This window comes from Calypte anna, chromosome 25, assembly GCF_003957555.1.
Source record: "Calypte anna isolate BGI_N300 chromosome 25, bCalAnn1_v1.p, whole genome shotgun sequence".
NCBI lineage: Eukaryota > Metazoa > Chordata > Aves > Apodiformes > Trochilidae > Calypte > Calypte anna.
This window is the reverse complement of record NC_044270.1, coordinates 2,007,834-2,137,551: the sequence shown is the minus strand read 5'-3', so window position 1 is coordinate 2,137,551 and position 129,718 is coordinate 2,007,834. Positions and strand designations below refer to the sequence as shown.

At 53.5% G+C, this 129,718-nt stretch overlaps 16 protein-coding genes and 1 long non-coding RNA gene across 24 annotated transcripts; 5 read left to right on the top strand and 12 right to left on the bottom strand.

The window, feature by feature from the left end:
- Positions 1-5,801: 5,801 nt before the first annotated feature.
- MEX3A (mex-3 RNA binding family member A) lies at positions 5,802-17,902 on the top strand. Its single transcript, XM_030465157.1, has 2 exons — positions 5,802-6,289; positions 16,797-17,902. The coding sequence occupies exons 1-2, from the start codon at positions 5,821-5,823 to the stop codon at positions 17,900-17,902; spliced, it is 1,575 nt and encodes a 524-aa protein (XP_030321017.1). The 5' UTR covers positions 5,802-5,820.
- A 12,250-nt stretch (positions 17,903-30,152) lies between these two features.
- On the bottom strand, positions 30,153-35,534 carry LOC103538303 (ras-related protein Rab-11A). 2 transcript variants are annotated; one of them, XM_008504640.2, is made up of 5 exons: positions 35,456-35,534; positions 32,451-32,646; positions 31,212-31,405; positions 30,937-31,017; positions 30,153-30,340 (listed from the first exon to the last, which is right to left on the bottom strand). In XM_008504640.2, exons 1-5 carry the CDS (start codon positions 35,493-35,495, stop codon positions 30,201-30,203), a joined length of 651 nt encoding a protein of 216 aa, XP_008502862.1. In that variant the 5' UTR covers positions 35,496-35,534; the 3' UTR covers positions 30,153-30,200. The 2 variants fall into 2 exon arrangements, with proteins under 2 accessions (XP_008502862.1, XP_030320886.1); XM_030465026.1 differs by having other exon boundaries at positions 30,192-30,317.
- A 1,366-nt stretch (positions 35,535-36,900) lies between these two features.
- RAB25 (RAB25, member RAS oncogene family) lies at positions 36,901-39,850 on the bottom strand. Its single transcript, XM_030465280.1, has 5 exons — positions 39,682-39,850; positions 38,815-39,010; positions 38,506-38,699; positions 38,321-38,401; positions 36,901-37,586 (listed from the first exon to the last, which is right to left on the bottom strand). Exons 1-5 carry the CDS (start codon positions 39,719-39,721, stop codon positions 37,465-37,467), a joined length of 633 nt encoding a protein of 210 aa, XP_030321140.1. The 5' UTR covers positions 39,722-39,850; the 3' UTR covers positions 36,901-37,464.
- Positions 39,851-40,881: 1,031 nt separating this feature from the next.
- LAMTOR2 (late endosomal/lysosomal adaptor, MAPK and MTOR activator 2) lies at positions 40,882-42,460 on the bottom strand. The gene is made up of 4 exons (XM_030465284.1): positions 42,345-42,460; positions 41,707-41,869; positions 41,511-41,600; positions 40,882-41,077 (listed from the first exon to the last, which is right to left on the bottom strand). Exons 1-4 carry the CDS (start codon positions 42,410-42,412, stop codon positions 41,021-41,023), a joined length of 378 nt encoding a protein of 125 aa, XP_030321144.1. The 5' UTR covers positions 42,413-42,460; the 3' UTR covers positions 40,882-41,020.
- A 770-nt stretch (positions 42,461-43,230) lies between these two features.
- UBQLN4 (ubiquilin 4) lies at positions 43,231-56,146 on the top strand. 2 transcript variants are annotated; one of them, XM_030465278.1, is made up of 11 exons: positions 43,231-43,433; positions 45,582-45,733; positions 47,357-47,574; positions 48,806-49,068; positions 50,195-50,353; positions 51,320-51,545; positions 51,933-52,072; positions 52,431-52,514; positions 53,141-53,256; positions 53,682-53,859; positions 54,891-56,146. In XM_030465278.1, exons 1-11 carry the CDS (start codon positions 43,281-43,283, stop codon positions 55,041-55,043), a joined length of 1,842 nt encoding a protein of 613 aa, XP_030321138.1. In that variant the 5' UTR covers positions 43,231-43,280; the 3' UTR covers positions 55,044-56,146. The 2 variants fall into 2 exon arrangements, with proteins under 2 accessions (XP_030321138.1, XP_030321139.1); XM_030465279.1 differs by lacking the exon at positions 52,431-52,514.
- A 920-nt stretch (positions 56,147-57,066) lies between these two features.
- On the bottom strand, positions 57,067-58,596 carry JTB (jumping translocation breakpoint). The gene is made up of 5 exons (XM_030465283.1): positions 58,432-58,596; positions 58,301-58,341; positions 57,773-57,858; positions 57,431-57,510; positions 57,067-57,330 (listed from the first exon to the last, which is right to left on the bottom strand). Exons 1-5 carry the CDS (start codon positions 58,506-58,508, stop codon positions 57,174-57,176), a joined length of 441 nt encoding a protein of 146 aa, XP_030321143.1. The 5' UTR covers positions 58,509-58,596; the 3' UTR covers positions 57,067-57,173.
- Positions 58,597-59,483: 887 nt separating this feature from the next.
- Positions 59,484-61,333, bottom strand: RAB13 (RAB13, member RAS oncogene family). 2 transcript variants are annotated; one of them, XM_030465281.1, is made up of 8 exons: positions 61,106-61,333; positions 60,777-60,837; positions 60,610-60,670; positions 60,383-60,460; positions 60,202-60,291; positions 60,025-60,090; positions 59,840-59,890; positions 59,484-59,728 (listed from the first exon to the last, which is right to left on the bottom strand). In XM_030465281.1, the coding sequence occupies exons 1-8, from the start codon at positions 61,227-61,229 to the stop codon at positions 59,654-59,656; spliced, it is 606 nt and encodes a 201-aa protein (XP_030321141.1). In that variant the 5' UTR covers positions 61,230-61,333; the 3' UTR covers positions 59,484-59,653. The 2 variants fall into 2 exon arrangements, with proteins under 2 accessions (XP_030321141.1, XP_030321142.1); XM_030465282.1 differs by lacking the exon at positions 60,202-60,291.
- A 98-nt stretch (positions 61,334-61,431) lies between these two features.
- Positions 61,432-62,821, top strand: LOC103538299 (40S ribosomal protein S27). Its single transcript, XM_030465035.1, has 4 exons — positions 61,432-61,567; positions 61,796-61,904; positions 62,001-62,111; positions 62,700-62,821. Exons 1-4 carry the CDS (start codon positions 61,448-61,450, stop codon positions 62,726-62,728), a joined length of 369 nt encoding a protein of 122 aa, XP_030320895.1. The 5' UTR covers positions 61,432-61,447; the 3' UTR covers positions 62,729-62,821.
- A 696-nt stretch (positions 62,822-63,517) lies between these two features.
- ECM1 (extracellular matrix protein 1) lies at positions 63,518-66,509 on the bottom strand. Its single transcript, XM_030465097.1, has 6 exons — positions 66,400-66,509; positions 65,788-66,101; positions 64,869-65,270; positions 64,419-64,639; positions 63,922-64,009; positions 63,518-63,832 (listed from the first exon to the last, which is right to left on the bottom strand). Exons 1-6 carry the CDS (start codon positions 66,458-66,460, stop codon positions 63,641-63,643), a joined length of 1,278 nt encoding a protein of 425 aa, XP_030320957.1. The 5' UTR covers positions 66,461-66,509; the 3' UTR covers positions 63,518-63,640.
- Positions 66,510-68,374: 1,865 nt separating this feature from the next.
- Positions 68,375-74,296, bottom strand: TARS2 (threonyl-tRNA synthetase 2, mitochondrial). The gene is made up of 18 exons (XM_030465265.1): positions 74,240-74,296; positions 73,907-74,109; positions 73,434-73,557; positions 73,215-73,336; positions 73,001-73,118; positions 72,563-72,627; positions 72,377-72,455; positions 72,153-72,299; positions 71,944-72,042; positions 71,310-71,494; positions 70,776-70,938; positions 70,409-70,546; positions 70,212-70,289; positions 70,014-70,114; positions 69,827-69,928; positions 69,395-69,467; positions 68,953-69,067; positions 68,375-68,573 (listed from the first exon to the last, which is right to left on the bottom strand). Exons 1-18 carry the CDS (start codon positions 74,294-74,296, stop codon positions 68,425-68,427), a joined length of 2,118 nt encoding a protein of 705 aa, XP_030321125.1. The 3' UTR covers positions 68,375-68,424.
- A 1,344-nt stretch (positions 74,297-75,640) lies between these two features.
- On the bottom strand, positions 75,641-86,782 carry RPRD2 (regulation of nuclear pre-mRNA domain containing 2). Its single transcript, XM_030465027.1, is given in 11 exon segments — positions 75,641-76,571; positions 76,574-78,468; positions 78,788-78,991; positions 79,174-79,437; positions 79,708-79,993; positions 80,105-80,280; positions 80,580-80,706; positions 81,247-81,299; positions 83,651-83,751; positions 83,914-84,043; positions 86,246-86,782. Coding segments are annotated over 11 exon segments (4,305 nt in total). The 5' UTR covers positions 86,475-86,782; the 3' UTR covers positions 75,641-75,731.
- Positions 86,783-87,943: 1,161 nt separating this feature from the next.
- On the bottom strand, positions 87,944-98,744 carry PRPF3 (pre-mRNA processing factor 3). 3 transcript variants are annotated; one of them, XM_030465148.1, is made up of 16 exons: positions 98,640-98,744; positions 97,239-97,425; positions 96,360-96,490; positions 93,605-93,751; positions 93,178-93,261; positions 92,096-92,316; positions 91,150-91,456; positions 90,451-90,617; positions 90,209-90,291; positions 89,914-90,057; positions 89,687-89,786; positions 89,330-89,443; positions 89,005-89,123; positions 88,544-88,633; positions 88,385-88,446; positions 87,944-88,182 (listed from the first exon to the last, which is right to left on the bottom strand). In XM_030465148.1, the coding sequence occupies exons 2-16, from the start codon at positions 97,381-97,383 to the stop codon at positions 88,036-88,038; spliced, it is 2,061 nt and encodes a 686-aa protein (XP_030321008.1). In that variant the 5' UTR covers positions 97,384-97,425; positions 98,640-98,744; the 3' UTR covers positions 87,944-88,035. The 3 variants fall into 3 exon arrangements, with proteins under 3 accessions (XP_030321008.1, XP_030321009.1, XP_030321010.1); XM_030465149.1 differs by having other exon boundaries at positions 88,550-88,633; XM_030465150.1 differs by lacking the exons at positions 97,239-97,425; positions 98,640-98,744 and adding an exon at positions 94,241-94,330 and having other exon boundaries at positions 87,945-88,182; positions 96,360-96,428.
- Positions 98,745-99,128: 384 nt separating this feature from the next.
- On the bottom strand, positions 99,129-100,728 carry MRPS21 (mitochondrial ribosomal protein S21). Of its 3 annotated transcripts, none has more exons than XM_030465151.1 (3): positions 100,622-100,728; positions 100,413-100,497; positions 99,129-99,324 (listed from the first exon to the last, which is right to left on the bottom strand). In XM_030465151.1, exons 2-3 carry the CDS (start codon positions 100,493-100,495, stop codon positions 99,144-99,146), a joined length of 264 nt encoding a protein of 87 aa, XP_030321011.1. In that variant the 5' UTR covers positions 100,496-100,497; positions 100,622-100,728; the 3' UTR covers positions 99,129-99,143. The 3 variants fall into 3 exon arrangements, with proteins under 3 accessions (XP_030321011.1, XP_030321012.1, XP_030321013.1); XM_030465152.1 differs by having other exon boundaries at positions 100,636-100,726; XM_030465153.1 differs by having other exon boundaries at positions 100,583-100,652.
- A 3,471-nt stretch (positions 100,729-104,199) lies between these two features.
- Positions 104,200-107,338, top strand: CA14 (carbonic anhydrase 14). The gene is made up of 11 exons (XM_030464974.1): positions 104,200-104,263; positions 104,374-104,394; positions 105,125-105,304; positions 105,646-105,794; positions 106,036-106,131; positions 106,231-106,297; positions 106,399-106,556; positions 106,646-106,772; positions 106,880-106,900; positions 107,000-107,084; positions 107,260-107,338. The coding sequence occupies exons 1-11, from the start codon at positions 104,209-104,211 to the stop codon at positions 107,336-107,338; spliced, it is 1,038 nt and encodes a 345-aa protein (XP_030320834.1). The 5' UTR covers positions 104,200-104,208.
- A 478-nt stretch (positions 107,339-107,816) lies between these two features.
- Positions 107,817-110,264, bottom strand: APH1A (aph-1 homolog A, gamma-secretase subunit). Its single transcript, XM_030465096.1, has 7 exons — positions 110,103-110,264; positions 109,399-109,569; positions 109,241-109,314; positions 108,803-108,925; positions 108,561-108,688; positions 108,169-108,292; positions 107,817-107,901 (listed from the first exon to the last, which is right to left on the bottom strand). Exons 1-7 carry the CDS (start codon positions 110,213-110,215, stop codon positions 107,837-107,839), a joined length of 798 nt encoding a protein of 265 aa, XP_030320956.1. The 5' UTR covers positions 110,216-110,264; the 3' UTR covers positions 107,817-107,836.
- Positions 110,265-112,288: 2,024 nt separating this feature from the next.
- LOC115599663 lies at positions 112,289-116,091 on the bottom strand. The gene is made up of 4 exons (XR_003988559.1): positions 115,955-116,091; positions 114,890-115,040; positions 113,161-113,234; positions 112,289-112,511 (listed from the first exon to the last, which is right to left on the bottom strand). It is a non-coding gene; the product is annotated as an uncharacterized LOC115599663 (long non-coding RNA).
- A 2,745-nt stretch (positions 116,092-118,836) lies between these two features.
- On the top strand, positions 118,837-128,895 carry ANP32E (acidic nuclear phosphoprotein 32 family member E). Its single transcript, XM_030465024.1, has 7 exons — positions 118,837-119,148; positions 120,866-121,015; positions 121,469-121,591; positions 122,662-122,827; positions 123,619-123,776; positions 124,692-124,746; positions 125,892-128,895. The coding sequence occupies exons 1-7, from the start codon at positions 118,873-118,875 to the stop codon at positions 125,954-125,956; spliced, it is 993 nt and encodes a 330-aa protein (XP_030320884.1). The 5' UTR covers positions 118,837-118,872; the 3' UTR covers positions 125,957-128,895.
- Positions 128,896-129,718: the final 823 nt, after the last annotated feature.

Below are 129,718 nucleotides of genomic sequence, written 5' to 3'. Positions count from 1 at the left end.
GGTCCAAGATTTCAAACCAAGGTCCAGGATTTCAAACCAAGGTCCAGAATTCCAAACCAAGGTCTAGGATTCCAAACTAAGGTCCAGGATTCCAAACCAGGATTCCAAATCAAGGTCCAGGGTTCAAATCAGGGTCCAAGATTTCAAACCAAGGTCCAGGATTCCAAACCAAGGTCCTGCACTCCCTACCCCTGGGCTGGATCCCATGTGCTGATTGGAATGAGCTTCCCAAGGGATGCAGGGATGGGGTTTGGAGCCCTCCTGGAGGTGCTGTCCCAGCTTCAGTCTCACCCCACAATGAAATAAAACCCAAAAAAATCTTCCCCACCCCCCAAGACTTCCCCCTCTGTGGGATGCTCCCCCGGTATTTTTTTTTTTTTAATTATTATTATTTTTTTTTAACTTCCTTGGATTTCCCAGCATTTGGAAACACCAACTTTCCAACCCTGCCTAACCCTTGGAATGTGGCTGTGCCCAGTTGACACCCCCCAACCCAACACCACCACCTGGGACTGAAAAAAAAAACCAACTTTTTATTCCCAGATTTATTCCAAACCCTCCGGTGTCTGTCCTAGCTCCTCAAGCTCCCTGCCAGCACTCATTTGAACCTGAATTATTCCCAAAATCCAGCAAAATCATTCCCAAAGAGTTGCTGTCACAATCATGGAATCATAGAATGGGCTGGGTTGGAAGGGACCTCAGAGATCATCAGCTCCAACCCTTGATCCACTCCCCCCGTGGTTCCCAGCCCATGGCACTCAGTGCCACATCCAGGCTCTTTGGAAAGATCTCCAGACACAGAGAATCCACTACTTCCCTGGGCAGCCCATTCCAATGCCTGATCACCCTCTCCAGAAAGAAATTCTTTCTCATCTCCAACCTAAACCTCCCCTGGCACAACTTGAGACCCTGCCCTCTTGTCTTGCTGAGAGTTGCCTGGGAAAAGAGCACAACCCCCCCCTGGCTCCAACCTCCTTTCAGGGAGTTGCAGAGAGTGATGAGGTCTCCCCTGAGCCTCCTCTTCTCCAGCCTCAACACCCCCAGCTCCCTCAGCCCTTCCTCACAGCAATTCTGCTGGATCCCTTCACAGCCTCCTTGCTCTTCTCTGGACCTGCTCCAGCACCTCAATCTCCTTCCTGAGCTGAGGGGCCCAGAACTGGACACAGGACTCAAGCTGTGGCCTCACCAGAGCTGAGCACAGGGGCAGAATCCCTTCCCTGGACCTGCTGGCCATGCTGTTCCTGAGCCAGCCCAGGATGCCATTGGCCTTCTTGGCCACCTGGGCACACTGCTGGCTCATGGTCACCTTCCTGGCAATCCAGACTCCCAGGTCCCTTTCTGCCACTCTGTGCCCAGCCTGGAGCTCCCCATGGGGTTGTTGTGGCCAAAGTGCAGGACCCGGCACTTGGAATCTTGAACCTCACCCTGTTGGGATCATCCCAACTCTCCAACCTCTCCAGGTCCCTCTGCAGAGCCCTCCTGCCTTCCAGCTGATCCACACTCCCCCCAGCTTAGTGTCTGCGAATTTGCTGATGATGGACTCAATCCCCTCATCCCCTCATGGGCTGACAGCTTGTTCAGGAGGATGCTGTGGGAGACGGTGTCAAAGGCCTTGCTGAAATCCAGGTAGACCACATCCACAGCCTTCCCCTCATCCACCAGTCGGGTCACCCGATCACAAAAGGAGCTCAGGTTGGTCAGACAGGACCTGCCCTTCCTAACCCCGTGCTGGCTGGGGCTGATCCCTTGCCCATCCTGCAGGTGCTGTGTGATTGCACTGAGGATGAGCTGCTCCATGACCCTGCCAGGCACTGAGGTCAGGCTGACGGGCTAAGGATCAAAGTCTTGCTTGGAGCCCCCCTAAAATATTGGATGAACCAGGGGAAACTTTTTTTTATCAGGGACCCATCAGGATGAGTCAGGGCCTGGTTTGCCAATTCCTGGAGTTTTTCAGCATTCCTGGTTGCCTGAAAATTCCCAGCTCCCTGAGTCATGTGGATAGGCACGAGGAGGAATTTTTGCAGGATTTAAAGTGAGTTTTTGAGCAGGGATGAGAGGTGATGCAACTCCTCTGAAATCTGAAAGCCTCAGGAGAAGGGAAAAAAAAAACAAAAAAAAACCCCAAAAAAAACCCAAAAAACCTCCCCCAACAACCATGCTCCTTCTTTTTGCAGAGTCACATGAACTTTCTGTGTCAGTTTTACAATTTTTGGGGTCAGTTTTACCATGTTTGGGGGGCCTGATTTGTGCTGTTTGGAGCTGCAGTTCCGGTTTGTTTGGGGGTTTTTTATTTTATTTTTTTTCCCCTTTCACTTTTCCCCCCTTTTCACTTTCTTTTCCTGAAAAAAGAAAACAAAAAAAACCACCTCCAGGATGGAACTTTAAAATGGAGGCTGGAAGCAAAACTTTGCCCTTAAACCAAGGGGAAACCTCCGGACCTGGAGTCTCCGTTGGCTTCCCAAAAAAAAATCCGGAAGGGATAAAAACCCCGCTCCACAATTCCCAGGATAAAATCCAACAGTTCCCAAGGGCACCACCACATCCTGGATGCGTCTGGATACAGACCTGGGTGCATCCCACACTCCGGACACGCCTGGAGGTGAAAAACTTCACGGAAAAACACGCGTGGGATTGCCATTTGGATCTTTTCCCTTATTCCCAGGAATATTCTGGCTCGGGGTAACCCCCACGTGGCCCACGGGACCGCGCGTGTCCCCGGGAAAAATCTACTCGAGACCATGCGGGATTCAAGCCGCCCTCCAGCATCTCCCAGGGCGGATTTCACCTCGGAAACGAGGGATAAGAACCCAAAGTGCTTGGGATTTCCCGAAGTCCCATCACCAGGAGAAGGCTACATAAAAAAAAAAAAAACCAACAAAAAAACCACCCCCCAAAAAATCCAATACACGACCCAAAAACCAACAACTCAAAACCAAACCAACAAACAAATAAATAAATAAATAAACAACCCAAAACCAAACCAAATGAACCAAAAAAAACCCCGAAAAAAACAAGAAATTATTTCAGGTGCTGTTTTATCCAAAACTGAGCCACATGAAACGCCGCACATGAGTGAGGTTCGTTCCTCTGGTTTTAGTGTCGGGTTTTTTTTTTAATTTTGGGTTGGTTTTCTTTGTTTTCCCTATTTTGAACCCCCCCACCACATCCCCAAAACCTCCTTTCCAGATCCTTTAACCCAAGGCATCTTCCCCCCCTTTCCCTCCCAGCTCTGTCCCAGCATCTCCCCTGACTTTTTGCTGTGGCTCCGGGAATTCTGCTCCCCAAAAAAACGACCCGAAAACAAAATTCCCGTCCCCAAAAAGTACCTGGATACAGTGGGGAGGGAAAGCTGGAGCAAACCCTTACCTCCTGAGGCAGTGGATGAGCCATTTCCTTGTGTCCCATCTGCTGGGTTCATCTCCAAGATCTTCTGCTCCCCAAGAGAGGGAAAGAAAAAAAAAAAATGCTGCAAAAAAGGAGAGCCTTCCAGAGAGAGGAAAATCGTGATGAAAATACAGCGGGAAGGGGGGGGAAAATAAGAATAAAAGTAAAAATAAAAATTCCTGCCATCAGGGCCACCAACCCCCCCTCTGTCCCCAAGCGGAGCCGCAAACCTCGGCTCTGCCAGAGCCTGGAATCTCCCGGCATTGTCTCTTCCCAGCAATCTCATTTCATGGGAGAGACATCTGGTTTGATTCAAAGGGAAGAAAAGGGGAAAGAGGGGAAAAAGAAAAAGGCAGACTCCACACACACCCCCACCCCCAGCCCAGCCAGGCTGGCGGGGAGCTGGGAAGCTCTTTTCAATGCTTTGCCCTCCTCATTTCAATAAGAAAAGCCAGCCCAGGGCTGGCCCAGGGCTCCCTCCTTCCTCCCCCCTTCCCTCAGCAGCCCCAGTTTGCAGAAGGGGTTTTACTGGGGGCAAGGAGCCAAGGGTTGGGTGGCCGAGCCCCCAGCCCCTGCTCCATCACCCGGGCTCGGGGAGCAAGGGGCTTGGTTCCCCTTCTCCTCCTGGGGCTCCAGGATTTGGGTTTGGCCCTCAAATAGTTGTGATTTTCCTTGGGAAGGCTCTTCCCAGCTCCAGCCTAGGGCTTGGAGAAAGCTGGTCCAGTGGGAAGTGTCCCTGGCTACGCAGGGTTTTGGAATTGGATGGTCTTTAAGGGCTTTTCCAGTACAAACCATTCCAGGATCCCACGAGAAGACCGAAGCCCCCCCTGTTTTTTTGGGGGGCACCCAGCACCTCTTGGAAGGCACAAAGGTGAAGCCACCAAGCTCCTGGGCCGTGGGAAGTGGGCTCATCCCTTTGGGATTTTCTCACCCCTCTCAGCCCCCTTCACCCCATCAAACACCCCACGGACTCCGGTGCCACTTCCACCCCCTCCTTTCCGTGCCCACTTTCTCACACGGGTGATGATCTCACAGTGGATTTCTCCTAACCCAGGGCCTCTCCACAGCAACCCTCATGGGTGGGCAGTGCCAGGTCCCCACGCAGCCCCCCCGTGACGTGCTGTGAACCGGCAGCCCCCCATGCAGCCCCCCACCCAGCCGTGACCCTCCCACGAGGCACAGTCCACACACCCCTCCCCCCCATCTCTCCTCTATCACGAGGGAGGGCTCTTGTGTTCCCACCCGCAGCTCCTCCACTCGTGCCTCCTCCACACCCAGGGAGTGCATGTAGAGGATCCACACAGCCCCCTCCAACCCATGGCACAGCAGGTCCCCCCCCTGTTCCTCCACCCTTGCCACAGTGGGTCCATCTCTACCTCCCACCCATTCCATATGGGTGCCCCCTGTACCCCCCACCCATTCCATATGGGTGCCCCCAGCACCCCCCCCATGCCATAATGGGTCCCCCTGCACCCTCCCACCCATGCCACAGTGAATCCCCTTGAACTCCCCACCCATTTCATATGGGTGCCCCCAGCACCCTCCCACCCACCTCACAGCATGTCCACCTCTACCTCCCCACCCATTCCATATGGGTGTCCCCTGCATCCCCCCATGCCATAATGGGGGTCCCCCTGCACCCTCTCACCCGTGTCACAGTGAGTCCCCTTGGACCCCCCACCCATTCCATATGGGTGCCCCCTGTACCCCCCACCCATTCCATATGGGTTCCCCCTTGGACCCCCCACCCATTCCACATGGGTGCCCCCTGTACCCCCCACCCACCTCACAGCGTATCCACCTCTACCCCCCACCCATACCACATCGGGGTGTCCTCCCCCCCTCCCGTCCATCCCCCCGTTCTTCCGTGCCTCCCCGAGCCCCGCCACCCCTGGGGCCGGTATCGGAGGGGGTGTGCGCGGTGCCCGGGGACTCCAGGGACTACATCCCCCAGCAGGCTGCGGGCCGGGGCAGCCTCCCGCTGCGCCCAGCCGCCTTCAAACAAAAGAGTTTTTTCCCCCCGCGGGGCTCCGCGCCCCGCCGGCCCCTCCGCACACCCCGCCGGCGGCTGCGAGCCGGGGGCGGAGGCGGCGGCGGGGGGACCCCGGCGGGCTGGAAGTGCCTGGGCTCGGGAGCTCGGGTTACAGAGAGAAAGGGGCTTGGCCAGGCGGAGGGGAGGTGGGCGGAGGGTCCTTTTCTCTCTCTGTTTCTCTCCCTCTGCCTTTTTTTTTTTTTTTTTTTTTTTTCCTTCTCCCTCCCGAGCTCTTTGTGTGTCCCCCCTCTTCCCCAACCCCCCCCACCCCACTCCCCTCCTCTCGCTCTCACACCCCCCCACCCCCCCCCCCCTCTCTCTCTCTCTCTCCGCACACCCCCCCCCCAACCCCCCCTCCCCAACCAACCACCACCACCCAACCCCCTCTCAAGTCTTTGTTAGCCATGCCTAGCCTGGTAGTACCAGGGATAATGGAAAGGAACGGGGGTTTCGGCGATTTAGGCTGTTTCGGTGGGAGCGGCAAAGACAGAGCGCTGCTGGAGGATGACCGGGCGCTGCAGCTCGCCTTGGACCAGCTCTGTTTGCTGGGGCTAGGCGAGCCTTCCTCCTCCTCCTCTTCCTCCGCCGTGGTGCTGGTGGAGGACAGCAACAACAACAACAATAACCCGCCGCCGCCGCCGCCGCAGCAGCCCCCGCCGCCGCCACCGCCGCCGCAGCAGCAGCCGCCGCCTCCTCCTCCGCCGCCTCCCCCGGCTCCGAAAGGTTCCTCGGCTCCCAGCGCCGGGGCGGCGGAACCCAAGTTGTGCGCTTTGTATAAAGAGGCCGAGCTGAGGCTCAAGAGCAGCTCCAACACCACCGAGTGCGTCCCGGTGCCCAGCTCCGAGCACGTGGCCGAGATCGTGGGACGGCAAGGTGAGCGGCGGGGATGGGGGGTCCTGGGGTGGCCCCCTCCCCTCCACCCCATCGCCGGTGTATCCCGTGTCGTCCCCCCCACCACCCACCCATCCATCCACCCACCCATCACCACCCTCAGCCCGGCCGGGCCCCCTTCCTCGGGAAACTTCATCATCCTCGGGGCCGGGAGGGTTGGGGACCGCCCCGCCGGGGGGCCCCGCCAACTTCCCCCCGGTTCGCCCCCCGCCGCTCCCTCCCGCCCATTGTTCGGGGACGGGCACGGGCACCCCGGCGAAGCCCCGACGGGGACAAAGCGGAGGGGACAACCCGATTTCCCTCCCCCGGACGGAGCGGGACTCCCGGGGTTGCGGTTGGGTCTCTGCTCCTTTGGCAGGGTTGTTGTTTTTTTTTTTCTGGGGGGGTTGTGTTGGTTTTTTTTTTTATATGTGTGGGGTTTTTTGTTTTTGTTTTTATTTTGCGGAGCGGGGGTGGGGGAAATCTATAGGAATGCCAGCGTGGGTTTGTAGGGCTGTCTGCACCGGAGCTCCGTCGGTTCTGCGAAAGAGCCGTTCCTGGACCGCGCTCCCCGCCCTCTTCCTCAGAGGTGAAAAAAAAATAAAATAAGAAAAAATATACAGAAATAAAAAGAAAATAAGGCGGGGAGAGGAAAGAAAAGAGCAGGGCTGAGGAGAACGGCGGAGTCCGGTTCCCCGCGGGGGAGAAAAAAAAAAAAAAATCCTCTTTGTTGGGTTCGGCGGAGCGAGGGGGTGTGGTTGTGCCGGGGCTCGGCGGGGCCGAGCTGGCGGGCCTAGCAGGGGGCCAAACAACCGATTCATGGAAGTTGAACTCCTTCTGTCACCATGTGACTGTCGGGGACCCCGGAACGGGACACCCGAGCCGTCCCGTCCCGCGTGGGCCCCACGCCCGGCCCCTCCGCTGCCCCGCGCTCCGCCACAGTGATGCTTTTGTTCTCCTTACGGCTCTGTTCGGAGCGAGGTGGAATGGAGGAGGGCTTTAAAAAAAAATAATTATATATATATATATATATATATATATATAAATATATACACCACACCCACTCCGAACTCACCCCTCGCCCACCCCCAGCGCTCCGGGCTGCCGAGCGTGGGGGCTGCGGGGAGGAGGGGGCAGCTTCCCCGAGCCCCCCCCCTGGGCATTGCGGGAAAGGGTTTAAAACCCTGAGGCTGGCGAGAGAAGTTTTGTGTCGCTTAAGGAGGGGAAAAAAAAATAAATAGTGTGGCTAAGCGGGATTTTTTTTTTTTTTTTTTCTTTTTTTTTTTTTTTGAGCAAGTAACTTGACGCTCCAAGTGTGATGGGCAGAGTCTGCGGCTCCAAATCCAGCTGCTTCCTCTTGGCTTGGGAATCGAAATCGGCCGAGCAAAGGGCAGGGGGTTGCGGTTTGACATGGGGGGGAAATTTTGGGGCCAACGCTCCCTGCGGGGAGGCCAAGGTGGGCAAGGAGAAGCCTTGGGGAGGCTACCAATGGTTAATGGCCGTGCTGGAGCGTGGTCTGGGAACAATGGGGCCTCTGGAGGCTCAGCTCACTCCCACCCGTGAAGGTCCCCACGCAGGGATGCAGCGTGAGCAGGAGGATGGCAGGGTGCTGCCTTCCCCCCAAATTCAGGGGGGGCTGCACTGGAGGGGATCCCTCTTCCTCTGGGGGGACCACGCTGGGTTCGTGGCCCCCATGATGGGGAATGAAGGGAGAGGTGAGAAAATTCCCCCCCCCCCCGTGGGTCCTGATCCTCCGTGGGATGTTTTTTACACCACGGGAAGCAAAGTGCAGGCAGGAGCCGTGGGGGCTTTGTGCCAACTCTGTGCTGGCGGGTGTGAGGCCGGGGAGAATCAGGCCCCTTTTGTTTAATAAAGTTAGGAAAGAGAGAGGATTCGGGAAGCAGAATGGACCCCCCAGTCCATTCCAGAATCCTCTCCCTTTCCTAACCCCGGTGTGGAAAAAAAAAACAACCCTAAAAGCTGGTACCCCAAGCTCTTTTCCTCCTGCATCCCACTGCTGCCCCAAACTCCTGAGCAGGGGGTGTGTTGCCATGTGTTGGGTTTGGAGTGATGGAGAGGAATGTGGAGACCTGGATTTTTTCCACCATTTTTTTTCTTTTTTTTTGGTGTTAAAAAACGTGTGGATATATGTGAGGGCCTTTCCCACATCTGGGAAACTGGGAAAATGTCAGTGGGCCAGAGCCTCGGCGAGGTGGGCTCAGCCATCTCTTAATGGGTCAGGTGGTGGAAGATTGTCTCTCTTTATGGAAAGGGGGGGATGGATCCTAGAAACCAGGATTGCCAGGGATTTTTGTTCCAGCAGAGGTTGTGTCTCCCACTGATTATTTTAAAGGGTCTCTAGGGATGTCTCCTGGGGTTTGGTTTTGTCTGGGAGCACAGATCAGGAGGGAGCACCCTGGGGTGCTGAACGCTCTGATTTCATGGTTTGGGGGGGGAATTAAAAAAAAAATGCAATTTGTCACCCCCTTGGTAAAAGTGCTGGTGGGGCTGAGTGTTTTGTGGGGCCTTGTGGATGAGGCGATGGAAAAGAAGGGTTGGGGGGAGAAAAAAACCCCAAAAGTCGGAGTGAAATACAAATTTTCAAGGCTTGAACTGGTAACCAGGTTGAGTTTTTCTGATCTGCCAAACCAGGCTCTTCTTTTGTACCATTTAAAAATAGTGGCTCCCACCTTTGGAAGGGTACCTGAGGGACAGGGATGGATGGAAAAGGGCCTGGAGCTGGACATGGGGACCCTTTTCCCTGCAGCTGGCAGTAGGATTTCCACCTGCTCTCAGTCTTGCCCCCAAGAGCATCAAGGCAGTGGAGGGGAAATAAAGCTCAAGCCCCTTGGATTTTCCTTGGAATGTTTGGAAGTTATTTTCAGAGGGGGTTTGATTGTGCTGGAGGGGGTGGCTCCACTTCCAAGATGCTAAACCTGGGCTTTTCCTTGGGAAGTCTTAAGGTGCCCTGGTGGAACCAATGGGGTGCTGGGAGCCTCCCTGGAATCCCAGCGGAGATTCCCCCGGGATGAGGTGGGGGGGATGCTGGAATGGGGGACTGGGTAAGATTTGGCCAGGTGGGCACCTTGAGCTGTTCCCTTCCACTGTGCTCAGAGAATTATTTGGGTTGGAAAGGCCCTTTGGGATCATCAATTCCAGCCCTGGATCCACTCCCCCCGTGGTTCCCAGCCCAGGGCACTCAGTGCCACATCCAAGCTCATCCTAAAACCCTCCAGGGATGGAGAATCCACCCATTCCAATGCCTGATCCCCCTCTCTGGAAAGAATTCCTAATTCCCAACCTAACCCTTCCCTGGCAGAGCTGAAGCCCATGGCCTCTTGTCTGACTGATAGATCCCAACCCCATCCCGGCTCCAACCTCCTTCCAGGGAATTGGGGAGAGTGCTGAGGTCTCCCACTCTTCCTTCTTCCCTTTGTCACCAATAATTTCCTTTCCCTGGCTGGAAATGGAGCCATGACCTCCATGCAGACCTCCTGGTGCTGGTGGGGTGAGGAGCAGGGATGTCTCCAGGTTCTCATGGTGCCTCCAGATGGGTTTTTACCTTCCCTTGGTCCATGGTTAAGAGTGGGAGCTCCAACTGGGCTGTACTGGGCTGGCTGAACCTCCTGCAGGATGCTCCCTGGTTCTGGAGCTGGTTCTGGAGCTGGATGGTGCAGGAAGGTGCTTGGTGGCTCTTTTATTTTTCAGGCATTTCCCCTGCTCCACTCTTCTCAGGACTTGGGATGTCCTCAGAGCCACCCAGGGGGGGAGGACAAAGCCCTGAAGTCCTTTGTGTCATTTTGGAGGAGGTGGTGGGGCACAAAGGGAAGGATCCGGGAGAAGGTCCTTGGCATCCCAAGGGATTGTGATGGGCAAAACATTGGGAAGTGTGAGGAGTGTCTGAAGGTGTTGTGCTTTGGCTGTTCAGCCTGAATTTAGGGGCAGGAAACCTCAATATCCAGTTTTTTCCCTGGAAGCAAGGCAGAGGGAGATGAAGATTTGTGTCTGACTTTGCTCCCAGTGCTCCCACTGCCAAACTGGGCTGCTGGCACTGGAGCCAGGGAAGAGGACTTTAAAACTGGGAACGTTTCAGGCTGGATCTTGGAGGCAGGAATCCAGGTTTCTTTGTGTCCCTGGTGTCTGGAGGGATGTGGTCAGGTCTGGAGGGATGTCTGGAGGGTCAGGTCAGCATCCTGCTGCCTGGAGCACATCCCTGCAAGCTGCTTGCTCCAAGCAGGTGCCTTCCACCTAGGGGCAGTTTTGCTCTCCTGAGTAGTAGCATTCTTTGTCACCTGGACCCAGAAGCATCTCCCAGCCTGCTCTAGGCAGCCCCTCTTGTCCCCAGGAATGAGATGATGGGAGAGATTCAGAGAAATTCCTCTTTCTTCTCAAGGTGAAGTCGAATCCCGAGAGGCCCCAGCGAACCCCAGGTGATCAGGCTCTTTGTGTAGCTCCAAACGTGCTCTTAAGGCTTTCAAGCATTTAAAAATAGTCCAAGGAAGCCTTTTTTTTTTTTTTTTTTTTTTTTTTTTCTCATTGAGGAAGTCTGAGGATTGCAGCTTCCCCACCCACCATGTGGAGGTGGGTGCAGAGCATCTGAGAGGCAGCCAAAGGGTCAGATCCTGTTGTCTGCTCATTCCCACTCTGCTTTGGTGGGACCTGGAAAACCAAACCTCCTCCCACTGTCCTGGAGACTTGAGATGGGTCCCTAAAGGAGGGGGGAATCCGATTGTTCCCAAGTGTTGATGGAGAATCCATCCGGATTTACACCAGGGGGAAAAAAAAAAAAAAAAGTGCTGAGTGGGGATGGGCTCGTCACGGTTTGGACTGGAGGTGGAAGGAGGGAAAAAAAAAAACAAACCAAAAAAAAGCAGAAAATAACCAACCAAACAAACAAAAAAAAGGTCTGGGAGAAAAGAGGAGAGACAAAGGGAATTTTCTAGGGAGACACAGACGCTCCTGGGATCCATCCATCCGGCCCTCGGATGCCGCGCTGACCAGGCGGGCAGAATGTAGGGCAGTGGGAAAGCCTTGGGTGGGGGCTTTGTCTGGCCCCCCCCTCCTCCTGGTTGCCCCCCGCTGGCTGCAGGATGTGGAGGGGGGGCCCCCAACCCCCAGCATTGGGTGGCTCCTGGTATCCTTGAGCCCCCCGAGTTCCCAACTTTTCCTCCACCGCACGCAACAAGGCAGCGATTGTCTAGGGCATCTGGGTTTGCTGCTTTTTTTTGGGTCGTGTTGGTTTTGCATTTATTTATTTATTATCTATTTAATTCATTCATTATCCCCCCCTCTCCTTTTTTCTTTTTTTTCCTTTTTTTTTTTTTTAATTTAAATCCAACAAACAACTTCCCCTTGCTCCCTGAAAAACGAGCTTAAAATCTCCACACTGAGAAAAAAAAATAATTTTGGTTGCTTATTTCCCTGGTGTGTTGGGTGTGTTTGGGTTTGGGTTTTTTTCTTCCCCCCCTAAGCCCCCCTTCCTTCTTCTTGTAAACACAACTGGCATCCTCAGCACAATAAAACCTCAATGCAAAGGGATTTAGTTGGTTGTTTGTGGTCCTTTTTTGTGGGTTCTGTTTGGGTTTTGGTGTTTTTGGTTTGGTCTTTTTTTTCCTTTTTTTGACACCACTTCCATCAGATTATTCAGTGCAGCTCAATCTTACCCCCCAGATCTTCAGGAGGGTTTAGTTGGGAGGTTCTTTGTGTGCTTGGCTTTTAACGTGGCTTTCAGATTAAATGGGAAAAGGATGCCCCACCTTACCAGAGATATTTGAGGGGTTTTTATTTCATGGGCCTCTTTAATTTTATAACAGAAAAAAAAAAAAAAAAAAGACCAAGCCCTAATTTGCCCTCAGGCTCTCTTACACCACACCAGCAATGTAAAAATGTCCTAAATTGGGTATTTTCAGGTGTAATTTAGACCAGCCCAGTGTAAAAGTGCCATCAGAAAAGGGCTAAAAATCTTTCCTCGTTTTCTGTCTGATGAAAAGAAGAAACTTCAGGGCCTGGAGTAATTTGTGGGATGTGTTTAAAAAAAAAAACCAAAAAACAACAACCCAAAACCCAAAAAAGCCCAAGCAGGTTATGAAAAAACAAATAATAATAAAAATAAAAATAAAATAAAAAAATAAAATTAAAAAAAAAAAAACAAAAAAACAAAAAAAAAACACCCCAGGGCTGCATCTTTTGTACAGCACCTCTGGTGCTTCCAGGTGAAGCCCAAACTGGGGATCTCCCAGTTTGGACCAGTAAGACCCTCTAGGATGTACCAGGCTGTCTACCTGGGCTGGATCTGGCTGATTTTTTTGTGCATCCCTGATCTCCCCACTTTGCCAGTGCCCCAACTTGATTTATTTCTTTGGGTTTAGCCAGAAGGAGCAGCTCTGGGGGTTAAAAAAAACAGGGAAAAAAGGGGTCTGGGTGCTGGAGGCTCAGCAGCCCTCAAGGGTTTGTTCCTGTGCTTTATTTAACATTTTGTAGTTTAGTGGGGTAATTTGCAGACATTCTTTGGAGTCAATTGGCGAGCAATTAGCTGAAGTTAAAAAGAAAAAGGGCTTGGGGAAGGAAATATCCATCCAAACCTCCTTTGGAAAGTTATTTGGGATCTGTGTTATTGGCAAAAAAAAAAACAAAACCCAACCAGAATAATAGGAGCTGGGTAGTGGCAACACAACAAGAAAGGGTTTAATTCTCTTTTTAATATAAAATTCTGAATGGCAGGAGTCTGCCAGGGATCCATGAGCTGATGTCTGCATGCTGCCTGAAAGAGCAGAGCACTAGGACAAAGTTAGAGATTTTTATTATAGTTTCTACAGGTCCTTTTCTCCTCTTAGTTTTCAGTTTTTACCACCCCCTCCTAAGCAATTCTCTGCCCTTTTAATGATCCCCTGAGCAGAGCAGTTGGTTGCACATTGTTTTCAAATTTCTGTTAAGTGGGAAGAAAGCCTTTTATTTAAAAAAAAAAAAAAAAAACCAGGACCAATTTCATCTGAAAAAAAAAATAAGCACATAGGGCCTTGCTGTTCATCCAACCAGGATCTAAAGGGATCTGTCAGGAGCAGAGCAGTGTCAAGGCTCAGCCCCTCTTTAGTTGGGGAAAAAAAGGGCAAAATTGGGGTGGAGATGGGAGCCTAAGTGGGTAAATCAGATGGAAGCCCAGCTTGGTGTTAGGTGGTGGAAAATCCGTGTGGATCCCTTGGGAGTTTTTATCTGGGGTGATGCTGTGGGGGCTGCACCCCTGGGGGGGGGTTGGGCCACTCAACCTTCTGGCTTTGGGTGGAGTTGGGCTCATTTCCTGCCGGGTGATTTTCTCCAGTTTTCAAGCAGAGGATCCCCCATCTGTCTGTGCAAAGCTGGCTTTCCTGTCTGCTCCTCCTCCTCGTCCTCCTCCTCCTCCTCCTCTTTCTCCTTCTTCTCCTCCTCCTTCTCCTCTTCCTCCCCTTCCTCCTTTTCCTCCTCCTTCTCCTCCTTCTCTTCTTCCTCCTCCTCTTCCTTCCTCCTGCTTCTCCTCCTCTTCCTCCTTCTCCTTCTCCTCCTCCTCCTTGTCCTCTTCCTCCTCATCATCGTCTTCCTCCTTCTCCTCCGCCTCCTCCTCCTCCTCCTCCTCCTCCTCCTCCGCCTCCTCCGCCTCCTCCGCCTGCTCCTCCTCCTCCTCCGCCTCTCCCTCCTCCTCCTCCTCCTCCTCCTCCTCCTCCTCCTCCTCCTCCCCCTGCTCCTCACACCACGCGTCCTTTTGTCCCTTTCCAGATCCTCCCTTCCCCCTCTCCCTGGGTTCTCTCCTTGTGCCCTTTCGGGGTCTCTTTCCCTTCCTTCATCCTTCATCCTCCTCCCTTCATCCTCCTCCTCCCGGGAATGCCACCATCCCTGAATCCCCCCTCACCTTTTGACTCCCTCCACGAGGAGTTTTGCCCTCCTTCCTCTGGATTCCTCCCCACTTTTTCCTTCCATCTGTCCCCAGCCTGGAGCCCCCCATCCTTTGTCCCTTTCCTGACCCTCCCTGTCCCTTCCCTGATTGTTCCCTCTCCTGCCAAGCTCCGATCCCTCTCCCCTCCCACTCAAGTCATTATCCCAGGGTTTTAAATCCCACCCAGCCCTGATAAACACCCACCTGAGCCTGGCTCCCCGAGGAATTTCCTGGAATTCCCTTCGGGAGGAAAACTCATTTCCAAGCCCACCAACCAACACTCCCTTTTTATTTTTTTTTAATTTTTTTTTTTTTCCACGCGATGCTCCGGTGACATCCCTGGGGAAATGGTGGCATCTCAGTTAATCTGCCTAAGATGGAATCTCCAGCTTTGGAACGGGCAGCAGAGGAGCAGGGAAATGTCTGCCAGGGATGGGTTAGGGAGATCCCAACCTTCCCAGGAGCTGCTGGAGGATGGAGGTGACCCACGGGGGTTTCGCTCTCCCCCTCCACAGATTCCTTGGGATGGACCTTTGGACATTTTATCCCTGTGCTTTTATCCTATGGTTGGGTCATTCCAGCACGGTGAATTCCCAAGGTTCTGATAATCCCACACTGGGGATCACCATCCACAAGAACTGTTTGGAAACTTGGCCAAAGGGAAGCGTTGGAAGGGGAGTCCTGGGTGTAAACTCAGTGGAGTTGCACGGGGTTTGGATTTTAGGGATTTGCTTAGCTCCTTCTCTGGCGTTTCCATTCCCAGGGAAAGTGGCTCCGGGATGGGTTCAATCCAGCAGCTTCACAGCGCTGGAATTAAAGGAATTTTTTTTGGAACGTGGAGCTGCTTTTCCCGCTCAGGAAACAGGAGCTGGAGCCTCGGAGAGCTCTGAGGAGTTGGAAAGTCACCTTGGGAGCTGACAGCAAAGTCAGGATTTACCAACACCCTCCCTCCAACCTCTACCAAGCCCCTCGTGGCAGGCAGGGGGGTTTTGGGAGCCCTGCTGGGAGGTTTTGTGGCCACGCAGGCTCCCAGTTTGATGAGGCTGCATCCAAGTACCCGAGGGATGCTCCGGGATGGGATCAGGACCTGGAGGGCTGGGAATGTTTTGTGCAGCTCCAACTCTTGGTCTGCAGCCTCTACCCCTGCTCTGAGCCCAGGGAATTATTCTGCTCAGCTGTAGCAGCACTGAGGCTCTTGGGTTTGGGGGTTTTTTGGGAGGTTTTTTTTGAGTGCAGGGTTCTGGTGCTGGGATTGGAACACAAATCCCGTGAGGAAAGGCTGAGGGAGCTGGGGGTGTCCAGGCTGGAGAAGAGGAGGCTCAGGGGAGACCTCATCCTCCCCCCAATTCCCTGGAAGGAGGTTGGAGCCAGGATGAGGTTGGGATCTATCAGTCAGACAAGAGGCCATGGGGAGGGTTAGGTTGGGAATTAGGAAGGAATTCTTTCCAGAGAGGGGGATCAGGCATTGGAATGGGTGGATTCTCCATCCCTGGAGATGAGAGCCTCCAAAAAGGCTCATCTTAAAAAAAAAGAGATTGGATGTGGCACTCAGCGCCATGGCAATCACAGGGTGGGGGGAGTGGATCAAGGGTTGGAGCTGATCGTCCCAGAGCTCCTTTCCAACCCCAATGATTCTGGGATTCTCTTGGATTCTTGCCTATGGTGGTGGTGGGGTCGTTGCCTTCCTCGGTCTCAATTCTGCATCTCCTGTGGCAGAGGAGATTTGCTCCTCTTACCCCTTACTGGGGTTTGCTCCTCTTACTTAAGAGGTTTGCTCCTCTTACTCTTACTGGGCCTTCTAAAGCTGCTGGTTTGGGGTTTCCACCAGATCTGAGGTGGGGAAACCAAATTGCTGTCTGTCTGCTACACCCCCAACCCTCCTCCCTCCTCAAGTCACCAGGGTCACTCCAGATTCACCCCAAAAACTCCATGGAAGACCTCGAAGAGGTCTCTTGAGCTGATGGCACACATCTCTCCCCCTCTGCTCCTTTGGAGGGTGAAGGGAGCTCCTCAGCATCCTCCTGTTTTCCCCTCCAGCCTTTCTGGTGGCCCCTGGGGATCTTCCCAATCTTTCCTTGTCCCTGGGGCAGCCATCTTTGTTGAGGGGGAAACATGGCAGGGGCTGGGCCTCACGGGGCTCATGGAGGGAGTGTGGACCCAACCCCAACTTCCCAGCATCCTGGTTCTTAGGTTCTCCTGGTTCTTCTTAGGGGTGGAGAAAGGAGACAGGAGGGGAGGGAGACAGGGGGGAGAAGGAGGGGAGACCCCCAAGGGGGGTTATGTGGTAGAGGCCAGTGCAGAAAAATGGCGGCTCCCGGCTGAGGGAGAAGGAAACGCCTCTGGGAAAGGTGAGGGGGAAATGGTTCTTCAATCAAAGTTAAGGGGGGAAAGGCCTCGACTGAAGAACCACTTCCCCCTCACCCTTTCCAGAAACCTCCTCCCTCCCGAGTCAAGGGGGAAAAGGCCTTTCCCAAATTCCAGGGAAATGGCGCCAGCGCTGCTGCCAACGTGGCGGCTCAGCCCCTTTCCCTGAGGAGAGGGGAAGGCGTCGGGACGGCCTCTCTTAACCTCCCTCCCTTCTTTTTTTCTCTCTTTTTTCCCCAAAAGGCTGCAAGATCAAAGCCCTGCGGGCCAAGACCAACACCTACATCAAGACTCCGGTGCGGGGCGAGGAACCGGTTTTCATGGTGACAGGAAGGCGGGAAGACGTGGCCATGGCCCGGCGGGAAATCATCTCCGCTGCCGAACATTTTTCCATGATCCGGGCTTCCCGCAACAAAGCCGGCACCACCTTCGGAACCGCACCCACCTTGCCAGGCCAAGTCACCATCCGGGTGCGAGTTCCCTACCGCGTGGTGGGCTTGGTGGTGGGGCCCAAAGGTGCCACCATCAAGAGGATCCAACAACAAACCAACACTTACATCATCACCCCCAGCCGGGACCGGGATCCCGTCTTCGAAATCACCGGAGCGCCGGGAAACGTGGAACGGGCTCGGGAAGAGATCGAGACCCACATCGCCGTGAGGACGGGCAAGATTTTGGAATACAACAACGAGAACGATTTCCTTTCCAGCAGCCCTGATTCCGGCATGGAAAACCGATATTCGGAAGCTTGGCGGGTCCATACGCCGGCTCCGGGCTGCAAACCCCTTTCCACCTTCCGGCAGAACAGCCTGGGCTGCATCGGCGACTGCTCCGTTGACCCCGTCTACGAAACCCCTCGCCTGAACGACCAAAATGACTTCAATTATGGATACCTCTTCCCGAATTATGGAGTCAACAAGCAAGATCTTTACTACGGGGTGGCAGAATCGGGCGCCCCGATGTGGGCCGGCCAGGAGAACACCAACCCCGTTTCGGTGCTTTTCTCCAAACAACAACGCTCCAGCAGCACTGGCGCCATCCATCCCAATTCCCATCGTTCTCCATCGTCTTCCATCCAGGAGGCGAATCTCTCGGGGCTCCCCCGGAGGTCGCAAGGGGAACCAATCCAAGGGTTTTCCAAGTTGGGAAGCACCACGGCTGCCCGGACGTCGGTCTCCGGGAGCCGGGAGTGCATGGTGTGTTTCGAGAGCGAAGTGACGGCGGCGTTGGTGCCCTGTGGCCACAACCTCTTCTGTATGGAATGTGCCGTGAGGATCTGTGAGAGGACTGATCCCGAGTGTCCCGTTTGCCACGCCGCAGCCACTCAGGCCATTAGAATATTTTCCTAAAAAGGACAAGAGCAGGGAGAGAGGGGCTCGGGATGGGGTCGGGAATGGAAGGGTAGCGTTGGGTGTGTGCGTTGGGGGGTGGTGGTGGTGGTGGTAGGGGGTGTCCAGGAAGGCAAATTGATGGTGATGATAAAAATAATAATAATAATAATAATAATAATAATAATAATGAGATCTGAAGAGCAAAGGAATGAAAGGAGAAATTAATTTAAAGAAGAAGAAGAATTATTTTACGAGCAATGTATGTTATTTTTTAAAGAAAAAAAAAAAAGAGTGAATAATAAAATGAAAACCAATAGCAAAAGCCAGAAAGTTTGAAGGGTGAACGAGGCTGCAGCCTGCAATTTTTCTAAGCAAGTGCTCTGAACGCACATGTGGATCTCCCAAGCAAAGTGGTTTAATTCTGAATTATTTTAATTTTTTTTTTTTTGATGGTGGTGGTGAGACTGGGACTTCTCCACATCGACCAAACCATCGTGATGGGACTGGGGAAGGGAGCAGGGATGTGGGGAGGGCCCTGTCAAGTTTGGTTTTTTTTCCCTGCTCTCCTCCCCCCCCAGCCCAACTGGGAACTGCTCTGAAAGGAAGGAATGGGAAGCGAGGAAAACGGATGGCAGCGATTTAAAGGAACAAAAAAAAGAAACCATCAACCTCTGGGAACCTGTTAGAAGGAGGGCACAACTCTATTACCTCAAAGATTTAAACAGACAAACAAAAAAAAAATAAAACCACAGCAGCTAAAGAACTTTTATTGTTTGTTTTTTTTTCTAAAAAAAACAACGACAAAAAAAGAACCAAAAAAAAGCAGAACAAAAAAAAAAACAGAACAAAAAAAAAGAACAAAAGAAAAACAAAAAAAAAAACAAAAAATAAAAAAAAAAAACCACACCCACACACAAAAAAAAAAAAAAAGAAAAAAAAAAAAAGAAGAACTGAAAACAACACCGGTGAAACTGAAGAAGGTTTGGAAGAACCTCTTGGAATCCCACTGGGTGATGAGCATTTATTTTATTATTCTGAGCCACCCTGGAGTCTGGAACTTTGTCCTTTTTTTTCCTTCTCCGAGCAGGGATTTGTTCAGCAGCTGAAATCAGGAGTCACTAACAGGGTATTTCCAATTTTTCTGAGTTCCCATCTTGGGGGGGGAGGATTTTTGGCTTCCTTGGTTCACTCTTCAGCCTTTTCTCCAAGGGATGCCACCCCCCAGGCACTCACACCCATCCCATTGTCTTTCTTTTCCTAGAAAAAAATAAAAAAATTATAAATATAGATATATATATGGCACCAAAACCTAAGAGAGATGATCATGCAATACAGGCCACGAGCCCATAGGAAACCAACGTGCATCCCAACAGCAAGCAAAAAAACAACCCCTGAGTTTATAGATATTATTTTGTTGTCGTCGTTTGTAAACTGGACCAAAACTTTTCTTAGTGGGGGGAAAAAAAAAAAAACACAAAAAAAAAAGAAGAAAAAAAAAGTATTTCTTTATGGACCAAAACCTCGTCAGCCGTCCTTTGCCTGGATCTTCCTGAGGTTGGCCACTTGTAGAGATTCTATTTTTTGCAGAATGAAAGAAACACAAAAAAACAAAACAAAACAAAACAAAACAATTGCCTTGTCGAACACCTTTGAATCATTTCAAGATTCCTGCTTTTTGTGCTCCTTTGGAAAGCTTTTGGGAAGTGGGAGAGGATGGGCTGGAAAGCTGCCAAACATCAGCAGGTTTGTTCTGGATGCCCAAATGCTGGGATGCTCAAGATGTGTGTTGGATGAACCTCTAAAATACTAATATACCTAGTTAAAAATATATATTTATGTATATATATATATGTATAGGCACTTAACTCCTCAAGCACCTATATATATATTTATATATGTAGATAAATTTATATATAAAGAGGATTTTCCTGCCACCGTTTCCCCCCCTTGACTTCTGCTCCCCGGATTTTAGAACTGAACCAACAAGTGTCACAATTTAGTAAAAAAAAAAAACATTTAATAATAATAATAATCATCATTTTCCCCCCCCTCCCTTTCAGTTCCAGGAGGAAATTAATTTATTTTCATGGTTTTTAACTTTTTTCCTGGGAAGGAAGCTCAGCTCGCTGCCTCTTGCTCCTGCTCGCTGCCTCCCCCCGGAGGGGCTGAGTTCCCCGTTTTGGGGAAGAATCTGAGGCCTTAAAAACAAAGTTAAAAAAAAAAAAAAATCCCATTTTTTGGTCTGCAGATTTCAGGGGAAAATATGGAATCCCACCTTTTTGGGGGGAAATGGTCCCAAGGGGGCAAGAAGCAGCTGGAGCAGTGACCTTCCCGGGTTCTGTAGCGGATGCTGAGGTGTTGGGAAAGAAAAAAAGTTGGGAAAAAAGAAAAATAATAATAATGATGATGATGCTGTGCTAAAGGGATGCTGCCAGGTCGGATTTTTACTCTCCTCCTCCCCAAAGCTTTAAGAAATTTGGATTTTCCTGGCTCTCTGGTGTGCAGGGGGAGCAGCTGGGAGCTTCCTGGGGGGCTTTTTGGACCCGTCGGGGTGGGAGCTGAAAGGTGATGGGTGGGGGGTGCTGAGGGGTGGGGGGTGCTGAGGGGGCTCCCCCAGCCCCTCCAACCCCCCCGAGCCCATCACTAGCCCAGGGCAGAGATCTGCAAGCCATCACCCCCCCCCTTGTGGAAATGTGGACTGGGAGCACTGGAACTGGTCCAGTTCTGCCAAATCTGCCTTTGGTTTGGTCCCAATAAATTAAAAAAAAAAAAAAAGGGAAAGAGGGAACATTTCTGTTCTCCCTTTTTCCACCTTTCCCCCCCCATCCCAGGGTTGTATTTTAACCCTTCCTTGTGCAGAAATTCTCCCACTGCTGAGGCTTTTTTGGGGGGGTGTTGGGATGGGGAGGGGGATCCCAGGACCCTTTGGAAGGAACGTTGGGAATTGTTGGGGATTTGGCTGGAAATTTCCAGAGCAAATGGTTCCCTGGGGCTGCTGTGTTGAGTGAAGTCTCTGTCCGTGGTAAAAAAAAATGAGTTTTTTGGATCAATGTCTTTGATGCCAGGTTGTGAAGAGGTGGGGGGGAAAAGAGGGAGGGGGGGGGGAATTTTCCCTTGGGAATGGGAAGAGGGGATGGGAAAGAGGATCTTGGGGCTGCTCCTTTTCTCTTCTCCCTCACCTGAAGCAGTGAAAACGATGGAAAAGCCTCCTGCATGCTGAGAGGAAAAATGGGGAAAAAAAAAAAATAAAACCCCCAACCTTTGTTTTTCAAGAAAATTTAAAAAAAAAAGGAAAAAAAAATATTTAAAAATAATTAGAAAAAAAAAAAAAAAAAAAGAATGGGAATTAATGACCCAAACAAAGAAATGTCCATGATGCTGATTGGAACTGGAGCAGCACATCTCTGCAGATGAGCTTCAAGTCTCCAAGTTGGCCTTTAATAAACCCTTCAGTTCCAATTTATATCTCTATATATCTCTATATATATACATATAAATATATATTAAAAAAAAACAAACAAAAAAACTTGATGTAGCAGTTCTAGTTTAAAGCCAGTAGAAGTATTCCGGCCCCTCTTTATTTGGATTTTCTCCTTTCTTTCTCCTCCCCCTGGCCTCCCTCCACCCTATTTTGGATGTAGCAAGGAAGGAAAAGCTGGAAAACCCCCCCAGAGCTCCTCTGGCCTGAGAGGGAGCAGCCCAGGGGGGGGAAAGCTTCATCCCCCCCCCCTTTCCATGGTCCCTTGGAAGGGGCAGAGTTGGGAGCATCCCTGGTGAGCCCAGCTTAAAAAAGAACAAAAAAACCCCAAGAAATTTGCATTTTTTTTTTAATTTTTCTTTTTGAAATATATGTATATATATAAAAAAAAAAAACACAAAAATCTTACGGAAAAAAAATAATAAAAAAAAAAAAAGAAAAAATCAGAAAAAAATGCCCATGACCTTAACTATTTGCTCTTTGTATCTTCCTCGAGAGGTGACAAAAAAACCTGGGTTGCAATAATTCCAGACAGAGCCCTCCCCCTCCACCCCTTTTTTTCCTCCCCTCCTTCCTTTTCCCCCCTTTTTTCCTCCCTTCCTTCCTTTTTTCCCTTTGGAACCCCCCCTTGCTGTGCAAACCTTCCCCAGCCCTAAATTTATCCTTTTTTTTCTTTTTTTTTCTTTTTTTGGGGGGTGCTAAATTAATTCCCAGCCCCCAATTCCCCCCCAGGGAATGTGGGACCTGGAATTGGGTCACCCCAAAACCACTCAGCTCCCCTTCCCTCTGCTTTAGGAAGAGGAAAATCCTTGGAAAGAGGAATTTGGGGTTCAGGACCCTTCCCCACCCCAAAGACCTCATGGGTAGGATGGGTCCTGGAGTTTTCCCCCCCCCCCAGAGCTGTTGGGATTCATTCCCTAATTTGTTTTCCATCTCCTGGGGGAGGATCCAGCTGGGATTTGCTTGGGATGGGTGATGGGGATGGTCTCATCCTGCTCCCAAAATCTCTGGGAGTTTGGGATGCTTTGGAAGGGGCTGAGCTGGGGGAAGGAAAATTCCAGGTCCAAGCAGGATCAGATCCAAAAGGGGAATGGTCCAGGAGTGGGTGCTGGGTGGCCCAGCACCTCCTTGGGTTTTCAGGTGTTTTGCTTTATCCCAAAAAAAAACAAGCCAGGAGCTTTGGGACTGATCCTGCAACTTTTTTCCTTGCAGATGCCACCGGAATCCGAGTGGGATTTGGGCTCCCTGGTCCTGCTTGGGGGGTGACAAGTGACAGGAGAAGGGGTTTGGGGTGGTTTTGGGGTGTTGTGTGTCCCCCCCCCAAAAAAAAAAAAAAAAAAAAAAAAAGCTGGGATTTGGGAAAAGGGGTCCTGGAAAAGGGGGAATGGAGGGGAGAGAAGGGAAAAGGAGGGATAAATGGATATCTTGTGGTGTCATCCTCATAGACAGAAATTCTCTAAAGAGATGCAGAAGAAAAGAGAAAAGCAGGAAAAAAAAAAGAAAAAATAATAATAAGAATAATTAAAAATTATAGTAATTAAAAAAAAAAAAAGAACCAAAATTGGGTTTATATTTAATGCTCCTATAAAAATGTCGTAGCTCCCCACTTGCAGAAGTATTTTTCAGCTGGAGGGGGATCTCTTATTATTTTTTTTTTCTCTTTTCTTTCTTTCTTAAAAAAAAAAAAAAAACAAGAAAAATCAGACAAAAGGCTCAGACTGTTAAATATTGTGAACCTTGGAAATCAAAACCTGTTTCTTTGGAGGGTTTATTTTGATGCATTTAGTGGTGTTTTTTAAAGAGAGAGAGAGAGGAGGGAAAAAAAAAAGACAAAGCTTTTAAAATTAGAACATTTCTTTATAATTTAATATTCTATTTTAATAAATGCATTTATTACGTGGAAATGTAGCAAGGAACTGGGCTAATAAAAATACTTTTTATTAGGTAATTTATTATAAGGAAAAAAAAAGGATATTTTATTTTATGATAAAGTGATCCTTAAAAGTTTAGAAGGTTTAGATTCTATGTAGGTTAAAAAATACATTTGTATCCAGAGTTATTGCTTAAAAAGTGTTTTTAATATATGTTTCCCTTTTTTTTTATTATTTTTTTTGTGTGTGTGTGTATGTAAAAGGTGATAGTTATGGTGCAGATAGCCCTTTCCAGAAATAAGGAATTAACACAGTTGGATGTATTTAAGGAAAAAGAAAATGGGGAAAAAAATTTTAAAAAAAGGAAAAAAAATATTTAAAAAAAGAAAAAAACAGAGAAATAGAAGAGAAAAACCACTATGAATCAAAGCCCTCTCTTTGGGGCTGCTCCGTCCCTTTTTGGGGGGTTTGGGGGTCCTGGGATTTGGGATCCCCCCCCTCACCCCACATCGAGTTTGGGGGGGAAGGAGGAGAAATTTGGGGGCAGCTCCCAGGGGATGGGGTTGGTCCAAGGAAGTGCTCCTTGGGGGGGATGGAGGATTTGGGGTCCTAAACTGCTCCTTCTTGGGGGACCAAGGTTTTATGGGTCCTAAATTGCTCTTTGTGGGGGGATTTGGGGTCCTAAACTGCTTCTTGGGGGATGGAGAACTTATGGATCCTAAACTTCTACTTCTTGGAGGATTTGGGGTCCTAAACTGCTCCTTCTTGGATGATGGAGGATTTGGGGTCCTAAACTGCTCCTTCTTGGAGGGAACAGAGGTTTTATGGATCCTACTACTTCTCCTTCTTGGGGGACCAAGGTTTTTTGGGTCCTAAACTTCTCCTTCTTGGGGGACAGAGGTTTTAGGGGTCCTACCTGACCTCCTGGGGGTGTTCTCTGCTCCCTTCAAGCTTTGGCTCCGAGTCCTCACGCAGCTGAGGGGGTGTCCAGACTTTTATCCCAATTTTCCCAACCACTCCTGGTCTTTCCAAACCTCCACCATTGTCCCTTGGGACCTAAGGGCTTTTTTAGGACTAGGAGGGCTTTTTGGGGTTTTGTTTTGTTTTGTTTTGTTTTTCCCTACAGCTGCTTGGGGCTTGGACCTGGTTTGAGCTCCCCCCCAAAAAAATAAAACAAAAAAATGAGCACATTTTTTCCTTTCCACTTGATGGAAAGATGGCCAAGAGCCTGCCCAGTGTCCCCCAGTCCACTCCAGGCCTCCAAACTGGGGAAGCACGTCTTGGAATCCAGCAAAAAAAAGCACTTAAGCACGTGCTCAGCTCTGGAGTGGTTTGCAGAGATTTTTTTTTTTTTTCTCGTTTCCCCCCCCCGTCCAGGAGCAGCCCCCAAGCTCCTCCTTGAAGCCCTTGTCCTGCTCCCCTTCCCCAAGCAGAGGGGAGGTGGGAGATGCTTCTGCTCTGTTGCCTTTCAAAGAAGCATTTAAAAAAAAAAAAAAAAAAAAAAAGAGATTTATTCTTATTATTTTTCTTTTTTCTGTTTGTTCGTTTTTAACCAAAAAGGAGAAGAAAAAAAAAAAGTTTGAGTTGATGGGTATTAAAAAAAAAAAAGAAAAAAATTAATAATAATAATAATAATAAACACTCAAATTTATTTCATATAATCCTAGAGTAAAGATTAAAAGAAAATTAACTAGCTCAAATAGTAGATGCTATCCATATGGTTTAATCTATAGTAGATCCAAGTGATCCCAGACAGAGCAGAATGTAAAAGAAACTTATAAACAAGGTCAGCTCTCATTTTTAATCCCTAAAAATCCCATTTCTTTTTAAATTTTTTTTTTGGTACTATTTTTCTGAAGCCAACAAAGAAGGGAACAAAAGCCTGAGATGAGAACAGGGCACCCACTGGTACCTTCTGTCAATCAGAGGCCTGGAGTTATTTTTATAGAGGCGGAAACAAAAAAAAAAAACAAAGGGATCTAATAATATGTATTTTTTTAAAAAGATACGGTTTGGGGTTTTTACGTTGCTTTTTTTAAGAAAAAGAGAAAGATTTGGCTGGTCAGTGAACAAAAGAAGGAAGTTTTAGGCCTTTAGGCCTCGGCCTGGTCCCCGGCCTTGTGCTGGAAGCCTGAAATTTCGTGGAAAAAACCCAAAAAACCCACAAAAAATCCAGACTTGCTGTTACTTTTCTTGGGCTCTTTTAGGATTTTTCCCCAGGGTCGGGAGGTCCTGCTGAGGGACTGGTGGGATTATTCCCAACTGGGAAGGAAAATTGGATCCAAGTCCCCTCTGTAAGGTGACGGACAGAGCTGGAAGGGCCAGGGCTGGCCCAGGGCTATCCCAAACTTTCTGCCCCTGGAGCTGGGCATTAAGGTTGCTTTGTTCCCTGTTTTTTTCCCCTGCTTTTGGGCTGGTTTGGAAAAATATTTGGTGCTTTGGTTCTCCCTCTACCTGCCGGGAAAAGAGAGGGGGGGTAGGGATGGATGTGCGCCTTTGGGATCCGGCTCCTGGAGCAACTTCCAGGTTTTTCATGGGGTGGTTTTCCCCTTCCCAAAGTTCTTGCTCGGCCTCAAATCAGCTTTGGGGGGGGAATATTTACAAAAGTTTCTGTTGGACCCGAGGTTTGGGGAGGGGGGGTTGGGGAGGATCCTTCCCCGGGGGTTGTGGCACCCATGAATCCTTGGATTTTGCTTCTGCTCCCTCTGGAAGGTGATGGGTGTAGGGTGGCACCTGGGATTTGGGGTGAAAAAAAAGGAAAAGGAGGGTGCTGTGAGCCGGTGCTGGGCACTGGGGTCTGCAGAGGGGGCAATGGGATGGCCCGGGGAGAAACTGATCTGTTACTGGTCTGTTACTGGTCTGCTACTGGTGGGGCTTGTCCTTGGGTTGACACCTGGGGTGACTGCTTTTTGCTGCCCCCAAATCCCCGTTTTCACCCCAAAAAGAACCCAGCAAGGGTTTCCTTTGCCAGGAAAACTCCCTCAAAAGGTTTTTACCTTTTGGGGTTTTCTTTCCCTCCTTCTCCTCTCTTGGGTGGCTCAGCCAGAGTCAAATCCTGGGATGTCCTGAAGCTCAGGAGCATCCTTAAGGATCCCAAAAGCCTTCGAGGCTCTCTCCTGGCAGGGGGGGGCACTCACCAGCATTCCTAAAGCAAAGCCATGGAAAATCTTAGGACAGGGAATGAGGAGAAGTTCTCATCCCATTCCTGCATTTAGCACTGTGAAGCTGAGGTCACCCCAGGGGAACTGGGAAGATGGGATCCATCCCACTCTTGGGAAGTTGGGATCAATCCCATTCTTGGGATGCTGGGGTCAATCCCACTCTTGGGGAGCTGGGATCAATCCCCTTCTTGGGAAGATGGGATCCATCCCACTCTTGGGAAGCTGGGGTCAATCCCACTCTTGGGAATCAATCCCATCCTTGGGAAGCTGGGATCCATCCCAGTCTCAGGATGTGCCATCTCCCAGTACATTCCAAAGGCTTTGATGGGATCCAAGCTTCCCAGGGGTGGGGGAGGGGCAGCCTGTTTGCTCTTTCTGCTTTGGTTTTACCTCATTTTTTCGTTTTTTTGGCATTTTTTTGGGATACTTGAAGCCGAGTCCGTGGTTGACGTTGTCCAAGTGATGCCCAGGACTGGGGAGTGGATGCACTTTAGAGCAACTTGCTCCAAGATGGAGCCAAGATGGGCTGGTTCTTCCCAAAAAAAAAAATAAAAAAAAATTAAGGAGCAATATCTGGATTTGAATCAGGGGTTTTCCCACACTGCAGAAATTCCTGAGTCGTTTTCTGCTGGCAGAAGGGTGGAAAAAAACCTGGAAAGTGACAGGAACGTCAAATCCCTGGAGTTTTTCCACCAGAGTCTGTGCAGGGGGGAAGAAACAAACAAACAAAAAAAATTAATCCCTTTTTTATTATTATTTTCTCCCTTTTTTTTTTTTCTTTCAAGATCATCAGGAAAAAAAAAAGGAAAAAAGGGGGAAAAAATTTACTTAGGGGCTGGATCCTGGTTTTGCAAGTTGGGAATTTGCTCCTTTTTTTTTCCAAGTTGAGGATTTCCTCCTCTTTTTCCAATTTGAGGATTTTCCTCCTTTTTTTCCAAGTTGAGGATTTCCTCCCTTTTTTTTGGCAAGTTGAGGATTTGCTCCTCAATCCCAAGCAGGCAGCACTGACCCAGCTCAAACCAGCAGGGAAATCCCTAGGGATGCCCCAAAATCCCCAGGGATGCTCCCCCCCAGAGGCCTCGGCATTCCTGCTGGGATTTTCCATGGAATCTGGGAGCAGGGACCCCCCCAGCCCTTGACCAGCCCCACCTTGGCTTTGTCTCATCCTGGCTCCAAAATGCTGGAAAAGTTCTTGTGGATCTGCTTTCCCACGGGATTGATCCATGGATCCAGGTGCTATCATCCTTCTCCATGGATCCAGGTGCTACCACTGTGTCCTTTTCCATGGATCCAGGTCCTATCATCCCATTCCATGGATCTGGGTGCTATCACCTCATCCTTTTCCACGAATCCAGGTCCTATCATCCTGTTCCTTGGATCTGGGTGTTACCACTGTGTCCTTTTCCATGGATCCAGGTGCTGTCATCCCGCTCCGTGGATCTGGGTGCTGTCACCTTGTCCTTTTCCTTGGATCCAGGTGCTATCACCCCATTCTGTTCCATGGATCCAGGTGCTATCACCTCATCTTTTTCCATGGATCCAAGTGCTACCACTGTGTCCTTTTCCATGGATCCAGGTCCTATCATCCCATTCCATGGATCTGGGTGCTATCACCTCCTCCTTTTCCATGGATCCAGGTGCTATCATCTTGCTCCATGGATCCAGGTGCTATCACCCCATCCTGTTCCATGGATCCAGGTGCTATCACCTTGTCCTTTTCCTTGGATCCAGGTGTTACCACTGTGTCCTTTTCCATGGATCCAGGTCCTATCATCCTGTTCCATGGATCCAGGTGCTATCACCTCCTCCTTTTCCATGGATCCAGGTGCTATCACCCCATCCTTTTCCATGGATCCAGGTGCTATCCATGCTTTTCCCACCCTCCTGCTGAGCCAGCCAGCCCCAGAATTCCCTTTGGACTTTGTGGCCATTTCAAGTCCATTCCCAATCTTTTTGTCTTTGCTATTTTTTTTTCTCTCTCTTTTCTTTGACCATCCCAGGAAATCCCTAGTTGGGAATTGTTCCTCTTGGAAACCAAGCACGTGGGGTCCATCCAGGTCTTTTGTTTTTTTTTTAATCTCTCCAGCGCAACGCGAAAAAAAAAATCACAAAATATTCAAAATAAAGCAAAAAGAAGACAAAAATCAAAACTCAAGGGCCTGAGACAGATAAAACGGAACCTAGAGGTAGCGTTAGGCTCGGTGTCTGAGGTTTATAGTGTGAGGGGAGAAGGAAAAAAAACCAATTAAATAAAAAAAAAAGAAAATAATGATGTTGCACAACTTGTAGAGAACAAAGAAGGGAAAGGGTTAATGTATTAAATGTGCTAAATTACAGGCAGAACTTAATTTTATTAAAGTATTATTACTTAAACTCGGCTCTCTGCTCCTTCTTTCCCTCCCCACTTCAGTTTTGGGGGGGTTCTGGGGCTCCCCCCTCCTTTTCCCACTTTTCCAGGTCTCCCACTTGGCTTTCCCACCTCCAGCCAACTTCCGTGGGTTTCATTCCAGCAAAAAAAACCCAGGACAGGACCCCAAATCCAGGAGCTTCCACCTCCCTCCTCCCTTCCCAAAGAAATTCCCATTCCGTTATTTCTCGTTCTTCATTTCCAGGGAATGAGGAAAACTCATCCAATCCCAACCCCCCCACATTCCAGGGACACCTCCTGCTAGACCAGGTTGCTGGAAAACCGGGAAAAGGGGCAAGCTCAAGCCCAGAGGGGCAAACTCAACCCTAAAGGGGCAACCTGAACCCTAAAGGGGCAACCTCAACCCCAAAGGGACTGGTAGCCCCTCAGCACCCCCACGTTGGTCCCTGCTGCTCCAGCAGGATCTGACCTCTCTCTCCGTGCCTGAATTCCCCAAATTCCCAAAAACCTCCCCCAAGGATCCCACCCGGGTTCCACTCCCTCCTCCTCCTCCTTTCCCATTTTCCATCCCTCTTCCAGGCCCTGGCGGATGCTCCAGACTCTGAGGGGTTGGGATTGACACTTCCCAATCCCAAAGGGAAAACCCTGGGAGAGACCAAGCCTCCAGCAGCAGCTTTATTAGGGGGGGGGTGAGAAGGGGAGGGAGGATTTGGACCCAAATTCCCATTTCACCAAGAAATTCCACCCTGAGGCAAAATCCCTGCTCCAGATAATCCCATGGAGAGGAGGGTGGTGCCTCCCCCCCCCTAAAATCCCATGGAAAGGAGGAAAATCCCATGGAGAGGAGGGTGATGCCTCCCCCCCCTTAAAATCCCATGGAGAGAAGGGTGTAGAGAAATAAGATAAACCAGGTGCCTCGAATTGCCAGTGAGTGGGTGTGAGTCCACCTGTGCCTGATTAGGACAGGCCCCTATTGGGCATGAGCAAGACCAGGGGGCCAATAAAGGTGGGACACACACCCACAAAGACCTCAGCTCACTCTGGTGCGAGGCATGGAGAGGCCAGCAGCTCGTTGAGCCTCTGGAGCAAGAAAGGCTCTTCCCGCTACAGAAGGGTGATGCTTTCCCCCCCCCCCCCCAAAATCCCATGAAGAGGAGGATGATGCTTTCCCCCCCTCTAAAATCCCATTGAGGAGGGTGATGCTTCCCCCCACCCCTCAAATCCCATGGAGAGAAGGGTGATGCTTTCCCCCCCCCCCCCCCCCCCCTTTCTGGGCATCCCCCCCCCCCAAAAAAAACAAAGGGGGGGATGGTGCTGAGCAGCCCCCAGCCCCATCCTGCCCTGGGTGGGGGAGAGGTGAGGAACACGAGGCCACCGTGGGATGGGTGGGGGGGTGGGAATCCTGGGGTATTTTTTGGGGGTCTTTTTGGGGGGGGTCTCAGATGTTCTGGCAGCAGGGGGTCTGCCTGCTCTCCTGCTGGGTGGGCAGCACCCGGATGGGCTCGATGGTTGTGCCGGGGCCAAATTCAGGTTCTGGTTGCCCCGTGATCTGCCTCTGGGAGACAATGCGGTAAATCTCTGGGAAAAGGGAGGGAAAAGGGGGAAAGAGCAGCAAAATGTGGGATGGTTGGACCTGAGGGAAGCTTAAAGTTCAGCAGGGACACCTCCCCCCAGCCCAGCTTCCTCCAAACCCCATCCAAACCTCCAACAATTCCAGGGATGGGGCAGCCACAGCTTCTGGGGGCAACCTGGGGCTCAGCACCCTCACCCCAAATAATTTCTCCCCAGTTTCTCCTCTCAATCTCCCCTCTTCCAGTTCAAAGCCATTCCCTCTCATCCCATCCCTCCAGGCCCTTGTCCCAAATCCCTCCCCAGTTTTCCTGGATCCCCTTCAGGCACTGGAAGATGCTCCAAGGTCTCCCCATTGGATCCATCCCAACTTTCTCCCCTTGGCTCCAGAGCTGCTCCAGGGCCTCCTCTCAACTCCATAAATCCAGAGGAGGATCCATCCCTAGCCCAACACCCAGCTCACAAGGTGCCAAATCCCCCATCACCCCCCCCCCAATGGGGAGCAGCACCCACCCCCAACATCTCCCCAGCATGGTCCTGGGAGCACCGAATGCCTGGAACCACCTCAACATCCCCTTTTCCCACTTTTCCTTCTTGCTTTTTACCTGTCAGGATGTTGTGGAAAGCCATCTCCACGTTGGTAGAATCCAGAGCTGAGGTCTCGAGGAAGGAGAGCCCGTTCTTCTCTGCAAGGACAAGAGGAGCTTCCAACACCTTGGGAAGGGTGGGAAAAGGGGCAGGGAAATGATGGGAGGAGGGAGAGGATGGGGGGAGAGCCCGTTCTTCTCTGCAAGGACAAGAGGAGCTTCCAACAGCTTCAGCTGCCTTGGGAAAGGTGGGAAAAGGGGCAGGGAAATGACGGGGGGAGGGAAGGAGATACCTGCAAAGCTCCTGGCCTCGTCGGTGGGCACAGCCCTGAGGTGCCTGAGGTCACTTTTGTTGCCCACCAGCATGATGACGATGTTGGCATCCGCGTGGTCCTGCAGCTCCTTCAGCCACCGCTCGGCGTTCTCGTAGCTCAGGTACTTGGCAATGTCATAGACCAGGAGGGCTCCCACTGCCCCCCGGTAGTACCTGGGGGATGAGGACACACCGAGGGGACAAAGTGACAGCACTGCTCCTCAGGAAATGTCTGCTTCCAGAGTTAAAGTTCCAGCTGGAGGCTGGGATGCAGAGCCAGGGACACTGAGGAACGTTTTGTCCTCTGGAAGGAGGAAAGGAGTAAAAAGGTCCCACCTGGAACCCTCCTTTGGGGAGGAACAGACAAAAGAAATGACCAAATTGACCCAACAGAGGATTCCATCCCATCCACCTCATCCTCAGGATAAATTGGAGGGATCACCAGGCTCAAACCCTTTTTCCTGCTTCCCTTTCTTCCCCTCTCCCTGTTCCATCTATTCCTCTGCCTGTGCTCCTGCTCCCTGCAGCCTGAATCCCTCTGTTCCTGCCTCCAGATCCCAACTGCTCCCAGAATTCCAGCCTGGACTTTGTCTGGCCTTCTTGGCCACCTGGGCACACTGCTGCCTCCGCTTCAGCTTCCTGGCAATCCAGACTCCCAGCTCCCTTTCTGCCACTCTGTGCCCAGCCTGGAGCTCCCCATGGGGTTGTTGTGGCCAAAGTGCAGGACCCGGCACTTAGAATCTTGAACCTCATCCCCTTGGGATCATCCCAACTCTCCAACCTCTCCAGGTCCCTCTGCAGAGCCCTCCTGCCTTCCAGCTGATCCACACTCCCCCCCCAGCTTGGTGTCATCTGTGAATTTATTAATTGTGGACTCAATCCCCTCATCTAAATCATCACTAAAGACATTGAACAGCACTGGGCCCAACACTGATCCCTGGGGGACACCACGGCCGCCATTTTGGACACCACAGTCGCCATTTTGAGGCAGCCCCGTTCAGCACCACTCTCTGGGGGCCTCCAGCAGTTCCTGACCCAGCACAGAGAGCTCCTGGCTGATCCACAGGTTTTTTTTTTTTTTTTTGAACAGCACTGGGCCCAACACTGATCCCTGAGGGACACCACTGGTGACCGGCCACCAACTGGATCAGCCCCATTCACTCTTGGTGGTGACATTTTCAGGGTGAGGGACCCTGAGGAGGGTGGGAAGGGGACTCACGCCGAGGTGATGGCTCGGTACCGCTCCTGCCCAGCCGTGTCCCAGATCTGAGCTTTCACGGTTTTGTTGTCCACCTGGATGCTCCTGGTGGCAAATTCCACCCCGATGGTGCTCTTGCTCTCCAGGTTGAACTCGTTCCGGGTGAAACGGGACAGGAGGTTGCTCTTCCCCACCCCAGAGTCCCCGATGAGCACAACTGGAAGGGGACAAGAGGAAAATGTCAGCAGCAAAACCAACCCCATCCCAATTCCCACATCCCCAGCAGATTCCCAGCCTGGCAGGGCCAGGAGATCTCTCCTAGATCCCAATTCATCCATGGAAAAGCTGAGGAGCAGGACTGTCACCTCCACTCATCCCAGTGCCATCCCAGCTACCTGGAGTTATCCCTCCAGAAAATTCCCTGCCACCACCTGGAAGATTCCAGGCGTTTCCTTCCAAGCACCACCAGGAATGGGGAGGCACTGGATGCACCAATGATCCCAAAATGAGCAGAAACCCCAAACCAGGAGGTGGGTAGGGATAACCAGGCACAGCTCAACCTCTCATTTTCAGCCCAAGCTCCAACCCTGAGGGGATGGAGCTGGACTTAAAGACATGGTCTGGAAGGAAGCATCTTCCTCCTCCTCCTTCTCCTCCTCCTCTTCCTCTTCCTCCTTTTCCTCCTCCTCCTGCTGCTACTGGTCCAGCTGGAGATGGGAAGTCCCTGGGTGTGGGTGACTCAAGTGCATTTTTTGCCTGTCCCAGGCCTGTAAAATCTGGTGCAACAGGCTCTGGAGAGGCTTTAGCACAAGGCTCCCCTATCAAGTTTGTTGAGCTTCTGACTCAACAAGATCTTGATTTAATTTTTTATTTATTTATTTATTTAAAAAATTTCTTTCATTCCTCTGCTGCTCCTTTTTCCAGGTGCATTCCAGTTTCCCTCAGCTCACTCCCATTGGGACCAAGTTTGGGGGGAGAACATTTCTCCCCAATAGAACCTTCTTCTCCTTCTCCTTCTCCTTCTCCTTCTCCTTCTCCTTCTCCTTCTCCTTCTCCTTCTCCTTCTCCTTCTCCTTCTCCTTCTCCTTTATCTCCTTCTCCTCCTCCTCCTTTTCCTTCTTTTCCTTCTCCTTCTCCTCGTTATTCCTTCTCCTCCTTTTCCTTCTCCTCCTCTTTCTCCTTCTCCCAGAAAAGCATTGGGATGCAAAACCCTTTGGAAAACCTTTGGGAGAGGGAGGAGGAGCAGAGCCACACACGGACCCAAAGAAAGGTCCGAGGAGCCCCCATGCTCTCGGGTTCAGGTCCAAACAGGACCCAGAGCTCCCGCTGAGCAGCTCGGAAATTTGCATCGTGCTTTGGGATAGGAGAAGGAACCTCCCAGCTGGGGGGAAAATCGGGAGAAGGCTGCCTGGAACCAGGAGGAACCAGGAGCATCTCTTGTTTCTCCAGGAGAGAAGGAGCTGATCCCAGCAGAACCTTTGGAGAGGCAGCCCTGAAACTTTACCTCTCCCTTGGACTTTGCTGTGCAGATCCAGAGTTAAAAACTGAGTTCTCTGCTTTGTATTTAATTTAATTTTTTTTTTTTTGAAGGACTCCAGAGACCACCACAAGGCCAAGGAAGGGAATGCAGAGCCTAGAGCTGAGCTGACCTCTCCTGATCCTCCTGCAGGATCCCTTCGGAGAACAGCGTGACCTGAGCAGGAGGAGGAGAGGGAGGTCTTGGAGCTGATCCAGAGGAGATCCTGGAGATGCTGGGAGGGGTTGGAGCAGCTCTGGAGGCTGGGAGAGAGTTGGGGGTGTTCAGGGTGGAGAAAAGGAGAAGGAGAAGGAAAAGGAAAAGAAGGAGGAGGAGGGGGAGAAAAGGAGAAGGAGAAAAGGAGAAGGAGAAAAGGAGAAGGAGGAGGAGAAGGAGGAGAAGGTTCTGGGGAGACCTTGGAGCACCTTCCAGTGCTTCCTCCCCCATGAAAGCTGGGGATGGACTTGGGACAAGGGCCTGGAGGGATGGGATGAGAGGGAATGGCTTTGAACTGGAAGAGGGGAGATGGAGAGGAGAAACTGGGGAGGGAGAAATTCTTTGGGGTGAGGGTGCTGAGCCCCAGGTTGCCCCCAGAAGCTGTGGCTGCCCCATCCCTGGAATTGTTGGGGGTTTGGATGGGGTTTGGAGCCCCCTGGGCTGAGGGAAGGGGTCCCTGGCCATGGCAGGGGTGGCACTGGATGAGCTTTGAGGTCCCTCCATCCCAAACCAGTTTGGGATTCCATCACTTAATGCTTGGGGCCATCTCAGGGCCCTGCAGCTCCCACACCACAAAGCCTGCAGCACTCACCTCTCCCCAGGACAGATCCCAGTGTCAGACTTTTCCCCCATCACCAGATTCCAGAATAATTCCTGGATTTTCCTGGACAGAGGTGTCTGAGGAGCCAGGGGCTCCAGTTGTGGCAGTGCCTGGAATTATTCCGGGACTTTTTTGGGGGCAGGGCTGAGTCCCTGTGAGCTCAGTACTGGGGTTTTATTGCCGGGGGGTGGTTGGGACATTGCCGAGGTCCCAGGGGACACCTGACACCAGGTGTGTGGGGGGTGGCAGGACAGGGATGCTCCATAGGGATCCTGAGCTTCCACAGCCAGGAAAACCCAGGTGGCACCTCCAAGGGCCCCTCGGGATGGTGGATCCCCAGCTTTTCCTCTTGGGATTGCTCTCCCCAGACCCAAACATCCAAACCCCCCCGTGGCGCTGGGGGGCACCAGGACCAACTTTCCCCCCCCAGACCCCCAGGCGCTTCCTCTTTACCCCAATCCCTGTCAGTTTTACCCCAATCCCTGTCTCTTATTTTACCCCAATCCCTGTTTGTTATTTTACCCCAATCCCTGTCCCTTATTTTACCCCAATCCCTGTCCCTTATTTTACCCCAATCCCTGTCAGTTATTCCCCATTTTCCAGCTCCATCCCCGGGCTGCTGCTCTCTGAGGGGACCCCTGCACCCCAACTCCGCTCAGCTCCGACCCGACCCGGTCCCGAGGCAGAACCCACCTTTAAACAGATAATCGTACTCATCCTCCTTGCCCCGCATCTTCCCCACTCCCGCAACCTCCTCTCCAACTGGGCCAACTGGGATTTCCGGCCTTCCTCCAGCCCTGCCAAGGGGCTAAGATCCTTCCCGGCCATTGGTGCTCAGTCTCCTTCCTCCTCCTCCCCCATTGGTGGCCCGGGGTGTCTGTCACCTGCCAGGTGTGCTCACCTGGGGCAGGTAAAGGGCAGGGACAGGAGGAGGAGGAGGAGGAGGAAGGGAAAGGAAAGGAAAGAGGAAAGGAAAGGAGAGGAAAGGAAAGGAAAGGAAAGGAAAGGAAAGGAAAGGAAAGGAAAGGAAAGGAAAGGGAAAAGGGGGTGTGGGGGGGTTGTGGGTGGTGCCCTGGGGAACTTGGGGTGCGTGGTGTTGGGGGGTCCTGCGTGTCAGCAGGTAAAAGTCACCACCTGCCACGTGGGTCACAGGTGGGGACACTCAGGGGCACCCACTGGGTGTGGAAATAAAGAGAAAGAGGAAGTGGGCTTGCGGGAAAAAACAGGAAAATACAGAGGAATTTTCCCATTCCAGGGAAATGGCTGAGGGGGGACAAAGAGGTGCAGGCTGAAAGAGGGGAGATGGGGAGGAGATCTTGGGGGGAAGTTCTTTGGGGTGAGGGTGCAGAGCCCCAGGTTGCCCCCAGAAGCTGTGGTTGCCCCATCCATGGAATTGTTGGAGGTTTGGATGGGGTTTGGAGCCCCCTGGGCTGTGGGAGGGGTCCCTGCTCCAAGTTTTGGGCTTTGAGGATCTCAGGAGACAAAGATTTGGGGGGGAGGAGTTTCAGGAGGAACAAATCCAACCCCCAGGGTGACCTCTCTTTTGCTCTCCTTCCATCCCCTCACCCCATCCCATCCTCATCCTCCCTCCTCATCCTCCACGGCTCCCGTTCCCCCTTGGAAATCAGGGGGGAGCAGGGAAAGCTCCAGGGAGACCTTGGAGCAACTTCCAGAGCCTGAAGGGGCTCCAGGAAAACTGGGGAGGGACTTGGGACTGGAAGAGGGGAGATGGAGAGGAGGTTTTAGGGAGAAATTCTTTGGGTGCTGAGCCCCAGGTCACCCCCAGAAGCTGTGGCTGCCCCATCCCTGGAATTGTTGGAGGTTTGGATGGGGTTTGGAGCCCCCTGGGCTGGGGGGAGGTGTTTGGGATGGGATGAGCTGGTCTTGAAGGTGACTTCAGATACCAAGCAGTCTGGGCTGCTGGGATCCTAAGTGGTGCTTTGGGCTGGCAAAATCCCCACCATTCCCTAGAAACCATCAGGAGCAGAGGGATGGGGTCAGGGAAAGGGGGGAGGGGATGCAGGGGAATTTTGGCATCCTGGATGGGGTGGCCACGATCTGCTCCGTGGCCTGGGGGTGGGGACCAAGGGATGGCCTCCCAAAATATGCAGGAATTCCAGCTGAGCAGCAACCCTGGTGTTTCACAAGTCCTTTAATGATGGCTTCACCCTGCTGGACAGGGAGCTGCCCCCAGGCCCCTCAGAGGGACAATCACTGGGTCCTGCTGTCACCTCTGTCCCCTGGGCTCAGGGATGTTGTTAATTTGTTGGGAATGATCCCAGGACAGGCCCTGGTGGTGATGGGGACTTTTGGGGACAGCCACATCCAGTCCCAGGGGACCAAACCCAAGGGCAGAGGGAACCAGAGGCAGAGGGGCTTTTAGGGACCAAACCCAAGGGCAACCCCAGAACAGCTCCTGGGGTTGGTGGCCAGAACCTCCTGGTCCCTTCTTGGGGTATTTCAGTCCCTTAGGGATGGGTTGGGAGGTCCCTGGTTGGTGGTGATGCTGATCCAGACCCAAATGGAGCAGAATTCCTGGTTCTGGGTCTTTTCATCCTTTATGGCAGGATCTGAGCAGTGTCCAGGCTGCTGGGTCCCCTGTGCAGCAGGACAAGGGGGGGGTGACACCATCCTGGAAAGCAGCAGACCCAGCTGTGGCACCCAGAATGCTGTGGGGGGGGGTCCCCAAGGTGCCAGGTTGGTCAGAGTGCCACACAGCAGGGACGTTTCTCCAGCTGGGCTGGGACCTGGCTCTCTCTGGCAAGTGACACCGTGTGGCTTGGGCTGCTCCTCTGCTTCTGCCTCTGCACCTTGTGGAAGATCTCTGCAAAAAAAAATAAAGATAAATTAAATAAACCCCCAAAAGGTGTCTGAGTGTCAGGCAGAGCCCTCCAGGGACACAGCAGCCCCATGGAATAGGGGGGATGAGTCCAGGGGGGACACTTTGGGGTTGTGTCCCCAAGGGGCCTCCTGGGGAACTCCCTGAGCTTGGAAGATTCCCTCTTCCCAGCCTGGGGTTACCTCACCCCCTGCTGGGGAGGGCAGCCCGGCACAGCATGGGATGGGATGGGATGGGATGGGATGGGATGGGATGGAATGGGATGGCACAGCATAGAACAGGATGGCATGGGATGGCATGGAATGGCAGGGAATGGCACTTCTCTCCACACCTCCCCACATTCCTGCCCCACTCCCCCCGGGCTGGTTCTGCAGGTGCTGCAGCCTGAGTCAGGAGCTGAGCCCAGCAGGAAAGGAAATGGGGATTAAAGGGAGGGGGGAAAGAAACCCCCGGGGGGTGCCCTGAGGGCCAGGAGAACAAACCCAGAGGGTGTGGGTAGGGAACAATAAAAAAAAAAAACAAAAAAAAAAGAAACCAAACCCAACGCCCAACAACAGAGGCTGGAAACCACCCCAGCCAGCAAGACAACCCCAAAATCAACCCTAAAGGTGCTGCACCTCCTCCCCACAGCCCTGTGTCCCCCATCCTGGGACCCTTCAGCACCCACGGAGCACTCACGGGGCACCCACGGGGCACCCACAGGGCACCCACTCACCCACCCTTCAGGATGGTCTCGAATGCCTGCTCAACGTTGGTAGAATCCAGAGCTGAGGTCTCCAGGAACAGGAGCCCCTTGTTGTCTGCAACCAGAAACCAGGGGGATTCCCCCCAAAAAAGGATGGGGCGAGGCTCCACCTCGAGGTGCCAGGGGGATCCCCAACCCATCCCCTCCCCCCCTTTTTACCTGCAAACATTTTGGCCTCTTCCATGGGCACCTCTCGAGCCTGGGCAAGGTCGGATTTGTTGCCCACCAGCATCACCACAACGTTGGGCTCGGCGTGGTCGTAGAGTTCCTTCAGCCAACGAGCCACCACGTCATAGCTCTGGTGTTTGGTGATGTCAAAAACCACCAGGGCCCCCACAGCCCCCCGGTAATACCTGTGGGACACCCCCACCATCACCCTCAGCCTGCGGGCACCCTTCAGGAGGCTCAAAATGAGGGTTTTGAGGGCTTTTTGGGTTTTTTTGGGGGGGGGATTTTAGGTGTCCTTACGCAGAGGTGATGGCTCGGTACCTCTCCAGCCCAGCTGTATCCCAGATTTGTGCCTTCACCACAGCATCTCCCACGGGGAGGGTCCGGGTGGAGAATTCCACGCCGATGGTTGTACGGCTGTCATGGTTGAACTCATTGCGGGTGAAACGGGAGAGCAGGTTGGTTTTCCCCACCCCGGATTCCCCGACCAGGACAACTGCAAAAAGGAAAGATTCCAGCTGAGGAGAGGGAGGGATGCACCAGGACACCTTCAGGAATCATGGAATGGCTTGGAGGGACCCTAAAGCTCCCCCCGTGCCACCTGCATCCCACCAGGTCCCAAAACTTCCAACCAAGCACCAGGAATCCCTTGAGAACAGCAGAACCCCTGGGCTGAGCCCCCCATCTGCTGGGGGGGGGGTTGGGGGGTGCCAGCCAGCAGGACAAGGACACTGGTGAGGTGCTGAGGTGGCCACCCAGGCCTGGCACTCACTTGCCCAAGGGAAGACCCGGCCAGGAGCACCCCAAGAGATGCAGGACACCCCCACCCAAGGGATTCCAGGTGATGGGAATCACTCCCCCCCTGTGTCCTGTGCCACCACCCAGGGCACCCCAGCAAAATGCCATCTTTTTGATGCCCTCAGCCTGTGCCTTGGGGGGGAGGCCGGGGGGGTCACCCCAAATCTCTATGGACCCCATGGCCCTCACTTTTAGGGACACAGCAGAGGAAAGTGCCCACCCCCCCCTCCCAGATCCCAAGGTGGGTGGGGGAGAGGAAGAGCACCCCAATTTCCTCCCTCCAGCACCCCAAAACCTCCTCCTTCACCCCAATTTTTTTTTTTTGGGGGGGGGGGGGGGCTGTTTTTTCCCATCCATCCCAGGACTCACCCTTGAAGACAAAGTTATAATCCTCCTCGGCACTTCCCATCTCTCTCCCACCTCCGGTTTCCTCCTTCCCGCTGCCAAATTTCGGGGACGGGACAGGGAGGAGGAGGAGGAGGTGGAGGGGACAAAGGTTCCTTTGGGTCCGGAAGGCAGCGGGGGGGTGGGGGGGGCCCTGGGGTGGGGGGAAAAGGGGAGAGGAAGGTGGGAGAAGCACCCGTCGGGGCCGTCGAGGAGGAGGAGGAGGGGAAGGAGGAGGGGGAGGGGGGGTTGGTACCGGGGCCACCAGCGATGGAGTCCAGAAGGGGTGGGGACCGAGGTTGTCGCGGTACAGGTTGGACAGGTTGGGAAATGTCACCCCTGGGACCGTCACGGGGCGGAGGAGGAGGAGGAGGAAGAGGAGGAGGAGGAGGAGCCGGGGCCCGATCCTGAGTGCCGAGTCCAGGGGAGCAGCAGAAGAGGTCCCGGCTCAGCCCCCCCCTCCCTTTCCCCTTTCCCCCCCTCCTTTCCCCTCTCCCCACCTTCCTTTTCCCTCTCCCCCCCCCTTTTTCCCTCTTCCCCCCTTCCTTTTCCTTTTCCCTCTCCCCACCTTCTTTTTCCCTCTGCCACCCCCCTTTTTCCTTCTCCCTTTTCCCTCTCCCCCACCCCTTTCCTTTCCCCTTTTCCCTCTCACCCCCTCCCTTTTTCCTTCTCCTCCCCCTTTTCCCTCTTCCTTCCTTTTCCCTCTCCCCCACCCCTTTTTCTTCCCCCCCTTTCTTCCCCTCCCTTTTTTCTTCTCCTCCCCTCCTTTTCCCCTTCCCCCCTCCTTTTCCCTCTCCTCCTCCCCCTTTTTCCCTCTACCCCCTTTTCCCTCCCCCCCTTTTTCCCTCTCCCCCCCCTTTCCCCTCTCCCCCCTTTCCCTCTCTCCCCCTCCCTTTTCCCCTCCCTCCCCTTTTTCCCTCTCCCCCCCTTTTTTCCCTCTCCCCCCCTCCCCAGCTCCAACCGAGTCTCAAACTTTTTCCTCTCTTCTGCTGCCATCGTGTGAAAACGGAGGCAAAAAAGGACAGGAGGGAGCCCCAGCACCCCAAAACCCCCACTGCAACCAGGCAGGGGGGGGCAGCTCTGTTGTACCCCTTGAAACCACCCCCCAAACCCCAATTTCCCCCCAGGCTGACAGCTCCAGGACCCCCCCAGCTCCTTTTATTCCCAAAGAATGCATCCATCAGACCCTTTTATTCCCTCCTTGCTCTTTATTTTGCTTCCAGCCCTGGGATGTCCGGGGGGGGGGGGGAATCACCCCCCACTCCCCACTGGTGATGGTGATGAAGGAATTTTTTTTAGCAGGGTGCTGGCACCTCAGGACCCTTCAGGATGCGGCCACCTGAGTGAGAGGCTCCTCCAGGTACTGGACCAGAGCCTGAGCCTGCGAGCAGAGAGCACCAGGAGGATTCCCAGCTCGGATTCTTCAGCCTGTGCCCACCCCCCCACCCCCCCCAGTCTTTTCCTTTCTTTTTCATTTTAGACCCTGTAAAGGAGTGGTGAGGGTCCCTAGGAGCACAAGGGGACAGAGGAGCATCCCAGGAATGGAATCTTCACCACCACCCCCATCCCCATATCCCATCCTCTTTCCCACCTCGTGTCTCTTTTCCTCACATCCCATCCTCTTTCCCAACCCCAGTGTTTTTCCTTTCTTTTTCATTTTAGGGCTTCAGAAGAGGCCCCCAGCCTGTTACAAGGGGACAGGGGAGCATCCCAGGAATGGAATCTTCACCATCATCCCCATTCTCACATCCCATCCTCTTTCCCACCCCACAGAGGGGGGGACACCCCCACCCCCAGCTCCCCCCCAGCATTACCTTGGCCTTCAGCATCCCAAATCCCACCGTTTCCTTGGCATACATGCAGAGCAGGAGGTTTGCCACCCGGGTGATGGCCACGCGTCCCTCCTGCCCGAGGGACAAAGAGTCCCCGTCACACCTCGTGGGCTCAGTGGGGTCACCCCCCCCTCTCCAAGCCCCCCCCAGGAGGGGGACAGCCCCCAGCCCCACTCACCATGCAGTCCATCAGGATGAATTTGAGGTTGTCCTCGTTGAAGGCCTGGTGCCCATTTTTGTCATAGGCCACCCAGATGTTGCTGGCGATGGCCGCGGTGACCCTGGCGTCGGTGTCCCCGTAGCCCGAGTAGGCGAGCAGGGACCCCTCGTTGTTCAGGAGCCTGGGGGGACAGGGAGGGGACACACGTCCCCACATGGCCCCAGCGCTGTCACACGTCCCCAGCACCATCTATGTCCCCAACCCCACCCATGTCCCTATTACTGTCATGTCCCCAACCCCATCACGTCCCCAACCCCATCACGTCCCCAGCCCCACTCATGTCCCCAGCCCCACTCATGTCCCCAGCATTGTCACTTGTCCCCAGAACCACCCGTACCCCAAACCCACCCATGTCCCCAACACCATCACATCCCCAGCCCCGTCACACATCCCCAACCCCACCCATGTCCCCACCCCCACCCGTGTCCCCAACCCCACCCCCGTCCTTCCCCTCCCCTCTCCGCTCCTCCCGCTCCCTCGGACTCTCTCCGCACCCCGCGCAGGGCCGGGCCGGGCCGGGCCAGGGGGGGCTGGGTGTGTTTTGGGGGTGTATGTGGGGGTCCCCCCTCACGCCCCCTCCCCAATCCCGTACTCACAGCGTGCTCTGCACCCCCCCGGTGTTCGCCTGGCTCAGCACCTGCGTCAGAGCCTTGGGGCGCAGCATGGCGGCGGGGAGGGGCGGGCAGGGGGGGCCGGGGGGGGCGGAGGGGCCGGGCCGGCAGCGCTGGGTCCCGGAGCAGGATGGGATTTGGAGTCCAGAGGTCCCGAATTCCCGGAGAACTCCCACGGTGGGTGGGGATAGGGATGGGGGGGGGGGGGATGTCACCCCAGGGTCACCCCGAGTCCTCCTCCGCCGGGGGGGCTGGGAGGAGAGAGGGGTCCGACCCCCCCCCCTCACCCACCCACCCAAATGCTGCCCCTCGGGGGGGTTCGGACCTCGGGGGGGGGGGGGTTCGGAACTCAGAGGGGGGGGGTTTGGACCTCGGGGAGGGGGGTTTCGGAACTCAGGGGGGGTTCGGAACTCGGGGGGGGGTTCGGACCTCGGGGAGGGAGAGTTTGGACCTCAGGGGGGGGGTTCAGTCCCTGCTGGGCATCCCAATAAAAAGGGACCTGTTGGAAAGAACTCGTGGTGGGTGCGGGAGGGATGCGGTGAAAATCCAGTGGGGGGATGGATCCGTTTAATTAGGGGGATCCTGTGGAGGGGGGATGCGGGATGGATCCGGTTAATAAAGGGGATGCTGGGAGGGGAGAGAGGGTGCAGGAAGGATCCGTCTAAGGATGGAGTGCAGGCTCTGCTGTGGCCCCGGGAATACCGGGAATACCGGGAATACCGGGGGGGGGGGAGGTGCCAGTGGGTGCAGCCCCCCCTCCAAAAAAGAGTTGCAATTCTCCTCCGGGCCGTTAGGGGGCGCCATGCGGAGAGGCAAGGGGTAAGGGGGAGGAGGAGAGGAAGGGACGGGAAGCGACGCTCTGTACGTCACGTAACGGCGCCGCCGCCTGACTCGGTGGTAGGCCCCGGGCTGGCGGTGAAGATGGCGGAGCTGAGCGGAGGCGGTGAGGCCGTCCCGGGCGGGGAGGCTGAAACGGCCCCGGGAGGTCCCGCTGGGGCTCTGATCCGCGTCACGGTGAAAACCCCGAAGGATAAAGAAGAGATCGTGATCGCCGACGGAGCCTCCGTGCGGGAGGTGGGGGCAGGGGGCGGCCCTGAGGGGATGGGGGGGGAGGGAGGGAATGGGCCTGTGGGTGAGGGGGATGAGGGGAAAATGGGGGGCCTGTGAGGGGGGGGTTGTGGTGAGGGGGGGGTGTGGTGAGGGGGGGTTGTGGTGAGGGGGGGGTTGTTGAGGTGAGGGGGTGTTGTGGTGAGGGATGTGGTTTTGGGGAGGAAGGAGGGGTCAGGAGGGGGGTTGGAGGGGCTTTGGGGGAGGAATTTTTGAGATTTAAAGGAGGAGGGGCCCCCCCTCTGGGGCCTTTTGGGGGTTTTGTGGGAGTTATTTGGGGGGGAAGGGAAAGGGTTCAGAGGTTGAGGGGGGGGGGTGACCCCTGAGGTGGGGACAACCCCGAGGTGTTGGGGGTTTTTTTTTGGGGGGAGAAGGTGTTTTTGGGGCAGAGCAGGACTGGGGGGGAGGATCAGGACCCCCTGTGGTGAGAGGAGAGGGAGTCTGAGGGGTTGATTTGTTGTGGGTTTTTTGGGGGGGGGGATGAAAAGGAGGAAAGAAAATCCCAAGAAAATCCCAAGCCCTGAGTGGGTTGGAAGGGGGGGGGAGCTTGGAACTTTTTCCCCTGCACCCTGGGAGAGGTTTGTGCTGCTCTTCCCATCCTGGCTTTTCCTTCTGCTTTTCCTATCTCTCTTTCTTTTTTTTTAAATTTTATTTATTTTATTTTTCTTTTATTTTTTAAATTTTATTTTTAATTTTATTTTTATTAATTTTTTATTATTAATTTTTATTTTTTAGTATTTTATTTCACTATTTATTCAACTATTTTTTAATTGCTTATTTATTTTTTCAATTTTTAAATTATTATTTTATTTATTCGGTTTTTTGTTATTTTTAATTTTTATTAATTTTATTTTTTTCATTTTTATTATTATTTTTCTTATTTTTATGTATTTATTGATTTTATGTTCTTTTTAATTTTTATTGTTATTTTAATTTTATTTTTATTTTTAAATTATATTATTATTATTATAATATAATATATTTTTATTTATAGTAGTTTTATTTTAATTTTATTTATTATATATTTTTATTACTTTCGTTTTATTTATTTTCAATATTTTATAATTATTTTTATTTATCATTATTTTTATTAATTTTCATTTATTTATTTTAAATTTTTTAAATTAATTTTTTATTTATCATTATTTTATCTCTCCATTTATTCATTATTTTCCCCTTGGTTTTTGTCCTTTCCCAAGCCTGGCAGCTGCCCTGCTTGGGGGGGGGATGCCCCACACTGAGCCTTTGGCCCCCAGGGGTCCCTTGCAGAGGTGTCTGGGGGTTGGGTTGTTCCCTGGGGCTTCCATCCCAGGAACAGGAATTGCAGCTCCTGCTCTGGGGTTGGTGCCTTTCCCAGGGAGCTCTGTGCTGGATCCCAGCAGGGTTGGGGCTTCCTTGGGAAAAGATAAATCCAAAGGAGGCAAAGAAGGGCTGAGAGGAGAAGTGGAGTGTGTGGAGTGACCCTGCTGGGCTGGGAGCTGCAGCTTCTCCTCAGGGAGTTCTCTGCCCCTGCCTGAGTTTTATTCCCCAGTTGGAAGGGCAGAGCTTCTCTCTTTGTTTTGTTTTGTTTTATTTTATTTTAATTTTATTTTATTCCTACTCCCCAGTTGGAAGCTCAGAGTTTCTCCTTTTATTTCCTTTTTTTTTTTTTTTTCCTACTCCCCAGTTGGAAGGGAAGAGTTTCTTTGTCTATTTATTTTATTTTATTTTATTTTATTTTTTTCCTACTCCCCACTTGGAAGGGAAGAGTTCAGAGTTTCTCTTTCTGTTTTATTTTATTTTATGTATTCTTTTTCCTACTCCCCAGTTGGAAGTTTAGAGTTTCTCTATTATGTTTTATTTTATTTTATATTTTATTTATTTTATTTCTCCACTCCACAGTTGGAAGTTCAGAGTTTCTCCTTTTATTTTATTTCCTTTTTCCCCTGAACTGGAACCTCCTGGGCTGCTTTGGGTGAGGCCCTGAGGAGCCTTTGGGCTCCTTTCCCAGGGAATGGGAGCTCTGGAAGCTTTGGACTTTTCCCAGGGTTGTTTTTTTTTCCTCAAAAACACTGTGTTTGGGTTTGGGTTTTTTTTCGGGATTTTTTTTTTGGGTTTTTTTGGGTTTTTTTGCAGTTCAAAGAAGAGATTTCCAGGAGGTTTAAAGCCAAACAGGATCAGCTGGTTCTGATCTTTGCTGGGAAGATCCTGAAGGATGGAGACACCTTGAACCAACACGGGATCAAGGATGGGCTGACTGTCCACTTGGTCATCAAAACTCCACAAAAGTAAGAAAATTTGGGGCTTTTTTGGGGTTTTTTCTCTTGGAGGGGCTGAGGGGGAAACATTTCTTTTTATCCCAACTCCTGCATTTTTTGAGCTTTTGTCTTGCAGCCACCTTGAAAAAAAAACCCAAAAAACCCCCAAAACTCATCCCAACTTGGTACTACTTCTAGCAAGGAGGAGCTGCTCTTCCCCAAAACTCCTTTCCCACTGAATTTCTGCTAAAAGTGAAAAAAAAAAACCCAATTTTTCATTTTTTTTCCTGCTTAGCAGCCTCAGCTTCTCTTTTTTTCCTCCCATGGGTGCAGACACAGCACCCTGGGTGCCCCCTGCCCCCCATGGCTCAGCCTGAGCAGGGTTTTCCTGGAAAATCCTGCAGAATTGGGATTTTTCCAGAGGGATGCTGAGCACAGGGAGGTTTTGGGGGTTTTTTAACTCTGCTTCAGGCTCAGTTTTATTCTTCCAACCCCCTTCCCAGGGCTTCTTTTTCCCTCTGAGCTGTTTCCCTTTGTGCTGCTCTGCTTTCCCCTTTCTCACCTTGGTCAAGATGAGTGATTCCCTGTTGTTTATTCCCCTTTTTCTTATTTTTTTCCTTTTTTTTTTATTTTTGGGACAAAGACAAGCACAAGCTGCTGCAGGAGGCTCAGGGCTCTTGCTGTCTCCAGACAAACTGCAAGCTTTTTGGGTTTGGTTTTTTTTTTCCCCTCACTAAACTTCACAGTTGCAGCCTCTTCCTGTGCTGAGAGAAACCAAGTGACTTTTTTCCAGCTTTTATTTAATTTTTTTTTCTTTTTTTTTGCTGAATTTCCTATTTGCCTCCCTCTCAGGGGTTGCTGCTTTGCAGCAGGTGAGTCTGGAAAGTGGAGAGGGACTTTAGAGGCTTAGAAAATGAGGTGGGGAGGGGAAAAAAAGAAAAAGGAGAGAAAAAAGTCATCCTAGGGCTGGAAAAAAAAAAATCAAGAAATCATCATTTTTATTTGTGGCATAAATGATTTGGGGTGAGTAAAGTCAATTTTTGGGGTGTGATTTCATGAGGAAGCTTCTCCAGCTGTAATCCAGGATTCATTTTGTGACTGCAGACACTTCAGGGAGTTTTTCCATGTCCTTTTCTCAACTTCCACTTAAAATTCCTGGAACTGGGGTTGCAGGGCACCAGCTGGGGTTGGTTTATTCCCAAAACCTGCACGTGGGGATGGGATGAGGCTCTGCTCAGAGATCCCCAAAAAACTTCACTTTCCCTACTTCTCAAGTAACACTGACCCTCATTTCTGCCCCTGGGAGGATTTTTAGGGAATATCTTTGGGAAGAGTGATGGGAAAGGGAAGCAGGGGGTTGGTTCCCCCCCCTCTGCCCCGACCCTCCTGGGGTTTTGGGGAGGATTTTTCTCTTTGGGACCAACTCTTTGGTGAGGGATCAAGCTGAAGGAATTAATTCAGGGGGATTGAAGGAAGAGTGAGGTCCAACAGGGGGGGGTCAGGGTGGGATTTGGGGGTCAGGATGGGATGTGGGGGGGTGGGAAGATCCAAGCAGCGAGGGGAGCAGAGGCGGCAAGAGCGTTCCCAGCCTGCTCCCCCTTCCTGAGCCTCAGGGGGAAGGGTTTTGATGCCAGCTTTGTGTTTTTTTGGCAGGATCCAAGATTCAGCATCTGCTGCTTCTGTCCCCAGCTCTGCTTCTGTCCCCTCTGTCACCTCTTCCTCTCCTGCTGTCACCTCCCAACCTTCCACCTCCGGCAGCAGCGCAGCAGACGGGGGGAGCAGCAGCAGCAGCAACAGACAGAGCAGTGGGGCAGGGAGCATGGGAGGAGGGCCTGGAGATGGAGGCCCCAACAGCACCACTTCCATCCTCTGTAAGTGATGTGAAAAAAACCAAAAAAAAACCAAGGAAAACTTCCTGGGATGAAAGCCAAGGAGCTGGGGGTTGTCTTGGCATGGCTGTAGGTTCCATGCATCCCCCCCTTCCCTCAGTTTACCTGTGTCAAAGCCTTGAGGGTGTTCAGTATCTTTATTGATGATTTAGATGAGGTGATTGAGTCCATCATCAGGAAGTTTGCAGATGACACTAAGCTGGGGGGGAGTGTGGATCAGCTGGAAGGCAGGAGGGCTCTGCAGAGGGACCTGGAGAGGTTGGAGAGTTGGGTTGACCCCAAGGGGATGAGGTTCAACATTCCAAGTGCTGGGTCCTGCACTTTGGCCACAACAACCCCATGGGGAGCTCCAGGCTGGGCACAGAGTGGCAGAAAGGGACCTGGGAGTCTGGATTGCCAGGAAGCTGAAGAGGAGGCAGCAGTGTGCCCAGGTGGCCAAGAAGGCCAATGGCATCCTGGGCTGGCTCAGGAACAGTGTGGCCAGCAGGTCCAGGGAAGGGATTCTGCCCCTGTGCTCAGCTCTGGGGAGGCCACAGCTTGAGTCCTGTGTCCAGTTCTGGGCCCCTCAGCCCCTCAGGAAGGAGCTTGAGGTGCTGGAGCAGGTCCAGAGAAGAGCAAGGAGGCTGTGAAGGGATCCAGCAGAATTGCTGTGAGGAAGGGCTGAGGGAGCTGGGAGTGTTGAGGCTGGAGAAGAGGAGGCTCAGGGGAGACCTCATCACTCTCTGCAACTCCCTGAAAGGAGGTTGGAGCCAGGGGGGGGTTGGGCTCTTTTCCCAGGCAACTCTCAGCAAGACAAGAGGGCACAAAAGGTCTCAAGTTGTGCCAGGGGAGGTTTAGGTTGGAGATGAGAAAGAATTTCTTTCTGGAGAGGGTGATCAGGCATTGGAATGGGCTGCCCAGGGAAGTAGTGGATTCTCCGTGTCTGGAGATCTTTCCAAAGAGCCTGGATGTGGCACTGAGTGCCATGGGCTGGGAACCACGGGGGGAGTGGATCAAGGGTTGGACTTGATGATCTCTGAGGTCCCTTCCAACCCAGCCCATTCCAGAATTCCATGAAAAGATGTGCAGGGAGGTTCTGGAGGAATGGAGAACCCCCCCAGCTCAGTGTGGGTGCAGTTCAGCTGCTGTGCATGTCCTTTTCTGTTGTTTTTTTTGCAGTTCCTGACTCACCTCCCCTCACCCCCCCTCCCCCTCTGTATTGTTCCCTCTCCAGCTGGCTTTGGTGGCATCTCTGGGCTGGGCAACCTTGGGATGGGTTCTGCCAACTTCATGGAACTCCAGCAGCAGATGCAGAGGCAGCTGATGTCCAACCCTGAGATGCTTTCTCAGATCATGGAGAATCCTTTGGTTCAGAACATGATGTCCAACCCTGACCTCATGAGACAGATGATCATGGCCAACCCCCAGATGCAGCAGCTCATGGAGAGAAACCCAGAGATAAGCCACATGCTCAACAACCCTGAGCTGATGAGGCAGGTGAGTCCCTTTTCCAGAGAATCCTCATGGATTTTTCAGCATCTGCTCTCCAAAAAATGAGGTGTGGGAATGCCAGCTCAGGGGATTTTTACAGCTCTCTTCCTCCCTGCTCTAAACTCTCCTCACAAACAGATGATGGTCCTGAGGCGTGGGAATGCTGATTACTCAACCCACACACTTCCAACCCTTCTTTCCTTCCCAGGGCTAATGAATCCATCATTTGTTGGGAAAAAAAAAATCAAAAAAAAGGCTGTGGGATCAGCCTGGTGTGCTGTGTACTGGGCTCCTGTGGACTCAGGAAGGGGGCTGAAAGCAGGCACAGAGGGGTGAAGCTCCAGCAAAATCTTGTTGTTTTTCTGCATTTCTCTTGCCAGCACAGAGCACACAGCTCTGCAGTGGGTGTTTCACTCCCTGCAGCAGCCTGGAGGTTCTGGTGCAGTCCCAGAGCAGAGAGAGGCCCCATGGGCTGGGGTCCTGGCTGGCTGGGACATCAAAAATTCATCAGAAAGTTAAAAAGGGAGCCTGAGTGTTTGACAGAAGATCTGCTGTTCCCTCAGGAAGATTTGCCTGGAAGGTTTTTTTGCTGGATGAGCCTGGTTTTTCCAGCTGCTTTTCCATTGTCTTTCTCTCTTTGCCATACCTAAAATTCCAGAGCAGAAGGATTAAGTTGTGAAGCAGCCACACTTCAGGAGCTCCTCAGATAGAGGTCTGGGTGTCACTTGTGCAGGGGAAGCCCCATCAGAGGTCTGGAGAGGGGGAATTCTGGGGGGGATTTTGGGAAGGATCCCAACCTCTTCCACCTTCTCCGGTTTGGATTGGAGTGGGAACAGATGGGTGTGAAATGTTTGGATGTCCTGACACTGCTGAGAAACAAAACAACCTCCTCTAGCTGAACTGAGGTTGAGAAGGAGGAGAGCTCAGCAGGGGTGGGAGGAGCCAGGACCCCTGGGCTCTTTTTTCCTTGGATAAATGATCCAAGGAAAGGGAAAGGGAGGGAGCTGAGGTTTAACCCCTTCGGTGCTTGGCTGCCAGGCTCAGTAAAACACCCTTGTGCTGCCAAGCAGGCACCTCACCTGCTCCAGTGGGACGACCTGAGCTTTCCTTCTTTTCCTGTTTTTATTCCCAGACCATGGAATTGGCTCGGAATCCTGCCATGATGCAGGAAATGATGAGGAACCAGGACCGGGCTTTGAGTAACCTGGAGAGTATTCCCGGAGGATACAACGCCCTGCGTAGGATGTACACAGACATCCAGGAGCCCATGTTCAGTGCAGCCAGGGAGCAGGTAGCCCCTGCCCTTCCTACAAGTGTCTGGGGGGGTTTCCTTCCTTCTTAAAAGCTGGGAATGGGATTTTCTGAGCCCTTCCTGCTCCCAAAATCCCCTTCCCAAAGCTTTGAACTGGAAGAGGGGAGATGGAGAGGAGAAATTGGGGAGAAATTCTTTGGGGTGAGGGTGCTGAGCCCCAGGTTGCCCCCAGAAGCTGTGGCTGCCCCATCCCTGGAATTGTTGGAGGTTTGGATGGGGTTTGGAGTGCCCTGGGCTGGTGGGAATGATGGGAATGGATGAGCTTTGAGGTCCCTTCCAACCCAACCCATTCCATGAGCTGTTGTACCCAGCAGACAGACCCTGTTAGCTCAGCCCCCCCTGCTCCCTGTGCCAGCTCCATCTGAAGCCTTGGGATTGGAGCTGGCTGAGACAATGTCTCACTCTTTAACAAGTGCCAAAATTCCAAGAGCTACTTGTGCTGGAGCAGCAGGCTCAGTCAGGCAAGTCAGACAATTCCCTCCCATTCCAGAGGGATATCCCTTCAGTTCTGATCCCCCCAATTCCTGTAGGAATTTTGAGCTAAACCCTGAGCATCTCTGGAGGTTTGCAGGACAAACCAGGCTGGCTCTGGCTCCAGAGGTTTAAAGTTTGGTGGATTTCTGGCTGAGATCCAGCTGGCTGGGAGCAGAGGAGGAGGAGGAGGAGGGAGCCCAGGGCTGTCTGTAAAGTCCAGCCCAGCCTGGAATTCCTTACTGGGATGTCCAGGTGCTGATCTGGCAGGAGATGGTTGGGAGCTGAGCCAAGGGCTGTGGCCACTCCTTGGCCTTTCTCTCAGTGAGGTGAGGGAGCTCTCAGGAGGCAAATTCTGGGATCTCTGTAGCAAATCCTGGATCCAGTCAGCTCTTCCTCCACTCAGCCTGCCCTGAGCTGCTTGTGACTTTGCTCTAACCTACATTTTTCTGGGGTTTTTTTTTTTTCCCCTAGTTTGGCAACAATCCTTTCTCTTCTCTGACGGGGAACTCGGACAGCTCAAGCTCTCAGCCTCTGAGGACAGAAAACAGGGAACCACTTCCCAATCCCTGGAGCCCCACACCCCCAGCTCCCCAGAGCCAAGCAGCTGGCAGTGAAGGGAGCCCCAGCTCAGCAACCCCCCAAAGCACACCCACTGTGTCCAACCCCTTTGGGCTGAATGCTGCTGGCATTGGGGCTGGTGAGTAGGCAAGAGAGGAACCAGAGGGTGCTGCTTCTTCAACAGCTCCTTGGAATCTCCTTCCCTCTGGAATTTGAGTGCCTGCTCTCTGGACAGATAATTCTGGCCCAGTTGGCAGCACAAAATCTGGGATATTTCTGGTGTTGCCTGGCCAGGGGTTACTTGGGGAGCTCTGATATCCCTGCAGCCCTCAAAAACCACAGGAGAGTGGCAAGCAAAGGCTCCAGCCATGCCTCTCCATGGTGACATTTGGCCAAGGGATGAAGTTGAGGCATTGTCCTGTGTCACTTGTCCTGTGTCACACCCCCCAGCAGGGACCGTGACAGTGCTCAGGCTTGTAATTTAATTTTTTTTTTCCTTTATCTTCTTTTCCCTTTCCTCTTGCAGGGATGTTCAGCAGCCCAGAGATGCAAGGGCTCCTGCAGCAGATTTCTGAAAACCCTCAGCTGATGCAGAACATGATCTCTGCTCCTTACATGAGGAGCATGATGCAAACTCTTGCCCAGAACCCAGACTTTGCAGCACAGGTACAAAAGTTCCTGATGTTTTCTGGTGCCAAAACCTGGAGAGCTGAGTGAAACAACCCCAGCTGGCTTCTCTCTCTCTCCCCAGAGCTTCAGGGCAGTCACAGCCCTCAGCTCTGTGACTCAGCAGAGCCCCTCACAACCCCAGGTGTCTTTTTAAAAACCCTGCTGGGTTTTTTTTTTGTGTCCAAGTGACCCTTTTTCAACACTGCTGCCAGGAACTGAGTCCCCATGAGGAGGGGAACATCTTGAGAGCCTAGAAAGGGAGTCAGGGGCCTGACTGACTTATCATGGGGCTTAAAATTTAAAAGGCAGTGGCAGCAACTCTCTGACCCTCCCTACATGTGCTGTCTCTTGCTAGATCATGGTAAATGTCCCTCTCTTTGCTGGGAATCCACAGCTTCAGGAACAGCTTCGCCTTCAGCTCCCTGTCTTCCTGCAGCAGGTAAAGGCCCTTGGCTGGCCCTGGGCTGCTCCCAGAGTTTTGTTCCATCCTCTGGAGGAAATGGTTTGTTTTTGGAATTTTGGCTGCTTAGGAGGAGGAGGAGGAAGCGTGGGGGTTCTGGGTGGTTTGGGGCTGTGCCAAGGAAAAAAAAGGGGATGCAGAAGGAAGAAAGGGAAGAAAAGAAGGAAGGGAATGTTTAGACACAGGACATTGTCATGAAAATGGCCTGAAAGTGGAGTTGTGGTGAGATGAGTTGGAGCTCTCTGAGACCCCTGAGTGGACAATGTCTCACTCTTTAACAAGTGCCAAAATTCCAAGAGCTACTTGTGCTGGAGCAGCAGGCTCAGTCAGGCAAATCAGACAATTCCCTCCCATTCCAGAGGGATATCCCTTCAGTTCTGATCCCCCCAATTCCTGTAGGAATTTTGAGCTAAACCCTGAGCATCTCTGGAAGTTTGCAGGACAAACCAGGCTGGCTCTGGCTCCAGAGGTTTAAAGTTTGGTGGATTTCTGGCTGAGAATTCCAGCTGGTGGATTTCTGGCTTAGAATTTCAACTGATGGATTTCTGGCTGCTCAAGCTCTCCCTGTTCTGTACCCACTGCTTTTTTGTTGCTTTTCTCCTCAGATGCAGAACCCAGACTCCCTCTCCATCCTCACCAACCCCCGTGCCATGCAGGCCCTGCTCCAGATCCAGCAGGGACTCCAGACACTGCAAACAGAGGCCCCAGGACTAGTGCCAAGGTACTGAGTGTTTGGGGGGGGTTCTGCAGGCAGAGGAGCTCTTGATTTCCTTTTTCCCCTTTTTCCCCTTTTTCCCCTTTTTCCCCCTTTTCCCCCTTTCCCCTTTTTCCCCTTTTTCCCCCTTTTCCCCCTTTTCCCCCTTTTCCCCCTTTTCCCCCTTTTCCCCCTTTTCCCCCTTTTCCCCCTTTTCCCCCTTTTCCCCCTTTTCCCCCTTTTCCCCCTTTTCCCCCTTTTCCCCCTTTTCCCCCTTTTCCCCCTTTTCCCCTCTTCCCTCTCCCGGAGCTCATCCCTTTTCCAGGCCCAGCCCACTCACCCCGTGCCCTCAGGGGACAGTCCCTCAGTGTCCCCCTGTCCCTCCTGAGCCTGCTCTGGGGGACAGTCCCTCAGTGTCCCCCTGTCCCTTCTGTTCTCTCCTCTCCCTGCAGTCTTGGCTCCTTGGGGATCCCTCGGGTGCCCCCGTCCTCCCCAGGAGGAAGCACAATCCCGGAGAACCCTCTTCCCTCTGCTTCCACGCCTGCCAGTGCCTCTCCAGCTGGGGCTGGGAACCCCCAACAGCAGCTGATGCAGCAGATGATCCAGCTGCTGGCTGGAGGAAGCTCCCAAGTATGTGAGCCCTTGGATAAATCCTGATAAACTTCTGGGAGCGGGACATCTCCAGGCTCAGTTTTGTCTCAGTCCCACCCCACTCTGTGGATATGGGGTTCCCAGAAGGTTTCCTCTTCCCTCTGGTGTTTCAGTTCTCCAACAAAGCAAAGTTGGAGGAAGGAATTCTTTGGGGTGAGGGGGCTGAGCCCCCCAGAAGCTGTGGCTGCCCAATCCCTGGAATTGTTGGAGGTTTGGAGCCCCCTGGGCTGGGAGGAGGTGTCCCTGCCCATGGCAGGGAGTGGGAATAGATGGGATTTAAGGTCCCTTCCAACCCAAAGCACCCCATGATTCCATGAAATAAAAGGTAAAAGGATGAGGAGGCTTCAGAGCACCTTCCAGTGCCTGAAGGGCTCCAGGAAAGCTGGGGAGGGACTTGGGACAAGGGCCTGGAGGGATGGGATGAGAGGGAATGGCTTTGAACTGGAAGAGGGGAGATGGAGAGGAGAAACTGGGGAGAAATTCTTTGGGGTGAGGGTGCTGAGCCCCAGGTTGCCCCCAGAAGCTGTGGCTGCCCCATCCCTGGAATTGTTGAGGGTTTGGATGGGGTTTGGAGCCCCCTGGGCTGGGGAAGGGGTCTTTTTTTGAGGAGTTTTAAGGTCCCTTCCAGCCCAAACCATTCCCTAATTTTCTACTCCTCTGATTTTATGCCAAGTTTGGTGTTCCAGGCTGGCTGATTCTCTGGGGTGTGGTCACTGAGAGTGCCAGCTCCTCCTCCCAGTACTCAGTGACACCAAACTGGGACCCAAACTGGGATCCTGTGGCTCCAGTGCCCAAACTGGGACTGGGGATGCAGTGGCCTAACTGGGACTGGGACTGGGACTGGGACTGGGACTCTGGCTGCTGTGCTACGTGGCTGGGGGAGCAGTGTGGGACAACCTGGAGTCTTTATCACCCAAAGCAGAGCTGGAGGTCCCTGCTGAACCCTCCTCCTGCCCACTTTGGGTGCTGCTTGCTGCTGAATCCTTGGTTTTTTTCCTTTTTTCCTGCAGGCTCAGAGCCCTGAAGTGCGATTCCAACAGCAGCTGGAACAGCTGAATGCCATGGGCTTCATCAACAGGGAAGCCAACCTCCAGGCCCTGATTGCCACAGGAGGAGACATCAATGCAGCTATTGAGAGACTGCTGGGCTCCCAGCCTTCCTAAAATTCCTCAACTCCACTCACTTGCTGCTGCCCTGCAGGTGTCAGCCAGCACATGCATCCATAACACATGCACAGGGGGATCTTTCAGGCAAGCCTGCCACCATTTTCATATCTGACAGAGATGTCCATGTATTTAAAACAAAAGAAAACAACAAAAAGAAAAAAAAAAACCCCACAGCTTAACCCTTGACCTTCCTACTAAGTTAAGATTTCATGTTGAAACGCTCTTTAACTTGGCTTGTATGTGGATTCCAGTTCTCATCGTGGCCACAGAGACTTCAGATGTGTATTTTTGCCTCAAGCTGCCCTCTTGTCTCAGCCACTCTTCTCTCTCTCTCTCTAGATGGTAGAGGTGATCCTTCTAGTTACTTACCTGAATGATTGTGTTTTGAGTAGCTTGATTTTACCTGTACATGATGCCCTCCTCTTGCCCTCCTTGCAGGCAAATATTTAAAACTTTGAGCCAGGTTTGGGTGAGGGTTTTTTTTTTTTTCCTCCCAGCATCTTCTTGGGAACGGATCAAAAAGAAACAATGGAAATCACCTGGAAATTTCTGCTCTCATTTGTTTCATTGCTCCAGTGGATGAACTGAGCCTGTGGCCCTTGCACTCAGGTGCCTCTGATCTCCTGAATCTGCAGGAAAACCCTTTGGAGAGCGGCCTCATCCTGCTCTTGGGATGGTGTAAAGGAGCCTGGATGCCCTCAGGGATCAGGCTTGGCTGTTCCTGCAGAAGAAGAGGTTGGGAAAGTGTTTTTGCCCCAGCAGTTCTTGCTCAGTGGGGTCAGGAGTTCCTTGACTCTTGTGCTCAGCAGGCTGGTTGCTGAAAGTGTGAAAACAAAAGAAGGAAACTCAAAAAAAAAAAAAAAAAAAGAAGTGAAATCTTTTTTTTTTGCTTCGCTGGAAAAAACGTCAAAAAGAGTTCACGTTCTGCCCAGTTTGGATCCATCCTCCACTCCCTCCCCCCCTCTCCATTTTGGTGTGTTTGAATGTTTTCTCCAAGAAGCTCCCCAAGGACCAGCAGGGTGATATTTTCCCCAGAGCCTCCATGGCTGTGTCATTTGCAAACCATTTTTATCAAAGGAAAATAAATGCGCACAACCATCTGTCTCCTCCACTCCTGGATCTGCCTTCACTTCCCTCACTTTACTTGGGATTCATCTCCCCTGCTCCCAGGGGAGGGAGCAAATTCCCTCCCCTCTTGTGCCAGGAAACCTTTTCACCACTTCAGGACTTCACAAATATTGTTGAAATTTTGCCACAGAATCCTCCTGGCTCTGAAACCTCCCCCCAAAATCTTCCTGGCTCTGAAACCTCCCCCCAGAATCCTGGCTCTAAAACCTCACCCCAAAATCCTCCTGGCTCTAAATCCTTCCCTCTTCAGGAGCTTCCTTGGAATCAGGGACACCCCCACAGCTCCTCTCTGGACCTTTCCATGGATTTTGGGACCCACTCCAGTTCTGCTCCCCTGTGCCCGGGGGGGGGGGAACTCTGCCCACTGGACTTCATCCTTGTTTCTTTCTGGAGCAATCCTGGTGCCTCCTGGCAGCTGGGGCTGAGTATTTAATTAATTTGGATTTAATTGGATTTTTTTGGGAAGCTGCTTTTGGTAGAGGGGGGTTGGGGGGATTTTGGTAGAGGGAATGGGAGGAATTCCTGGGTCCCTTGCACCCAGGGGACAAATATTTGAGGTTTTTGGGTACTAAAGAAAACCTCCAGCCCAATTGTCCCAATTCTGGGGCAGGGAGGGGTCCATGGGGGGGGGGGGGGGGGGTGGGGGTGAGGACTGGAGTTTTTGGGGGTCACTTTGTGTGTTTGGGAGCCAGGTCTGGATATAGGGAATTCTGGAGCTGAAATGTTAGGATTGGGGCTTTGATTCTCATCAAGCTTTTAGCTCCCCCTCTTTTTCCCTGCAATAAACCCCTCAGGCTTGTTTAAAACCCCAAAATTCCTCACTTCCTGCAATTTATGGGGGTCTCCTCCTACACAAAACCCAAAACACCACCAGAGACCACGACAACGACAACAACAAAAAATCAGCATTTATTACCTCCCCCACCCCCTTCCCCTTTTGGGGAACACCCCGGGGGGAAAAAGGGAGGAGGAAAAGGGGGTTCAGCTTCAGGTTTGGGTTCAGATGGATTCGATTTGTTTCCGGACTTTTTCCAGGGCTTTCCTGTCCAGCACCCGTTGGCGACAGACAACCAGCACCCCAAAAACTGCAGCCACTCCCATCATGCTCCCCACGAACCTCCAAAACACGTGAGCTTCCAGCACCGCTGAGCGGCAGCTGAGCCCACCCCAGAGTCAGGAAGAAAACCTCCAGGACCCCCCCCAAAAAAAAAAAATCCCACCCCCACCCCCCTTTTTTTTGTTTTTAATTCCCCCACCTCTTAAATTCCCCCCTCTTGGACGTGGCACAGTTGATCTTCTCGATGAAACCCGTGGGGTGACACTCGGGGATTGTCTTCTGGAATGGAAAAAGGTGGATCCCCCCCCCCAATCAGTCAGGGAGGTGTCCAGCCCCACCAAGGGGGGGCTCAAAGGGGGGGGGGATTCAGAGGGGGGAGGGTTGAAAAGGGGGGGCAGGAAAGGGAGGGGGGAAAAGAGGGGGTGGAAAAAGGGGGGGGCTCAAGGGGGGAGGTGGAAAGGAGGGGGTGAAAAGGGGGTAGGTTCAAAGGGGGGGATTCAAAAGGGGGGGTTCAGGGGGGGGGGGGGGGGGGTGAACTTACTGCCTGGAAGCTGGAGCAGCGGCTGCACTCCTGGGCCACCACGAACTCCTCCACCCTCCAGCAGGGGGTGGCAGCCACTGGGATGGCTGAGGGGACACCGGGGACACCCAGGGAGGGGACAATGGGGAACCCCCCTTCCCCCGGGAGTGGCTGCGGCTCAGAGCTCCGGGATCCTCGTCACCCCTCCAGAACCCTCCGTGTTCCACAACCCCAGAACCCTCCGTGTCCCAAATCCCTACGCCCTGAACCCAGAGCTGTGTCCTGAACCCCTCATCCCCTAAACCCAGAACCCTCTGTGTCCCAAACCCCCATCCACTGAACCCAAACAGAACCCTCCGTGTTCCGAACCCCCTCTCCCGATCCCCAGACCCTCCGTGTCCTGATCCCTGAGCTCTCCATGTCCCAAACCCCGTGTCCCGAACCCAGAACCCTCCATGTCCCGAACCCCCCTTCCCTGACCCCAGAACCGTGTTCCGAACCCCCTGCCCTGCCCCAGACGCTCCGTGTCCCCCCGGTTCCCTCACTCACCCGACCTCCTCTCCTCGTTCGCCACCGCCGCGGCCGCGGAGCTGTCAGACACAGAGGGGGGGGGAGCCGTGAGGTCCCGAAGGCCTCGCTGCCTCCTGCGCGGAGTTTTCCGCTCCCGTCCCCTCCCTCACCCCAGCGCGCAGAACAGGGCGCAGAACAGGGCGCAGAGGCGGCGGGAGAGAGGCCCCGGGAGGCCGCAGAGCCCCATAGGAACGGCGGAACTACCGCGCACCGCCCGCGCCCTGCGGAGCCTCCGCCGCCATCGTGAGGAGCGGGGGAGGCTGGGAGGGACCTGGAGGGGGCGGGGCTTACGGGGCGGAGCTTACGGGGCGGGGGTGGGGCTTAACGGGGCGGGGGCGGGGCTTACCGGGGCGGGGGCGGGGCTTAACGGGGCGGGGGCGGGGCTTAACGGGACCAGAGAGAAATACAGAAATAAAATGTGTATATATATAAATATATAAAATCTTTTTAATTTAGTTTTTTAATTCAATAATAGATAAATATATAAAATATAAAATATATAAATAGATCTATAAAAATATCTATAGATATAGATAATAAATATAAGGATACGTATCTATATATAATACATAAAAGATGTAATAAATATATATAATAATATATAATATATAAAAATAAACATATAAAATACTATATTATGTATTAATATTAATATTGGTTAATTAGTAATTAGATTAAATTAAAATATTGAGTTAAATACAATAATTTAATAATAATAAATTATAAATCTAATTATATATTAATAAAAAATGTTAATATGTGATATGTATGGATAGCAATATATTTATATAATATATAGACATATTTATATAGGTGTATACTATATAAGCATATATAAATAGATATAAATAATATATAAATAATATACAACTAAGGTATAAATATAAATATAAATTTATTTTCTTTACTAAAATAGCTCCGTGGTTCCCGGTGGCCCCGTGGTCTCGGTACCGCTGGTTGCGCGGTTCGCCCTCCATTGGGACTACGGGGAAGGGGGCGTGGCTTCGGCTCATTTAATATTAATGAGGGGGTGTGATCGAATAATGGGCGTGGTCTGAGACGTGGGCGTGGTTTGTGCTGTGGGCGTGGTTCTGCCCGTCCCGCTCCCCTCCTCCCCTCCCTCCTCCCGCCCCATCCCCAACAGAGACACCGGAGCCGGGACCAAGGCACAAATCGGGTTTTATGGCACAAATCCGGAGCGGAGGGGGGGGGGGCCGCCCCCTCCCCATCCCCTCCGTCTCGGAAGACCCCCCCAGCCCCCCCCAGCCCTCCTCGGAGAGGCGCCAGCGCTGCGAGGAGTGGGGGAGGAGGACAGAGAGCCAGAAGGAGACGTTACCCCAAGGAGCATTTCCCCCCGATTTTCCGGGGGGGGCCGGGCTCCAGCAGGGCTTTGCTGGTGTTTGGGGTCTGCAAAAACGCAAAGAAAAAGGGGGGGGGAGGATCAGGGGTGTCCCAAACCCGGTGTGTGCCCCCCCCCCCCACAACCCCACCCCAAGCCCCCTCCTCAACCCCACTCACGGCTTTGCGGGAGGATTTCTGCAGGATGTCTCTGGCCAGCGAGCTGAAGGCCTGGGGGAGGGGGGGAAATCAGCAGGGAGCCCCCCCCTCCCTTTGGGGATGGAGACAGCTGGGGTGAGGGCAGGGGGGCGACACACAATCTGCTCGGACCCCTCCCCAAAAATCTGAGCCCCCCAACCCCTCACCTCCTCCACGTTGATGCTGGATTTGGCGCTGGTCTCGAAGAAACGGATCCCATGCTCCTTGGCCAGCTGCCAGGGGAAGGGGGGGACAAAGTGACAGCCCCCCCCTCCCAAAGACCCCAAGAACATCCTCCCCACACCCCCCCACATCATCCTAACCACGCCCCCCCCCTTTTTTACCTTCTCTGCATCCTCCCGTTGCACTTTCCTCCTCCCCTCCATGTCACATTTGTTGCCCAGGAGGAGCCGCTCAACCCCCGCCGAGGCATTCTGTGGGGAGGGGGGGGCACAGGAAAGGTTGGACCCCCCCTCCCCAAATCCTACCCCCTCCCTTTATAATTCCCAGCCCCCTCCTCCTCACCTCTTTGATGCTTTTCATCCAGTTTTGGATATTCTGGAAGGATTTCTCATCGGTGATGTCGTACACCAGGATGATGCCCTGCGGGGACAGTGGAATGGGGGGGGGAGAAAAAACTTTTTGGGGGGAGAAACAACTTTTTTTTTTTGGAGGAAACTTTTGGGGGGGTTCTCACCCTCATGCCCCCCCTCCACCCAGCTCCCCCAAACCTTTTTTGGGGGGGTTCATACCACAGCTCCACGGTAATACGCAGTGGTGATGGTTTTGAAGCGTTCCTGTCCCGCAGTGTCCCTGAGGGAGAGGAAGAGGAGGGTGAGGAAATGAGGGGGGGGCTGAGGGATGGGGGGGGGGCTGAGGGAAAAGGGACCCTTCCCAAATTTCTCCCCCCCGGACTCACCAAACCTGCAGCTTGATCTTCTTCCCATCGATATCCACCGTCCGGATTTTGAAGTCGATCCCTGGGTAATGAGATTCCTGATCCCTCCCAGTTCCTGCCCTCCCAGTAAGTAACTGGGGATACTGGGAAATGGGGGAGGCTGGGAAATGGGGGGGGGGGGGGAGAGGGTCCCTGGTCTCCAGAGGAGGAGGAGGGGCTGGAGAAGCTGGGGGGGACGGGGGGTTCCCCATGAGGGGCTCAGGTGTGTGTGGGGGTCCCGGTGGGGGGTCCCAGTGGGGGGGTCCCGGTGCGGGGGTCCCGGTGAGGGTCCCGCGGTGCGGCTCACCCACCGATGGTGGAGATGTAGGTGCTGGTGAAGTTGTCCTCGGCGAAGCGGATGATGAGGCAGGTCTTGCCCACGCCGCTGTCCCCGATCAGCAGCAGTTTGAAGAGGTGGTCGTAGGCCTTGGCCATGGCCCCCGCCCGCCACCACCACCACCGGGACCCGGCCCGGTCCCGGCCTTGGCCACCTCCCCATCCCGGGCGGGTCCTCCGGTCCGGTCCGTCCCCTCCACCATGGCGTCACCACCCCCCCGTGACATCACCGCTGACGTCACGACCCCCCCCCGTCCCGCCCCACCGGGGCTCCCCGTGCGGCGACCTTCCCAAGATGGCCGCGCACTTGGTGCCGAATGTCCCAAGATGGCGGAGCTCAACTTCCGCCCCTGCGGGGAGACCCCGCTACGGGATATAATGGCCCCACTTCCGGTTCCCGCCCTTTCCGCTGGCGCTGCCTCCACGCCGCGATGCCCGTGAGTGCGGGCCCGGGCCCGGGACTCGGTTCTGGGGGTTCCCCCGGAGCCCCGCGCCGCGCCCGGAGGGACGGGAGGGAGAGGAGGGGACGCGGGGGTTTTCCCGGCGGGGTTGAGCTGCACCCCTTCCCACCGCCATCTCCTGAGGGGAAGCGCGGAGGGGAAGGGGAAAGGGGGGGGGGGACTCAAGATGGCGTCGGGCGCTGACGGGGCTGCTCCTCCCCGCAGCTGGCGAAGGATTTGCTGCACCCTTCCCCTGAGGAGGAGAAGAGGAAGCACAAGAAGAAGCGGTTGGTGCAGAGCCCCAATTCTTACTTCATGGATGTGAAGTGCCCCGGTAAGAGCGAGTGGGACACGAGGGACACCCACGGGTGACAGTCCCGTGGGCCGATCCCGGTGTCTCCTCCTCTGAGCTCCGCGCTTTCCCCCCCAGGTTGCTACAAGATCACGACGGTGTTCAGCCACGCGCAGACCGTGGTGTTGTGCGTGGGGTGCTCCACGGTGCTCTGCCAGCCCACGGGGGGCAAGGCTCGCCTGACAGAAGGTGGGTGACAACACGGGCGTGGGCACGGCTCGGACCCCGGGTGGGATGGAAGGGGACAGAAAAACCTCCTCGGGTTTCTTTTTATTTAAAAAACCCCGCGGGATTCGGGTGGGAAAACCCCAAACCCCCCACGGGAACAATCCCTGTCCCGGGTGGGGGTGTGGGTTTTCTGCCTTTCTGATTCTTATTTTTCTTGTTGCTTTTTTTTTTAATTCCTTCTCCCCCTTTTCTTCCACCTTTTCCATTTTTATTTTTACGTTTCCCTGCTGCTTCCCCCCTTTTTTTCCACCTTTCCCTGATCTCCCTCCTTTTCCCTCTCCCTCTTTTTCCCTTTTCCTGCATTTTTCCCCTTTCCCTGATTTCCCTCTTTTGCCTCCATCTCCCCTCTTTGAATTTTCCCCCCTTTTTCCCCACCTTTCCCTGATTTCCCTTTTTCCCTCTCTCCCCCTCTTTCTCCCCCTTTTCCTGGATTTTTTTCCCCTTTCCCTGATTATTCCCCACTCCCCCCCCCCCATTTCCCTTCATTTCTCTCCTTTCCTCCCCATTTTTCCTTAATTACCCTTTTTTTCCCCCATTTTCCCATCCCAGGCTGCTCCTTCCGTCGGAAGCAGCACTGACCACAGGACTGAGGATGTGCCCCCCCCCTCGCCACCTTCCCACGGCCCCACCCCTCAAAACCTCAATAAATTTGGTCTAAAATTCCTCCAAAACGGGTTCCTTGTCCACTTCTGAAATCCCTGGAAAAAAAAAAAACTCAAATTCGGGCTTTTTCTCCCTTTATTTCTTTGCTAGAGTGAGAGGAAAACACCCCAAACCACCCCCCAAAAAAAATTATATTTTTTGTTCCTAAACCCCCCAAGAGGAGAAATTGGTTGAGTATTGACCCAAAAAGGGACCAAACCTCACCAAAATGTTAGTGATCCATCCCAAAAGTGAATTTTTGACCCAAAAATGATCATTTTGGGGTCGAAACCTCATTCTCCAAATCTGAAACAAAAAGGAGGATCCAGGGCAGGGATTTATTTTTTGGGGGGGGGGTGGAATTTGGGGTCAAGTTGCACCTGTTAAAAAAAAACCCAAAAAATGCATCGAGCTGCCCCAAATCTGACCTTTTTGACCTTAAAACTTTTGTCCTGAGGAAGGGGGGGGTGTGGCAGGGTCTGCCCTCCACGCCCCCCCGTGTTTCCTCTCCCTGCATTCCTGGGTGGGGCAAAAAATAAACACGGGTGGGGGTGGGGGACATTAAACACCACAATCACCCCACCCCACCCCCTGAGTAAAGCCTCAGGGGAGGGAAACTGAGGCACGGGGTGGGGAGGAGCAGACTCCAACCTCCCAGGGAAACTGAGGCACAAGAGGGAGGGAAAGCAAACACCCCCCCCCCCCCAAAAAAAAAAATTTGGGGAAACTGAGGTGGGGGGGGGGAAGAGAAGCAGAGCCCAACACTCCAGGGAAACTGAGGCACAGGGGTTGAAAGACCCCCCCCCACGTCCACCCCCACCACCAGGGAAACTGAGGCACGGGGACCTTTAGTGTCCCCCAGGGGTGGGGGTGTCAGTGTCAGTGTGTGGGGGGGCAATGGCCGCCCCCAGGGTCACCCTCCCCAGGTAGTGGGTGTCAAAGCAGCGGTGCCGGGCGGGGCCCCCCCAGGAGCAGCAGCCCCGGGGGTCCCTCCAGGAGTCCTCAGGGGTGGCACAGAGGGTGGTGATGGCCTGGGACAGCTGGGGGGGGGACAAAAAAAAGGAGGGGGTCAAAGAGGGGAGGTCGGGGTTTCCGGGACCCCCTCCTCACCCCCCACCCAAGCACTGACCTCCTCCTGGGCGCAGGCGCTTTGGTTGTGGGGGGGCAGGGGGCAGCACCCCCTGATCACAGCCCCCACCAGCTCCGGGATTGGTGGCCTGGGGAGGGGGGGTTATTCTGGGGGGGGTCGCTTGGGAAGGGTCCCATGGGTGGGTGTTTGGGGGAGGGGGTGACATGGGGTGGGGAAGAGTCCTTTGGGAAGGGGAGGGGTCCCTCGGGGTGGGGAGGAGGGATCTGGGGGGGGGTAGGATAGGCAGGGGGGTCCCTGGGGATTGGGGGGTTCCCTGGGGTTTTGGGGGGGGGGGGGAAGTCACTCAGAGGGTCCCAGGGGTGGCGTTTGGGAAGGGTCCCATGCGGTGGTGGGGGGATCCCTCAGGGTGAGGGGAGTGATTGGGGGGGGTTAGGACAGGTAGGGGGGTCCCTCGGGATTGGGGGGGTTCCTGGGGTTCTAGGGGGGGGAGGTCACTCAGAGAGTCCCAGGGGTGGGGTAGTTTGGGGGGGTCCCACCTGGGATGGATGAGGCGAGTGGGTCCGCAGAGGGTCCGGAGGAGTTTGGGTTTGGGCCGGACCAGGCTGATGTTGTGCAGCTCCCGATCGTAGTGGGGGTGGGGAGCGGCGGCGGCGAAGCAGCGGAACCGGGACCGCCCCCCCCCGAGCTGGCAGCACTCGTGGGGCTCCTCCGGACCCCCGGCCACGTCCCGGCAGAACCGGTCCAGAGCCCGGCGCCACTGCGGGGGGTGCACAGACACCATGTCCCCTGCCCTGTCTCCCCCCCCTTCGTGTCCCTCCCCACGTAACCCACGTCTCCCCTCCATATCCCCTCCGTGTCCCACCCGCCCCCCGTGTCTCATCCCCCCCACGCCCCGTGTCCCCCTCATGTCCCCCTCCTGTCTCATCCCCCCCGTGTCCCCCTCATGACCCCCCATATTTTCCCCCCCGTGTCCCCCCCCCTCTCACCGCCTGCTGGGCACAGGGGAGGCTCTGATTTCGGCAGCACCTCCCGAATTCCCTCTCCAGACGGAGGCTGAGCCGCACCCGGGGGTGGGAGAGAGTCCCGGGGAGGTTCCCGGTGGGTCCGGGGGTTCCCGGCCTCAGCCCCCACAACCCACAGATGTTCCCGAGGTTATTGCGGGTGGGTTCCCCGGGGGGGAAAGAGGGGAGGGCGGCCCAGGGGTCCCAGGAGGTGACAATGGAGGAGGGTCCGGGGGTGACGACCCCGGCAGAGCCCCCCCCGGAGCTCTCCCGGGCGCTGCGGGCGAAGCAGCGGCGCCGCGCGGCCCCGCGGTGGTGGCAGCAGTGGAATTGTCGCGTTTTGACCCCAAATTCATCCGTGCAGAACCCGTCCAGAACCGCGGTCCACTGCCGGGGACACAGACACAGCCCAGTGAGGGACACCCCCAGGGACATCACCAAACCCACTGCCAACCCCCCCCCGTGGCACTCGGGGTCCCTCCTGAGCTCCCATGGGGTCCCCTCTGTCTCCCCCCACCCCCTAGGTGGGTCCCCACAGTTGTCACCCGTGTCCCCAGCACTGCCAGGAATCCCCAGGGTCTCCCCCATGTCCCGTCCCCCCTCATGTCCCCCCCTGTGTCCTCACATGGCCCCTCAGGGTGTCCCTGTGCCCCACCCTGGGGGTGTCCCCATGGCCCTCCAGCCATCGGGATATCCCTATACCCCTAAAAATGCACCCCCTGTCCCCCATGATATCCCCACGGTGTCCCCCCTGTCCCCACAGTGTCCCCCACGGTGTCCTCCTGTTCCCGTCACCCACAGTGTCCCCCCTGTCCCCCGGTGTTCCCATGATGTCTCCCTGTCCCCTTGGTGTCCCCCCTGTCCCCCTGGTGTCCCCCCTTGTCCCCCCCCTGGTGCCACTCACGGCTCTCTGTGCGCAGGGCACGGGGCTGTGGTTCCCGCAGCACCGATCCAGGCGTGGCCGCAGCTCCCTCAGCGCCGCCTCCTGGCGCCTCAGGTGAGCGAAGGCGTTGGGGGGCAGAGCCCGGGGGGGCTCCGGGGAGCTCGGGGGGTCCCGGCAGTGCCGGGTAACGATGGCGGCCACGGGCCAGGCGGGGGGGAACCCATCGAGAGACGCGGCCCAAACCCGGGGGGGGGGGGAAGGGGACAGGGAGCTGGCGGCCACGGCGGCCTCCAGGACATCGGGGGGCACGGGGGGGTCCTGCTCCTCCTGCAGCACTGCGGGGGGGACACACAAGAGGTCACCGAGGCCACAAGGGACACTGTGCCACCCCCACCCCACCTGTGTGTCCCCCATGTCACCCCACCCGTGTCCCCATGGCCACAGGGGACACTGTGCCACCCCCACCCCACCTGTGTGTCCCCCACGTTCCCCCCTTCGTGTCCCCCCACCCGTGTCCCCAACCTTGGATGTCCCCTTGCATTCCCCCCCCATGTCCCTGGGTGTCCCCCCACTGTCCCCAAATCCCCTTCCTGGGTGCCTCCCCCCCGACCCTGTCCCTGTCCCCTTCCTCACCCTGCTCCACGTGGGGCTCCTGGTCCACCAGCTGCTGTCCCTGTGCTGCCACCACTGTCATTGTGAGGGGGGGGGTTGGTACCACGGGGGGGTCACAGCAGGGACACCCCGCTGCCCCCCCCCTCCTCATGGGGGGAGAAGGGGGAGGGTGGTGACAGGGGAGGGGACACGGATGTTTGGGAAAGGAACCGGGCATCCAGGGAGGGGACCAAGGTATGAGGGTGGGGACATGGGGGAAGTGACAAATGTGTGGGCAGGGCCACAGGTGTCTGGGAGGGGAAACTGAGGCACGGAGGGACCCGAGAGTGTGGGAGGGGAAACTGAGGCACAAAAGGATCCAGGTGTTTGGGAGGGGAAACTGAGGCACAGAGGGATCCAGGTGTCTGGGAGCGGAAACTGAGGCACAGAGGGATCCAGGAGTGTGGGGGAGACCCAGGAGTATGGGAGGGGAAACTGAGGCACAGAAGGACCCAGGTGTCTGGGAGGGGAAACTGAGGCACAGAGGGATCCAGTAGCGTGGGAGGGGAAACTGAGGCACGGAAGGATCCAGGAGTGTGGGACGGGAAACTGAGGCACAGAGGGATCCGGGAGTGCAGGGCAGACCCAGGTGTCTGGGAGGGGAAACTGAGGCACAGAGGGATCCAGGAGTGCAGGGCAGACCCAGGTGTCTGGGAGGGGAAACTGAGGCACAGAGGGATCCGAGAGTACAGGCCAGACCCAGGTGTCTGGGAGGGGAAACTGAGGCACAGAGGGATCCGGGAGTGCAGGCCAGACCCAGGTGTCTGGGAGGGGAAACTGAGGCACAGAGGGATCCGGGAGTGCAGGCCAGACCCAGGTGTCTGGGAGGGGAAACTGAGGCACAGAGGGATCCAGGAGTGTGGGAGGGGAAACTGAGGCACAGAGGGGACCAAGAGTGTGGGGGAGACCCAGGAGTGCAGTGAGGACCCCACCCCCCGTTTGTTTTTGGGGGGGGGGGTCCCAGTACTCACCAGTGGCTCTGAGGAAGAGGAGGAGGAAGCAGCTTCGTGCAGCCATGGCGGGGGGGGGGTGTGGGGCCCGTGGGGCCTTTGGAGCATTTTATAGGGTGGGGGGCTGAGTCACGAGGTGACGTCACGGGGGGGAGGGGCCCAGACAGGGAGGGGGGGGGGACAAGGGGGGGGGACGCCCAGACAGGCCCTGTGTCCCCCCCCTGCGTCACAGCGAAGGGAAGTGGTTGAATTTTTGCAGGTTTTGCCCCATTTTGGGGGCTGCCCCACCCACTGAGTCACCCCCCCCCTCCAGCTCTGGTTTAGGGAGGTGGGGGGGGCACCTCCATATGCCCCCCCCCCCCCCATAATCCCCCGTGGGGAATAACTGGGGTCTCCACCCCATACTGGGGGGGACACACAACCCCCGGACTGGGTCACAACTCCCCACCCTAAGGGGGTCTCAGTGTCCCCCAAGAGGGAGGATTTTGGGGGGGGGACACACAGGGCCCCCCCTGTGATTGCCCAATGCTGGGAAGTTTCCATAACCCACCCCCCCGAGGGAAAATCCCACGAGGGAGGGACCCAGGGGGGGACAATGGGGAGGCAAGGGGGGGGGGTGTCCCAAAGTCCCAGAGGGGGGGGACACCCCCAAATACTGGGGGGGGAGATAAATAGGGACCCAGGAATGGGGAGACACCCAATTATGGGGGGGAACACCCAAATGACCGGGGGGGGGGATATAAATAGGGACCCAGGTGCCTGGGGGGGGGGGGCAGCCCCAAGTTTTTTGGGGTGGTGGAGGGAGAAATGGGGACCCAGGGATCCAGGTGGGGGGGGCTGGGGGGGGGGGCACACACCCACGTGTTTGGGTGGGGGGGTCCCAAATGTGTGTGTCTCCCCCCCACAAAGGGTGCCCTGACCTCAGCTCATTATTGGGAGTGGGGGTCCCACAGCCACGGGGGGAGGGGGGGTCCTGGGGGATGGGGGGTGGTCTCGGGAGGTGGGGGGTGGTTCCGGGGGGCGTGGGGGGTGGTGCCGGGGGGCGTGGGGGGTGGGGTCAAAACCGCTCCTCAGCGTCGGGCACTCGGGAGTCCCGCAGGTACCGGAGCCGCTCCAGGGTTCGGTCCAGGTCCTGCTCCCCCACCCGGCGGTTCTGTCGGGTCCGGATGTTGACGGTCCCACGGGAACGCTCCTTGGGACCCACAACTTGGGGGGGGGAATTTGGGGGGGGGGGGCGTCAGCACACAGCACCCCCCCCCCTCAGCACCCAAACCCCCCAGGGAATTCCCCCTCCCCCCCCAGCACCCGCCCCTCTGGGACACCCCCCCACCCAACAGCCCATTTTGGGGGGGTGGGGGGACTGAGCACAGAGCACCCCCATGAGCCCCCCCCCAAAATAAAACCTCCAAGAAAATGAAAACAAAAAAATAAAGAAAAAACCAAAGCCCCCGGGGCACCTCCCGCATCCTGGGGGGGTTCCAAGGGGGGGGGAATCCCAAGGGGTCCCCTTGGGGTCTAAAGGGAGGGTCCTAAAGGGGTCTCCTTGGGGTCCTGGGGGGTCCCATGGGTGCTGCCCCCCCCTCACCCATCTGGAAGTTGTAATGGGCCAATTGGGCTCTGCGGATCTTCCGGGCCAGGGTGGCCCCGGTGTCCCCGTCCAGATCGGCCACCAGGGCCACCCCCCGCAGGGCAGCCTGGACCTGGGGACATGGGGACATGAGAGGGGACATGGGGGACGTGGGGGGGACACGGGGAATGGGGGGGGGACACGGGGGATGTGGGGGGAGCATGAGAGTGGACACAGAGGGGACATGAGAGGACAAAGAGGGGACACAGGGGGAGATGTGAGGGGACACAAGAGGTGACATAGGGGGACACAGAGATGGGGACATAAGGGGACATGGGGGGTGACGACCATGAGAAGGGGACATAGGGAGGATCCAGGGGTGGGGGACATGAGAGAGGCTGTGGGGGGGACTCTGGTGACACAGAGGTGACATTGGGGGACACACAGGTGACCCTCTCACCTCCCGGGCGTAGTCCTCTACATCAGGTGACTGAGGGATGACCATGACCTGCAGTGGGGACAGCCAGAAGGGCCTGCAGACAGTGGGGACACCGGGGTGTCACCTACAGCCACAGGGTCCCCACTGTCCCCACAGGGTCCCTGTGACGTCCCCATTGTCCCCACAGGGTCCCCATGGATTTCCCAGGGTGTCCCCATTGTCCTCAAGGGTTTCCCAGGCTCCCTGCTGTGTCCCCAGGGTGTCCCCAGAGTGTCCCCAGGCTGTCCCTGTGTGACACCCCCACTTCCCTCCAGCCCCAGAGTTCCAACAATGCCCCCATTGTCCCCAGAGGGTTCCTATTGCCACCAGAAGTTCCCGGGGCTCCCTGCCGTGTCCCCAGGGTCCCCAGGCTCCTGGGGGTGTCCCCAGGGGTGTCCCCAAGGTCCCTCTCACCAGCGTCCCCCAGTGCTCTCTGCCAGCACTGCCACCATCCTCTCCACTGAGCCCAGAACCGCGCGATGGATCAGCACCGGGCACTCCACCCCCCCGCTGGCACTGAGCAGGGGACAAAAAAGGGGTGAGGGGAAGGGTGACAAAGGTGACAAAGGTGACAAAGGAGCAGCCACCCCCTTCTCCAGACCTGGTGTACTTCAACTGGAACCTCTGGGGCAACTGGAAGTCCAGTTGGATGGTGCCACACTGGTGGGGACGGCCCAGTGCGTCCTGGATGTGGACATCGATCTGTCATGGGGAGAGGGGGGGATCTGTCACCAAAATGGCCCCCAAGGGGACACTTGGAGGGAGGTTGGGGACATCCCCCAAGTCCCAGAGGTGTCACCTTGGGGCCGTAGAAGGCGCCGTCCCCAGGGCTCAGCTCCCAGGGGTGACCAAAGGCACAAAGGCTCCGCTGCAGCTGCTGTGGGGACAGAGGGGACAGAGTGAGGGGACAGGGGGACAGGGTGAGGGGACAGAATGTGAGGACCACAGGGAACAGGATGGGGGACATGAGGGACAGGGTGGGGGGACATTTGTCACCTGCTCAGCCTGGTCCCAGAGGTGGGGGTCCCCCAGAAAGGTCGTGGGGCGCGTGGCAAGGGCCAGGTGGAAGGAGAAGCCCAGGACAGAGTAGACGGAACGGATGAACTCCAGGGTGGCAGCCACCTCAGCCTCCAGCTGGGGACAGGAGGGGACAGTGAGACAGCAGGGGGGACAGGGGAGGGGCTGGGAAAGGAGGGGGAAAAGGGGACAGAGAGGGTGGGGGAGAGGGAAGGGGCCAGGGAGGGGATGGGGGGGACAGGGAGGGGCCAAAGAGGGGCCAGGGGGTCAGGAGGGGACAAGGAGGGGATGGGGGGTCCAGGAGGGGCCAGGGAGGGATTGGGGGTGTCCAGGAGGGTGGAGGCACCTGCTGGAGGGTGCAGAAGATGTGTCCATCGTCCTGCTGGAAGCGGTGCAGCCGCGTCAGCCCCCGCAGGCTCTCGGGGTTCTCGTGCCGGTGCAGGACCCCAAAGTCTGCAAAGCGCAGGGGGAGCTCCCGCCAGGAGCGAGGGCGGTGGCTGAACATCAGGCTGGGGACAGCAGGGGACAGCAGGGGACATCAGGGGGACAGAACGGGGACAGAAGAGGGACATCAGGGGGACAGGGACATCAGGGGGACATCAAGGGACATCAGGGGGACAGGGACAGGGACATCAGGGGGACAGGGGGGAGACATCAGGGGACATCAGGGGGACAGGGACATCAGGGGGACATAGGGACAGAGACACAAGGACATGGAGACAGAGTCCAGGGACATGGGGAGAGGAACACAGGGACAAGGACACAAGGACAGGGATTGGGACAGGGGGACACAGGGACACGGGGAGGAGGGAGGGGACAGGGCCGTCAGAGGCGCTGTCACCCCCCGTGTCCCCTCCTGCCCCCTCCTGTCTCCACTCACCAGTGTGCTGGGCAGTTCATGGGTTTGAGGGACAGTCCCTTGGGGTCCTCCTGGTGTCCCCCAGGGGAGGTGACACAGAAGATGTGTGGCGCGTAGTGCTGCCAGTGCCCCGAGAGCTCCCAGAGCTGGCGGCTGAAGAGGGTGGGGGTGACAACCTCTGAGAAACCCCTCTGCTGGTACTCACTCTGAGGGGACAGGGGGACACCATGGGGACACCATGGGGACACAAGGACATGGGGACAGGGATGGGGACACAGGGACAGTCATGGGGACAGAGGGACACAGGGATGGGGACAGTTGTGGGAATATAGGTAAAGGGACAGGGGGACACGGGGACAGGGATGGGGACAGAGGGACACAGGGATGGGGACAAGAATGAGGGACAGAGATGGGGACAGGGGCATAAGCCCAACCGCACTGGTGCAGTGGGGTCCAAGGAGGCTCAGCTGTGGGGTGACAGCACAGGAGGGGGGTGAAGGTGGCTCAGGGTCGAGTGGGGATGCAGTGGGGGTGCAGTGGGGTGCAGTGGGGATGCAATGGGGTGCAATGGGGTGCAGTGGGGTGCAGTGGGGATGCAGAGGGGATGCAGTGGGGTGCAGTGGGGATGCAGTGGGGTGCAGTGGGGCAGCCCTACCCTGATGAACTCCACCAAACTGTTGTAGATGTGGGCACCCCGGGGGAGGAAGAAGCAGCTGCCGGGGCTGAGTTTGTGGAAGAAAAAAAGCTCCTGTTCCTAAGGAAAAAAAAAACAGTGGAGATGTTCCTGAAAAAAAAAGAAGCAGGAGGGGTTACTGGGGGGCACCCAGGGGGTGCTCTCCAGGGCCCCCTAAGTGTGGGGCTCACCCTCCCAATCCGTCGGTGATCCCTTCGGGCCGCTTCCTCCCGGGCTCTCTGCCACCCCCCGAGGGCTTCTGGGGTGGGGAAGGCCACAGCAGTGACCCGCTGGAGGGACAGAGAGTGTCCCCTCCCCTGCCAGGTGACAGCTGAGGACTGCAGGGGACAAAGAGGAGTCAGGAAGCAGAAGAGGTTTGGGAAGTGGTGACCCCAAACGTCCCAGCAGGACCAACCGTGAGGAGCTGGAGGGCGAGGATGAGGGCGGTGTGAGGAAGGAGGGGGCCCGGGCAGAGGTGGAGGAGGGGGCCACACCTGTGGGGAGAGGGTTGGGGACAGTGTGGGGACAAGGAGGGGACACCCAGAAGGGTGTCCATGGGCAGAGCCCCCCCCTTCTCTGCCCCCACTCCTCTGGGTGTTACCGGTAGATGGTGGCAGTTGGGGACCTCAGCTCCTCCTCCATCTGCTGCAGCTGGAAGGGGTTGTGCTGGGGAGAGAGGGGACAGTGACACAGGGACAGTGACACAGGGGCAGGGGCACAGGGACAAGGCTTGGGGACACTGAGGGGACAGGGCTTGGGAACAGAGACACAGGGACAGGGCCTGGGGACACAGAGGGGACAGGGACAGGGCTTGGGAACACTGACACAGGGACAGGGCTTGGGGAGACTGAGGGGACAGGAGTACAGGGGACATTGGGGGGACAGGAGGGTGACACCAAAGGAGGGAGGTGCCACCGCTCCCCATTCATGTCACCCTGGTCCCCTGACTGCCCCACGAGTTTCCCCACGTCCCCACGTTGGGCTCCCTTGCCCCACCCTGGGCCAGGCTGAGGGAGGTGACAAAGTGACAAAGTCTCACCTGGAGGAGCTGGGCCAGCTGTGGGCGGGTGGCCACCAGGCGCTGGAAGCGGTGGCCCTGGCGGGCAAAGGTGACACAGGCATCCTGCAGGGCTGGCAGCTCGTCCCCTTGCACTGTCCTGGGGACACGGGGGAGGGGGTGGTGTGAGGGGACAATTTGGGGACACCAGACCCCGGCGGTGGGGCCGTGTCCCCTCCCCCACGTCCCCTTTTACCTGTCCCCCATGTGGAGGTCACAGAAGAAGCCATCGTGGGTGGCCCGGCCACCACAGAAGGTAGCCCCAAAGAAGTCCTGGGCCACTGCCCCCAGGACACAGGCACCTGACTGCCAGAAGGCCTGGAGGGGACAGGAGAGGGGACACGGGGACACAAGGGGGGTGAGCGGTGGCCTTGGGCTTTCCCCAGTGTCCCCACTCCCTGGTCCCCAGCCCCACCGTGCGGCCCTCAGGAGAGGAGAAGTCCAAGAGCTCCAGCTGGGTGTCACCCACCAGGGGACAATCCAGGTCTTGCAGGGTCCCGTTCACCCGGGCCACCAGGGTCACCTCGGGCAGGTCACCCCTGTGGGGACAGCAGGGACAGCATGGGGACCATGGGGACAAAGAATCAGGACACCATATGGGGAGCTGGGGACGCTGCTGGGACAATGGGGACACTGTGGGGACAACAGGGACACCACGGGTGTCCAAGGGGACACACACACAATAGGGACCCAATGGAGACGCTGTGGGGACCCTGGGGACACGGCGGGGATCTCACAGGGATGCTGTGGGGACAACGGGGACCCCGTGGAGACTCCAGGGACATTGGGGACACTGCGCAGAGCCTGGGGACAGTGTGGGGATGCTGTGGGGACACCATGGTGACCTTGGGGACATAGTGGGGACATCACGGACCCCGTGGGGCCTACCCCAGCTGTTGGGCCACCTGGAGAGGGGTGGTCTGGAGGGCCCGGCCGGGCAGGTGCCTTCCGCCGGGTAAGGAGATGCGGATGGGGGTCCCCGGGAGGGGCCGTTCCCCGTTGCTCCCATCCCCGCTCCCCTCCCGCTGCTCCGCCCGCAGCCGCTCGAACAACCGGAGCCGCTCCGGCAGGCGGGGGTCGGGCCCGGTGACCTGGGGATAGGAGAGGTATCAAAGGTCAGCAGGGGGTCACGGGAGGGGTTAAAGGGGTCCCGGGGGATCCCAGGAGGGGAATCCCAGGAAGGGTTCCAGGGAAGGGGATCCCGGGGGGGTCCCAGCGCACCCGGCTCCTGCGGGGAGGTCCCGGGATGACGAGCCGGACAGCGGCGCGGACGGACATGACAGGAATGGCTCCGCCCCTTCCGGTGCCCGCAGGAAAACTCGGAAAGGGGCGGGGTTTAGAAACGAACCAATCAGCGCCGAGTAGCGGGGCCCTCCCCACCAATGGGCGGGCGCTGGGGGTGGAAAGGCGGGAAGGGCGCGTGCTCCCTCAGCGGGGAAAGGCGGGAAGGACGGAACCAAGGGGATGGCGGGGGGGGGGGGAACGGGCACCGGGAACCCCAAAAAGTGAGGCCAAAAGTGGGAGAACGGGAGTCCGGGAGGGGAAAAAACGGAGACCGAAAAGGGGCTTAACGGCCCCCGACCCCCGCTCGCAACCCCCGGGGATTGGGGGAGGCGAAGAAGCCCCCCCGAGAAGCGTGGGATCCCCTCAGAGCTGTGGTGACAGACCCCGCCTGAAGCCCCCTCAGGGCTGAGGTAACGCCCCCCCCCCCTCAGTTCAAAGCGCAGGGACACAAGAAAGGATCCGCCACCACCTGGGGTTTTTTGGTAATTTTTATGTATATTTAACCCTACACCTTTATCAAACATATATGATGGATTCTAGCAACTAAAAAAAAAATAAATCAAACAAACAGAAAAAAAAACCCCATCAAAATAAAATAAATCAAGTAAAATTCCAACTTCATATAAAAGCCACTGTGGGGCTCCGTCTGTGAAGGATGCGAGATGGGATTAAAAAGTGATTGTTAATTATTATTATATACACACACGTAGAAAGTCAACAGTGTTCCCAGGGGAGAGAAAAAAACAAGCTGGGGGGGGAGGAAACAACAAAATAATAACAAAATAAAAGATTTTTCACGCTGGGGTTGGGTAGGGACCCCTCCTCGCTGGTAGGGTTGGGGTTTGGGTGGGTTATTGAGAGATTTTTGCCTTTTTGGGGGGGGATTTTCGCCTTTTTTGGGTGTTTTTTGCCAGCTGGAGGGGGAGCGGCGCCCGTCGCTGCAGAGAAAGGCACAGGGGGGGTCAGGGGGGGCTCTGCCGCCGCTCGGACCCTTCACCCCTCTGTGACAGCAGGTGGGTTGATGGGCTAAAAAACAAAAGAAAAGCAAAAAAAAAGCAAAAAAAAAGCAAAAAACACCATCTGACCTTTTTTTTTTCTTTTTTCTTTAAACTCCCGAGTTTCTATTCTGGGAGCATTGCTTTTTTTTTTGGGTTAAAACGTTGGGTTTTTCTTTTTGTTTTTCTTTTTTTTTTTGTTCCAAGTCTCGCGCCGACTGGGTGGGTTGGGGAAAGAAATTGGGAGGGGTGGGGGAAACAAATAAAAATTATTTAATTTAGGAGAAATTTAGGAGAAGGTTCTGGGGAGGGGGGGGGAAGAGTTAAAGGGCAGGGAAGCCAAAAAAAAAATGGGGAAAAGAAGGAAAAAAAACCAAGTGAAAGCTGCTCTGCACAGCATCTGGGTGCCTTTGCTCAGGAGCTGGGCGTCTGCTTCAGTACCTGGGGGGGAAAAAGGGGCGTTTGGGGGCAAAAAAAGGTGCCCCGCCCCTGCCGAAGGGGGGTCGGGGTCGTTTGAGACTATGGAAGGGGTCTCTGAAGGGCTCTCGGGGTCTGAAATCAGCACGGGGGGTCCTGACCAACACCCCGCCCCGGTTCCCCGCTCCGTCCCGGTGAGCTGGGCCACCCCCTCCCCCCATGCCTCGCCCTCCCCCCCCAGCACCCCCCAACTGCTCCCTGGGGAGGGGGCTGAGCCCCACGGCCTCACGGGTGCGGGGGGCTGCGGGGTCCCGGGCTTGGGGAGCTCCTTCCCTCCCGACGAAATGCTCTTTGATCGTCCCTTGGTGGATGGTCGGGTGCTCCATGGGGGACGGTGGGGGGGCTGTGGGGAAAGGGACCCCCGGGTGGTCCCCGGCCGAGGGGGGCTGGGTGGGGAAAGGGACCCCTGGGTGGTCCCCGGGGACGGGGGGAGGCGGGGGGGTGGGGAAAGGGACCCCCGGGTGCTCGATGGAGGGAGGCGGGGGGACGCCGTGGGGCAGGGCGAGGGGAGCGGCGGAGGGGTCCTTGGAGAAGGGGTTGGTGTGCTCCACCCCCGGCATGCGGGGAGGGACCGGGTGGTCCCTGGGGAAGAGGCCGCCGTGGTCCTTGGCAGTGGGCGGGGGTCCGGTGGGCGGGGGTCCCACCGGGTCCCCCCGGGGAAATGGAGTCCCGTGCTCCAGGGGAGGAGGGGCGAGAGGAGGGGGCGGCGGAGGCGGGGGGATGCGGTGCTCGAAAGCGGGGTTGAAACTGTTGGTTCGGAAGTTGTTGACGCTCTCCGGGAAGGGGGGGGGACGACGTGCTCCTTGTAAGGGGGTGGGGGGAAGCCCCCCATGCCCGGCAGCTCCGAGGTGCCCGTGGGGCCGTTATCGAAGGTGCCGCCGCCGCCGCCCATCTCGAACCAACCCGAGGCGCGGTTGGCGTCGCGCCCGTGGCCGCGGTTGCCTTTGCCCAAGACTCGGATGGACTCCACCGTCTGGATGGGTTCTCCCGACATCCCCCCACCCCTGCTGGAGGAGGAGGAGGAGGAGGAGGAGGAGGAAGAAGCGTTGTGGTAACCCAAGGTCTCGATGGGAGCCCCTTTTTCCTCGGTGCTGTCGGGTAAGTCCAAGCAAGAGGAGGAGACCCTGGTCTCAATGCGGTGGTAGTGCTCCTCCTGAGGCTGAGGGTCTCCTTTGGCAGCACCCAATAAATTCCCCCCCTCGCCGGAGCTGGTTTTGGAAATCTGCCCAAAATGTTTCTCCTCGGAGGGTTTCCGAGAGGCGTTTTTCAGCATGTTCTTAAACTCCATGGTGGACGTGGCGGAAATGGAAGAACCCAAAGGTTTTTCTGCCGCCGCTCGAGCGGCGGGGCTGGAGAGGGGGTTTGGAGAATTAAAAAGGGAACGGTGGGGAAGGGAGTGAGGAGAATCCGGATATTGCTTCTGCGAGAGGCCGGAGTGCACCACGGCTTTGGCCAAATTGTTGTGGTTGGAATCCGGGGTGAAAAACACCTCGTTCTTGCCGGGCGAAGGAGAACCATCGGCCGTGGAATCCTTCCCGCGGAGGCCGTAGCTCCCGTAGAGCCCCGGGGAGGAGGCCAGGGGGTCGCAGCTCTCACTCTGCTCCAGGATGGACCTCATGGATTGAGGGAAGGAAGATTTGACACCGAATTCTTGAGCTCTTTGCCCGTAGCTGGACAGGACCGGTTGGTAGTCGGCGGCTTCCGAGAGTTTGCTCGATTTGAGGATCGACTTGGTGGGTTTCTTCTCCAGGTTGAGCATGGCCGACGGCGGCGGCCCCGAGTAATCGAAGTCCCGGTAATCTTCATCTTCTTGGAAAGAAGTGTCGGGGTAAAACTTCTCCTGGGAGGAGTCCATCAAGGAGGAAGGGATCTCCATGGTGTCTGCAGGTGGTTTGTACCGACCGGACGGAGAGTCTCTGCCCAGGCCGAAGGCTCGGTAGGTGTGCACGGAATTGGGAAGTTCCTGGGAATAACCATCATCCCGGCTCTGAAGAGGTGACCTGGTGCTGCTGGGAGTAGAAGAACCCGGGCTCATAATTTTGGAGAGCAAGGAGATGGTGTCAACATTGCTGGAGGTGGGTTTGTCCATCATCTCGTCCTGGGTGGGGGTCCCGCTCCGCTCGTCGCGCACCGGCGTCCCGTCCACATTGTCCATGGAAGTGCTGGTGGGACCACGCTGGAAGTCGGGAGCGTGGCTCTCCGTGGCCATGGTGGATCCCAAGCTGCTGAGGATGGGAATATTCAAGTTGAGGCCGCTGAAGCCCGGGTTGCCCTTCAGGAAATTGTGGATCTTCATCTCCAAGCTGGGAGACGGAGGTTCCGCCTCCAACTTGGGTTTGGAAATTTCCGTGGGTTGAGCCAGGGAGGTTTCTGCTGGCAAAAGGGAAGAAGGGCTGGGAGGATGGGAAGTGGGAAATCCCAAGGAATTGCTTGGGGGCTTAAAAGTGGAGCTGGAGAGGCCTGGGGCGTGGCCAACGGGAGCTTTGTTGACTGAAGTCGAGGAAACCTCAGCGGTCGAAGAGTTTGGAGAAAACCCAAAAGTTTTGGCTACGAAAGGCTGAGAGTTGGCAGGGAGGTTCCTCCCCTTCCCACCAGGAACTGTGGTGTTGGCTGGGGAGGCTGACATGCTCTGTGAGGCTGTTTCACTGGACTGCACGGTGTTTCCAGCCACGCTCTGGAGGAGGGATGACAAACCTGGAAGAAAAAGGAGGTGGGTGTTGAGAAATTCCAGGAAGAGTGAGGAAAACTTTAAAAGGCTTTTGTCAAGTGGTTCCCACCAACAATTTTGGTGTTTTAGGTGAGAAAACGATTTGGTTTTGTGGCACTGGGAGCCAGCAAGAGGCAAAATGCTTGCCAGAGGCTCAGGTTGAGCAATAAGTATCAATTTCAACGTTTATCTGAGGGAACTGGGTCACAATTCATCCTGGTTTTGTAGCCAGGTGTAAAAAAAACATGGAAAAACGTGGGTGCTGGCATCAAACACCCCGTTAAGACCCGTAACCTGCTTGGGTACCTTGCAGAGCTGGTGCTGTCTGAGTCTGGGTTTTGGAGAGAGCAGATAAAATGCTTTCAGGAGTTATTTCCACTTTGGAGAGAATATTTGCTAAAGGGTTGGAAGGAGCAGCTGGAGTCCCCAGGCCAGGAGTCTTCAGGCCACTGCTTAGAGCTGTTGGGCTCGTTGGGGTCCCGGGAGAAGGTCTGGAGGCAGGGCTGACACCTAGGAGAGAAGCACACACCACTCACCCACCTTGCTTTGTCAACAAAAAGTTGGGTTGGTTTTTTTTTTGAGGGATGAGGTTCTCCAGAGCTTGATCAAAGAGCCCAAGATCTTTTCCCTCAGAACTCCTTCACCAGGTTTCTTTGGAGGCAACTGAAGCTTTGGAAGGTTTCAGCACTCACCTGTGTTCTTCATGACTGAGGTTAAACTGCTCAGAATGGAGCTGATCTTGGCCAGGTCCACGTTGGCCAAGTTGGGCAAGGCCAAGGCCGGGGTTGGCGGGGCAGGTGCTGCGCTCACCGCCACCTTGGGAGGAGCCGGGGCCGGCGGCGTTGTCACCGTCACCGAAGTGGTGGCTGTGGATGGTGCCACTTTGGGGACATTTTCACTCTTGGTGGGTGGTGGAGCTGGGACTGGGGCTGCCTGCTTCTCCTTCCGTTCTTCCACTGAAGCAGAGAGAGGTAAAAGAGAAGAGGAAGCATCACTGAAGGGTTCCGAAGGGTACAGGATTCCCAATGGGTTCCTCAGCCTTAAGATGGATTCCACGAGTGGTTTGGGATCAATCACAGCCAAGATCCCAGAGAAGATCCAAGCCCAACAGCACCAAGCTGCAGGTTGGCTTCATCCATCCCCCTCCCCCCCAACGCTTCCTCAGAGAGGGTGTTTTATCCCCAGGGAATCTTTTACCCACTGGAAACTCAGCCTTGCCAACCCACCGATGATTTTGGAGGAATCATCCTCCACATCAGAGAGCTCCATGTCCTCCACGTCCCGGTTATCTGTCACAGGTTCTGGAGAGATCATCTTCCGGCTTCCTGCCACTGGAGAGTGGGAATTGTCTTCCTCCCCCATGCCCTGGAAAGGGGACTCGGAGCCAGTCGGGGAAGGGGCATCCATGCTGGGAGAAGGGACAGGAGACTCCTCTGGATCAGGAAGCGTGGCTTTCAACTGGTCCAGCTTCTTCTTGAGGTTGCTCACTCGATTGGCAAACGTTTTATAAGCCTAAAAAACAAAAGGAGATGGGAGATGTTGGGAGGTGTCCAATACAATTCCTATTTTACAGCCTCCTTCAGCCATCCCACCAGAGGAAGAGGGAGAAAACCCCATCCTTACATTTGCCACCACCTTGACCTCCTTGTACTGAGCTTCGTAGAAGATCCCGGCGTTCTCCAGGGCCTCAGTCAGCGAGGGCCCATTCTTCACTTGCTTGTCCAAGCCATTGACAAACTCTTCCAGCTTGGAACTGGCTTCTTCAAATTCTTTGGAGAACTTCTTTCCTCCTGTTTTGTCTGACAGGAGATGAGAAAAAGGAGGCAAGGAAGTCAAGATCCCAAAAGGATCTTGGAGGGGGGAGGGGTTGGGAAGGTCTTAAGAACAACGTGGATCTTAACAACCAATTTTTCAACCAATTGACCTCCTGCTTTTTTTTTTTTTTTTTTTTGGGTGGGTTTTGATGAGCAGGTTCAAACGACCCCAAATTTGAGGCTGGTTCTTGGAATTTTTTTTTTAAAATTCCTCCAGCTGTCACGATAGGTTTGTTCCTTCCCCTGACAAGATGAGGTTTGGGCTGCTCAACACCTTTCTTTACCTTTTAAACACTTCAGGGTTTCAGTGCTGCACACATCCACTCTCATGGTGGAAAGCTGCTTCTCTTTCAGCTCAATCTGATCTTCTGAACGTTTGTATAAGAGCAACTCGTCGATGAGAGATTGGGGCTGGGGAAAAACAAAAAGCAAAGCAAAAAAAAAAACAACAATAAAGCACATCCTCAGCACATTCCAGGGAAGAGAAACCCTCCCCGACAAACAAGGGTGCCAAGTGATTCCCAAAGCAGGGCTGGTGTGGAAACAAAACTGAGCCAATCCTGGCATTTATAACTCCAAATCTGCAGGCTGGAGCTCAGGGAGTGGAATTCTACCAACCTCCTGGCTCTGAGGGTTGGGAAAATGAGTGGAGATTTTTATTGTAGTTTTTTTCCTATTTATTTAAATTTAATCAACTCCCCGTGCTCTTTTTGGGGAGCCTGATTGTGATAAATTTGTTACCACCAACTCCTCAACCACCCTGAACATCTCCTTGGTCAGAACCACCCCTAAAAACCTCAGAACAGGACACCTGGATTTTGCAAAGCTCCCAAGAGGACAAATCCGTGGAACAGCCACCTGGCTTCCCCTGGAGCTGCCGGGGGCCTTGAGCTCCAGAAAAACTTCAGGCCAAGCTTGAGGAGAGGGAACAGTTCCCACTTGCAAACTTACTCTGAATTCAGCCACAATCTTGGACTTCAAAGCAGCTTTTGGGTTGGTGGAGGCTGTGGGAAGAGAGAAAAAAGGATGAAGAAACCCAAAATACTCCACCCCGACTGAAAGTTAAGAAAAAGCAGGAAATCAGAAATGTTTTCAGATATGTGAAGGGAAGACTGAGCTTAGGGGTCAAATGTTTCCCTTCCAGATGAGGAGGAGAACATGCTGGGAAGGTCCCTCCAGGCTCTGGGCTTCCTGGTGGCCAAAGGGAACGTGGTCACATGCAACCCAGGTCAAGGAATTCTTCTGTTCCTGCTTTTTAAGAACCTGCTGGAGGATCTGAGTGGCTGGGACCTCCTCCATCTCTGCCTCCTCCATCTCAAATCCCTGCAAGGGGAATACTACTTCCCAGGACTTTACACCTCTCCCCAAAAAAGGGCAAATAATGCTTCCGATGGATTTCCACACCTCCAAGTAGGGGAATATTATTTCCAAGGAGTTTATTACTCCTCCCTAGAAGGAATATCACTTCCTAAGAGCCAGACTCAGAGCTGCCACGTGCAGCCCTTTGGCAATTCCTAGCCCTAACCACACTCCCAACTTTTAAAACTCTCCCAGCTCTCCTCTGACATCTCACTAACAGAGAAGGGGGAAGGAATCCCACTGTCCCGAGACCCCAAATCCATTGGGTTTGGCCCAAAAGAAGAGAAAGCTCTGATGAGAGGCCACGTTTGGGTGGGGAAAGCAGCTCGTGGTGTTAAGGCAAGGAATCAACTTTGCCAAAGCCCTTCCTCATCAAGCAGCTGATCTCAGGGCTCAGGAAGGTGTTTTTATGGACCAGTCAAAGCTTTAGGAAGAGATGAGGAAAAAAACCTCCTGCTACAGACTGCACTCCTGGATGGAAAAGACTTTTCTGCACTGCCAACTCCCAGGCTGCTCTTAGTTTGCTGGTGACACCAAGAAAGTGGCCACCTCCTTGCTGCCAAAGTTCTGTCTTCTCTCCAGCTCTCAATATTTTAACACCAGCATCCAAGAGGTTCTACACCAGCTCCTTCCTCTCCAGAACCTCCACTCTCAGACTCAGTTCCTTCCAACACCTCCTGGCTGCTCCTGCTCTCCATGATTTCTCGAGGTCTCTTCCAACCTCCAACAATCCTGTGATTTTCTGGTGGTTTATTTATTAGTCCAGAAGGAATCTAAAGAGCCTGGAAGAAGCATGCTGGCTCCTGGCTGAGGCCAGATAAGGTGCCCACCTCTGGGCCAGCCTTTCTTCTCTTCTGTGAGAAGACAAACGGTTTGGGTTTTATTTTTATTTTTTTTTTTAGATTAGTTCAGAGAGTTCCCATGGGGGGTTCCTTACTTTGTGATTTCTTCCACGGCTTATTCGGTTGTTTGTTCAGAGTTTCTTTCAGCTGCTTCTGAGTTTTGAAAGTGGTACCTGGAAAACATTTTTTTTTTTTTTTTTTTTTTTAATTGGCAGACTGGCATTCCTTGCCTTGAAGAATCTGGGGGGGGTTGGTTTGGTATTTTGGTGCCACGGGGTCAAAAAGTGAAGAGAAATTTGCTTTAAAATCCCTCAAGCAACTTCCTTGGAAGAGCTGCTGGATGCCCAGGAGAACCTGAGGTTACTCAGGAATGCAGCAAGCCAGGGGGTGCTCTGACAGTTTTAAATCAAGTTTCTCTTTGCCCTTGCACTGAGTTGAACAAAAATCACAGCAAAGAGTGAAAAGAAAGGAATAACAACAATTGTTAGACACCACTCAGCTCCTGAGGTTGGTTTTTAACCCATCAGCATTCAACAGGCAAGCAAGACACATGGGGAGATACATCAGTGACAAATAATCTAAAATATTTTTGTACCTGACGTTTCAACATGCAACTAAAATCTTTCCACCTGGTGAAACTTCAATGTTCCTCCTGCCAGGACGCTCCACACCACCCAGGAGGGTTTCCCAAAACACCTTTTTAGCTCTTACTGACCAAAAAAGCATAAATGTGGACTCACTTCCTTCAAATATCAGCTAATTCTAACTGCCCTCACATGCTTCCAGCTGCCACGAGCCACTGCAGAAACTTGAGGCCACTTCAAGCTCCCCTTCCAACTTCTTTCCAATGCCAAAATGAGTAAGAAAAAAAGAAAAACCAAACCCAACCCAGTTGGTAAAAGACTCAAAAGCAGAGCCCAGGCCACAAAAGCAAAGCCAAAACCCCCATTACTGAGGGCTGGAAGGATTCTTGTCAACTTCCCATTGGGTTTCCTCACAGCTGGTGTGGAAAGATTGGGAGAAATCTTTAGAAAGGTCCAAAAAAGGGAAGCAGGCAGCACCTGGGATGGTGCAGATGGGGAAAGAAGGGATTGGGCACAAACAGCTCGTTGGATTTAGTTTGAGGTGAGAAATACAAAGGGTGAGGAGCTTACTCAGAGCTTCTTTGAGGGCCAGGATGGTTTCCTCAGGGTAGACATTTCTGTCCTCCCAGATTTTGAAGATTCTTTCGATAGATTTGGAAACAGAGGGATCCCTGGAATTGAAAAAGAGAAGAGCAGGTTGGGGGTTGTTGGGAGAGGAACAAGGGGAAGGAAGGGGGGAAGGTAGGGGGGAAAAAAGGGGGGAAAAAAAAGGAGGGGAAAAAAAAGGAGGAAAAGAGGAGGGAAGAAGTATTTTTGGGGTGCAAAAGACTCACTTGACCAGGGAAGCAGCCTCGGGCAGCACCTCGGCGAAGGCGTCGCGGAAAACGATGGCGTTCTTGCGTTTGCAGTTCTGGATGACATCGTTGGCCAAGTAGAAAAGGTTCAGCCGGTGAGGAAAAGCAGCTGGAAAAAGCAAGGAGAAGGAGATCAGCACCCAGCTGGCAGGTGCAGGGTGATAACAACATGGAAGGGGTTTTCTTAGAGGGGAGTGAAGCGTTTTGGTCAGCGGAGTTGACGGTTTGGGGGGTTGGGAGTTGAAAGGGTTTCAAGTGGTCCCAAGGGTGGTGGTTTCCTCAGGGAGGTTTCAGCAAACCCCACTGCTCTGCAGGTTTCCTCATGGGAAGCTCTTGGCATCATCTCTGGTCCAGAAGCTCTGGTGGGGTTAGGAAGTCCAAGGGGGAAGAGGAGACCAAAGGAAATTGAGGCTGCATGGAAAGACTCAGATGGATTTGAGCCTCAAATGCTCCAAAGTTTGATGAGAGGAAGTGAAGAGCTTCAATCCTCACCCAATGCTCTGTTCCTCCTCTTCTCACCCAATTTCCAGCTTTTTTTTTTGTTGTTGCTGACAGTTTGTTTTATCCTTCCCACCAAGCCATTCCAACACCATTCCAGCTGCTGCCATGTCCAGGAATACCTCAGCTCCCATCTCCCAAAATCCTTCATAACAAAGACCACAACGAGCCCCAGGATTTGTCACCAGAAACTTGGTTGGGTTTGTGTTTTTTTTTTCTCTCCAACCCCCTCCTGAAGGTGCTCTGGCAGCACCATCATCTCCACCAGACAGAGCTGATCAAGAGCTCTATAAAATGATAGATATAAATTATAGATATAAAATTAAATCCCTCAGGATTGGAGTGGGGGCACTTTGAGCTCACAGAAACATTTTGGTCATCAAACTCTTGGCCAACAACTCCAGCAGTGACCACCTCGTGCTCATGACAAGCCCTGACCCAGGAGGGAAGACATGGAGAGCAACAGATTGAAATCCCACCACTTTTTCCCTGAAAGGACCAAACTCTTGCATGCAACACCTCCTAACTCTGACTTAATAAAAGATAAGGAATCAAAAGGTCCTTTGTTTTTTTTCCCTTCACACACACTTGACATGGCCTGCAAGAAACAGCCCAACTCAAGGGCTTCACCCTTGATGGAGATGCAGACCTGAGCCACAGAGGAATTCCTCCCCCTCATTAAACACTGACACCTTCACCAGACAGAAAAAAAAAAAAAATAAAGGAAAACCCACCCCAAGCAACCCAATAACCATGGGGTGCTGACAGCTGACAGGGGTTGCTCCAGGCTGAGATGCTTCAGGAGGAACTTGGGCAGGAGATCCTGGAGAGGGAAACCTTGGAAGGCTTCTCCTTGGGCAGGAGGAGTGGAAGGGAAAAGGGCAGCACCAAAACCTTGGTGACCTCAAGGGAAACCTTCCCCCAGGTCCTGGGTGAGGAGCTGTGAGGGAAGACACCGAGGGCTTGGGAAGGAGGGAGGAGGGTCCTGTAGGACCTCCCTGGGGACAAAGACCTGTCAGAGGGATGAGGATTTTCCAGGAGAGGTGGGGAAGGAGGGCAGGGTCAGCTTCTCCTCCCCAGGAGAACAACCTCAGGCTCTCACCTTAACTCTCCCTTACCACAAGGGGATGTGGGGGGGAACACAAATCGGGAATCTGGAGGGAGAGAGAAAACAAAACTCTCCCCAACCTCAGAGGGGATAGAGGGCACAGCAAAAGGAAGCTCTGGGATGGGAACCTTATCTTGATCTGGCTGCCAAGCTGACCTGAACTCCTCCTGCAAACCCTTGGGGCAGCGGGGAGATAACGCGGCCGTGTTTAGACTCCTGGAAACATTAACTTTGCAACAGAGCCTCAGAAAAAAAAAAAAAAAAAAAAAAAAAAAAAGAGCGTGCAAAAAATAATAATAATAAAAAAAAATCAGGTGGCAAAGCCTTGGCACCCCGACCCCTCACCAGACTAAAAACCTCGCGAAATAACAACGTTTTAGAAGACCCCGCACACCTCCCGAGGTGTCACCAGCGCTCAGGTGCCGCTGCACCACCCAGGGGGAGGAGGAGGAGGAGCCCTCCTGAACCCCCAAATCCACCGATTTCGGTTCTGTCAGCTCCAAAACCTCCGGCACAGGCACGGCCCCATCTCCACCTCTCCCCCACCTCCCCCCGCCCAACCCCCGGGGCTCCATCCTCACTTCCAGACCGGCACCAAGGCTCCAGGGGAAGGGGGTGAGCGCCTTGCCCAGCCCCAGGGGTGGGTGCCGGGTGTCTGTGTCCCCCCTCCCCAAAAGCTTCGCCCCTTTCCCCCCCAAAACTCACAGCGCCGGAGCCACTTCATCCAGTGGTAAACGATGGTGCTGTGGTGCCGCTTGTTCTCCAGGCACCACGAGGAGAGGCCCTGGATGGACTCCATCGTGTTGGTCACCGCCTGCAGCTTCCGATCGAGCGAGGCCTCCAGCGCGCCGGCCGAGGAAGAGGAGGAGGAGGAGGAGGCGACGGCCGAGGAGGAGGAGGAGGCCCGACCGCCGCCTCCGCCGCCCGCCGCCATCTTCCCGCCCTGCTCCCGGCTCCGCTCTCGGCCCGGGAAGCAAAAGCAGCAACAACAACAGCGGCGGCGCCTCAGCAGGAGGAGGAGGAGAAGGAGGAGGCGGCGGCGGACCCCGCCGCGATGGGGCGGGGAATGCGACGGCGCGTTACGCCGGGGCCGAGGAGGAGAAGCGGGCGGGCAGCGCAGCGGACGCTCAGCGTCAAGGCCTCCGCGGTTCCCTAAGCGCTGAGTCCCGTGTCCCGTCCCCCCCCCCCTTCCCCGCCTCCCTCTCTTCAACCACCCCCGGGAGAGAGGAGCAGCGGCGGCGGCGGTGGCGGCGGCAGCGGCGCCGTTTCAGCGTCCGAGCCCCCCCGCAGGCAGCGCCCGCCCCACCGCCGCCATTTTGTGCCGCGCTCCCTCAGCCGCGTCCGCGGCGGCGCCCCCCGGGCTCGGCCCCCCCTGCCCGCCCCCCCCTCCTCCTCCTCCTCCTCCTTCTCCGCCACGGCCGCGCCGCCGCCTCAGGCGCCTGCGCTCAGCGGGGGCGGCGCAGGCGCAAACCGCCCCGCCCTCCGCGCCTGCGCAAGATCCGCCCGCCCCTTCTTCCTCCTCCCCTCGGCAAAATGGCGGCGGCGCTGAGGAGGGGAGGAGGGAGGGGAAAGGCCTGAGGGGGTGGAATGGTGTGAGGGAGAGGGGAGGGTGGAAATAAAAATAAAAAATATGTGGTGGAAATAAAAAGGAAGTGTGGTGGAAATTAAAAGAAATGTGGAAATTAAAAAAAAAAAGGAAATTAAAAATGTGGAAATAAAATAAATGTGGAAATAAATGTGGAAATAAAAAATGTGGAAATAAAAAATGTGGAAATTTAAAAAAAATGTGGAAACTAAAAAAATGTAGACATTTTTAAAAAATGTGGGAAAAAAAGGAAATAAAAAATGTGGAAAAAAATGTGGTGCAAATAAAAAATATGTGGAAACAAAATGTGGAAACCAAAGAGGCGACGTGGGAATGGCAGAAGGTGTGGTGAAAATGAGGGTGAAAAGCAGATAGGGAATAGTAGAAATGTGAAAATTGTGGTGGAAAATAAGGAGTTGTGATGAAAATCCAAGAGTTTAGGGTAGAAATAAGAGTTTGGAGGTCGTGGAGATCAAAGAGGTGATGGTGGAAATCAGAGGTCCTTGGGGTAGAATGGTAGGAATCAAGATGGAAATCAATGGTAGAAATCAAGATTATAATAAAAGTTTATAAGATTATAGTAAAAAATTTAAAAATATGGTGAACATGGGAAGTTCCACCTCAACACGAGGAAAAATTTCTTCCCTGTGAGGGAAACGTCCCCGAGAAGTTGTGGAATCTCCTCTGGTGGCTTCCAAACCCCCCTGGATGCATTCCCGGGTGATCCTGTTGGGACGGGGGGATCGGCCTCCCCAAAACCCCAAACTTTATGATTCTCTGACCCCGGTTTTATCGCCCCGAATTTATCAGAATGGGGATTTGCTTTAAAAAATACGTTTTTAATGGGTGTGCTGAGGGGAGCTGGGGGAGGAAGGGGCTGAGAGGAGACGGGGGGTGGGGAGTGGAGTCCTCAGTCTGTGGACTCCAGCACGGACTCGCTGAGGGCCAAATCCCAGTAGTGTTCTGCTCCGTGCTTCTTGAAGTGCTCCCGGGCCATGTTCTCTGTGGGGCACTGCTTGAATTTCATCTCCCCGAAGCTCCTGTCCTTGGCCGTGCCCTGGGGGAAAAAAAAAAAAGAAAATAAAAAAAGGAAAAGGAGACCATTTTCCAACCCGTTCCATCCTGATAAATTGATTTTTTTAACTTCCCGGGTGGAATAAAAACCCAAGGAGGAATTTGGTGGCAGAGCCAAAATTTTGGACTGCTGTTTTTTGCCTAAAAGGAGGGAGGTTGGGTGCTCCCTTCCTCGATTAACTCACCTCCCAAACCAGAGAGCATTTGTTTGTTTTCTTCACGGATTCCTCGTCGGACTCATCTTCATCTGAAATCAAGACACACCAATAAAGCAAATTTTAGCCCCAAGAGCAGAGGATGGGCGGGGAGACCCCTCTATCCCTCCCACTCCCCCCAGATCTTACCCTTACCCTCCCCCTTCGTGTTGGAAGTTTGCTCATCCCACTTTATTCGATGAAGCATCAGACGTTTGAATTTCTTCTGTGCTTTGGGACCTGAGGGAAGAAAAGAGACAACACTGACAAAACTTCTTGAGAAGTTCATTTTTTTGGCAACAGAAGCCAAACGACATCCATAAATACCCCTGAAAGCTTCCCCACATCCACTCAGATCCAGATTTCCCCTCCCCACCTCCCAAAAATGAGGACAAAATCGTGAGGAACCATCCCAAACGGAGAGTGGAACTCAACCCAAGAGCAGTGGGTTCTCCAACTGGATTACACTTAGAACTAACTTCATTAGAGCCCTAATTAAGGGAGTTCCAAAGACTCTCTCCTTAATTCCCTTATTTCCACGCTCCTTTTTCCTAGAGGCAAGTTTCTGGAATGCCAAGCTGTGACTAAAAACCCGACTGGAAGGTCCTCACCTCCTTCTACCACCACCACGTTTACGTCTTTGTGTAAAACCACCACTCCTGTTAAGTACAGCTGGCCAGCATTCGCCTCGATTTTGAATTTTTTAGCTGGATTGCTCAAGTTTCTGACCCTAGAAATAAAAAAAAAATAATAATAAACGTCCGTGGCAGAACAAAATGCCCACTGGTGATGAACATTTCTCCTCCAGCCCCTCAGGGGCAGCGCTCGTGCCCTGAGGTGAAGTATGGGACATGTCATTGCTATGGGCTGGGAAAACGTGAAGTTTGGAGGTTGTTAGAGGTGGAAGTTTCTCCAGGTTTGGATTTCCATGCTCACCTGTAGACAGCAATGTGAACTCCCTGTGAAACATCTTCCTTCAGTTTTTTCACCTTCTTGGCTTTCCGCTGCTCTGCTGTCAGCTTTCTGGCAGCATTGGCTTCTTCATGAGCTCTTGGGGGAGGGAAAGGGAAAGGCAGTGAATAAACTCCAAAATAAGTAAAAATCCATTGAAAAAAAAAATGAAAATGCAGGGTGGTGTCCTCAGGGGGTCAACTCAAGGAAGCTCAACTAAGCTGCAAGAACAACAGGTAGAAAAATCGACAGTTTTTTCTTTGCTGCCTGGCTTCAGGGCTCTCATTCTGCTGCAATTCCATCCAAAAATGACCAAAAATAAGGGTACAGCGTGCCACCTACTTCTGCCTCTTGGCCATCTGGGCTCTAACGTGAGCTTCCACTTTGGTGGGATCCTGAACAGCTTCTGTGCCCAGCACTCTCATCAAGTTGGAGATTCTTACTGGAAAAAAAAAAAGGGAGAGGAGCTGTGAGGAGCTCCTGAAAACACCAGAAACCAACCAATCCCCAAATCCATGGAGGTTCTGCTGCCATGACCCACGCTGGGCCATCCCAGAGCTGCTCTTTACCTTTGGGCTCTGGAGGTGGCATCAGGCCCAGCCTGACTTTCTCTTGCAGCTCCTTCTGGGCTTCCCTCCGAGTCTGTCGCCGTAATTTTTTCTGCTCTTTCTTAGTTAAATAAACCCCCAAGGTCACCGGCGTGTCACTGTCCACTGGGAGGGAAAAAAAAAACATACCCTTGGCTTTGGGAGAAGCAAGAGAAAACATTCCACCCAGAACCACTCCCCAAACTCCCCCCCAAACAGGGCAGAGTTTCCACACTTCAATTTTTTTGGAATATTTCAACCCAAACCAGGGCACTACCTGGGGGGTTGAGCTGTGCCGGGTGCTCCACGAGGTTGGTAATCCCAAAATACTCATCTTTCTTTGAGGATGTTCCACCTTTTCTAGAAAGGGAAGAGTGGGGTGTCACTCCAAAGTCATGACCCAAATTCCTGCATTCCCTTCAACACGGAATTCCCTGTACCAGCCCCTGATTTCCTCCCCGCCCCCAAAATTTCCTCCCCTGTGCCCAAAAATCAGCACCTGGCACCTCAATGACTTACAAGTCAAGGCCGTTGGGGATGATGTAGGAGTCCCACCACTCAATCTCTGGGATCTCCCCTTCTTTCAGCTCCTTTTTTGGGGTGATAAGAGCCAATTTGGTGGAAGTGTGGATCCCTGTCTTCCTGGCAGCCTGCGAGATCTCTGCCTGCAGCTTCTCCAGTTGAGCCTGAGAGGGGGGAGAAAAAAGGCACAAAAATCATTCCAAACCAGCCCAACCTGGGGGAACAGCACAATCTGTCTCCACCTGCTGATTTATTTGGGGTTTGTTTGGTTTTTTTTTTTAAACACAAAAGAAGAAACCAGACAGCACATGATGCCTCAAGCTCACAAACCTCCCAAAAAACTTTCCCATGCCTCCCCAGGAGGACAGAACCATCCCAAAGGTATCAAATCCCTGGGCTTTTCTGTCTGAAAAAAAAAACCTAAAAAACCTCTCCCTTTTCTCCACCCCAAAATTTGGGCATTTTACAAAGATCCCTCAAAACCTTCACCTCTTTTTCAGGCCACCACCCTAAACAGCTATTCCCTTGGGGCAATTTTCCGACCTTTTCTCAAAAATAAAGCAGGTTCTGTCATTCCATGTATCTTCAGGCTGATTTGGGCAACTGTTTTACCCACTGGGGTGTTGCTGGTGAATTTCTGAACTAAGGAAAAGCTGTTTCCTCCAAGGTACCACCAAGGAGTAACCTCCAAAGTACCTTCGTTCGTAACCTCTGGGCAATTTTCTCAAATTTCCCTTTTTCGTGGAACTTAAAGGTGCGTTTCTGCCGTTGGGCTGGGGTGATGGAGACCCGGGGGTCAAAGTAGGTGTTGGATTCCATGTCTTCTGAGGGTTTTTCCTTCAGCTGTTGTTTGAACTGTTCCCTCTTCACAGCTCTGATGTTGGCTTTGAGGGTTGGCATGCGATGAGTCAACTCGATCTCCTTCCCGCTGGCGTCAACCGTTCGGCCTTGCTCATCCAGGATCAGGGGGGTTGGCTTGGTCTGATCCTTCAGCTCCACCTTCCTGGGGGCAAAAGAGACTCTGGGTTAATAAAAACAACCTGAGGAATTCCAAAGGAAAAAAAAAATGAGGGGTCTTTACCACAGGAAGCACCAAACTGGGTGAAAAACTCCCCCTGAACCATAGAGCGCTCCGTAAATCCCACACGGAGAAGTTGGGAGGATCTTCCCCATGGATGGAGTGAGCTCTCACCTCTTCTGGGTGGAATTTCCCCTCTTGGATATTAAATTTCACTGCTTTTGGTTCAAATTTTGCCTCTTTACTATAGGTTTTTATCTCTTGTAGATAATTTCACCCCTTTCATATAAAATTTCACCTTCATCTGAAATTTCACCTTTCTCTCCAATACCAAACATACAAAATTCTAGAGAAAAAAGGTAAAGTTGAATCCCACCTCTTTTAGATAGAATCTCACCTCTTTTACAGAATTTTCTCTCTTGTACAAAAATCTCACCCGTTTTGTGTCACGTTTTTCCTTTCCATCCATAAAACCTCACCTATAGAACTTCCCCTCCTTTACACAAAATCCCTCCTCTTCCATCTAAGTTTTTCCTTCTTATGGCAAGTTTCACACCCTTTGCACAAAACTTCACCTCTCCTGTGTAAAACCTCAGTGCTGTTGCAGGTCTTGGGGCTACTCACGGGGGGGCAATGCCCATGGCATGGAGGTTGGCCAGTCCCACCATGTTGGCGTTGCCAATCAGCCCTGGTTTGAGGGCCAGCTGGGCCTGGATTCGGGCCTGGAGCTCAGCAGCCTTCCTGGCTTTCTCAATGGCATCATTCATGAAGGTGGCAGCTTGGGAGGGTTGGATGGTGTTGCCAATGGGGAGACGTTCCGACTGGGATGAAGAGGAGATTTTGGGCTGTGGAGGGAGAGAAATCATGGAATCACAAAATCAAAGAGTCATGGAATGGGCTGGGTTGGAAGGGACCTCAGAGATCATCAGCTCCAACCCTTGATCCACTCCCCCCGTGGTTCCCAGCCCACTCAGTGCCACATCCAGGCTCTTTGGAAAGATCTCCAGACACGGAGAATCCACTACTTCCCTGGGCAGCCCATTCCAATGCCTGATCACCCTCTCCAGAAAGAAATTCTTTCTCATCTCCAACCTAAACCTCCCCTGGCACAACTTGAGACCCTGCCCTCTTGTCTTGCTGAGAGTTGCCTGGGAAAAGAGCCCAACCCCCCCCTGGCTCCAACCTCCTTTCAGGGAGTTGCAGAGAGTGATGAGGTCTCCCCTGAGCCTCCTCTTCTCCAGCCTCAACACCCCCAGCTCCCTCAGCCCTTCCTCACAGCAATTCTGCTGGATCCCTTCACAGCCTCCTTGCTCTTCTCTGGACCTGCTCCAGCACCTCAAGCTCCTTCCTGAGGGGCTGAGGGGCCCAGAACTGGACACAGGACTCAAGCTGTGGCCTCCCCAGAGCTGAGCACAGGGGCAGAATCCCTTCCCTGGACCTGCTGGCCACGCTGTTCCTGAGCCAGCCCAGGATGCCATTGGCCTTCTTGGCCACCTGGGCACACTGCTGCCTCCTCTTCAGCTTCCTGGCAATCCAGACTCCCAGGTCCCTTTCTGCCACTCTGTGCCCAGCCTGGAGCTCCCCATGGGGTTGTTGTGGCCAAAGTGCAGGACCCGGCACTTGGAATCTTGAACCTCACCCCGTTAATGGAAGGGGTTGCAGCCAGGTTTGGGGTGGAAAAAGGGCAAGGATTGGGGGTATTGTACCTGTGGTGTTGGAGGGCTGATGAAACTCAGCTGTTTCTTCCTCTCCTCGATCTGCCTCGTGGCTGCCTCCATCATCTGCTTGATCTGGGGGGGAGAAAAGCGCCCGCTGCGGTTTCCTTCCCACCCTCAGAAGGAAAAAAAGGTCCTCAGTGCCCTGCTGGGAGGCAGGATCACACCCAGGTGCTCCAACCACCACCCCCCAGCTCCACAGAAGGGATAAGAGGACAGGAGATCTCAAGCTGAGATCATTCACCCCACTTGATGGGAAGAGAAGACCCAAACTCGGCCCCCCAGAAAAACCCACAGGCAGGAAATAAAAGCAGCAAAGAGACCCAGAGGTGACTGGGGTTTGCTTCCTCTGTTTGGGGTGGAAATGAAAACAAATCTCGGGCTGGAAAAATCTGTATTTTGGCAGAGCTGGACTGACCTGCAGCTTGGTCAGCATCCCTGGGCTCTCTGATGGGGGACCTGGAATGACCTCTGGCTCATCCTCCACCTCCTCGAACCGTGGGATGCGTCGCTTCTTGACACCAGAAGATTCCTTGGAGACCTCTGAGTCATCACCAAACACATCCTAAAAGTAAAAAAGACAAGCCCATGGTGAAAAACCCCCAAGATTTCTCCTCCTGGCTGGTGTTTTAAGCTGAAAAACCACCACAGCCTCGTGGCTGAGAGCTCCCAGGGCGGCTGAGCTCCCGCTAACCCCACGTGAAGCCTCCTGAGAAGCTTCAAGGATGATCCATGCAAGAGCCTGAAGGACAAGAGGCATCCCAAGGATGCCCCTGTGTGGAAGTTCTTTGGTTTGCTGGCTTTATTTTTCTTTGGTTGTTTGGTTTTCATTGGCACTGAGGAGATTCAAGGCCTCGCTCAGTCACCCGGATGGAAAAACCCCCAAAAAAACCTGACTGAAAAAGGCTTCCAAATCTTCCAAGAAAGCCCCAAAAAAAACCCAAAAAAAGGAGTGAGGATGAAGGTGGAGGGTTCATCCTGTCAGTGGTTGGCTTGGGGTTTGGGGTTTGGTTGTTTGTGTGGAGGTGTTATTGGAAAAGAAAACCATACAGACCGTTGGGAAGCGATAGGTGCAATCCCCTCTTCACTACTGCAAATCCTAAAGGGCACTTCTGAGCCAGACACAGGCACCTCCCAGGGAAACCTACAAGTTCAAGAGAAAGGACTTGCCCATAGTATAAAGGGTGGCAAAGGATTCACCTCCTGACACCTTCCCAAAGAAAGGAAAAAAAATAAAGGGAAAAAAAAAAAAACCAACGAAGCAAATGGAAATTGAACAGAGAGGCAAAAAAAAGGAGAGGAAAAAACAAACAAAGCAAAAAAAAAAGCAAAAAAAAAAAAAACAAAGCAAAAATAAAAAAGCAAAAAAACCCAAAGCAAAGCAAAAAAAAAGGAAAAAAAAAGGAAAAAAAAAAGGAAAAAAAAAAGGAAAAAAAAAAGGAAAAAAAAAAGGAAAAAAAAAGGAAAAAAAAAAAGGAAAAAAAAAAAAGGAAAAAAAAAAAGGAAAAAAAAAGGAAAAAAAAAAAAAAAAAAAAAAAAAAAAAAAAAAAAAAAAAAAAAAAAAAAAAAAGAGAAAAAAACCAAAGGAAAAAAAAGAAGAAAATCCAACCAAACAAACCAACCAAACCAAAACCAACAACCTGACCCCTTCCAGCAGGAGCTCCTGACCTGCTCCTCTCCAAGATCCTAAGGGCTGGAATTCCACTCCAAACCCTTCCCTGGGGGGGGTGAGGAAAAGGCAACCTGAGAGCACCTCAGCTTCCAGATGGGAGAAATTCCAGGAAAGGGAATCCTGGAGGGAGAAGTCCTGGATTTGCCAGGGGGGACAGAGCTGTCCCCACCCCAGGAGCCTCCCAGCCTGGACCTGGGGAAGCCAAGGCCACCGTGAGCCCCCTGTGGCCACCATGATCCCCCTGGGGCCACCAGGCAGATGTTTCCCTGGAGAGGATTGAATTCCCTGCTCCCTCCCTGATCCTGAAGGAAAAAAAAAAGAGAGGACAAGGAACACCCAAGTGGGCACCAGATGGAGGCACCTGGAGAAGAAAATGAAGGAATAATCCCACCCCCTGACCCCCTCATCCCAACTCCTGATGTCCACATCTCTCCAGAACCTTCTCCACAGGAAGAGGAACCCCCAAGCCAACTGGAAATTTCCTTTCCCAGGGGAAAGAACCAAAAGGAGGTGGAATCCCAGCAGGGAAATGCTTGGAAAATGGATTTTTAGCACCAAGACTGAGCCCAGAGCTGGGCCCCCTGAGCCCCAACCTCTCTGGGAAGACTTTTAAGGGAGCACTGAAGATTTCCAGACATTTGAAGAGATCTTTCTGGCACTGGAGAAGCCTCAGGAAGAGACTGAGAGGAAAAAAAGAAGTTTCTGACAGAAAACTGAGGATGCAGCTGGTTCCTGAGATGCTGGGAGAGATTCAAGGCCTGACTGGGATCATTCCAGCTCTCCTGGGGTTAAAATGTCCAAGTGTTGGAAAAGAGGAACCTTGGAGAAAAAGCAAGGGAACTGAACTGTGTGAGGAGCTGCTTGGAAGGGTGGGAAAAGTGTAATTCCAGATGGTGTTGAGTCAAATCTTCCAGGAAAGAAAGGAAATGAAACCAAGTTGGGATGCAGGAGACTTCCCACCAACCCCAAAGTGGGAGAAACAGCAGCAAGTGTTTAAATCCCTGATGGAATTAATCCTGTGCTGGGAACCAAGATCCCCAGAAACCTCCCTGGGATGATTCCAGATGGAAAAAAAGAAGAGGATGGGAACTGAGTGGGTCAGGAAGGAGTGGAGAGTTGGGTGAAGAGCCCAACGTGGCAAGAAAGAGCAACTGGGAGGGTGTGGGAGTGGAATCCCAAGCTCCCAATGGAATCCCAGCACCAAGAGGAAGAGAAACAGAGCTCTTGGAGGTGACACCATGCCCAAACTTGGTAAAGAACCCCCAAATTCCCACTCTTTAAAGGAGTTTGGAAGAGCTAAAACCTCCCACACTTCATCCTGGAGAGAAGTCTTTTCTCTTGAACCTTCACGATGCAGCTCTCTGGAAGAGGGAAGTGTGGCAGAGCACCAGTGCTGCCTCCAGGGCCACTGAACCATTGAGGAAAGGAACCAAACAAACCCAGGGAAAGCAACCAACGAGGCACCAATCACCAACCAACCAATCAATCAATCAATAATCACCTTGAGCTCTCGCTTGCGGGTGCGGTCGCTGTTGGACTTGGAGTGGCGGGAACTCCGTCCTTCCTCCACGGCCTCGAAGAGTTTGTCCACAAAACGAAGGGTGGAATCATCCAGGAAAGGTTTCAGGTGGTCTGGGGAGCAGGAGAAAGGGATTCAGGGTGGGATCTGCAGCCCAGGAGAACCAGAAAATGGGGATGGAAGGAAAGGCTGGAGCCTCCCCAAAGCTCCTGAGAAGAACATGGGGAATCCCTGAGGGAATCCAGGTCTGGATGAGGTAAAACACCTGATTTAAATCATCATTTTGGAGAAAATTCCATGAATTCCAAGTTAAATCCTCAGTCTCAGCTTTTCATTTCATTTAAACTCCTCAGTTTTCAGCTCATAACCCAAGTTTTCCATCCTGTCTCAGCTGCCATTGGGAATCGCCCAAACCCCCCCTGAGGCTGCATCAAAATCCCCCAAAAACCTCAAACCCACCCCAAAAACCTCAAACCCACCCCAAAAACCTCAAACCCACCCCAAAAAACCTCAAACCCACACCAAAAAACCTCAAACCCACCCCAAAAACCTCAAACCCACCCCAAAAAACCTCAAACCCACCCCAAAAACCCCAAACCCACCCCAAAACCTCAAACCCACCCCAAAAACCTCAAACCCACCCCCAAAAACCTCAAACCCAACCCAAAAACCTCAAACCCACCCCAAAACTTCCCCAATTTGGGTCTTTTGGACTTCCTTCCCCCCACCCCAAGCCCATTTCCCACCCTCACCCCCTCCTGCAGCCCCCACAAGCCCAGCCCCACCCCAACTCCTCCAGGACTCTGTTTTGGGACAATTTTGGAGGTTTTCACCCCAAAAGGGTTTAGGGGGGGCACCTACCAGCTGCTTTCTTCTTATCCATCCCCTTCCCCACGCAGTTGAGTGCTGCTGTCACCACCGTGGGCTCAGAGAAGCCCAGAACTCTCTTCACTGTCTTCTCAATCCATGGCTTCAGCTCATCCAGTTCCCTCTTGGAAAGGGACATTTTGGCCAGGAACCCCAAAAAATTTATGAATTCTGCTTCACCCTAGGAAAAAAAACCCAAAAAAATCATTCAGCAACCAGAAAAAACCCCACTGACATTTGGGGGGCCCAATGAGGGGTCTTCCCCTCAGAGCTGGTGACCCTGGATTTATTTCTGAAATAAAAAATAAAACAGGGGAGGAATAAAAACCCCAAATCTGCTTTTCAACCCCCTCCCCCTCCCCCCACCCCTCTGGTTCTTCATTAATCTTTTAATTAAGCCCCAAGCTGCTTCAGACAATCACTGGCAGCCCCCAAATTAACCCTTTTTCAATGAAAAAAAAAAAAATACAAAACCTTTTCCCTTGGAAATTCTCTGGGTCTGTGCAACCTGTATTTAATTAATTTAATTTAATTTATCCCAGAAATCCCAATCTCCTGGAGCTGAAAAGAGAAGAAAATCTCCTGAAGGGAAGGGCTGACATCAGAGTTTCTTCCCCACTCCAAAAAACTGCAGGAATTCAGGGATATTATAAGGAAAAAAAGAAAAAAAACCCATCAAATCTGGTTATAAACCCCCAAAACTGGGAATTAGGAGCCCGGGGCTTCACTCTAATGAGGTTTCTCTTAATTAGAACCTGGGCACAGCCACCAAGAGCCTGAGAGCAGCAGCAGAGGGCTCAGAGCTCCCTCTGCCAAAACACAAACCTTAAAACTTCCGATTTTATCCTTTCCACAGCTCCAAAACCTCAGAAACAGAAAACTCACCCCTCAACCCCAGGAAGGACCCGGGAGGACCCGAACTCCCCCGGCTGACGCTGAGGGGGGGGGGTTGGGTCCAATTCCCTCCTTCGGGAATTAAAATCACCCCAAGAATTCCCCCCGGGCTCCCCGAACCCCCCCTAAATATCGGACCCAAACCACCCTCAAGCCCACACGGGACCGGGATCCCGGGTCCGGTACCGGCAGAACCCAAGCCCCGGTTCCCCCCGCTCCCGGAGCTGCCACGAGCGGGAAAACCCCAAGGAGGCGGCGAAAGCCCCGGAGCCGCGGCCTCCCCGTTCCCTCCCCGTTCCCTCCCCGTTCCCTCCCCCGTTCCCTCCCCGTTCCCTCCCCGTTCCCCCCCCCGCTCCCTCCCCGTTCCCTCCCCGTTCCCCCCCCCGTTCCCTCCCCGTTCCCTCCCCGTTCCCCCCCCGTTCCCTCCCCTCAGAGCGGCGGTTCCGCTGCTGCCTCCCCCCTGCCCACCCCTTCCTGAGGTGACTCCCGGGGTTCCCTCACCGCACACCGGGGGCAGGGGGGGGCTCAGCCCCGGGGAGGCCCCGACCCGCTCCCTGCGGCCGCTCTGACGGTGTCGGGACGTCAGGAGGAGGCGGAAGCGGAAGTGGCGGAACCGGAAGTGGCGGGTTGAGGAAGCGGAAGTGGCGGGAAGGAGGGAAAGGGCGGGAAAAGGGAAGGGGAAGCGGCGGAAACTGGGGGGGAGGGGGAGGAGGAAGCGGGGCTTTTTCTGAGGAAAAAAAGAAAGAAAATGGGTAAAAAGGTAAAAACAAATCTGCGGGAAGCGGCGCCCGAACGAGCGGAGCAGGCGCGGCCTACCGGAAGTAAACGCAAGGGCGTGGTTCAATCACGTGGCTCAGATCACGTGCTCCGTGTCACGTGCAGGGGGCGTGGCCCAGCCCCTCCAGCCCCCCCCCCCCGCACTCATCCCCAGCTCGTTGGGTTCGGGTTCGGTTTTATTCCGTATTTATTGAGGGTTTTTTGCCGTTTTTGGGGTTTTTCCGGCCCCTAACAGCCCAGCCACGGGTCCTGACGGTTCACACGCCCCAAAAACGCGATTTTCCGCCCCATTTCCGCGTTATAAACCCGCCGACACGCCTCGTAGGCCACGCGCTGCCGCCGCCTGCACGGCTTCTCGTAGTAACGGCGGCGCCGAATCTCCTCGATGAGCCCGTCCTGGGTCAGGATCCTGCGGGGAAATGAGAGAAAAACGGGGAAATAAAGATAAAAATGATCTTCAGTTCCCCGGGAGCTCCTGTTCCCTCCTGAAGCCCCCTCAGAACCCTGGAATGGGCTGGGTTGGGAGGGAGCTCAGAGATCATCAGCTCCAACCCTTGATCCACTCCCCCCGTGGTTCCCAGCCCATGGCACTCAGTGCCACATCCAGGCTCTTTGGAAAGATCTCCAGACACGGAGAATCCACTACTTCCCTGGGCAGCCCATTCCAATGCCTGATCACCCTCTCCAGAAAGAAATTCTTTCTCATCTCCAACCTAAACCTCCCCTGGCACAACTTGAGACCCTGCCCTCTTGTCTTGCTGAGAGTTGCCTGGGAAAAGAGCCCAACCCCCCCCTGGCTCCAACCTCCTTTCAGGGAGTTGCAGAGAGTGATGAGGTCTCCCCTGAGCCTCCTCTTCTCCAGCCTCAACACCCCCAGCTCCCTCAGCCCTTCCTCACAGCAATTCTGCTGGATCCCTTCACAGCCTCCTTGCTCTTCTCTGGACCTGCTCCAGCACCTCAAGCTCCTTCCTGAGCTGAGGGGCCCAGAACTGGACACAGGACTCAAGCTGTGGCCTCACCAGGGCTGAGCACAGGGGCAGAATCCCTTCCCTGGACCTGCTGGCCACGCTGTTCCTGAGCCAGCCCAGGATGCCATTGGCCTTCTTGGCCACCTGGGCACACTGCTGGCTCATGGTCACCTTCCTGGCAATCCAGACTCCCAGGTCCCTTTCTGCCACTCTGTGCCCAGCCTGGAGCTCCCCATGGGGTTGTTGTGTTGAACCTCATCCCCTTGGGATCATCCCAACTCTCCAACCTCTCCAGGTCCCTCTGCAGAGCCCTCCTGCCTTCCAGCTGATCCACACTCCCCCCAGCTTGGTGTCATCTGTGAATTTATTAATTGTGGACTCAATCCCCTCATCTAAATCATCACTAAAGACATTGAACAGCACTGGGCCCAACACTGATCCCTGGGGGAGGTGTCAGAGGCTTCGCTGAGCTCACAGGGGACGCTCAGGATCTCCCAATCCCCCCAGGTTCCCCCCCAGCCCCCGGTACCTGTTCAGCACCCCGTAGGCCGCCTCCACGTTCTCGTTCTGGACCATCACGGTTCGGCCCACGAACCTCAGGTGATTCGCCATGGCTGAGGGAAGGGAACAGGAGGGGAATTGCCTCAAACCCCCCGGGAGCCCCTCCTAGGACCCCCCACCCCTCCTAAACCCCCCCTCCCCTGTCACAGAAGTCGCGACATGAACGCGATATCGCACCTGGGACCACCCACTGCGCAGCGGCGGAAGCGGAAGTAGCGCAGGGGGAAGGAGCAGGAAGTGCCGGAAGTTGCGTCACGGAGTGGGAGGGGCGAGGGAATTGGGCTAAAGGGGGGGCGGTGTAGGCCAAAAGGTCAAAGGTCACGGGGAGGGGGGGGGGGCAACACCCCAAGTGTCACCAGGAGCCCCCCAGGGACGAGACCCCCCCAAAAGCAGCGTCACACGCCCCAAGGTGCCCCCCCACAAGCCCCTCCCCCACTTGTCACCCCCCCCCCTAAGCACAAGACCCCCCCAAAACCTGTGTCACCCCCCCACAGTACAACCCCCCCCATATGCCCCCTTCCCCCCCCCCGAGAACAAGACCCCCCCCAATATTTGTGCCCCCCCCAAAGTCCAACCCCTCCCCCCTCCATGTGTCACAACCCCCCCCCCAAAAACCCCCCCCTCCCCCAAACCACAGGAGACCTCCGGACAGCTCAGCCCCCCCGGGGGGGTATTTTATTTTGGGGGGGTCCCAGACATGGATTTGGTTCCCCCCCCCCCCAAGGTGAAAAAAAGAGAGGGGAGGGGGCGCTCCCCAAGGCACGATTCCCCCCCCCCCTTCTCCACCTGTTTTTGGGGGGGGGAGTGTCAGGCACGAGCCTCCCCCCCTCCAATTTGAGCCTTTCCCCCCCCCGAATAAAATTCATTTTTATTATTAATAAAAATAAAAAAAAGGCAAAAATCAACACGCACCCCCCCCAAAAAAAAAAAAGTGGTGTGGGGTTGTTTTTTTTTTTTTTGGGGGGGGTCACGCATCCAGCGGGGGGGCCTCGGTTTGTCGGGGGGTGCAAGTTGGGGGGTACCCCCCAGTCCCCCCCTCTTTTGGGGAGGGCAGGGGGCTGTCACCCCCCGTTCCCCCCCCCCAACAGGGAGGTGACAGCAGCGGGGGGGGCCGGGGGGCCGGCGGGGGGGCGGCGGCGATCTTGGGGGGGGGGTTGTGGTGGGGAGGGGGGGTCTTGATGTGGGGGGGGGGCGACGTTGGGGAACCAGAGCCTGAGCATCACCTCCACCTGCAGCAAGGTCCCCAGGTAGCGAGCTCTGGAGGGGGGGGGAAGAAACGGATTAATTTGGGGTTTTTTGAGGGGGGGGGACACCCCCTGCTGTCTCTGAGGGTGTCGGGGTTATTTTGGGGGGGGTCTCACCCCATTTCTGGCTTCTGCAGGACCCCGATGATGCGCTGCAGGCGATCCATGGCCACGCTCTGCTGGAAGCTGCTGAGACCTTGAGGAAAAAAGGGGGGGGGACAAAAAAATGGGTGAAAGGGGGGGGGTGAATTGTTGAGGAAGGGGCGGGGGGGGTGAAAAGGAGAAAAAAAATCGGGGGGGGGGCACCCACCTCGGTCGTATCGCCCCCGTTTCAGCCCCTCCAGAAGCTCTGCCAGAGGGCGGATGAAAACCCGGAGCTCCCAGCACTGGGGGGGGGAGAAAATGAGGGGTGGGGGGGAGAAAATGAGGGGGGGAGGTCACACACACCCCCCCCCTTCTTGTGTCCCCCCCCCTCCCTTTTTAAAGGCAAAGGGGGGTTTGGTTTTCCCGTGAAAAACTCACTTTTTGGGCAAAGAGGTGATCGGCATCGCTGGGGGGGGGGCAAGCGGAGCCCCCCCCCCCTCCTCCTCCTCCTCCTCCTTCACCTTTGCGGGGTCGTTTCCCCACCCCCCCCCCTCTCGAGGGGAATTCGGGGGGGGTTCGGTCCAGACCCCCCCTCCCCCCCCCCGGTCCGCTTGCGGTTCCGTTCGGGTTTGGGGGGGGGGGACGCGGTCTGAGGGAGCCCCGGAGCCGCAGGAGCAGGAGAGGGGGGGGGGATCCATTTGGGGAGGGGGCGTCAGGGGTGACCCCCCCGGTGGGAGCTGCTTGGGGGGAGGGGAGGAAAAAAACAAAAAAAGGGAAAAATTGGGGAAAAAATGAATGAGGGGGGGGAAGGACAGAGCTGGGACCCCCCCCATCCATTGAGAACCCGACCCAAACGGGACCCCCCAAATCAATGAGACCCCCCCAAACTGGACCCCCAGAACCATAGGGACCCCCCCAATGTGAGACCCCCCCCCCAGCAGTGGGACCCCCACCCAGGACCCCCCCCCCCAAGCTGGACCCCCAGAACCGCCCCCCCCCAAAGCGGGACCCTCACCAGGACCCCCCCCAAAACTGGGCCTCTCATGAACAGAACCCCCCAAACCGGGACCCCCCCCGAACCGGGATCCGCTCCGGTCCCGGCTCCCACCTGGCCCGGTGCTGCTGGTCCCGAATCGCTGGCCCGGTCCCGGTGTCTCAGTCCCGGTATCACTGACCCGCTACCGGCCAAGCCGCCCCGGTACCGGTAGCTCTGTCCCGGTTCTGCTGCCGGTATCTCAGTTCCAGCCCAGGTCTCGGATTCGGTACCAGTCTCGATGTCCCGGTCCCTTTCCCGGTACCGGTACCGATGTCTGGATCCCTGTGTGGTGCCGGTATCGCTATCCCGGTCCGGTCCCTCTCCCGGTGCCGGTATCAATGTCCTGGTGCCGGTGCCGATGTGTGGATCCCTGTCCTGGTGCCGGTCCCGCTGTCCCGGTCCTGGTACCGGTGCCGGTTCCGGTCCCGTCCCGCTCCTTCCCGCCGCCCCACGCGGACACGTGTGGGCCCGCACGTGCCTCTGCTCCGGCCCCGCCCCCCCGCGCTCCCATTGGTCTGGACGCTCTGCCAGGGGGCGGGGTTTCCCCGCCTCTCCCCTGTCTCCTCCCTTCCCATTGGTTGGCACCGCCTCCGGCTCTGCCCAATGCGGAGGCCGCTGGGAGCTGATTGGCCGGGGGGGTGGGGCCTGAAAGCCGCCCGCCCCTTGTGGCCCCGCCCCGCAGCCCCGCCCCCGCCTCTTCGCCAGCAGCCAATGGGCAGCGGGCAGGGCGCTTTACGTCATGAGGGCGCAGCCAATCAGAAGGAGGAATCCAGGCCCGGGTGCGGTTACATAATGGGGCGGGGGGGAACGAGCGTGTGGGGACCCACGTGGGGGCGGGGCTGGAGCTTGAGTGACGTCGGCGATTGGGCGGGGCTATGTAATTACGGGCGTGGTTATGCAAATACACGCGTGGGTCATTTAAATGGGCGTGGTTAGTATTAAAAATGGGCGGGGCTTACGAAAGGGGCGGAGCTTTGCAAGGCGGCGGGGTCGGGGGGGTCCCGAGGGGCCTCGTCCAACCCCAGAGCCCCCCCCAGGGGCCATGGGACCCCCCCAGGGCCCCCTCCCCCTTCCTGGCCCTCCCCCCAATCCCCCAGGGCCCCCCCCAAGCTCACAAACCCCCCCAAAACCCTCCCAAAACCCCAACCCCCCCCATTCTTAAACCTCCCCCAAGCCCCCAGCCCCCCATTAATGAACCCCAAAACCTCTCAGCCCCCTCCCCCAGAAGCCCCCATCCCCTCCAGGCCCCTCCCACGCCCCCCCGAGCTGCCATAACCCCACAGCCCCCCCCCCCCAAAACCCCCAACCCCCCCTCTCTGTCCCCTCCTCCCTTTTTCGGGGGGGGGGGGGGGGGGGGGGTTTAAAACCCGCAGCACCCAGACCCCCCCCCCCACCCAACCATGCTGCGCACCCTCCTGCTCCTGGGGGGCTTCTTGGCCCCCGCGCTGCCCGCTGGTGAGTGACCCCCCCCAAATCCCTGCCCCCCCCCTCAACACCCCGAGTTCCAGAGCCATGGGGAGGGGGGGTTCAGCAGAGCCCCCCCAACATTTTTATTCCCCCCCCAGGTCCCCACTGGGAGTACGAGGGTGAGTAAAGCCCTCCCCCCCCAGCACCCACAGACCCCCCCGTGCCCCCCCCCCGTCAGACTCCTGGGACCCCTAAAATGAGGGGGGGGGGCGAATGGGTGCAGCCCCCCCCTTGTGCCCCCCCCCACACTTCTCCCAGACTCCTGGATCCCTTAAGATGGGGGGGGACACACACACAAATGGGTGATGCCCCCCACCCCTGGCTACTGGGTCCCCTAAAATAGGTGTGGGGGGGGATGAGTGAAGCCCCCCCCCCCCCCCCCAACACCTGGGTCCCGTAAAATGGGGGGGGGTCTTCCCCCATTCACCCCCCACCCTGCTACGGGATGCCTGGATCCCCTAAAATGGGTGGGGGGTGAATGGGTACAGCCCCCCTCCTGTGCCCCCCACCTTTCACCCCCTCCTAAAATGGGGGGGGGGGGATGGGTGCCCCCCCGTGTCCCTCTCCAATGGCCCCATTGTCCCATTGTCCCCCTTTACATAAGGTCCGGGCCTCGCTCCTGCTGCCAAATCCCAATTAAAATCCTAATCCCGGTTTAACCCCCCCCCAACCCCCCCACACCACCGGGACCCCACGCGTGTCCCCAAGGGGGCCATTGTCCCCGCTCCCCCATCCGGAAAACAACCCCTCCCCCCCCCCAAAATAAAGCTCTTAACGAGGCCCAAAGTTTCCCCTTGGTGGCCTTTTTTTTTGTTTGTTTTTGGGGGGGGGGTTGGGGGGTCCCTTCAGGTCCCCACGGGCAGCAGCAGTGGCCCGAGGGCCACCCGGAGTGCGGTGGCCACGCGCAGTCGCCCATCGACGTGGAGACGCGGCGAGCACAGCCCGACCCCTCCTTGCCCCCCATCCGCCCCCTGGGCTACCAACCCCCCCCGGGGGCCACCTTCACCTTGGCCAATAACGGACACACGGGTGAGACCCCAAAAGTGTCCCCCGACCCCCCCCAAATCCCAGAGCCCCCCCAGGATCCCCCTCAGACCCCCCGATCCCCCAGACCCCCAAAACCCCTCAAACCCGATCCCCCAGACCCCCCTCAACCCCCCCCCTTCAAACCCCCCAGCCCCATAATCAGCTCCATAACCCCAAAGACCCCTCCGGACCCCCCAAAACCCCCTACCCCCGATCCCTTGGACCCCCCCGACCCCTCAGATTCCCCCCCAGCCCCATAATGAGCTCCATGACCATAAAGACCCCTCCCCTCCCCCCCCCCCCCCGTTCCCCAAGTGTCCCCAAACGTCCCTTTGTCCCCGCAGCGGTTCTGGTGCTGCCCGGTTCGGGTCTCCTGGAGGGTTTGGGTCGCTCCTTCGCTGCTGCTCAGCTCCATTTCCATTGGGGGCGGAACGGGACCCCCGGGGGGGGGGGCGCGGAACATCTGCTGGACGGGCAGCGGAACCCCGCGGAGGTACCGGGGGGGCGGGGGGAAATGGGTCTGGGGGGGGGAAATGGGTGGGGAGTGGGAAATGGGTCGGGGGGGGCAGGGAGATGGCTGAGGGAATGGGGGGTTTGGGGGGGGGGGGGTCTCTATCCCTCCCCATCAGAGCCGATGAGTGTGGGGTGGGGTCTTGGGGGGGGGGGGGTGACTCGAGTGGGTGGGTGGGTTTTTTTGGGGGGGTCCCCTGCTCTCTGCCCCCTCCCTCCCCCAGATGCACGTGGTTCACTACGACTCCGAGCGCTTCCCCGACGTCGCCGCAGCTCAGCACCACCCGGGGGGGCTGGCGGTCCTCGGCGTCCTCCTGGAGGTCTGTAACCCCCCCCCCAAAAAAAAACCCACAAAAAAAACACCCCGAGACCCCTCCCTAAATCCCCCTGACCCCCCCTTTTCCCTCCTTCCCCCCCAGCTGGGTGCTGACCCCCACCCCGCCTACGACCGCATCTTCAGCCACCTCGGGAGCATCCGCTACGCTGGTGAGCGAGGGGGGGGGTGAAAATAACGAGCCCCGGCAGCAAGGAAAGCCCAAATTATTGCTTTTTCATCCCAAAATGTTGTCGTCGTCCTCCCCCCCCAGGTCAATCCACCCCCATCCCTTCCTTCAACATCCAGGATCTCCTCCCCTCCCGCTTGGATCTTTATTATCGCTACAACGGATCCCTCACCACCCCCCCCTGCTCCCAGGGGGTCCTCTGGACCCTCTTCAAACACCCGGTCCGTATCAGCCCAGCTCAGGTAAGACCCATTTTAAGTTGAAACCCGAGGATTTGGGGACAAAACCTTCACAATTTTCACGATTTCTCTCCCCCCCCCCCCTCTCCAAGCTGGAGCAGCTCCAGGGAACCCTTTACTCCACTCAGGAAGAGGCTGAGGAGCCCCAACCCCTGGTGAACAATTTTCGGGAGCCTCAAGAGCTCAACCAACGCTTGGTCCTGGCCTCGATCCCCACGGGTGAGAATTAACACGTGTGGGGGGGGGCAAAAAGAACCCCCCAGGGTGGGGGGTTTGATGCTTCTTGCACCCCAAAACTCACTCCTGGCAGCGTTTTCCTCTTGCAGAGCCTGAGGGGTATTCAACAGGTGAGCTGAGGGTGAAAAAAGGGGGGGACACGGGGCAGGAGGGGGGGTTTAGACCCCCCCTCATTATGGTTTTTTTTTTGGGGGGTGGGGGGCGTGCAGGTGAAGTCATTGCCATCGTCATCGGGGTGGTGGTTGGGTGCCTGGGACTCTTCCTCGCTGGACACTTCGCTGCCAAGAAGTTGCGGTGAGGGGTTCACCCCCTCCCTCCCTAACAGAATCACCCCCCCCCAAACCCAAACCCAAACCCACCCCCCCTTCCTGGAGGATGTGTGGGGGGGTGGGTTTAGACCCCCAAAATCGGAGGGGGGGTGGGTGTGGGGGGGTTTGACCTCAGTTTTTCCTCCCCCACCCTGAGGCAGCGCTCGGCGGGCGCAGGCGCAGGACGTGGTGTTCAGAGCCTCCTCCCGCCGCCCCCCCTCGGATGGAGCCCGCTTCTGAACGACCCCCGACGGCCCCCCAAACCCCAAGACCCCCCCCCCACCTCGCCAAGAAACCACTGGGGAGGGCTCAGCCCCCCGGCAGCACCAACTCCAATGCCACTTCAATAAATCCCCCCCGGTGGATTCGTTGGGTTTGGAGGGAATTTGGGATCAATCTGGGAGCAGGACTCTTGGGGACCCCCCCCCAAGAGGAGCAGGATGGAGGGAGAGTGACCCCTAAAGCCCCCTCTCCCCCCCCCCAAATCCCCATCACAGAAGTGGCCTCAGCCTCACAAAATGGAATTTAATCCAAAAAAATAATTTACACCCCACCCCCCAAGTGACTCTGGCACCCATAGAAAAGGGGGTGTGGAGCTGAGCAGCCCCCACCCAAGGTCCCCTCTGCCCTCTGGGGGACCACAAGCCCCCCCAAAATGTTGTTCCCGCCCCCCCCCTCTGTGGGAGGGGACAGGGAAGCAGCAGGGGGGTGACAGGCAGCGTGGTGGCAGGGTGACACTCAGTCCTCACAGGGTCCCCGCAGTGCTGAGTACATCATCACTCTGCTGTCCTCCTCCTGCTTACCTGTGGGGGGGGGACACATCAAAATAAAAAGGGAGGGGGGAGTGGGGGTGGAATTTGGATCCCCCCCTCTCCCCAAGCCTGGAGTTGTCACCTGCGTGTGACAAAATGGCAGCAGTGCCATTCCCCGACTCGTTTCACCCATTGCCCCCCATATCCAAACCTTGGAAGGAGACAAATTCCTCCCCCTCCCCTCACCCAACTCCCCCCCCGTGGTGCTGCCACCCCCCCCGTGGTGCCAATGTCCCCAAGCTGTCCCCAAGCCCGTACAGGAGAGGCACTTGAGGAGGTTGTGGAAGGAGCCCCCGGCGGTGAGGAAGGCCCAGAGCGCGGTGCCGAGGGTGAGGATGAAGATGGGGCCCAGGGTGGCCTCGTAGCGGGGGTTCAGGAAGGTCTGGGGACACAGGGGGGGACATGTCACCTCCTGCCACCACCCCACCCCCTTCCCAGGGTGACAAACTCCCCCCTTTTGGGAGCAGCCACCTCGGGAGCGCTCACCCTCGGGACTTCCACATCCCCGCTTGGGAGCGCGACCTCCCCCCACACCACCCCCTCCTCCCACCGACCCCCTGGGGGGGGTCCTGTCACCTCCTGCAGCCACCCGGGTGGGTCTGGGTGACACTGTGGGTTTGGGTGACACCGTGGGGGTCGGTGGCACTCACCAGGCCGGAGGTGAGGAGGTGGGAGGCCACCACCAAGCCCAGGCAGCCGTAGCGACACCGCTGGCAGGCGTCGAAGAAGATGACGCCCCAGAAGGTGTGGAGCAGGAGAAGAGCCATGGCGAGGAAGGCTGAGGGGACAGGGACCCCCCTGAGACCCCCCCCCCACCTTCCTCTTCCTCCTCAGTGTCCCCTCAGGCTTGGAGACAAAGGGGGTGACAAAGGAAAGGGAGGGGAGGTCTCACCAGAAGTGATGAAGTAATAGGGGGAGTCCCCGTGGATGCCGACGGTGCCCGGCCCCACGGCCTCAGCCAGGAGGTTGGTGAGGGAGAAGATGGAGCTGCTGAGGCCGAAGGACAAGCCTGAGACTGGGGGGAGAGGAGGGGTAAGGGGGGAGAAGGGAAGAAGGAGGAGGGAGGAGAGGGGAGGGAGGAGGAGAAAGAAGGAGGAGAGGGAGGGAAGAGGAGAGAGAAGGAAGGAGGGGAAGGAGGAGGAAGGAAGGAGGAGGGAAGGAGAGGGAAGGAGAGGAGGAAGGAAGGAGGGAAGGAGAGGGAAGAGAGGGAAGGGAGGGAGGAGAGGGAAGGAGAGGGAAGGAGAGGGAAGGAGGCAGAAAGGAGGCAGAAAGGAGGCAGAAAGGAGGCAGAAAGGAGGCAGAAAGGAGGCAGCAGGGGGAGGGCTCTGACCGTAAGCCATGTGCCGCAGGGAGAGGGGGGAGCGCCCGTCCTCGCTGAGAGCCGCCAGTCCCTCGTCTGCCTTCCTGCTCGGGAGGGGGAACCGGGGGGTTATTTGGGGAGAAAAAGGTTCGGTGGAGAAGGGGGAGGAGGCGGGGGAGGGTCCTTACTTGAGGAGTTTGAAGTAAGCGAAGCGGAAACTTTCCTGCAGGAGGACGGAGAGCGCGGCCCCCAAGAGCAGGAGCCGCTCCTGGGGGCGGGGGTCCTGGGGGCCGCTGAGCTGCACGGCCACGAACCAGAGGAGAGAGGAGAGGAGGAGAGAAACCAACCAGAAAAACGCCCTGGGCAGGGAGAGAGAGAGGGACAGCGAGGTCAGGCTCAAAGAAACCCCCCCCCAAAAGTCCCTCGGTCTCCCCCAAAAAGGTCCCATCCCACACACCCCCCCCTCAAACTCTGAAAGGTCCTCAAAGGGCTCTGAGCACCGACACAAAAGCTCCAGGGGTGCTCCAGGGCTCCCCAAAAGCCCCTCAGCAGGACCCCCCCCCCCAAAAGCCCCTCAGGACCCCCCAAAAGCCTCTTAGGACCCCCCAGAAACCCCTCAGGACCCCCTCAGAACTCCCCCAAAACCACTTCAGGACCTCCGCTCAGGACCCTCCCAAAAGCACCTCAGGACCCCCCCAAAGCCCTTCAGGACCCCCCCAAAAGTCCCTTGAGACCCCCCCCCCCAAAAAAAACCCCTTGAGACCCGCCCCCCAAAAAAACCCCTCAGGACCCCCCCAAAAACCCCTCAAGACCCCCCCAGATCCCCTCAGGACCCCGCACGACCCCAAAGGCCCCTTCCCCTTCCCCCCCCGAGCCCCCCCCCAGGCCTCACCCCGCCACCAGCACTATGACCCGAAGCGGTTCGGCCGCCACCGTCAAGAGGACGAGAGCGAGAGCGGGTCCGAAGGCGATCCCGGCGCAGCCGAAGAAAACCGCGGCCCCCATGGCGGGTTTGGGCCGGGCCGGGCCGAACCGGGGCCGCGCAAAGCACTCTGGGAGTTGTAGTCAAGCTTACCGCGCCGCGCAAAGCACGCTGGGAGTTGTAGTCCGGTGCAGCGCCCTCTGGCGGCGGGAGGAGCCCCCCGGAGGACTGGAGGGGGTGGGAAAAGGGCGGGAAAAGCCCCCCCAAATAATACGGATTTTTATTTAAATATTGCTTGAAATTATAATTTTTTTTCCGGCGTTTGTTGTGTTAATTTTAATTCCGGTTGAATTTAATTCCGATTAATTCCGATTTCTTTATTTTATTTATTTTCCTCTTTTTCTGGTGTATTTTAAACTTCTGTTGTTTTTTTACTTATTCCTATCCCATTTTTCCAACTTTATTCTATTTATTCTTATTCCTTCCATTCCCTTCACTTCCATCCTATTTTTTCCCCTATTCCTTTTATCCTCTTTTATTCTTTTACCCCTAATTTATTTATTTTTTTCCCTGCCATTCCCCTTCCCATTTCTCCCACTTTTTTCCTCTCTCGGGGCTGAACCCACCCCTCAAATTCCACTTTTTTTCCCCATTCCTCACTTTCCAGCCTCCCCCTTTTCCCTTCCCCCCCCCCCCCCCTTCCGCAGGAATTCCACCTCCTCATTGTTCTGGAAGCATCCGATTTCCCAGCTGCTTTTCCTGGATTTGGGGCTTCTTCAAGGATCAGCCCCAGCCAGCTCGGGGTTGGGAAGGGCAGGTCCTGTCTGACCAACCTGAGCTCCTTCTGTGACCCCCCGACTGGGGGATGAGGGGAAGGCTGTGGATGGGCTCTGCCTGGACTTCAGCAAGGCCTTTGACACCGTCTCCCACAGCATCCTCCTGAACAAGCTGTCAGCCCATGGATCAGCCAGGAGCTCTCTGTGCTGGGTCAGGAACTGCTGGAACGGGCCCAGAGAGTGGTGCTGAACGGGGCTGATCCAGTTGGCTGCCATGGTGTCCCCCAGGGATCAGTGTTGGGCCCAGTGCTGTTCAATGTCTTTAGTGATGATTTAGATGAGGGGATTGAGTCCACAATTAATAAATTCACAGATGACACCAAGCTGGGGGGAGTGTGGATCAGCTGGAAGGCAGGAGGGCTCTGCAGGGGGACCTGGACAGACTGGAGAGTTGGGATGATCCCAAGGGGATGAGGTTCAACACAACAACCCCACGGGGAGCTCCAGGCTGGGCACAGAGTGGCAGAAAGGGACCTGGGAGTCTGGATTGCCAGGAAGGTGACCATGAGCCAGCAGTGTGCCCAGGTGGCCAAGAAGGCCAATGGCATCCTGGGCTGGTGGCCAAGAGGTCCAGGGAAGGGATTCTGCCCCTGTGCTCAGCCCTGGTGAGGCCACAGCTTGAGTCCTGTGTCCAGTTCTGGGCCCCTCAGCTCAGGAAGGAGCTTGAGGTGCTGGAGCAGGTCCAGAGAAGAGCAAGGAGGCTGTGAAGGGATCCAGCAGAATTCCTGTGAGGAAGGGCTGAGGGAGCTGGGGGTGTTGAGGCTGGAGAAGAGGAGGCTCAGGGGAGACCTCATCACTCTCTGCAACTCCCTGAAAGGAGGTTGGAGCCAGGGGGGGGTCGGGGAGGTATCAGTGGGATAAGAGGGCTCGGACTAAAGAATTTTTTCCTAATATCCAACCTAAACCTCCCCTGGCAGAGCTGAAGCTCTGGTTTAGGTTGGATATTAGGAAAAGATTCTTTGCAGAGAGGGTGATCAGACACTGGAATGCCCAGGGAAGTAGTGGATTCTCCGTGTCTGGAGATCTTTCCAAAGAGCCTGGATGTGGCACTGAGTGCCATGGGCTGGGAACCACGGGGGGAGTGGATCAAGGGTTGGAGCTGATGATCTCTGAGCTCCCTCCCAACCCAGCCCATTCCAGGATTTGGTGGCACCTCCTGGATTATTTTTTTTTTGTGGTTTTTTTGCTGTTTTTTTTTCATTCAATTTTTATTTTCCCTCCCAGTTTTCCAGCCTCACCCCATCCCACCAAATCCCTTTGGATTCCAAGATTTATCCTCAAAAACCAACCCCCAACCCCCTGGATGCTCCCTGATTGCTAAACCTGGAATATTTTAATTTTTCCCTCAGGATTTATCCCCAAAAAGTCCAATCCCTGCGGGGGTTGAGAGCTTGGAGAGGAGTTTGGGGGAATCCTTGGCTTCAAATCCCAAGGAACTTCCAAGGAATCTTTGGGCTGGAAGGAATTCCAGTGCTTGGCTCCAGATTCCTGGGAATGCTCAGGGCAGGATGGGAGCTCCAAGGGAATCCATGGCTGGGAAACACTGGGAAAAATAAAATAAAGTAAAATAAAATAAAATAATAAAATAAAAATTAAAATAAAATAAAGGTAAAATTAAAAAATAAGATAAAGGAAAAATAGAATAAAATAAAACAAAAAATCAAAATGAAATGGCTTGTGTAGAATAAAATAATATGGAATAAAACAATATAAAATAAAGTAATACAATGACAACAAAATAAAATAAAATAATAACAAAAGAACAATAAAATAACAATAAAATAGAAAGAAATAAAGCTCAACACAAAATAAGAATAAAATAAAAATTAAATAGAATAAAATAGAAGGAGACAGAAAAATTGGAATCGAGTGAATGAAATTTAAATGAAGTGAAATTTAAATTGAAATGAGGTAAAATAAAACAACAAGTAAAATAAATAAAATAACAAAGAAAAAATGAAATTAAATTGAATGAATAAAATAAATAAAATTTTAAAAGAAAGTAAAAAATACATAGAATAATAAAATAAAAACATAAAATAAAATAAAATTTAAAAATCATAAAAATAAAATAAATAAAATAAAATAAATAAATAAAAAATAACTCAAATCAAATCAAATCAAATCAAAACAACCAATCACCACCCCAAACCCCCTCCCACCCCTCACCCAACTTCCCCCCACTCCCTCACCTCACCTCCAGTGGGACCTTTCTGCTCTTTGCCCAATCCTGGAGATTTTTTGGGGCTCTTTCCTCTGTTGGAACCTGACAAGAAAAAAACCTCCAATTATTTTTATTTTTAAGTTTTTTTTCCCCTGGGGCTCAGCCCTGTCCCGAGTCATTTCCTGCCTCTGCCTCTGCCTCTGCACAGCTCCAGCACCACCCGACTGGAGGATGAGGAACTTTTTCCTTGCAGCTTTTCTGCTCCTTCGGTTTTTATCAGGTGAGAAAAATTGAATTTTTTTCCTCCCTTTTTCTCCATTTATCCCAACTTTTATCCTCACGCCCCCAGGGAAAGGGGAAAGGGGGAAAAAAGGGATTTTTTGGGGGGGGTTTCTGAGAGATAAAAGGCTCAGGCAAAAAGTAACCTCTGGGGGAAGAGGATGGGGTTGGTAAAATGAGGGGAATTGGGTGAAATAATCCTAAAAAAAATGAAATTATGGATTAAAGGAGGAATTGATGAAGTCGCAGCCCGGGCGGGGTTGGGGAATGTTTCCCACATTGGACTAAAAATCCAGCTGGAATTCCCAGCTGGGAGATGTGCAGAGTGCTGGAGAAACTGGGGAGAAATTTAAATTTTTTTTTTGTTGTTGAGTTTTGGGGTGGGGATTTTGGGGCAAAAAGGGGAGGAATCACCACGGGAAATCCCCAGGGAAGGAACGAAGCCAATGGGGTAAAGACCAAAGTGCTGGGGGGGTGATTTCCAGCTGGAAACACTTTAATTTTTTTTTTTTATTTAATTTTATTTTTTTTCCCACAATCCAACCTCTTTTTTTTTTTTTTTTTCTCTGTTATTTTTATTCTGGCCCCAAATCAAATTCCAAGTGGGAAGAAAATTCCTCCCCGTGCTCCCTGCGTGGGATAAAGAGCCCGGAGCCAGGAAAAGGGGAGGGAGAGGTGGTGGAAAGGGGGGGGAATTTTCACCCATCAATCCCATCTGGTCCTAAAAAACTCTGGGAGGGAATCCAGGCTGAAATGTTTATTTTTGTGAATTAAAAAATCCCTAAAAAATGGGGATTTTGGGTGGGTGGGGAGAGGGGGGGATCCGGAGCTGCAGCTGGGAGCATCAGTTATAAATGAGAGGATTTGAAGTTATTTTATAAGTCATGTTTTAATTAATAGAGTGTGATTAATGATTAAGTAGTATAGATAATAGTCTAATTAATGTTATAATGAAAACTATAATTAATATTATGATTCTCATGATCTTCATATACTCAGATTTTCCCATCTAAACTCACCCATCCTCATCTCTAGGGCTACAAATGACTGAAAACCACCTTAAATGACTAAAAACTACTCCAAGTTTCTACAAACGACCACAAAATCCTAGAAAAATATTATTTTAAAGTATTTAATTTCCAGTATTTATTTATTTATCCCAACATCCCCCCCCCAGGGCTGCTGGGGGCTCAGCAACCCCCCAAGGATTCAGCCTCAAACCTCCCCAATTCCTCTGCTTTAGAAGACCCAAAAAATAAAAAAAACAATAATTTCATCTTGTTCATGAGAAAAGGGAAGCGAGCAGCTCAACCTGACCCTTGCCAACCACAGGAAATTAAAAAAAATAAATAAATTAAAAAAAAAATATCTATTTTTAGCAGCCTAAAAAAAAGTGAAGCTCCCGTTGGAGCGAAACACAAAGGAACCAAGCAGCCAAAAATCACCTTTTCTTGACCCAAAATGAAGACAAATCCCACCTGGGATGAGCTCCAGGGGAGGTTGGATCCTGGGAAAAGGTTGATTTAATGGCAATTAATGAATTTATCCCAGAAATTAATCAGTGGGGGAGGAGGTGGAGCCGTGGCGCTGGGTGAGTCCTTGGTGTTTTGGTTGAATTTTTAGGGAAATCTGAAATAGAGGAAGAGGAAGAGGAGATCACAGAGTTTTTGTATGACTACGCCTCCCGTTTTGGTGAGAAACTGGAGAATTTTATTATTATTCTTATTATTATTAATTATGATGATGATGTCAGATCATTTGACACCACGGCGGGTGGACGAAGCAGAGCCCGGTGGCTCCAGGCTGGTTTTTTGCCTCTAAAAAACCAAATTAGAAAAAAAAAAAAGCAGCCAAAAATCCTGGAATTTGTGTTCTGCAATGAAAAAAAAAAATAAAATAAAAATCCAAGCCCTGGAGTTGAAGGGATAAAAAAAAGGTTGGAAGGAGATGCCCCCAGCCAAGGTCCTGGTGGAGTCAGAGCGTGGCAGAAATTCAGTTTTTATTGAGGCTGGTTCTGAAAAAAATGCTAAAATCAGTGACTAATATAACAGAAATTAAATTATTTGTATTCCTGGTGATTTATTTCCATCCCAAGGGGCAAAAAAATGCTGAAAGATGGGGTGGGACAGGGCAGCTGCCCCGACCTCTGCACAAACCTGGGGATAAAGAGAGGAAATTCAGGTTTCTTGCAGCCTGGGTGATGTCCAGGAGGCGAAGCTGGGCTGAGGGGTGGGATGAAAACAGGGAAATGAGGTGGAAAAAATAAAACTGAAATTAAAAATGAGATTGGAATGAGCTGGTGCCCCCTTTTCTCCTCCCAGGTGATTATTTATATGCCACAGCAGAGTATTACCCCGAGAACACCACCTTCATCCCCACCATGGATTCCTACACAGTGAGTCAGGAAGGGATTTTCCCTTTCCCACCCCCAAAAAGGAGATTTTCCTGCCCAAAACGCTGCCCTGAGGAGGAGCAAATGAGCCTAAAATGGGGATTTCTTTCCCTAAATCACCCAAGGACTCAATGGAGTTGAGTTGGCTCACCTTGCCAAGAGGTTTCTCCCCCCCCCTTCCCAGTAAAAACCAGTAGGGAGGGGTTGGAAGCTCCTCAGGGGGTGGATTTGGCTTTTAACAACCCCAAACCAAGGTTTTTTCAACCAATTTTCTTTTCCAGTGGGTGGAGGAAGAGCCGGAGGACTTAGAGGAGGAGTCACTGGGATTGTCCCTCAGGTGCCACCTCCCCCTGGTTGTCACCTTCAGCCTCCTGCCCTTCCTGCTGTGACCCTTCAGAAGGTACCAAAACCCTCCTGGAAAGCACCAAAGTTTTCATGATTTCAAACAAAAAAAAAATTTAATTAGAAAAATATTTTGACCTCAAACGCTGGGGACAACCCAACCCAACCCAACCCAACCCAACCCAACCCATCCCAACCCAACCCATCCCAACCCAACCCATCCCAACCCAACCCAACCCAACCCATCCCAACCCAACCCATCCCAACCCAACCCATCCCAACACAACCCAACCCATCCCATCCCAACCCAACCCATCCCAACCTAACCCATCCCAACCCAACCCAACCCAACCCATCCCAACCCAACCCATCCCAACCCAACCCTTCACCACCTGGGGATTTTTGGGTGTTTCTCTTTTTTCTCTCTCTTCTTTTTGTTTTGTTTCTCTTTTATCTCTTTTTTGGGGGTTCTGGACCTCAACAAATCTCATATTTTAATTTTTTTTCCCCTCTTTCCAGGAGGTTTGGGCAAAGAGCAGCAAACCCAAGGAACCCAACGGCGCCGCCATCTCCGGTTTCAAGGCCCTGGGGGACACTGAGGAGAAAAACTTTTCAGCAGCTTGGCTGGATGATGCCTCCCCCCGAGGTGTGCAAACCCCAAGGAGCTTCGTCAGGGCCAAGATATTTCCTTTTTCCTCTGATTCTTTTGTAAATATCAATTCCTGCCAAGAAAATCCCTCCCCGTCCCGCGCCGAAGCCACCGCCGCTCTCCGGGGACAGAGCCACCGACTCCGGGGTCACCTCACCAAGAAAAAGCCAGGATTGGGTGGAGAATATTCCACTTTTTTTCTTTTCCCCAGGATCCCATTCTCACCCAAAATCAGCAACGTTGAGTGTGAAAAGTTGGGAAAAAACCCAAAAAACAACAACCCAAAAAACTCCGACCCAAGGAGCCCCCGCGGGAGAGAAGTTGGGTGGAAAATGGTCAAGAAATTGGGAGTTGGAGGCTCCTCGTGGCTTGGTTTAGAGGGAAAAAAGGAAAAAAAAAAGGAATCCAACACTCCTGAGGTCTCCAGTGCTCTTTTTTGGGGAAAAAATAATAATAAAAAGAATTGGTCTTGCCAGGTCTTGGAGGTCCCGAACTGAATCGACTCAAGGGAGCTCCCGGTGGCCTCGTCCAAGGGGTCCCCAAAGCTTGAAAAACTCTTGAGATTTGTCCAAAACCTGGAAAAAAAACCGAAAAAAAGGGAAATAAAACAGCAGGGGAAGTCTTAGGGATCGAAATTGGGGGTTGGAGGTTTCTTTGATCCCGTTTTCCTTCAGTTTTCCCTCTCCAAAACTCTTCCTGCTCCCCAAAGTGTTGATTTTCTTTTCCCCCACCAGGCAAAAAAAAAAACCAAAAAAACCCCTGGAATTTAAATCCTGCCTCAGTTTCCCCACCCAGCTTTTCTTCCCCATCCTTTCAGCACCTGGAGAGGAAAGAAATTCCATTTTTTTCCACCCTTGGGTGACCTGAGCCTCAACCCCCCCAAAAACCCAACAACCCCGGGGTAAATATCCCCAAATTCAATTTTTTCACCTCATTTTTAACCCTTTCTCCTCAAAAAAAAAAAAAAATAATAGGATGGACTCTCCTGATTTGATCCCAAAACAGGAAATATTTTCTCTGCTCAGTTTACACAAAGATTCCCACGTGATTTGGGGTTTTTTTGGTGTTTTCAGCCACCTCCAGGTCTTTGTGTCTCCCAAGTTCAAAAGAATTCCCAGCTAAATATTTACAGCAGCCCCAACAAGCTGGGAAAACACTGGAAAATTCAGGATATTGGGGACTCCTGGGGCTGATTCAGCACCAAAGCCCAAAACATAAAATAATTCTTGAATATTAAAAGCAAAAAAATTTAAAAAAAGTTTTTTTTTCATGTTTTCTGCCTCTGAGAAAGGAGAAATTTCTCCAAATTTAGCTTGATTTTGGCCTGAAAAGGAAGGAGAGGTGCTCTGAAAATGAGGGAAGATGATGGGAATTCAGCCCAAAAATGGGAATTCAGCCCCAAAAATGGGAATTCAGCCCAAAAATGGGAATTCAGCCCCAAAAATGGGAATTCAGCCCCCCAAAAAAAGGAATTTCTCCCCCCAAAATGGGAATTCACCCTTTCCATGCCCTTATTTGGTGCCTTCTCTCTATTTTTGGGGTGCATCCCTCCCGTTTTGGGGTGTACCCCCTTTCTCCCCTCCCATTAACAAGGGGTCCAAAGCCCCCCCTTCCACCCCTCCTATTATAAAGGGGTGCGACCCCCCCCCCTTGTACCCCTCCCATTTATAAGGGGTTCAACCCCTCCCATTAACAAGGGGTTCAAACCCCCCCCCTTTCACCCCCTCATGCAATAAGGGGTGCAGCCCCCCCCTTTCCCCCCTCCCATCACTTAAAGGGCTCCATCCCCCCCCTCCCCCCCCCGTTTCCTCCCCCCCATTCGCCCCCTCCCCAATTTCCCGCCCCCCCCTCGGGACGCCACGTGCCTCGGGCACGCGCAAGGCGGCCCCGCCCCCCCCCTCCTCATCCTCCTCCCCCGCCCCCAGCGGCCCCCCCTGCCATCTCCGTGTGACTGACAGCTAGGCCGACCAATAGGAGGGCACCACCCTGAGAAGACGCGACCCAATCACAAGGGCGTCTCGTCGGGAAGCCCCGCCTTAGGGGCGGAGCCCTCTGGGCGGGAGGGGGCGCCATGCGCCATGTCATGGAGGTTCAGTGTGCGAGCGGCCATTGAAGGGGTCGGAGCTGCGCGTAGAGCGAGGCGGCGGCGAGCGCTGCTTCCCGCGGCCTTTTCCCTTCGTTCCTCCTTCCCGGCTTTATCCCTCAGCGGCACCTTCCTCCACCTCCCGCATCGTGCAGCCGTTCCCCCGCCGCGGCCACCCTCCCTCGCCAAGTGCGGAGCCGCGGGAGGGGGGGGGGAGATGGAGATGAAGAAGCGAATTAACCTGGAGTTGAGGAACAGAGCCCCCGAGAAGGTGAGGGGCGGCGGGGCTGGGGGGGCCGCGCTCCTTCCCCCTCCTCTCCCCGCACCGCACCTCCCCTCACGCCGCCTCCTTTTAGGCCGTGCGGGCCCGGCCCGGGCGCCGCCGAATCTGGGTCAGCCGTGGCGCAGGAGCCCCGGGGAGGGGAGGTGGGCGGCATGGGGACACCCCCCACCCCTCACCCCCGCTTCTTCCCCTCCTTCCTCCGCCCCTCGGCGACAACTTCGCCCCCCGAAGTTGGCTGAGAGAGGGGAAGGGAAGGGAAGGGAAGGGGGGGCCCGAGTTCCACCGCCGTTAATCCCCCCTCCCGCCTCCCAACTTGCGGAGTAAACAGGTCACGGCCTTTAGGTTTTTGGGTTTTTTTTTCCCGCCCCCCTCTTCCAATCCTTTAATTTCTTCTAATTTTATTGATTTATTTTTTCCCCCTCTCTTTTCCGCCCTGCGTGGCGTGGCTCCGCTTTTCCTGCCACCGCCCCCGGGGGGGTTGGGTGCGGGTGTGTGGCCCCTGAACGAGGTTCCCCCCGCACCCCCCATTGCCTCCTCTTCCAAAAATGGGGAAAAAAGGTAAAAAACCTGGAAGCCCACGTGCGCTGCCAGCGTATCCCCCCCCCTTCCCCTTCCATCCTCCCCAGGGACCCAGCGCATCCCCCCCCAACCTCCCAGCCCCACGCGTGGCTCTGGGGGTGTAGTGGGGTTGTGGCTTTTTTGGGTGATTTTTAGGTGTTATTTTGAATCGAGGTGGGGGAGAGGAAGCAGCACCCGCAGCCTTTGGCTCACCCAGGAGTAAAGTCCGGGTCCATCGTGTGGCTGGGAGGCTGCTCCGCTTCTTGGGGGGGCAGGGGAGGGATTTGGGGTGAAAAGTCCCTAAAACGGTCAATTTCCACATCAGTTTCTCTAAAGTTTCGCAGCCCAGGGACCTGAGTGAGGTCTGGAGGTGGCGTTTGGGGTGAAGCCCCTTGAAGTGTTGTTCCAAACTTTGTGCTTGTTTGCAGTCGTGGGTTTTGGGGGGTTTCGGTTTTTTATTTTTTTAATACTGAAAAAATAAAACAATAGCCAGAGTTTGCTTGAAACTGGGAAATTTTGGTGCTCGGAGGCCCAGCGGGTTGCAGATGTTGTTATTTAAAAAAAAAGCGAAGGGGAAAGGAAGAGTCTCCTTGTTAATGTCCTTTTTAATGAGCCTGGGTATTCCGCTCGGAGATAAAATAATTTCAGATTAATTGGCTGCTCCTTGTTCTCTGTGCCCTGTATCGATCAGCTGGCTGAGTTGAGTGGCTTTGGAGTGAGGAAATTATTTAATTGGGGCTTAATTAACCCGCAGGAACTCGGGGCTGAAATAATCTGAAGCCAGGAGGTTGAGGATTCAGAAATAAAAAAACCTCAGTTTGAAGATGCACAATGAAATGACTCAGATTTTAGGGACCAGGTTGAGTTGTGGCTTCTGCCCGGGGTGAGGTGGCACTGGAGGAAGGGCTGAAAATCTCCATGAGGGAAATCTGGGCTTAGATGAGAGGTTTTTGTTCAATTTCAAGCACGTGAAGAGCGAGGGGGAAAAAAAAATTATAAAAAACCCCAACCAACCACCCAGGTGGGTGTCGGTGATTTCAGCTCCCAAGTCTTAAATCTCACCCAAAGTGAGGTGAAGGTGGAGGAGTTGTTGGGGCAGGTGGTGGGTTTGGTGGGTGTTGAGTTGACTTTGGTGTCCTGTTGGAAGGTGACAGAGTTGGTGCTGGATAACTGCCGGTCAAGCAACGGGGAAATCGAAGGCCTGAACGACTCCTTTAAGGAACTCAAGTTTCTCAGCATGGCCAACGTTGAGCTGACCTCACTGGCCAAGCTCCCCACGTTGAGTAAGCTCCGAAAGGTGGGTGTGGGACCCTCAAAATCATGGGTGTCAATCCACAGTGGGACTTGCAACACCCAACGTTGAGCTTGGGTGGCGTTTCCGACCCCCGAAACCGCGTCGGGTGCCGTCGAGTTGGGTTTTTAAAAGATCTGAAGCTGGTTTGGGTGTTGATTGGGTTTGGGCACCCACTCTTTGGAGGTTTTTGTGAAAAAGGTGGTGGGTGGCCCCGTGTTGCTGAGAGGGATGGTTGGGAAGAGGTGGTTGTGTTGCAGTGAGCACCAAGGTTCCGCGTTGTCCTAAAAACGTGGAATTTTGAGGAACTTTTTCGCCGCTGGAGCGTTCAACTTGTGCTTGGTGACTTGGGGGGCTCTCCCAGACTTTGTATCCCAAAGTTTTTGGATCAAAGAAGAACTCAATCTGCAGGGAACAATGGGAAAATGTCAGTTGTTCCAATGGTTTCCTCTTTCCCAGTTGGAGTTGAGTGACAACATCATTTCCGGAGGCCTGGATGTCCTTGCAGAAAGATGTCCAAATCTCACATATCTAAATCTAAGTGGCAACAAAATCAAAGATCTTGGCACTGTGGAAGCTCTTGTAAGTACCAAGTAAGAGGGGCTGATGGAAAATGTCCAAAAAGAAATAGTGCTTTAAAATCAAGATGAAATTCATTCATTTGGATGGCTCTGTAAGGGCTGAGGATGAGCAGAGGAAACAGCAGAAAATGCTGCTTGGCTGTTAGATATTCCATTTAATTTGGGTTTTCTCTGGCCAGCTGAGGTGAAACCAGCCTGGTTTAGGTTTGTGGGGATCCCAGTTGATTCCTGGTTGTTGAAGACAGGGTTTGGGAACATCTGGCTATGGAATTCCTCCTAGGAGTGGGATGGATGGATGGATGGATGGAGTAGTTTTGGAGCTTCTCTTTGGTCTTTGCCAAGCAAATAATCCTCTTCATTTGTGAAGGAAAAGCTTGGCTCCCAAGCAGGTTTTGTTGAGCTGTGGGGTGATGTGGTCAGGCAGGAGCAGAGCTGGAAAGCAGCAGCAGTTTGCTCTGACTGATGGATTTATATTTGAGGATTTTGATTTTTGATTTCTGCAACTGCTCCCCAAAACTCTTCACCTCCTGGTAGTTTAACCCTGTAGGGAGTGAACAGATGAAAGCATTTATTTTATTTTATTTTATTTTTTTTTTACCAAAGCCAAAAAGGTTTGATGTGTAAAGTCTGAGTAGTGCAAAAAAAAAAAATTAAAAAATGAGTTTTTCTTGTTCAGAAAGCAAATTCTGGAGTTCAGCATCTTGCCAACTGCTGACAGAGTGCCTGTAACTGAAGGACTCTGCCTGTTTGCTGAAGGCTGCAGGAGCTGGGAAGTTTTTGCCTGCAGAAAAAGGTGTTGCAAACAAACCCCAAACGTTTTGGGCAGGCTCTGCATGGGGTTTGGTGCTTCCAGGGTGTGTTGGGTTGGAACGTGCTGAGGGCTTGGTCTGCAAAGGCAAAAATCCCCAAAGTGAGAACTCCTCAGGAGCTGTGACTCCTGCAGACAACTTTTTGAGCTGAATTTGTGTTTTATGGGGAGCAAAATCTCTGTAGAAAGAGGGGCTGGGGATGAAATGCATCCTGTAGCTGGCAAAACCTGTGCTCAGGTTCAAGTTTTCCTTCTCTTTTCAGCAAAATCTCAAAAACTTGAAGAGCCTTGACCTGTTCAACTGTGAGATCACAAAACTAGAGGATTACAGGGACAGCATTTTTGAGCTGCTTCAGCAAATCACATACCTCGATGGCTTTGATCAGGAGGATAACGAGGCTCCAGACTCAGAAGATGAGGATGATGAGGGTAATTTCCTGCAGAAAGCTGGTGGGAATGCAGCGTGGGGTGCAGTGACTTCTGGAACACATCAGCAGGGTTCTGTGCTTGTGTTTCTGGAGCTCTGATCTGGGGGGTTTGGTTGGTTTTAACTCCTGGGAAAGGTTTTCAGTCTTCTTGCAGAAGTTTGAATCAAGATCTTTTTTAGAAAGATGTAAATATTCTCAAGATAAGTTGTTTGGGGGAAAAAAAACAACAAACAAACCTCTGTGAAAGCCAAGTCATCATAGTCACAATGTGAAAATCAAACAAATGCTTGAAAATTGGGGATGAAGTTGGAAATTGTGTTAAATCACCTCAGCATGGCTTGGAAGTTGCTTGACTGAAGTGATTTTGTGCTGCAGAGACAGAAATAGAGATGTGATCTCTGTGGAACTGTTCCACAGTCATAGGAAGGGTAATGCATTCAGCTGGTTTTGCCTTTAAGTATTTTAGGGTTTGGCTCTGCACAGAAGCCTCTTCCCCCTTCCACCAACTCAGTTTGCAGCTGGAGTTTGCATACAGAGCTGCTTTGGGCTTTGAGAGTTTTGCCCAAGGCTTGGGATGTAAAACCATTGGTAGCCTTGCTTCAGGGGGAAGCATTTTAAAGAGTAACTCATGGAAATCAAGCTCCTTTCCCACAGGTTGCCTGCATTTAAAAAAAAAACCTTCTGGAAAAAAATAAATAAAAAAAAAATCTAGAGTTGGCTTCACCTGGTGTGGGTGAAGTTGTAGGAAAAGAGGATTTAATTCAGCTTCACTTTGGGTGCCTCTTTTTACAGAAGGAGATGAAGATGATGATGATGAAGATGAGAACGAAGCTGGTCCTCCAGGGGAGTATGAAGAGGAAGATGATGAAGATGATGGGGGTTCAGATTTGGGGGAAGGAGAAGAGGAGGAGGAAGTTGGTCTTTCCTACCTGATGAAAGAAGAGATTCAGGTAAAAAGTTTGTAAATCCTCCCAGATCCAAGACAAGGAGAAAAATCTGCCAACAGATTGGTGTCTGGGGTCAGACAGAGTGGGGAGGAGCAGAGTAGGTGGAGTGATGGATTCTAGAGAAAGTCACCCAAAAACAAAGCCTTGACTGGGGCTGGTGCCTGTCAGGTACTGGGTGACTTGCAGGGTTTGGTTCACCTGTACCTCAGGTAAGATGAAGCAAAGGAGAAGTCTGGGGGGTTTGGGTTTGTTTTGGTTTTTTTATTTTTTTGTCACTTCATTTTCCTGGTGGTGGTGTGAGGAGCTGTGGACACCAGCCCTGAGGATCTCAAGCAGCACTGTGCTGAAAAGGAAATGGAGGGGTCTTAAGGTAGAAAATAGAAATGTTTTACAGGTTTTGGAGTTTGGGAGAGAAGGGAAACCCAAGATTTCTTGCTCTCCTTCAACATCTCCAGGGGGTTTGGGGGGAGAAGTGTCTGGCACAGATTGTTGCACCTCTCAGCTCACAAAAGCCCTGAGTTTATCTCCCATCAGCTGTGCAGAAAGTCCTCAAATAATTCAGAGTTCTTCATTTTTCTTGTCATTTAAGCCTCTGGTTGAAACACAATTGGTAAAGCTAAGACTTCAGATCTGCTCTGAAGCCCAGAACTTCAAGGTGGTTTTTAGTGAGTTGAAAGGAAAACTGGAGCTGTTTGGCACCTTTGTTGCCTTTTATTCATTTTATAATTCTGCAGTTGGATAAGTGGGAAAAACAAAGCAGAGAAAAACCTGAGGCAGGTAACAGGCTGGGTGATTCTGTACTTGTCCAGATGCCCAGTGCCTCCCAAAAATAAATGTGGAACAGGAGCTGAACAGTCAGATTGTGTGTAGGCAAAAACCTGGAATCAATTAAAAATAAATTTCATGCTTTTTGCAAAGGATGAAGATGATGATGATGACTACGTTGAAGAAGGAGGTGATGAGGAGGAAGAAGGTAAGTGCCCGAGCTGAGTGGAACAAGAGATTCTCTGCAGGTTTCTGGGAGAAATTTAGTGCCAGAAATGAGAAATTTAGTGGCAGAAATTGCTCCTTGGCTGCTCTGTTCCTGTGAGGTGTTTTAGGATCAGTTTGAGCAGGTAGTGAGGGAGCTGTGCAGGATTTGATTTTTTTTTTTTGTCCATTCATAGAATAAAAATAAGAAGTGACAGGTTTTCAAAGTCTTGTTGCTGGTTTGGAGGGTTTGGTAGAGTTCTGTTTGCTAGAAGTGGGTGACTCAAGTATTTTTTCATAAAGAAGCTTTTTATCTTGTTTGATAAGGACCTGGAAGAAGTTACACATATTGCCCATTTCTTTTTTGCACCTTTTTGAGGTTTCCAGGTGTTGGATCCTCCTGCTCTGTTCCAACAGACCTTGAAACAACATCTCAAGCTTCCTGTTAAAATTATTTGCCTTTTCCTCTGAGTTTTGCTTTTCTGAGGGTTTGGGGCTCCATCCTAATCCTGAAACTCTTCAGCAGCCAAGTTTTATGCTAATCCAGACCTGTGTAAGATGTAGCTAAATTCTAGAATGCCTCCCCAGACCATTCTGCAGGCTTGGCTTTGTGGAGCAGTTTTTGGAGCTGTGTCTGGCTGAAATCCTGAGGAAATAACGTTCATTTTGCACTCCTCAGACGTGCAGCCTTTGGATCTTTTAAAAAAAATCAGGTGTTCAGGGGGTGATGAGCTGCTGGAGAATAAAAATTGACAAAATTGCCATTTCCTGATGTGGCCACAAGAGAGCAGAGTTTGCTGACCGAATCCAGCAGCTTCCTGAGCACGGGGTCGGAGGGGTTAAATCAGAAATCGGAAAAAACGTCGAATTAGAAAACGTTGTTTCCATTGGAGCTCTCAAACCCATGTTGACAAACACTTATTTTGGGTTTTTTTGGTACACCCACTTGGTTCTCCTCAGCATCCCAGCTTAGCTTCATCTTGGTTGTGCATGAGCTCCATAAAGGAGCAACTTAAACTGATTTTTAAAATCATTTTGTGATGTTTGGAGTGGAGAACTCCAACCACACCTTCATCTCCTTCAATTTTTCTCTGATTTTTGGGGTGTCTGAGGGAGTGAGGTCCATGCCTGCCTCTTTTCTGTTAGCAGAGGGTGTTCGAGGGGAGAAGAGGAAACGAGAGCCTGAAGATGAAGGAGAGGAAGAGGAGGATTAAAGGTGTTCCAGCCCCAAGTAGGACCAGACTCTTCAGTTCCAGACATGCAATAGTGATTATGCAGCTCTCTTATGTCTCCATGTACCATAGATGTCCCTACAGAAGAGAATATGTTAACTTTTTATAGGAAAAAAGTGTGGTTTTACTATTCTTGCCCTTTTTATCATTCCAAATAAGATATAATAGCCTGGTAGTGAACCTATGTGTAGGAAATCAATTTTCAGCCCTATAATCACTGAAGCCATTGTCAGGTTTTTTCTCTCCTTTCCCCCCCCTTCTAGACTTTTATTTGGAGCTCTTTAATTTTCTACAAGCTTGCTGTGTTGGTCATTAGCCCAGAGCTGAACCACCCATTTCACATGGTGTGAATTTCCTTCAAGATTTTAAAGTTTTTATACTAAAAAAAAAAAAAGAAAAAAAGAAAAAAAAAAAAAAGTGCTGAATTTCAAAAAATGCTCCATGGGGAATTCCAGTCTCTTTTCAGTGAGATGTTTGACTGAGTTTACCAGGGATTCTGTTGGAAATTGATTCCACCTTTATCTCAGCTTTCTAAAAGGTGACTCCTGAAATATTTTTATTTTTTTTAAAGCCTTTTTCTCCATTTTGTGTGTTACATCCTAAAGCCTCAGTGGGTTTCAGAAGGTATTTTTTCCTGCTTGTCCAAGTGGTTGGGGTTTTGCTGGAGGATACCTTCAGGAATGCATCTTGGCAAACTGAAAGGGTTGTAATCTCTAGGTTTTGCCCCAAAACATTGATTAGAGGTTTTACCAAAACCAAATAATCTGTAATTTTCAACCATTTCACTCAGTATGTGTTAAATGTTCACTCCCTTTGCTCTCATGGGGTCATTTGGGGAATTCTGCAGCACTCCTGCTATCTGGCTGGGCAATATTTACATTTTAATGCAGATGTTAACGGGTAACTCCTTCATTTTTTTTCAGACAACTCCTTCCCCACTTTTACAGAATCTCACAAGGCAGAAAGTTGACCCATGAGTTAATCTTTCCTCACCTTTTCAACTTCATCCATCTGGTTGTAGGCAAAACATTCAAGCTTGTGTATAATACCAGGTAATAGTTTAGGGTTTTTTTATATCAAATGGCTGCAGAAACTTGTTCTAATGGGTACAGTTGGTGCAAGTACAGTGCAGACAAGTTCTTTTTGTTTGGTTTTTTTTTCCTGGCAGCCTGTGACCACCAGGTCTTGGTAATTCTGCCCCAATGGATTCATGTTTTCTCTTGGAGCCACTGCAAAAGAAATTTCAGACACAGAGCATTCCTCCTTCAGCTCCCATTTGGAATTCCACCAGTAGTCTTGCTCTAAAACCTAATTTACATTGTGTCACATAGGTACTGAACCAAATAACACACACAGCTTTATTCAAGAGAATTATTTTTATATGTCTTGGCTGACAGTAGCTGCCATTAAACTGGGGGAGACACCTTGGCTGGGAGATTTCCTGGGCCTAAGAAAGAGTCAGTCACCTGTAGCTCTGTTACCTGTGAATATTTAAGAGTTGTTTCACACTAGCAGACTTTTCAATGTGACTTCCAGCTCTTCAGATACTGCAGGGTTGAAGTTCTGCAAAGCCAGAGTTCTTGTGTGGTTTGGTTTGGTTTGGTTTGGTTTGGTTGGGTTTTTTGGGGGTTTTTGGTTTTTTTTCTTCCCCCTCCCTCCCTCCCAGAATAGAGCCTTAAACCATAGTTCCTCACCTGGGAAGCATCACTGGTCTGAAGGGATTGCAGAGGGCAACAGACCTGGAAATGAACTGAGAAAAGGGGGGGTTGAGTTATTTTGGTTTTCTTTTTTTTTTTTTTTTTAAACTATCTGTAAAGACACTAGAAAAGTAGAGGTAAAACTACATCTGCAGCCACAACCTTGAGTTCCTGTGTTGGTGTGTGAGTACTGAATGAGTAGAACCCTTAGGTAAGTGCACATCCTAGCTTGTCGTGGAGGCTCTGTGTTCCAGGCAGTTGCTTTGTGCTCAGCTTTGAGGTAGAAAAGTGTTTTTTCCCATCTTTTTTCTTGCTTGAGTTGTTTGGGGTTTTTTTTGTTCTGTTTCGGTAGTCTGGGCGAATGATTGAAACCTGTTATAAGTGTGTACTTCCAAGTACCTCATCAGGGGATTTTTGGTTTTTTTTTTCCATAACAGTCTTTTCCTGATGCATATAAAATGAGTTGGAAGCAGGGAAAAAACAAACAAACAAAAAAAACCAAAAACCAAATCTTTCCATTTAAGAAGTAAAAATTGAGTCTTCTTTCAGCCAGCAAGTCCAGTTTGGATACTGGATGAGGGCAAAACCAGAATAAACTTAGGTTTAAAAGGTTTAACAGACCTTCCCCAAGACTTCAAGCTTCCTAAAAACCAACCTGTAGAGTCGTGCATCAGCCTCTCCATTAAAAAGGAAAAAAAAATTAAAAAAAAAAAATCTGAGCCTCACACCAACTCTAAAGAACTTTTGTCTTTTCCTCAGCATTTTACCATCACTGAAGTGTAGTTTCCTATTTGTCAGCTTGGCATGCAATGAAACGGAGTTGCATTTTTTAAAACTTAAGTAATACAGAGCCTCCAGATAACTTTTGAAACTTTTTTGCTTGGTGGGTGGTCTTTTCATGCAAATATGTAAGGGTGGGTTTTATATTTTGTAGAGGTTTTTGTCCTATTTTAATGCTCTTTGTATGGCAGTATGTATATAGTGTGTTTTTGGTTCCTTCTCAAACTCTTTCCTTAAAACTTTGGAGTAACTGATTTTGTGCAACTGTGTTTTGAATAAAGCCATGGCAGTGTTAAATTAAAGAAAACAACCCTGCAGCACTCTTCTTATAATTTTTAGTTGTAACAAAACATGTTTCCTCCTCACTTGTGCTGTAAATTTTAAATTAAAAAAAAAAAAAGTTTTCAAACTGAATTATTTCAAATAAATTGAGACTATTGTGTTGAATTACTTCTTTTAGTAGGGACAGACTGGGGGATCTCGTAAGGAATGGATTAAGAGCTAATTGGTTTTTTTTTGTTACCTGCAGAATTTCTGCCTCTTTGTGCCTGGAACTTGGATTTTATGTTACTTTGGTTCTTGGTAACGTTGTCACAGTTGAGGAAGGATGGATGAGAAGCACAAAATGAGGACTGGATACTTTAAGAATGTTTCCAGATGGGTTTAAATGTAGAAATGTGTGTTGGAGCTCTGGAAACCAATACAAGTGTAGCTGAGCTGTGCAAGTCTGAGGCTTGAGAAACAAAAATGAAACTTGAGAGCCTGGTTATTCTATTTTGCTCCTCAGAAATGCTGACTTAGTGTGAGCTGCAAGTCCTTTCGAAGGAGCTGCCTCTGTCTGTGGGAGTTATTCCTCATTTGAGAACAATGTTTATTTTAAAAAATCTCCTTATCCAGCTAGACAGAGCATTGTGGTTTTGGTTTGGCATTCGTCCAGCAGTCTTGGCAAAAAAAAAAATAAATCTGGATCCACTTGAGAAAGCTACTCACCCAACAAGCTTTTCTTCTCCAAAATGAGTGAGCAGCCAAGAAATGGGTGGTGTTTTTTCTGGGATTATTCCTTTTTCCCTGTTTTAAGTGCGGGGAGGATTTGCCTTCCCATCTGAAGCCTCACTTTGCCCCCTCTGCACCTCTCATCCCACCGGAGTGAGGCTGAATGTGGAACCTGAGCTTTAAGGTTGTTTTTAAAAGCTCGAGAGTACCTATGGGGGTTTATTCGGTGGTTTCATACTAACTAAACCCAAGCTGTTCTTTTCTGCTCTATGGC

Excerpts from the sequence above, each read along its gene's own strand:
- PRPF3 (XM_030465148.1), bottom strand. The coding sequence starts at position 97,383 with ATGTCCCTTTCCAAGAGGGAACTGGATGAGCTGAAGCCATGGATTGAG. Across the intron at positions 93,752-96,359 it reads CCCGCAAGCGAGAGCTCAAG|GATGTGTTTGGTGATGACTC; the intron begins GTGATTATTGAT and ends TTTTACTTTTAG. Across the intron at positions 89,444-89,686 it reads CAGATGGCCAAGAGGCAGAA|AGCTCATGAAGAAGCCAATG; the intron begins GTAGGTGGCACG and ends CCCTCCCCCAAG.
- CA14 (XM_030464974.1), top strand. The coding sequence starts at position 104,209 with ATGCTGCGCACCCTCCTGCTCCTGGGGGGCTTCTTGGCCCCCGCGCTG. Across the intron at positions 106,901-106,999 it reads GCCTGAGGGGTATTCAACAG|GTGAAGTCATTGCCATCGTC; the intron begins GTGAGCTGAGGG and ends GGGGGCGTGCAG. Across the intron at positions 107,085-107,259 it reads TTCGCTGCCAAGAAGTTGCG|CGCTCGGCGGGCGCAGGCGC; the intron begins GTGAGGGGTTCA and ends ACCCTGAGGCAG.
- ANP32E (XM_030465024.1), top strand. The coding sequence starts at position 118,873 with ATGTCATGGAGGTTCAGTGTGCGAGCGGCCATTGAAGGGGTCGGAGCT. Across the intron at positions 121,016-121,468 it reads CGTTGAGTAAGCTCCGAAAG|TTGGAGTTGAGTGACAACAT; the intron begins GTGGGTGTGGGA and ends CCTCTTTCCCAG. Across the intron at positions 121,592-122,661 it reads TTGGCACTGTGGAAGCTCTT|CAAAATCTCAAAAACTTGAA; the intron begins GTAAGTACCAAG and ends TTCTCTTTTCAG.
- LOC103538303 (XM_008504640.2), bottom strand. The coding sequence starts at position 35,495 with ATGCGGGGCAAGGAGGATGAGTACGATTATCTGTTTAAAG. Across the intron at positions 31,018-31,211 it reads CGAGGCCAGGAGCTTTGCAG|AGAAGAACGGGCTCTCCTTC; the intron begins GTATCTCCTTCC and ends TTGTCCTTGCAG. Across the intron at positions 30,341-30,936 it reads TTTCCACAACATCCTGACAG|AGATTTACCGCATTGTCTCC; the intron begins GTAAAAAGCAAG and ends CCCTTTTCCCAG.
- MRPS21 (XM_030465151.1), bottom strand. The coding sequence starts at position 100,495 with ATGGCGAATCACCTGAGGTTCGTGGGCCGAACCGTGATGGTCCAGAAC. Across the intron at positions 99,325-100,412 it reads GCCTACGGGGTGCTGAACAG|GATCCTGACCCAGGACGGGC; the intron begins GTACCGGGGGCT and ends ATTTCCCCGCAG.
- APH1A (XM_030465096.1), bottom strand. The coding sequence starts at position 110,215 with ATGGGGGCCGCGGTTTTCTTCGGCTGCGCCGGGATCGCCTTCGGACCC. Across the intron at positions 109,315-109,398 it reads GCTTACTTCAAACTCCTCAA|GAAGGCAGACGAGGGACTGG; the intron begins GTAAGGACCCTC and ends CCTCCCGAGCAG. Across the intron at positions 108,926-109,240 it reads CCTGCGGCACATGGCTTACG|TCTCAGGCTTGTCCTTCGGC; the intron begins GTCAGAGCCCTC and ends CTCTCCCCCCAG.
- TARS2 (XM_030465265.1), bottom strand. The coding sequence starts at position 74,296 with ATGTCCGTCCGCGCCGCTGTCCGGCTCGTCATCCCGGGACCTCCCCGC. Across the intron at positions 73,119-73,214 it reads GACCTCCACATGGGGGACAG|GACAGTGCAAGGGGACGAGC; the intron begins GTAAAAGGGGAC and ends CCGTGTCCCCAG. Across the intron at positions 72,628-73,000 it reads AGCTGGCCCAGCTCCTCCAG|CACAACCCCTTCCAGCTGCA; the intron begins GTGAGACTTTGT and ends CTCTCTCCCCAG.
- MEX3A (XM_030465157.1), top strand. The coding sequence starts at position 5,821 with ATGCCTAGCCTGGTAGTACCAGGGATAATGGAAAGGAACGGGGGTTTC. Across the intron at positions 6,290-16,796 it reads CGAGATCGTGGGACGGCAAG|GCTGCAAGATCAAAGCCCTG; the intron begins GTGAGCGGCGGG and ends TTTCCCCAAAAG.
- ECM1 (XM_030465097.1), bottom strand. The coding sequence starts at position 66,460 with ATGACAGTGGTGGCAGCACAGGGACAGCAGCTGGTGGACCAGGAGCCC. Across the intron at positions 65,271-65,787 it reads TGCCCTGCGCACAGAGAGCC|TGGACCGCGGTTCTGGACGG; the intron begins GTGAGTGGCACC and ends TGTCCCCGGCAG. Across the intron at positions 64,640-64,868 it reads TCCCCTGTGCCCAGCAGGCG|TGGCGCCGGGCTCTGGACCG; the intron begins GTGAGAGGGGGG and ends CACCCCCCGCAG.
- RAB13 (XM_030465281.1), bottom strand. The coding sequence starts at position 61,229 with ATGGCCAAGGCCTACGACCACCTCTTCAAACTGCTGCTGATCGGGGAC. Across the intron at positions 60,671-60,776 it reads AAGATCAAGCTGCAGGTTTG|GGACACTGCGGGACAGGAAC; the intron begins GTGAGTCCGGGG and ends CCTCTCCCTCAG. Across the intron at positions 60,461-60,609 it reads CGTATTACCGTGGAGCTGTG|GGCATCATCCTGGTGTACGA; the intron begins GTATGAACCCCC and ends CTGTCCCCGCAG.
- JTB (XM_030465283.1), bottom strand. The coding sequence starts at position 58,508 with ATGGGGCTCTGCGGCCTCCCGGGGCCTCTCTCCCGCCGCCTCTGCGCC. Across the intron at positions 57,859-58,300 it reads GAACGAGGAGAGGAGGTCGG|CCATCCCAGTGGCTGCCACC; the intron begins GTGAGTGAGGGA and ends GTGTCCCCTCAG. Across the intron at positions 57,331-57,430 it reads AAGAGGGGGGAATTTAAGAG|CTGCCGCTCAGCGGTGCTGG; the intron begins GTGGGGGAATTA and ends GGGTGGGCTCAG.
- LOC103538299 (XM_030465035.1), top strand. The coding sequence starts at position 61,448 with ATGTCCCAAGATGGCGGAGCTCAACTTCCGCCCCTGCGGGGAGACCCC. Across the intron at positions 61,905-62,000 it reads CATGGATGTGAAGTGCCCCG|GTTGCTACAAGATCACGACG; the intron begins GTAAGAGCGAGT and ends TTTCCCCCCCAG. Across the intron at positions 62,112-62,699 it reads CAAGGCTCGCCTGACAGAAG|GCTGCTCCTTCCGTCGGAAG; the intron begins GTGGGTGACAAC and ends TTCCCATCCCAG.
- RAB25 (XM_030465280.1), bottom strand. The coding sequence starts at position 39,721 with ATGGGAAGTGCCGAGGAGGATTATAACTTTGTCTTCAAGG. Across the intron at positions 38,700-38,814 it reads TACCGAGCCATCACCTCTGC|GTATTACCGGGGGGCTGTGG; the intron begins GTAAGGACACCT and ends GGTGTCCCACAG. Across the intron at positions 37,587-38,320 it reads ATTCGAGACCATCCTGAAGG|AGATCTTCCACAAGGTGCAG; the intron begins GTGGGTGAGTGG and ends TTTTTTTTGCAG.
- UBQLN4 (XM_030465278.1), top strand. The coding sequence starts at position 43,281 with ATGGCGGAGCTGAGCGGAGGCGGTGAGGCCGTCCCGGGCGGGGAGGCT. Across the intron at positions 51,546-51,932 it reads TGCTGCTGGCATTGGGGCTG|GGATGTTCAGCAGCCCAGAG; the intron begins GTGAGTAGGCAA and ends TTCCTCTTGCAG. Across the intron at positions 53,860-54,890 it reads TGGCTGGAGGAAGCTCCCAA|GCTCAGAGCCCTGAAGTGCG; the intron begins GTATGTGAGCCC and ends TTTTTCCTGCAG.
- LAMTOR2 (XM_030465284.1), bottom strand. The coding sequence starts at position 42,412 with ATGCTGCGCCCCAAGGCTCTGACGCAGGTGCTGAGCCAGGCGAACACC. Across the intron at positions 41,601-41,706 it reads TCATCCTGATGGACTGCATG|GAGGGACGCGTGGCCATCAC; the intron begins GTGAGTGGGGCT and ends TCCCTCGGGCAG. Across the intron at positions 41,078-41,510 it reads TTGGGATGCTGAAGGCCAAG|GCTCAGGCTCTGGTCCAGTA; the intron begins GTAATGCTGGGG and ends CTCTGCTCGCAG.